Consider the following 144,179-nt stretch of genomic DNA (forward strand, 5'->3'; position numbering starts at 1 on the left):
GAAGATTATAGAGGGTATTCACATGTTTGGCCCAAGGGGAGGGAATCCGAGGAGTAGCCAAACCATTGGGAGAACCTGGAGTGGGGAGGGAAAAATCTGGGACAGGGACACTCAGGAGATGGGAATAGGAGTAAATGCAGATAATCTAACCTTTGTTGTTGGTCATGGTAAACAGGCGGCTGCAAAACGCAAGATGATGCGTTCAGGTCGAGGAAGGGGTCGAGGTGGAAGAGGCCGGCAAAGCCAGCCAGGACGTAATGACCCCACGACCTCTGCGCCTGCACTTCAGAGGTGTAGCCGGAAAACTATGAGGAAAACAATACAGGAAGCTGCAAGGGCATATCGAGAAGGAACTGATGCGGATATACGCAAGCTCATTCAAGAATTGGAGGAAAATGTCATGGAAGAAGATTTGGAGCCCGAAATGGAGGAATGGGGAGATCTCATTCCTGACCCGGGAAACACCAAGGGAAGAATGACTTTATACAAGCAAGCCTTGCACGTTTACTGGGTGCTGAAACATTTACTTGCAAAGGCGCTGGAACAAGTAGCAGGTGAAATGGCAGAGCTTGCCCAGGGCATGCCAAACATGAAGAAAGAAATGAAAAATCTACAGATCATAATGATAATGCAAGACAGTAAGCTGGAGGAGATCCAGCAACAGTTGAAAAAGTTAACTCCAGCAGCGAGGGACGTGGCAACAACACTTGAGAACGTGGAAGACAGAAAAGTTTAGCTCTTGTAGTTGTTTATTATGTTTGTTTCTGAGGATCAGTATTCTCTTTTCTTTTTACTGGTTTCATGACTGTCTGGAACATATTTAGCATTTGCTGGTGTGTGGTTTATATTGCATGGATTGGTAGACTTAGAAATTTTTGCTACTGGATGGCCTATAATAACTTGAGGTGGCCAACAGATCTGGTTTCCCATCTGGGCAGGTTGAGGCCACCAAATCGATGTATATGGTTTAACCTGTTTTGATATAAATAGAAAAAGAAAGGCACTACCACAGCTTACAAAAAAAAATGTGCTAGAATAAACTTTATTCTAATTAATTAAGACAATAAAATGAAACTAGATTAATTTAAATAAAACAATAATATTACCTCTATCATTTGTAGGCTCATCTGGTGTGAAGAGAATGTTGGGACATTATTGCCATTCCATCCCTACTTAAGGACACGACACTAAGACAAACATGTGGTCAACCTCACTGGCCAATAGCCCCAATGCCTCAGCAAAAATCCTAGTCGAATACTCCAGTTGGCCCTCTTGGGAATAATCTCGCCCCACATGTGTATCCACACCTCATTCATCGAGTTAGGAGGGTGATAGTCAAAATTAGGCTTCATCCTCAGAAACCTCTCAAAAAACAAACAAAAAATCTTTGAAGCAAAAGGGAATTTCGCCCTCCCATGTATCATAGCACGACATCTATCTAAAGCCATACAAAACTTCCACAAAAAAATGGCAGACCATCTGATACATCATGGCCTCTACACCAAAGAATCAACATAAAACAAAAGAGGGAAAATAATGTGTTTCCCACCACTAGTATAGTGTGTAATGGTACTCACGAATAGTAAGAGGCACCTAACCTCCTTTGCACCAAAATAAGTGATCCGTAGCTGTCCACCAAACACATAAAAAATTGTTGGATACACTACATGATCCCCAACATATCTCTGAGAGTAGGCAAGATGACCCTCTGCTGCAACACCATGTGGGACATCAGGGAACTGGGGAAAATCCTCCCTCTCTTGGATAGGTCGGTGATAAAATAAATGTCCTCCTCAGTGGGTTGATAGCATTTATCACGACTGACACAAAAACCTGTTGCTGGAAATCCCATCGATGGATCAGTTGTGCCAATAACCCAGGGTCCCCCTTTAGGGATGTAACCTCCACATAGTGCTTAAGGAGGCCTACATCCTCAAGAGGCCTTGGGTTACTGCAGTAATAGGGCGAGGGTATAAATATCTCTCCCTCTCTCGTGCCTCCCACGGTCGGACCATATTGTATTGGTCCACCCTTTTCTCCCACTGTTCTTGCTCCTCCCTCTATTGATGTCTCTACATCATTGACGTATAAAATACATCAGCCTCATACATAAAACATATTTTTTTATTAAATGAAAAATGTATTTATAAATTTGGACATATAAATTTCAATTAAAAAAAAATCATCCTCGATGCACCAAAAAAACAGGAATGCACCAAACACAGTGCGCCACAAAAATAAGAAAGCACTGCCCACGGTGCATACATGGACTTGATGCACCGGTTTTGGTACACATACATTCAAACACGTTAGTTAATTTTATTTTTCAACATGGAGCATTGACATGACATTTCACATCGATGTGTATCCATAACATTTTTTCACCGAAATGAAACATTCAGGTTAACGAACACACGGAGCTAAATTTTTTTAATATTTTTCAAGTGGTCCATTTGGTAAAAATAAATGCACAGGGAAGTAACTTTTACCAGACTCACCGCCGTAAAAATTGTAACTTTTCCTAGTGCATTTCAATCTACCAAACGCACTGAACAAAATTGTGATGTGTTAACCGAACACACTGATTTGTGGTTCACCCTGTAAATTTACAAGGTGCATCGTAACCAATGCAAGCCGAACTTGTCGAACGCACCGCGCAGGAAAACAAATTAAAAAAGAATGAATTTTTTAACCTAATTTTGAATTCTACTCCACTAAAAAATAAAATTAGATAGAAACATAAACATTACCTGTACATTTGCTCGTTAGAGAGGAATGGTTTCTATGTAAATGAAAAAAATGAATTTGACCACCATTTCAGAAAATTCGAAAGCCACGCAGTGAGCAATATACAAAAGGATGTCAAGCAAGGAAGCACTGATGACAGGGGCTTCATAGGGGCAAGAGTAGCACTAGTGCTTGAGAGCTCTAAAACACTACAAATGGTAAAAATGAATTTTACGATCGGTAGGTCTTTTTTTTATTTGATCATGTTCCGGTGCACTCGAGTAACCGCACTGATGCATACCATTTCCTAAGCGCACTGATATTTTTTAAATTAAGTGGTGCACCTTGTTCTTTACGCACCAGGGCTTTTCGATATAGGAATGGCACCAGTGCTTCATGGGAGTATAACACCAAAATGATGAAAATAAATTTTACGACGACATTTTTTAAATTTAACCTTTGTTCGGTGCTATTGAGTACTATACGCACTGGTGCTCTTGTTTCACCTAGCAAACTGCTATTTTTTAAATTTAAAACCCTATAGCGATGCACTTTGTTCTTTACGCACTAGAGTGTTTCAATACAGGAATAACATCAGTGCTTCATGGGAATATAGCACCAAAATGGTGAAAAAGAATTTTATGACCAACATTTTTTAAATTTAACCTTTGTCTGGTGCTATCGAATAGTATACGCACTCGTGCTCCAATTTAACCTAACGCACCGCTATTTTTTAAATTTAAAACCCTATAGTGGTGCACCTTGTTATTACACAATGAAGCGTTTCAATATAGGAACAACACCGGTGCTTCGTTGCTAGTGACATTTTTTTAATTTAACCTTTGTCTGGTGTTATTGAGTAATATATGCACTAGTGTGCTTGATATAGGTAGCGCACCGTTGTTTTATTTTTTTATAAAAAATTCCCTGCAATGGTGTGCTGCTTTCTATTAAGTATCAGGTCCTTCAGCTCAACGAATGACACTGGTACGTATAGTATTATAAGTGTACCTCTTTCTATTTTTAAGTTAAAAACCTCATAACGGCGTGTCATATTGTTTATGCACTAGGGTGTTTGTATACGGGTTTAGCACGGGACTTGGAAAAATGAATTTTACGACTGACACTTTTTAAAATTTAACCATTTTCTCATGTTATCGAGAAGTATATGCACCAATGCGCATTTTGTACATATCACACTGTTATGTTTTTATTTTTATAAAAAATTAACTCTGTCACGGTGCACCATATGCTATTAAGCATCGATGCGTATAATTGTATAACTTACCAGTGCATGAGTTATTATAGGTGTATCATTAAAAAAATCCGCTAAAATATCCACCCACCCAACATCACTAGTGACCTCTGTTACAAACGGATTTTTGGGCTATTTTTATAGGGGCTTCCGCAAAAACCTTCGCTAGAGGGTCTTTTCCTTGTACTACCATTACATAACAACTTTTCATACAACCCTTTGCCTAGCTTAACCGACAAATATTACTCCTATATCTACACACATATAGAGACAAACACATCAAATGGTAGAGCCCAATAACCATTAATATATAATAAAAATATATTTATAGAAATCATTAATATCACGACTGCATCTTAGTTCCACATATATTCCATATGTATCTATGTTTCTTCATGTGACACTTAACAAACCATCAATAGAATAACATAATACAATAAATTCCATCATGTAAACATACATTCATTTTCAATATCTCATGGCATCACTTATTATTAAAACTTCATATCACCTGTATGACTCTTACACACCCATACATCAATATCATGATACAAACCAATCCACTCATAGTCCACAATAAGTCATCACATAATATAGAAAAATCTAGTCATTTCATACCATCGCAAGGATATCAAAACATAAGCAATGATCAAACCAAATTAAATTAGAATTATAGATCACATCTTCCAAAAGAATATATATCAACCAATTAGATAATTCTTGTCACCATAATACTGCCAAATAATAATAATGCATTAGACAAACAAAGTCAATGCAAAATAGTGCACTACATCTAACAAGAGTGGAAGCATGCTTTCTTATGAATTACCAATGGCTTATTTCAGATGGAATAATTTTACTTGACTAACAACAATGAGACATCCAATATTCACTAATCGTAGACAATATTGATTATATTCACTATGATCACTAAACTATAATAAATTTTTGACACATTCAAAAGAGAAATTATTTAAAAAAAAACTCATACATACAGACATACATATTTGGTGTTTAATGAAAATTTTAGAAATATATTTATCATGAATTCTATTTATCATAAAAAGCATTTGAAAATCTAAAGGTAAATAAGGATTTAATTTAAGACTACAAATGAATGAATTTTTGGTCCATGCCCTTGCATGACTATCGCTCTAAAATGAGAATGATGCCTTGAAATCGACTAGCACGTAACATTTATTTGTAATTTATTAGTGCACACAAGAGGAGATGTAAAGGTTACTTATATTAAGGTGTTTTGAGGGAAATAATTTGGTACTCATTCAAAACCTCATACAAAATTAAACTCTTTTTTTTTTGTTAATTTGAAATTGTATTACTTCAAAATGACTTCATTCAAAACTAGATATTGTTATTTGGTCTAAGTCCAGTAACAGTTTGCCTTGAGGAAAACCAGTGTTGTTGACGGTGCACAATAGTCTAGGTTTATCAAAATGGCAACAACTATTGTTGCTAAGTTCATGACAACTGAAATAAACTAAACTACTAAAAGTAAAAGATATATTTCAAGTGGCTAAACATAACATCAATAATTAGATGAAGTGATTGGGGTCGGATCCTAAGCACATGTTCCTACTAGTGTTGGAGGTTTTAGGCCACATTGGAGATGGCCTTCTATGTGAGCAAGTTGAGTATCCAAACTAGCAAGACAAGAATGTTAATGGAATTGTACTTGTTGGATTTCATTTAGGAAGGATATAATGCCGTTGCAGTCTTCATGTTTTTCCTTCAGGACCTTACCAAGAGTGTCTTCATTTTCCAGTGGAGGGTAATGGAGTTCAAATATTGGCTTTGTCTTCCCCTGGTATGTCTAGGATTAGGAACCTAATTGGTTACTTCAACTTGAATTTCAAAGTCTGAGTAGGCTTCTCAATCATTAGTGGTCAAGGCTTCAAGTTGACGAATTTCATCTTAGCATTCTGGGGGAGTGGAAGAGTTAAAAGTGGCAATTACATTTTGAGATTAGGATTGGGCTCGTGGTTGACCTTGAGGATCTCTACCACCATACCCCTGGCGGCAGTGCATACTCTATTGGGGCATGCTATGTTGGGTTACCAAGAACCAAAATAAGGATATCAGCCAAAAATTCAAGAAGTCGGGGATACTATAAAATAGAGAACCGAGTAGAAATAAAGCCTAGGAAAACTTGAATTTCTGGGGAGTATGTAGCAGGTTCTTGTGATATGGAGCAATTGATGGGAAGAGTGTAAATGACTCTAGGTAGGGTCCAATAGCCACAATTGAATAGAGAGACAAAAACAATGCTCACCCCCACTATGCTTTAAATACTATATACCATCAACCACAAAACATAAGCTAAATAATTGAAAGAGTTTACAAAGTAGGAGTAATTGGACATAAGATTAATTACCCAATATTGGTCGACCCACTAGGATTGAACCTAAATCGTTGTCAAGAAGAATTGGTGCATGTCACCACCCTCCCCTTGGTTGGGTTGTCACTGTAATTACCACCGACATCCCAAAGGTCTCCTCCATTGTTGTCTTTGGCCTTCTCCCCTCACACCTGCTCAACATCCAATGCATTCATTGGAGTTTAACATCCTTGAAGATAGAACCTTCCATAATTACCATGCATACATATCCTTGGCCATGAAAATATGTGTTCTTTGCACCAGAGTAGAAACACACAACTTGTCGCAAAATACTGAGCCATGTTCACTGATTTTGAGCCACACACAACTTGTTCCATAAGGAAATTGTCCCACCTGTGGCGGGGGGATGTCGCAGGTGCAGCAATTCAATGTGGAAATAAGGTCACCCAACCAAGAGTAGTTAGATAGAGAGTAGTCTTACATATGATTTTGAAAGGAAGGAATACTTTTTTTCATATTGGAATGCATGGGGTTGGTTGGCCACACCACCCCCACTCTTAAATGCGATAGGAGGAGGCAGGGTGGAGAGCTCCCCCCCTCTCCCCCACCTCCTCCATTTTCTCAAATTCCAATACCCTAATTGTAGATAAACTTAATCGTTAAACTGTAACTTGGAGGTAATCCCACAACCTTTAGGGTACTAGGTTATGTGGAGCTGACCCACAAAATGTGGTTTTGTGGGAAATGTACCTAAGTGGTGGGATTTAGACACGAGATGGTAAGCTAAAGACCCAAAAGAAATGGTTGTTTATTCTAATTAATATAATAGGGCACCTTGAATGGAGTTGATGGATCCTATGTCAATCAATTAGAGAGTATAAAGATAAGAGACTATGAGAGGTCTTGTCACACAAGCATATCATTCATTCTTGTGATTACATCTTCCCTAGAAAGGAGACACTAAACTCATGAGTAGTCGTAACTTGGAAGAAGCAATATTATGGTATTTTTTGTCTTTGTGTGAAGGTCGAGTTTACCCAAGAAGGAGGATCCATCTCAGCGGTATTTTTGTACCTTAAGAGGGCTCTTTTTACACTAAGACAAGAAGAAGAAAAAGCACCGAAGAACTGAGTGTGTTATGCCCTAACAAAAGTCTATGAAAGCAAGAATAAGCCACTGACTTTCTCTGTGTAGGGTATGGTGTGTTCCATGGGTAAAGGAGGAGGGTCGAGCCCTAAAATATGCCTAACATGCCTCTTTTTTGCTGACTTTGGAGGACCACAAGTCTTCAAGAGTTGTTGTTGTTTCTTTAGGTTGGTTGAGATCTGAGGGAGACCAAAATTAGCCTAAGTTTTGGAACAATAACAACGAGTAACCTCAGGGAAAAAGACATGGCTAAGGGAAATATGTTGAAGAAGATTGATTGTTGAGTTGATGTATCTAAGTTTGTTCATTTATGGTGTGTTTGGACAACATGTTAAATTCCTAATGAATAGTGGGTTAGAAGGATGATTCACTGTGTAGCAATCCTTGTTTTGGAACCCAATTGTACAGTGATTTGGTGGGAAAATTCACTGTGATAAGGATATTTCTTCGAAGTTGATTGTGCAAGGTATTTGGACTAGCAAATACTTAGTGAGCAACTTGAGTGCAAAGGTATTTGGAGCAAAAATATTCTCTGAGAGATAAGAGGCAAAGGACCTACTAGGTACATAAAGGACAAGAGGACCAAAGGGGTTATAACTATAGGTCATCTACAACAAGTCATTGAATTTGTTGTTTTTTGTTGTTTGGGAAGATTGACAGTCAAACATTGTTGACTTTAAGCCCTAGTTTTCCTTGTAGCAGGGCTTTGTAAGGGCCATGATCCCTAGTATGAGAGCCCTATGATTTTTTTATTAACGTTGTAATAAAAATAAGTTTTGGGTCTACAAATCCTTGTGTACTTAATTGGTTCACTATTGTTATATTTCCATAGTGCAAAGTGCTTGAATTTGTAACTATTTCAATGTGTTTGTGATCGTGATTAGACATAGACCTGATTCTAAAGTACTAGGGAAAATCAACACTTAATTAATTTTAAATCTGTGAAATCTCAAATTTTAATTTTCAATGTTTAACTTAATTTAAATCTTAAATTTTATTTTTTAAATTGATTTTTCTCTAAACCATTAGAATACATTTCAAATTAACTTTAATGATAATATATAAACCCTCTTTCCTAATATATTATCATAATGATAAACCCAACTTACACCCAATTTTTTTGTAGCATCCTAAACCTCAATAAACATAGATCTTAATAAACATAAACTTTGAACTCTTAGTTGTTACTTTTAATCTTAAACCCTTTGAAACTCACCCAAATCATTTATTTTCAATGCCTAAAATCTAACCTATAATCGTGGTTAAAGCTAAATCCTTAACCATTATATCACCATTGTTGATTATGATCTTAAAGCCCTAAATTGTATCCATTATACTTCAAAAATATTATCTAAATTATGATAATTAAAAAAGAACTTAAGCACTACACTCTACACTTTTAATAATTATTAGTAAACTTAATTTAATAACATTTAAAATTAACCTCAAATTGACCTTAGTCAACCTTTTCCCTCAATGTATCCTAATTTCTTTATAAGTAGAATCTCATGGGCTTCCCTTTCTTTCTCAAATTCAGATGAAGGGTGATCAAATACTAACTAAAATAGTAGTTAGTACCTAGCAAGACTCGAACCTTAGCCAAACTAGAACTAGAGACCTCATGAAAATATCCAACTTGCAATAGTTCATTCGAACCCAATTGAGGTAACCCATTGGGAATAAAGTTCACTCAAAGAGCTTGTAACACCTAAACGTTAACTATAGTAAACCTTATTAGACAAAAGAGAGAATAAACCATAAAACTTTATAAATAACCCTTAAACACCAAAGATATCCAAATATTCACCATAAACAATGCAAGAATATAGAGAACGGAATGATCAAGGAAGGGTAACACCACCAAATATTCCTTAAGGAAGGAATCACTTCACAAACCATGCTTGATACAACACAATATAATCCAATACACCTCCAATACAGTGAGACTCATGTGTATTTATACTTTCTTGTGGGTATTTATACTTTCATTATCCCCTTTGGTACCTTCCTACATACCTTATGTTATCCTCCCTGAGTACATTACATTCCACCCCCCTTAGCATGTTTCATCCTTGATCCATGGGAAAAAATCCATCTAATATACCTAGTAAGAATTGTAGTCCACTAGTACCAACAATAATATCCATCCATTCTAGTGAAATGTGGAGGGGTCTAACTATGGCCTTTCCTCGATCTTGATTTTGGTTTCTCCTTGGGATCCAAGTTTTCATTGTGCTACTATGATATCTCCATGCATTTTTTTAGTCCTCAATGTGCCTCCATGTTGGTTGCCTTTTTGGTTTCATGTTGAGTCATAGTAAGTATTTTTGTCATTCATGTCTTTGCCTGGATGACTATTGTTTCTTTGACTAGTGGGACTGGTGATATATAACAACCTTATCTATCAATTCTTCTTTCTTCTACTCTGGAACATGTAGTTTCTTTGAGACATTTATCTCCTTAGTTTCTGCTTCCTATTTATTCCCTCCTTGTTTTTTTTTTTCAAGTGATTTTGTAGGCTTTTCTTCTTATTCAACTTTAAAATATTTATATGATGTGTCATGAGGTCCTACAATTTGTTTCCTTGCAAGGACCTCTTCATGTTGCCCCTTAAGTCCTTATTTCTTAGTTAAAGATATATTCTGCAAGTAATTTTCTTTTTCTTGTACCATAATTTCAAAAACATGTTTTGCATATCATTATTAATTGTGCCAACTAAATCCACCTGGGGATATCCCAAAACAATATCCACACCATCCACAACTGAAAAATGAAAATATCAATGCAACACATATTTAAAATTTGAGTATTTCACCCTCGATATGTGTTCATTGAGTATTCTTTGTTGGAACTTGAAATGTTAGTTAAATTAATGTTGATGAAGCTATGTTTGCAACCAAGGTTGATAAAAAAAATGACCTTTTGTTAAATACATCCATGAACATGTAATACAAATTTATCACATGAAAATAAATTATTAGTTCTCCTTTTATCCTTCTTCACAACATGATACTACTGTCTAAAATTATTTTTTCATATTCTTTATCAAAAGGTGCAATCTTCTTGTCATAGTTAAGTGAACTCCTCCAGGTTTTCACATCGCCTTTTAAAATAATACATGTCTACACTATGCATGTCTTTCTTTGTAATAATTTCATATATATATATATATATATATTTTTTTTTATGTATTCTTCAATACTAGGGCCATCATCTTTGCATTAAAATATATCTTGTCAAAAATAGAATTAGGTTTTCGAAGAGAATCACTTATTTTTCAATGAAGTTATTTTATGGAGTTAGGGTTTGAGGCCAAAAATGTAATATCATTACTTTACTTATACTTACTGGATTGGATATTGTGACCCCAGTTATGAAATTCCACGGATTATTTGGATTTAATTACATTGATTTGATTAAAATTTGTGTACTCTAGCAAAAGATATCTGTGAAGTTTGCAATCATCATTGGAAAAACCCTAATTTTTTTTAGATATGTGGTTGGATTCTTCAAATTATGCATATACATTTATAAATTGATCTAAATTCCACCATTCTCTTTTTTTGTTAAAAAATGCAAAAAGAGGAAATAATTCTCCCACTTTTTACCAATAAAGAGTTGTATTACAACTTGTAGTAAACCTTGATATTTAAAAGAAATTGTGAAACTTCATCAATGAACATTTAAACATCAAAGATATACAAACATTCACCAAGGACAACACAAAGTATAGAAATAAGAATGCTCAAAGTAGGCTAACATCATTAAATAGTCCTTATGGGTGGAATCACTTTACGAGCCATGCTTGTTATAACATTACACAATCCAACACACCTCCAACACAATGATACTCATGTGTATTTAGATTTTCTCATAAGTATACCTAGGGGCTTATGTAAATTGCCTCTTATTATTATATAATTTCCTTTTAATTATATAGTGAGCATGTTACATTATTATGGCAACATTACATTCATTATACCCTTTGGTACCCCATATTATCTTCCTTTAGATTATTTACATTAACCATCAACATCTCACCCTTAACCATAAACACTTGACTCTTAACGATCATTCATATTCCTTAATTCTCACACCATTAGCCCTAACAAAATGTTAGGTCCCTATACTACTAGTGTAACCCCTTATTGTTATTAGCGCAACCCCCTTATTATATTATTGTGCCCATATAGTCTCCATGTTGTTATTATTATGCCCCATAGAAGCCCACTATTGTTATTGTTGTGCCTCTACAATATTATTTTTATGTAGGCTCTGATTGTATTGGGACCCCTTAGGCTTCTATATATAGAAAGGGGGCCTTGTCATTTGTATCATCCAAGAATTGTTCATTTGTATAATGTAAAGGAGGTTGCCCCCTCGAAGATTCTATTTTCTAAGTCATTGATCTATCTTTTCTATCTTTTCGTGAGCTGGTTTCATAACATTTGGTATCAGAGCTTTGGATTCTAGGGTTTCACTGCTCCAAACAGGTCATCATGGAATTTTCACTATAAATTCTTCTCTACGAATTTTCAGAAGTTAAACTTCCCATTTTAGCTGAAATCTTTCTGAACCTGGGGTCCAAATTTCAGATCTTGTGTCGCTATATTTTTGGAGATACGGTCCAAGACATTTAGGGTTTCTGCAGGCTCCCGAATTACATCCCAAGCAGGCGATCTTGGGAAAATCGTCATAACCTTCTCTCTGAGCATCAGATTGAAATTTCGTAAGAATTTACAGAAAGAGGACGGATTGTACTTATCTATGTATTGTTTTTAGGTCTGAATGTCGAAACAGTGACATGTGGCACTTTGTAGAACTTCACTCTACTGAAAGTATATAATCAGGTCATCTTGGAAGATTGGGCATAACTCTTTCTTGGAGAATCCAATTTCGATCGGATTGGTGGAATTGGAAAGAGGACGCAGAGGGCTACTGAAAGTTGTAAGTTTAGACCTTGGAGATCCGAAATTTCAGAGATAAAACAGATTCAATATCGAGCTCCTAAAAGCAAGAAAAAGAATGACTCGAATCAAGAAAATAGAAACACCTAGTAAGAAAAAGTGGATGGATGATTTGAAGAATGCGATCGAAGCTAATATAAATAGTTTTATATGTGCCATGGAAGCTAATATCGATGGAAGGGAAGCATACTTGAAAAAAGGCATGGAAAACTTGAAGAAAGACATGGAAGGTTTGAAGGAAGGTGGGGCAAAGATGCTACAAGAAAGGCCTCCTAATGACGAAAAGGTAGTAAAGGAAACTCATGATAAGGAAAAAATAAATGTTAATCATGATTTCATAGAATCTAACATTGGATTAAAGACCCACGATATTCCAAAGATCAATATGAGGAAGTTTGATGGCAAGGATCCCATAAGATGGATACTACTGATGGAGAAATATTTTGATCTACATGATGTGCAACTGTTACAAAAGGTACGTATTGCATCTTTATATTTAGAACCGAATCAATTTTTATGGTATAAAGGGTTTTTTTCTCGTAAACCACTTGTCACCTAGTCAATTTTCACGGAGGAAATGATAACACATTATGAGGATACAAAGAGCAACACCTTCTTTAGCCAATTGATAAATCTCAAACAAAAGGGTTTAATGGTAGAGCACATTGAGGACTTCCAAAAATTGAATATAAGGGTAAATGATATTCCAGAGAAGCAGAGGATTGATGTCTTCATAGGTACTTTAAAGGATAACATTCAACATGAGGTTCACCTTTGGGAACCTGATTCATTGGAGAAGGCATTTAGGTTGGCAAGGGAAATGGAAAGCAAAATTATGGCAACAAGGAAGCCTACCACTCATAACTATAAAGATGGAAGTATTGTTTCTCCTAGCCTTTCACCACCTACAAGTTTGACACCACAACAATTGGAAGAAAAAGAGAAAAAGGGATTTGTTACAATTGTGACAGAAAATACACAATAGGTCATAAGTGTGCTGAGAAGAAATTAATTTACATAGATGGGGAAGAGGAGCAAGAAAGTGAACAAGACACGTCAAAAGAAGAGGATATACACCAGGAACCAATCCCAGAGAAAGAGAAAATGAATATGACCATATCTTGTAATGCATTGACAGGAATTACTAATCCTCAAACTCTCAAGATAGAAGGACACTTCAAGAAGAAAAAGGTAATAGTGTTGATTGATTCGGGTAGTACCCATAATTTTATTTATTGTATGATAGCCAAGGAATTGAATTGCTTCCTATATCCTGTTGGGTTGTGTTATATTCTTTCCACGACTAGCCCATGTAGTTAACCGAGGGCTTAGAGGGGGGGGGGGGGGGGGTCACAGGGGGTTTGAGGTGTACCCGTAACCCCACTTTATGGGGTCGGAAAATTTTGGTTTTGGACCCTATGTTAGGTTGGGCGGACCCACCTATGGTTTTGTGCATGATTTTCGCACATGTTTTTTGGACGCGATGGTTTTCGGTCCATGGTATTGGATGCTTCGGCATGTATAAATATGTATTGTAACATTGAAAGGAACATAATGAAAAATCAAGCTAGTAGTCCCGGTTTTGGGATCTAGGAGAAAATCTCTGTGTATATATGTTTTATGTGTTATGCTCTCGCATTGTTTATTTTCTATGTTTTAGAATTTGTATGCAGGTAATTTCTGTACGGGGTTAAAACCTACATATCCAGAACTTGAGTGTCAAGTAATGGTTGCAAATGTAGGAACCATAAATTGCTCTGGAAAGTTCCATAATATCAAGCTATCCATGGGATAATATGTCTTGAATAATCCAATGATTTCCATTCCAAATGTTGGTGCGGATGTATTACTAGGACTCCAATGGCTACAATATTTGGGTACGATAGCTTTTAATTTTCAAGAACTTTTCTTGAAATTTTTTTGGGAAGTAAAGGAAGATGAATTAAGGGGTATCGCAGGGAAATCGTGAAAGATAATCAGCTCTAACAGCATGAGAAAGCTTCTAAAGAAATAACAACGGGGCATAATTGCACAATTATGTTCACTAGAGGTTCCCACATCGAAATCATCTATTTCTCCAAATCTCCATAAAGTTTTGGACATTCATTCCAAGGTATTTGAGACTCCCAAAGGCCTCCCACCTATTCGTGATCATGATCATGCTATTCATTTGATTCCATGAAGTGTTCCCCCAAACGTCAAGCCTTACAGATATCCATATGCCCAAAAGAGTGAAATTAAACGTATGGTTGCAAAAATGCTAGAGGTTGGTATAATTCAACCTAGTCAAAGTTCTTTCTCTGCTCCAGTGGTATTGGTACACAAGAAGGATGGATCGTGGCGCATGTGTCTGGATTATAAGGAGCTCAACAAGCTTACTATTAAAGATAAATTTCCCATTCCTATCATTGATGAATTATTGGATGAATTACAGGGAGCAATTTACTTCACCAAGTTGGATCTTTGTTAAGGATATCATCAAATCAAAATGAAAATTGAAGACATTCCAAAAACAACATTTAGAACTCATGAGGGTCATTATGAATTTTTGTTCATGCTTTTTGGCCTTACCAATGCACCTTCTACATTTCAAGGTTTGATGAATTCCATTTTTAAACCCTTCCTTATACAATTTGTGTTAGTATTTTTTGATGATATACTAATCTATAGCAAGTCTTGGAAGGATCATGTTCAACATGCTGACAAGGTGCTCAAAATATTGGAGGAGAAATTGGAGGAGAAAAAATTATATGCAAAAAGCTCCAAATGTTTCTTTGGACTACAAGAGGTGGAATATTTGGGTACTCAGTTAGCTCATAGCTCATCTTATCATCCTCAATCTGATGGGAAAACTGAGATAGTGAATGAATGTTTGGAAGGATACCTTTGTTGCTTTGTATCTGATAAACAAACACAATGGGTCAAGTGGTTGCCTCTGGCTGAATGGTGGTATAACACTTCCTTCCATATTGTAGCAAAAATGAACACATTTATGGCACTTTATGGATATCATCCATCGTCCATGACATCATCTTTAAAATAAAATTCTAAGGTTCAAGCAATGGAAGATCACGTCGAGCATCAACAAGAAGTTCTCAAACTCTTAAAGGATAACCTCACTTTGGCACATAATCAAATGAAACAATAGACAGATCAACATTGTATGAAAGAAGTTTTGATGTAGGTGGATGGGTATTTCTACAACTACAAACATACAAACAAATGTCCCTCAAGCAAGCTAAGAAAGATAATAATTTATCACCAAAGTATTATGGTTCGTATAAGATGTTACAAAAGATTGGTACTATAGCATACAAATTGGAGCTTCCTGCATCTTCCCGAGTGCACCTAGTTTTCCATGTTTCATGCTTAAGAAGGTTATAGGTGAGAATATCCCAGCTCAAACAATACTTACAGAACTTGACGAGGAAGGAAAAATCATATTGGAACCTGAAGCATTCACAAAAACAAGAAATTGACAACTACGAAATCGATCAATTTCAGAGTATCTCATCAAGTGGAAGGACTTACCCACTAAAGATTCCACATGGGAGGATGAGAATTTTATACAGAAGCATCCAGAACTACGCAAGCGTTGAGGACAACACCTTTTTAAGGAGAGGGGCATGTTAGGTCCCTATACTACTAGTGTAACCCATTATTGTTATTAGTGCAACCCCCTTATTGTATTATTATACCCATATAGTCCTGATGTTGTTATTATTATGCCCCATAGAAGCCCACTATTTTTATTATTGTGCCCCTACAATATTATTGTTATGTAGGCTCTGATTGTATTGGGACCCCTTAGACTCCTATATATAGAAAGGAGGACTTGTCATTTGTATCATCCAAGAATTGTTCATTTGTGTAATGTAAAGGAGGTTTCCCCCTCTAAGAGGCTGATTACTAAGCCATTGATCTATATTTTCTATCTTTTTGTGAGCTAGTTTCATAACACAAAAAGACACTAAAATTTAACAACTAACCTTTATTAACTTTATTCATGTACTAGGTGGTCATTTGAGTCATCATAGAAGTGGACAACGATGATTTTTGGGTCCTAAATTTTGGCATAATTTTTGGAGCCTTCTGATTTGTTGTCTATGATTATAACAAATAATTAAGAGAATTGGGATTCAACTAAGGATTCTCTTTCCAAAAAGGCTAAAGAAGACAAAAAACAAAGCAATAAGAAAGGCTTCTCTTTCTACACTTCATCCAACTTAATATATGCACTTTTCACCAACCTCATGGTTGAGTTAACATTTTTTTATCTTAGATTTTTTCCCCTTATGGATTTAAAATTATTACAAAAATTATCTTTAACCTCTTGTTATTATTTTTTTGTGAATAAGCATAGTAGACACATATCTTCTAAAAGATACCTACCACCATTCTAGCCATAATGTTTATATAATGTTTTCCACCATACTTCAAGTAATTGAATTTGGTTTTCAGTATATCCCTATGTTTTCTTTTTGTGTGTTAATGTTACCTTTTATTTCAATATAATATGAGATTAAGGAAACATTAATCCATAGTCTCTAATACAATTTTGTAAGACACTACGCCCTAAACCCTCGAACACTAAATTTGTAAAAGGGTTAAAAATAAGCTTTGAACATGTAGTAGATTATATAATGTTGGAATCTACAATGGGAACTTAAATATGGAGAGCATGTTTCATTTAAAGTGAAGCCAAAGAAGAGTTCTTTTAGGTTGGGACGTTGCACCAAGCTAGTAGTGAGATTATGTGGTCCATTCGAGATATTGGATATAATATGACCAATTGTATACATGTTTGCTTCCATGAAAGTGCATGATGAATTTCATGTGTCATTGTTGAGAGAATATGAGTATGATCCTAACCATGTAATTGGATGGACTTTGATTTAGCTGGATCTCAAAGGAGATTTCTAGGTACAACTAGTGTGCATACTAGATACAAATGTCAGGGTACTCCAGAAGAGAGTCACAGGGCAAGTAAAGGTCAAGTGGATCTAGTATATCCCTAAATAACTGACATGGGAAATAGAGAATATAGTGTGGGGAGCATACCCACGTCTAATTTGGAATTTTGATTTAAATAATTTTTTATGTAAAAAATTATAAAAAAAATTATTGTTTAGAAAGGTGACATGTAAGGAGGATGGCCCAAAAAATAGGGGAAGGATATTGTACCACCCCAATTTTTATATTTGGATTAGTAATTTATAAATGTTTATATGATGAAAGGTTGAAGGCCAAACAATGATGTAAATATGTAAATTATACATTGATTAAGAAAAAGGTACATCAATAGTTGCAATTGACAAGAATGAAATGCATGAAGGACTATGATTCCATAAGAAAGGAATAAAATGGGGGTTGGGGGATCAAGGTGGGGTTAAAGTAAATAATAATATTTTATTATTTAGCCCAAATTCTTTATCTCATATTACCAAGTCCTTTAATGCATATATTATCCTTTATTACTTTGGAGTGAATTACCAAGTGAAGTATGCATGCTTCTTAGGAAGCCACATAGTTCATCTATATTGTGCAAATATAATCCCTGATTCTTGGTGGGTGTCCATCATTCTTATTGGGGAAATTGTTGGGAGAGCCTATGCTACCATGACTACAACATAATGTTGATTATGTCTATTATTAGTATTATGTTGGGATTTTTTACCATGTGCATGAGAAAAATATTGCCATTGAGAGAATTCCTTTGTATATGATAATTCTTAGAGTCCCCAATAGAGTGATTTCCTAGTCGACCTATGCTAGAGTTGTGGAGGGAGGTGGGATATCGCAAGGAACTACATGGCAAGTGCGAATATCCCATTTGTTAGGTTGTGCATATTAAGGGGAAAGTGAACTAGTGATTGGAATTATTGTAGAAGTTAACATACTATGATTTATTGGGAAGTCAAGTTGTGTGAAAGGAACACATGCAACAATAGGATACTTTGATCCTTGTGGACTCATGGCCTTAGTTTACAGGTGGCCTTGTTACAAAAAGAATAAAATGAAACATAGAGTTTATGGATGGGTGGAATGTCCTTTACCAATAGCCAACTGGTGTTTTGTTTCCATAAAGATAAGTGTTAATGCTTATTTGTCATTATGTTGATTTAATGCTGCTTATTTTATGAATTGTATGTTGTGTTAAATGCATGCATGAGTCTATATCTGTAATTATAATTGATTAATCATGTTTGCTCGAGCATGAATTGTCATATATGCTCGCATTAATTAGTTGGTAACAAGCAGATGAGGATAACAATATCAGGGAAAAGAAGATGGGTGCATTTGGTTTCAAGAAGAGAAATGAGAAAGTTGTGATTCTAAGAAGTACCTCATATCCTGAATTGCTATGGAGGGTACTGGGTACATTACAAAATATAACTAAATGTCATGATTTTTATGCTAATATGATGCATATATGATGCATGTATAATGCCCCATATGAAATATCAATGACCACTTCAATGTACCACGATGTTAATACTATGCAAGGTACATGCCTATGATGCAAACACAATGTAGGAAGGATTTTATAGTGTTTTTTTTCCAATAATATATGATGGAACACAATGCTAACATGACATATTAAAGATTTTTGTGTTGTATTTGTTGTTGCTAAGATGACACCTTATAGATTACATGTTGAAAATAACGACTCATAATAGACAAAAAAATGATGCAAATCATGATGTCCTCTTTAGAGTCATTGTGTCACTCAAACTTAAAATTCTCCAAAAGTATCAATATATGATGATGCTAATGTTGATACTATGACCTCATATAGCAGTATTGTTGACATTAAAAATAAACCCATGACACTTAACCTCGTAACCCTTAGCATGTACACATATAACCTTTGAACAATAAAAATAAAGAAATAACTTTTAACCTTAAACCATAACACAAAACGATAGGCACTAAACCATTAACTCATAACCATACACCAATAACTTTGATTCACTAACCTAGAATTGCTAAATTAAAATTCAATTTGAATGCTCACTTATTGCACTCTTTTGGCCTTAACGGGTAGAAAAACACCACTTTATGCCAACAAAAGTGAACAAAATAACCTTTGGTCTTTTAGAATGATAAAGAATAAACTTAACTACACTTTTTTAACCTGTTTATTATGCCCTATAAAACATTAAGGAAGTATTTAACATCGATATTATTCCTACATGAACATCAAAATCTAAACCTTCTTATTGAAAATAATTTTTCTTAAACAACATCTTATGAATGTCAAAAAACAACAGTAAGTTGCAGTAAAAATATTCAAGGTGTATTTAAGATGGAAATAAAATGGCAATTGACCTTGAAATTCCATAAGGATGTCATGATAAGGTGAAGAGGTTAAAATGTTTATTTTCAAATTTTGTTGGGGTTTTGCTTTCCCCTTTTTAACCATTCTCGTATGTCAAAAGAAGTATCATAGAAGTAATGAGAGTGTTATACTACTTCATGTGCATATCAGGCTCTCTTTTCCTCCAACAACTGCCACTAATTGCAATGAGTGAAAAAACACAATAACAAGGTTAGGTTGATAACCACTATTAGGGTATAAAATTGAAAAATCCATACATACACAATAGTTATAATGAATTTCAGATATGACATAATGGAAATGGAAATTGTAAATAAAAAAAGAAGATCAAACATATAACAAATTATGAAGACTATGCGTAAAAACCATTAAAACAAGCAATTGGTAAAGACATTGTAGAAGCATAAATGTTTGTAGATGCATGAAGAAAAAACATCCTAAGAGAAAAACACCCCATTAAGAGAGAGTCCAAGTTTTAAAAAACAATAATACTTGCATAAGTTAAAAGTCAATGAGATATTAACATATCATCAATACTTGCTTAAGTTCAAAGTCAATTAGATCTCATTGGGTAAATACATCTCATTACAAAGATATTTAATATAAATGTTAATTTTGGTCCAAATTATAAATGCTTCCGTTATAGGTTTGATAAAAGCAATATATTGTGCTAGTTAGGTAAAAATATATAAGTCATTTATGTTCCCTATCGAATAAGATTACTTTTATCATCTTTTATTTTGTAAACTGATTTGTATTTCCACACAATAATAGATTACATTATTCCATCTTTCATCAACCACCCAATACAAGACAATACATTTACTACAATCATGTTCTCAAAGCCCATGATTTATCATAAGTTTATCCTCTTTTCTTTTTCTCTTTTGGATATCAATCCATTCTGAGCAGTTACTGGGAACATATGTATGGGGGACAATGACTGCATTACATTGAGACAATTCCATGGTTGAGGGTTCTTTCAGACTTGTCATTTCCTTATTACTATTGGAGTGATTTGATTCGTGGGAATGTTTATGCCCACTCTTTGACGAAGCCAAGATTATTTCTGAGTCTATTTTTCTTTCAGTTGAGGGGTGGACCCCTTCAACTGAGAGATGGGATGGCTCTATATGTGGTAGAGTTGAGTCAATGGGAATTGAATTAGTGTTAGGAGTCTTCTGTCGTCGCATGTTGTCCTGCTTGTGAGATGAGGAGTTCTTGTATTCTTTTGTATCTTTTGGATCTTGTCAACCACGAACATTTTTCTGGGGTTAAGGAACTTAAGGAAAAGGGAAGTCATTTTGAAGATGATAGGGTTGTTGACATCCCTTGCATCAGAAGACAATGTTCTCATAGTCCACCAATTGCAAATAAACTTTGTCCTTCCACTTGAGCAGGATTTTATTGGGAAAACCCTTACTGAGATCTGGTTCCACACATATGCATGTGAATGTGACAATACCCTTCTCAAACCTTTCAGTGTCTGTCTTAATGAAGTGGCCCAATAAATTCTTGATATCAGCTAAGATGTTTGGTTGTATCAAATGAATGGGAAGGTTTGAAAGCCTTACCCAGGCTGAAGTGGGCAAAGTTTGCATAGAAAGAGGATTAAAATAAGGAAACCATGGTTGAAATGAAATCCCAACTTGACCCCAAAAACAAGGTCCTTGATCAAACACCTTCTAGCAGTCCTCATAATTTTTTCATAGTAATACAATAAATGATTTTAAATAGAAAACAACTTTGTGTTTAGGCACTAGTTCTTATGTACCCATTTGTGAAGTGCGGATGTCGAAGATCATCCATTAAATAGATAAATACTCGTCAACCGTGCATAATATACAAAAGCTAATTTGGGTGCAACATCATCCACTTCAAGAGTTGGAATGTTTTCAACCTAATCTACAACAAATGTTGGCCTTGAGAGATCTTTGGGATTCTAAGGTGAAATCCCTGGCTTTAGGGAATCCTTAAAGGATTTGGGCTAGGAAAAGGAGGACACACCCCAACCTTTGGCTCCCTCAAATAATCCAGAGACTAGAAAAAATTGAGGAATCCTTAGCAATGTCATACTTGTTGAGTGATTTCCAATCTTGAAGCTGCCTACCTCCATGCAGGAGTCGAGAACAATGAACTGGGATCCCTATATGATCCTAAGTTCTAACTACAAGTGAAGAAACATGATCTATGACTTTGACACGCAAATAGAAAGAACCTCCCGAGAATGGTCTCACAAAAACCATAAAATTCCCCATATCTGGGGTAATGACCTCATCTTGGAAGCAGGGAGAACCCTATAGCAACAAATATTTCCCTTGATTTTCCATATCAGAGTCTGAAACAAACACAATCTGAGACATGGATTTTAGATTGAATTTCCCCTCAATTCGGTCCTCCTGATCTGAGGGTTTGAGATATAAACCCTCCTCATCCTCTACCTCACATGAGAACCCCTCATTTGTGTAACTATCCAACTTAGCAAATTTGTCCAAAATCGCGAGATCAATATCCTATGCGAATGACAGGCATGGCCTCGCATTGGGTTTCTTGGTCCCTTGGATAAATATCATCCCCAAATCTGTAACCTCGATCACATCACTGGATTTGTCCCTCGCTCTCTTGTGAGGCATTTGGTTGCCGCTGCTTTATGAAACAACATCAGATGTGACCATGGTGAATGTGAGAAAACCATAGCATTAATTTTTAACTTTTATCATCTTAAATAATATGTTGATTTAATTTATTAAATTCTAAGATGTAATTATTCTTGTGTATCTAATTTGCATATCTAGTTTAGAAATAGGTATTTATATGTAGTTAAAAGTGAAAATCACATGTCTTTGAGATTAAGTAGTTGAGAAACTTACACACAAAGATGGATATAATCATAAACAACTTTAAACTAAAATATTTCAACAATTTAAATGTAACAGCCTTGGTGAAAATTCCATGTAATAAATGTTAAAAACAATAAACGCAGATGATTGGGACACTTATTCCAAGCTGAATGTTGGGCAAGACATCCTAGGGAGTGTTCATTTAGTTATTTATGGCTAAGGAAATTGACAAAGGTAATGGCTAATGCATTAAAAGGAATTTTGGTACATTGATTTATGAAAATAATGGAAATTAGGAGACAAGGAAGGTGAAAGGTCACAGGTTGCATATGAGGAGGAAAATGAAGGAAATTAATGGAAAATGAAGAAAATAGAGGCCTCATTAATAATAAGGCTTTTGAGGATCAGTGGGCAGGACTTGGTCAGTTCAGTGTGGGAGCTCTCTTTTATTCTCTCTATCTCATACTCTTGGATACTTAGAGTTTTCTTGGGGCACTCTTGGAGGAGGTGGCATACTTGGATTTTGGATCAAGAAGGAAAATGAAGAGCAAGAAAGTGCAAGAAGGCATCCAGATCACCAACTACATCAGATTTGCTTGCAAGTACCGATTTGCATGTATGTTTCCTTCACTATTTTTGGCATGCATGGCACATGCATGTGGTTTCTTGGTTGTGATTTGTCATTGGCATGGAGGATTTCTAGGATTAACAATGGATTGCCTAGCCTTGTCATTTCCTGTATAACCATGGTGATTGTGGGTTTATTTGCATTGCTTTGTTTTGGTTGGTTCTCATGTTTCCTTTAGCTTGGGTTGAGTTATTAGTTCCTAGAAGCCTTGGTTGGAAAAATAATCTAGAAGCCCTGGATGGCTTGGGTTGAGTTACTAGTCCTGGAAGCTCTGGTTGGTCAAATGCTTTGGAAGCCCTGTAACAGCTTGGGTGGAGTTACTAATCCTGGAAGCCTTGGTTGTACAAACACTTTGGAAGCCCTTAGTGGGTTGAGTTATTAGTCTTGGAAGCCCTAGTTGGAAAAATGCTCTGGAAGCCTTGAAAATGATGTGGGTTGAGTTACTAGTCCTAGAAGCTTTGGTTGGACAAACGCTCTGGAGCCCAACGATAGTCGTTGGTTGATTTAATAGTCCTAGGAGCTGGGTTGGAACAATCGCTCTTGAGCCCTTGAAGGCTAGGATAGAAACCAATCTGATGATGGTTTTGTGATGTCCGACCATGAGGTGGAATCATTGTTTGATGAGTTGAGGTGGATGGCCTCTGGAATCCCTGGATGAGTTTTGATTGATGTGTTCCTATTATGTTGGTTATATGTACATTTTGTGACAATAGCTATGTATGACTCTCAACATGTTTTTACTTGTACATGAATGGATAATGTGTCTATGTTGGGATGGGGTCCCTTGGGTCAGTCTTGGGGTTAAAAACCCATGTTTTGATGTAAATTTTGGTAAAAAGATGTAAAGTCTCCACAATTTATGGATGCGAAGCGCGTAGATAGTTGTAAGTCAAAAGGGGTTTTAGCCCCTTGTCTATGTAAATTTGAGTCGGTTTTGAGATTCACCCGTGATTCGCGGACAATGGGATTGTATGTAAGAAGCTATAAACAGGTGTGTCTTAGGGAGTCTAAGGAAGATAGAGAGAGATATAGAGATAGAGATGGATGCTTATGTCTATGTCTGAGAAAAAGGGTAAGTAAGAAGCGGGAAGATAGAAGGGAAAAGGCTCCACAGCTGAGTGCACGGAGGCCTAGAGTAGAGTCTACAACTAAGTGCGCGAACCCATGTAGCTGAGTGCGCAAGGCAATTTTGAGTCTGTAACATCATATTGAAGATTAATAAAGAAGATTGTTGAAGAAATTCATGTGTTTATCTATTTACTTCTATTATTTATGTTTGCGATATATGTTGTGATGGAATAATGTCTTTATAAAATAATGATGTATTGATGCGTGACTCTATTGGATAAGTCTTGCTAACTGTACGGAATGCATGTTAAGTATTTACGCAAAGATTATAATACATTATGTTAAGGGTTATTGAATACTTAAGTAGATATGTGTGAACTCAAATCTAGGGTTGCTTTATGGTGTGTGTAAGTGGATGATTCATCTGTTAAGGGTCCACAAAAACCTATCATAGACCTTCACGAAGGTCTAAAGGTCGTTTAAGGGAAGTTGCAGTACTGAGCCTTAGGGGCTTATAGATCTACCCAAAGGCATATCTAGGGCAATAAAAGACATCACATTGATCTCTGGATGCGGAAACTTGGTTTCAGCATCCCCCCATACTGCTTCGGGTGAGACTTCAGCCTGCGCTATGCAAGTTGATGCCGAAAGGGCCAGTAGTGTGGGTTTTGTTTGGCGCAATTAAATCTGAACCTGGGTCAGGACCCAATTAATTATTGGTATTTATGTTCCTATTATGCTGGTTATATGTACATTTTGTGACAACAACTATGTATGGCTCTCAGCATGTTTTTACTTGTACATGAATGGATAATGTATTTATGACCTAATAGATGATAATGCGGCAAATGGCATGAGGGAACAATTGTTCATAGCGATTCTCAGATAAGTGTGAGATCCCTACACTTAATTTTGTTGTTTACACCTGTAGGTTACATGTTCTCGATTTGTTTGACGAAATGCCTGTCATGGCTAGGAGGGGTTTGGATAAGGTATTGTTGGGCTTATTGCTTTTACTTCATTGTTTCCATGTACTTATCTTGATTTAAATCTATCACTCCATTTTGGGCAGTGGCCTGGGCTTTGGGCCTGAAAAAGTGGCTTAAATCTTGCGGTCGTAGGGGTAGAACTAGCAATTTTGGTCCACAGTTGTTGGCAGGCAGGCCTGTGAGAGTGACTTTAGGTTTTTGGTCGCTCCCTTTGCCCATATCATGAGAGAAACTATGGCCCAAGAGACCTAAAACAACAGTGGGACCCAAGGACAAGTTATCTGAGTGGGTGACTTGTCTTATGAGGGTTTTGTTGATGATGTTGAATGTCTGAATGGTGTGTTTCCATCGATTCCACTTCCTTAATGTGACTTAAGATATCGAATCATATCACAGTGGCCTCTCGTCGCATGTTCAGGCTGGCCGGTTGCTTGGGAAGATGTGGAAGGAGGTTGTTACATAATGGTATCAGAGCGAGGTTGCGCTCTCCTTGGGCTGTGTGTTGGTCATGCATTCATGTTGGTTGCATATGTATTCCTTATGCATGTAGTCCATATGCTTGTTGCATTTGCATGGTGTTGAGCATGGTTGTAGTGATGTCGCCATGTGAAGGTTGAAGGTGTTGTCGTGGAGTATGTCTTCATGTGTGTATGGATGACTTATGCATCGTTATGCATGTCAGTGTTCACATGTTATCAAATGCACATGAGGTGGTTGTTGTTGTCATGCATGAAACCATGGTTGTGTAGTTGATGTGGTCATGCATTGATGATTGGACTGGACTCTAGCAAGGATGATGGGTATATGGTTTTGTACTCATGTGTTATATGTCTATATGTAGTTGTTATGCAAGTATAGTCTTGGTTATAGTTATGCATGAATAGTAGGTCAAACATGCCTTTTGAAGTCATTGTATGCAAATTTAGGTCATCATGGTGCTATTGGTATGTTATGATGCAACATTGGACCTCGAGACGAGAGAATGTTGTCATACAGGTTTTTATGTTTGGCATGCAGGTACATAAGTTAAGGATTGTCATATGCTTTAGGTTTATGTAGATGTATTTTGATGTTATGATTACATTTATGATAGATGATAGTTGATTAGTATAGTAATATGCACATGTGTTGTATAGTCATGAATCATAGTAACCTGTAGTTGTATGCTTGCTACTGTTGTTTTATATTAGATAACCTGATGATTATGATATATGTTGTTGATGAGTATGTTATAGGTCAACTTGTTATTGTTATATGACAGTTAGCTTAACGATTAGGTTATATGTTGTCGATAAGCATGATATATAGCTTATTGTTGTTATATATCATTAACTTGATGTTTAGGGTTATTTCATTGAGATCTTGATGTTGTAATTTGGATTGGTCATATGCGTGGTGGTTATGTTCATTGCATTGAATATCTTGATGTCATATGTATTGTGTTAACCTGGTTTGACTTATGTAGATGGTTATGGTGGCGATATTTAAGTATGAGCTGACATATTTGTGATATGGTGTCGTACTAGTCTATACTGATCATACATATGTGATTGTTATGCATGAACGACAAATTCTTATGAGCTTATGATATGAACATGTTATTTAGTTAGTGTTATGGATATCATGATCTCATTTATGTTTGAGTTGACATGTTGTAAAGTTATATTTTGCTAACTAGATTGATTGTGTGGACAAGACAACCTCCCCTGATATACACTAAGGTATGAGTTTTCTTATGTCGTATATTTGGTGCTTGGTTGTTTGATTATGACATCTATTTGGTGTTTGAGTGTTTGGTGCCTAGTTGATTTATTTAACATGGTATGTTTGCAAGTTGGTTGAATGTTTGATGAATTTCATAATATGAGTATGTGTTCCAATGATCTTGCTTTAAGATGGTTTTACTAACACATATGTGTTGAGACAATTGATATGTACTTGAGTGTAGTAGGTGATAGTTGTAGAATTATGTCTAATGACTATGAGTTGACTATGGATTATGACATGATTGTTTGTAAAAGTTGATTTCAAATTGATAGATATGATTGTCTTGATATTTGGAACATGTGGTTGACATGTGTGAGCAGTTGCAAGAAACATGGTTGGTATTAGCGTGACGAGGTAATAATTGATGTGTTTATATAACTAACAGTTGGGTGACGTGACAATATATAGCAAGACTCAGTTGCAACAGGGTAAAGGTAAAAGAAAGGAATCGGGTAAGAATTCCTTTGGCTATGTTTGGAAACCCTAATTCCAAATGAACGAGTGCTTTGCATATAGGGAGTCTTCTTAACCTTGATTTTGTTTGACATTATGTGGATATGTGCTAGATTCATAAAAATGTACTTGACATGAATATTAGCCAGTCTCTAGTTGTAGGTGGATCTGTTGAGGGAATTGGAGTCCCTTGAGAGATGGCGTGGATGTGTTCAATTGCAAGAAACATGTTTGTCACAACAAGGTAAGGTAACTAGTATGCCATTATGTTTATTTATGCACTGATAGTTATGTGTAGATGGTAGTATGATGTAGGGGATTGGGTGGTGAAGATCTTGCCACGAAATCTTGAAGAAGGCTTGGGTTCAACTTTCCATGGGAACCATGGGGATTGATTCATGGTGTTTGTTGCTAGTCTTATGCTTTTTGTGTTTTGGTGCTTGTTGTTTTGTTTGTGCCTTGTGCATGGCCATGCCACTTGGGTTGTGGTGTCATTATTGGTTTCATGGTTTCCTTCTTGGTTGTTTCTTGTCTTTCCGGTTTATGTTTTGAGTCTGGGGAATTGGTTGGGAAAGAGGAAAAGTTGATGGAGCTCGAGGAGAGTTGTGTGGTACCCAGCATGTAATGTAAGACACGAATGAAGCTCGGTGTATGAGTAAGCGCAACAGAAGGTAAAGACTATGATAGTCGGTTGGATTGGTTGGATCCATTGTGGTAAATGGGCGATGACAGAACAGTCATGGGAAAGGTAATCAAGAAAAGGTAAATTAAATGGATTTGAGGTGTTAGATGCCTTTGCTATGTTGGGGTTGTTGTTCTCAATATTGCACACATGTTGCTTGAATAAAGGAAGTTCTCTTAATCTTGACCTTATAATATGTGGAAATTTTGTTGTGATCATAATTATGTTGATGTTTATATATGTATACATGTAGGCATGTATCTATGTCACTGTCTGACAGGGTCATTAGGAATCATTCTTGTGGAGGAATGATTACTTACGCAGGCAAATGACATGAAGAGGTTCCCGGTCTTACAAGGAATCAATTGGGAAGAGTAGTCATGAAAAATATATGAGGTCAGTATCATGTGGTTATGAGTTGATATTATGCGATTATATTATGTGTATGTTATGGACAGGTTATACCGAGGGATACATCAACAAGTGAAATAAGTGTGGTCTACGACATGCTGGGACAAGCATCGATAAGACCCTGGAAGTAAGGTTGCTTGGTAAAGAGTTACTGTGGTTTTGGATGTGTGGTACGACTATTGTGCTTATGTCATATATATTGTACTTTTTGCACCTGTGATATTGTGTGCATGTGGTGTGGTGTATATTTAGTGTGTGTACATGTTGATTATGTAATGTTATGTACAGGGTGTTAGTGCAAATAGTGTGGTATGAATGTTGTGTATTCAGTGCTGGGTATATATGGTGCTATGTACATGTTGGATATGCAGTATTGTGTACATATTGTACTGTGTGCATGATGGATATGCGATGTTGTGTGCATATGGTGTTGTGCACATGTTGGATATGCAGTACTATGTACAAATGATGCTATGTACATGTTGGAAATGCAGTGCTATGTACAAGTGGTGTTGCGTGCATGTTGTACATGTGGTGTTATGTACACATGGTGCAGTGTGCAGGATTGTATAAGTGGTACGGTGTGCATGCGGTGCTATGTACATGTTGTAAAAGTGGCGTTGTGTGCAGGGGTGTTGTGTACATGTCTTTCATGTGGCATTGTGTACATGTGGTGTCACGTACATGTCGTGTGTGTGGTATTGTGTACACATTGTACAATGGTGCAGTGTACATATGGCGTTGTGCAAGGAGTTCTTGGTACATGTAGTATTGGTGTACGTGTGGGATTGAGTGCATGTCATACATGCTATGTTGCGGGCATGTGGTACTATGCATGTGCATTGTGTAGTCATGGTATCGTGACATATGCATTCATTGCATTGCACTCTAGACACATATTTGTGTTATGTTATACATCGGGTGTAGGTGCATGTATTGTGTTGTACACCAGATGTAGGCGTATGTATTGTGTTGTGTTGTACACTGGGTATAGGTGTATGTGTTGTATGTCATGTATAGGTGCATGCATTGCATGGTGTTGTATGACATGTGTGGTTGTATGTGTGTGATGCACACTATGCGTTTGTGCACTTGGTGGAGGAGAAGGCACTGGGTGTTTGCTGGGTGGGGAAACCGATCTGGTGTGTGTACAAAAGAACAAGGTTATAAGTAAGGATTGATGAAGGATAAGTATTGGTATTTTATTTCAGATTTATTATACATGTGGTTTATGATTATTGTTTACGATGATTACATGTGAATCATGATTTTGGTTTATGATGGTTACATGTGCTTTATCATTTTGATGGTTATGTTTTGAGATAACATGATGTGATATGTTTATACATGTTGATTTGGTCAAATATGCTAGTTTGAATTGTTGTGATAGGAAGCGAACAATACCTTATTGACAAGCTACTAATGAGGTATGATGTGAATTTATTTCAATTTATTTTAAATCTAATGGAAGTTATGTGCTTGGTACACGAATGCATGAAATGCCCAGTTGGGTGATTGAAATCGACTACAAGAATTGGCAACAACAAAAGGAATTGGAACATGTAGCAGTATGTTGGTAGAAAACTTCAGGAGCAGGGCCATTGTGGGACACTAGTACCCAATAGCGTCCATTGATTGCCATGAGCATGCTATGATCGATATGATGGTTTTAAGGCAGGGATATGCCTTGGTTTTTGTATCTTCCGATGTGAGGAAGCCTTGCCAAGGGATGGATTGCCCAGAATAGGGGTGTCAACGAAACTTGGAAGGTGAGTGACTGCACGAAAGGGTTGACCGGATTTCCCGAGGGACTATGTAGGAGAGAAGGGAAGGTCGAGGATGAATTTCATTTGTCATTAGAATTTTTAGATGGAATCATATGCACATTGGGAGTGTGCCCTAGAACAATGAGCCAGTAACTGTTCACTGAGAGGACAAGTGTCGCAAGATTGTGGCGTTGGACATTGGATGCAGATTTGACTTTGCAGTGGATTTTGGACTTCCTCGGAAGGAGGTGAATCCCGGTATTACCTTGAGGGTGTAGGTGTGAGCCTTTGGATTCCCTTGTTGCGGATGTAGGCATCATATCCTTGTATTTGTTGGTTGAGCATATGCATATATATGTGTATGTGTATATGTGGTCATTGTAAATACCGTAATGAGTTGTGTTATAAAACTCCACTATGCGATATGTTGTCATGATGTTTTTCTCTTGAGCGGATATTTCATTGTAAATAATACATCGAGCAGTGTTATAAAGCTCCATAAGCAGTATGTCTTCTTTCAGCAGGTTGTTGAGGTATATGTGTGATTGAACACCGAGGACGATGTCCCCCAAGAGGGAGGGTTCTGTAACAATCCTGGTGAAAATTCCATGTAATAAATGTTAAAAAAAAATAAGCACGGATGATTGGGACACTTATTTTAAGTTGAATGTTGGGCAAGACATCCTAGGGGGTGTTCATTTGGTTGTTTATGGCTAAGGAATTTGGCAAATCCAATGGCTAAGGCATTTTGGCACATTTGTTTATGAAAATAATGGAAATTAGGAGAAAAGGAAGGTGAAAGGTCACAGGTTGCATGTGAGTAGGAAAATGAAGGAAAATGAAGAAAATAGAGGTCTCATTAATAAAAAGGCTTCTGAGGATCAGTGGGCAAAACGTGGTCAGTTTAGTGTTGAAGCTCTCTTTTATTCTCTCTCTCTCTCATACTCTTGGATACTTAGAGTTTTCTTGGGGAACTCTTGGAGGGGGTGGCATACTTTGATTTTGGAGCAAGAAGGCAAAGGAAGAGCAGGAAAGTGCAAGAAGGCATTGGGATCAACAACTACATCAGATTTGCTTGCATGTACCGAGTTGCATGTATGTTTCCTTCACTAGTTTTGGCATGCATGACACATGCATGTGGTTTCTTGGTTGTGATTTGTCATTGGCATGGAGGATTTCCTAGATTGATAGTGGATTTCCTAGCCTTGCCATTTCCTGGATAGCCATGGTGATTGTGGGTTTATTTTCATTGCTTTGTTTTGGTTGGTTCTCATGTTTCCTTTAGCTTGGGTTGAGTTATTAGTTCCTAGAATCCTTGGTGGACAAACACTCTGGAAGCCTTGTAACAACTTGGGTTGAGTTACTAATCCTGGAAGCCCTTGGTGGGTTGAGTTACTAGTCATGGAAGCCCTGGTTGGACAAACACTCTAAAAGCCTGGAAAATGTTGTGGGTTGAGTTACTAGTCTTGGGAGTCGGGTTGGAACAAACGCTCTGGAGCCCTGGAAGGCTGGGGTAGAGACCGATCTGATGATGGTTTTGTGATGTCCAACCGTGAGGTGGAATCATTGTTTGATGGGTTGAGGTGGATGGCCTCTGGAAGCCCTGGATGAGTTTTGATTGATGTGTTCTATGAGATCCCACATTCATGCTTGGAATATGGCACGAGGGTGAATGGTTGAAGAGAGATTTGGCTCAGCCATTCTACGGTCAGGTGGAACGTGGAAGTCCCATCCCAGGTTTGGATTTTGCATCATTAATGAAAGGTTATATCTCTTGGTATTTCTATGAGAATTATGATGGATTATATGTGGTGTATATGGCTATGATTTTATTGGTATTTTTGTTCCTATTATGTTGGTTATATGTACATTTTGTGACAACATCTATGTATGGATCTCAGCATGTTTTTACTTGTACATGAATGGATAATGTGTCTATGACCTAATAGATGATAATGTAGCAAATGGCATGAGGGAACAATGGTTCATAGCAATTCTCATATAAGTATGAGATCCCTACACTTAATTCTATTGTTTACACGTGTAGGTTACAAGTTCTTGATATGTTTGATGAAATGCCTGTCATGGCTAGGAGGGGTTTGGTTAATGTCTTGTTGGGCTTATTTATTTTACTTCATTGTTTCCTTGTACTTATCTTGATTTCAAGCTATCACTCCATTTTGGGCAGTGGTCTGGGCTCTGGGCCTAAAAAATGTGGCTTAAATCTCGGGATCGTTGGCACAAAACTAGCAATTTTGGTCCACAGTCACTAGCAAGCAGGCCTGTGAGTGATTTTAGGTTGCTAGTCACTCCCTTTCCCATAGCATGAAAGCGACTATGGCCCAAGAGACCTAAAACAACAATGGGACCCAGGGATAGGTTGTCTGAGTGGTTGACTTGTCTTCTGAGGGTTTTGTTGATGATGTTGAATGTCTGTATGGTGTGTTTTCATTGGTTCCACTTCCTTAATATGACTTAGGAGGTTGAATCATATCATAGTGGCCTCTCGTCGCATGTTTACCCCAGCTAACCAGTTGCTTGGGTAGATGTGGGAGGAGGGTGTTACCAAGAAACAACATCAGATGTGACCATGGAAAATGTGAGAAAACCATACCACTAATTTTTTAACTTTTATCATCTTAAAATAATTATGTTGATTTAATTTATTGAATTCTAAGATGTAATTATTCTTGTGTTTCTAATTTGCATATCTAGTTTAGAAATAGGTATTTATATATAGTTAAAAGTGAAAATCACATGTCTTTGAGATCAAGTAGTCCAGAAACCTACACACAAAGATGGATATAATCACAAATAATTGTAAACTAAAATATTTCAACAATATAAAATACTAATAATCAATAACAATTGTAGGTCTTCAATTCCATCATATAACTACAGGGTGAAATATATGGTAGGTATTCGAACTTGAAAATTATAAAATGAAAAGTGGTTGCTATAGCAAGGTGATGAATTGATATATATATATATATATATATATATATATATATATATATATATATATATATATACAGTAAAGAAAAAACATTAATATTCATAATACTATGAAAAATACCAGTACATACATCCCAATGTATCTATCATCAACCGCATAGGGAGTCTTAGGCAAAAACCTGCATCATTTAGAAATATCATATGAAATCTTATCCTAATGTGCATCATAACATATAATCTTGGATGTTTCTAAATAACACGAAAAGTGCTCATGTAGGAGTCCATGTAATATTGTACGACATATAAAGGCTGACAAAATTTAATAAAGGAAAGTGGATGTAGACCGTGAAATACTCCTAATCTAACAACAAAATATGGAAATCTGGAAAGCAGCTCAACCTATTGGGGATGATCCTTCATCCAGTCTATTGCCATGTTGGATAAAGTTGTAATGTACAATTCTTGGCTTCGCAACAAGTCCCCTTTTTGATAAAAAAAACTGCAACTTCATTAAACTCTCTGAATATATGTCTGAAAGATATGTTTATAAAAGAACTCCTCAATGATCAATGTGGTTGATCCAATTTTCCAAATAAACATGTACAAATTGATATATTATCATTGTCCCTAAAATATATGAAGCAAGTAATTAAAACCTAAAATTTTGAAAGAACAAGGAGTAAAATAATCTCATACTTGAGAATCCCACACTGCATAAAGGAGACATGACTGAAGCACACAAACTTGGAATGCTAATATAATCATCCCAAGATGCAAGTAGGCAGAATAACCATAATTACTATTGTATTTGCTACTAAATTGTCATCTATCGATAATGTTGTCTACTAGTATCAACAAATAAATAAACTATGAAGGAAAATATTAACCTAATAATCCAATCCAAGAAAAATGTGTTGTGGTGTATGCTTTTCTAGTAATTTAAAAATATATGTCCATGCTATAAATAGTCACTACAATTTGATGTCAAAAATATTGCATAATGAAAACCTTTTATGAGTATTTTAGATGTCCATGAGTTAAGTTTTAACTATGGGGTAAAGTTATAGTACATAACCAAGTTATATTTTTAGAATAAATGTAGTATAAAATTATAACTTGGAAAAGTAAAATGAAGTAAAAGTATATGGGCCTTGATAATCCCAAGTGATAAATTTGAGACCAATAATACATTACATGAGTTTTGAAATCTCATATGAACACAATGAAATTATAATTTAATATACCGTTTTGATAATTTCTTAATTTCCTTTAGAAAATCATGTCGTACATCATGAAAAATCATGCATTTTACACCACAAAAATTGCCAACAATTGACCTATAAACCCAGAAAATGCTACTATTCTGACAATTTCGTAGAGTATGATAACATGAGAAATATCGAGAAATATTGTAATAATAATATTAGCAATTGCACCGAGAGGTACAAAGGAACATTGAAAGCTCAAAAAGCCAAGCATTTTGTTTTCTACTATCCGTGTTTGTAGCTATCTTCCATTTCTTCTTAACAATGTTGTTTTTTTCTCTCCTCCCTTTATGGCTCTGGCTCATTTAGTCTCAACTTTGTTGTCTCTATATTTCTCTGCATGGAGGGTGAGGAACAAGTAAAGCGTAAACTCAAAGATATTATGCAGAAAACAAGGAGAGGTGTAAGGATAGATCCTTGATGTGCAAGTGCTAGATCATCTTAAGTTTGGCCCACTCGATTGTTGTTCTAGAGGATATTGCAGGGTTTTATCACTGGTGAAATTTCATTGGATTTTGGCTGTTTATTCACGGTATATCATTCAGTGCCCTAAAATTGGTTGAAACAATTCCAATTGGGAGGTTTTTTCCGATCGGGATCTGATCTATATACATCTAATTTGGCATGGGAAGGATATGAAGAGGGGTACAAATAGCGGCCATGGATAGGCTTGTCTCTTCATTTATTTTGACTTGGTTGTTTCCATTTAACTTGTATTCGCAAACATACACCAAAAAAATAAAAATAAAAAATTTGAAAGAGCAAGGGGACTGATTCAACCATTAATAAAAAGTCAAACATTTGACTTAAGAGATGCTATCGATTTTCTCAACGCAACTCCTGAAGCACATCCATTTCCGAGTAACTTGTCGTTTTAGCGTGCCTTGCGCGGGTGTATTTCATATAAAATAAACTTACACTTGGTGCAACGCCCATGGCTTATGCCATAAGATCTTTATTTTCTCCTAACAGACATAGAGCTACATTTTCCAAGTGCAATTTATCTATTTTCCAATGATGCAACACACTCGACTCAAGCCATAAAATCTTTATTTGTTCCCAAATAACATAGGGTACATTGTGCCACTATAATTGATCTATAATTTAGTGATGATTATAAAAAAAGCTTCTCATTGTAGTCATCAAAAGCGAAATTATCCTTTTCTGAAAAGGAAAAACACACCAAACTATTTCTTCTTTATCTACTCCTTGACCATGGTAAGCATTTCCATGTCATTTTGGTCATCACCTTTATCTCCCTCTATGCACTCTTCACAATATCCTACTCCTTCAGTAGCTTCATTTCCTTGGCTTTACTTACCAATGACTACATTATTTCTGGTTGATTCATCCCCGTGTCCATTATCCTTACCCTCATTGTCCTGTGCTTCATCCATTACAATATTGATTTCCTTTTTCTCCAAGTCTATTCCCTTTATGCCTTCCTCACTACCTTCTATAGAGGGATTATTATTATCCTTAGTGGATTTTGAAACCCCAAGACATGAATCACAATAAATATTGCTTCAAACAAACATAAACATCTACAACTCATTTTCATACACTGAGTCAGGATTTGTATCTAATTGGAACCACCTCACAGAACACATTATACCATAGAAAAAATCCAATAGTAAATAAAGAAACAAAGACTACAAGAAAATTGAACAAGATCAATGAGCTAAAAAGGCATTCACTAGAGTTTCATGCTCATGTGGTTTGCTCGACCCAAATGGTAAATTTCAAAGGGTATGGGGCAGTTTGCAACTGTGGAAGAATAGTGGTTTCCTTGATCCAAATGATGAATTACGAGATTGAGTAGGGTGCAATGGTGGCAGAAAAGTTAACCCTAAAAGAAGTCCATGTTATGCAGCATAGCCCCGAGCTCGCTATGTGGTTCCCAAGAAAACCTCATATTGAAATGTTACTAAAAAAACAACAAAATGATAATCCTACATTTCTCCTCCTCATTGGCATCTTCTATGGGAATTTCTTTCTCTGCTTTGACCTAGACACTTGGCTCGTTCAAATCTTGAAATGGCTCTACGACTTTCTCTTCGCCTTTCGAAGTTTCAATGATGGGCGATGGGTTTGACTCTTCTTTCTCCAACAGAATTGGCCCTGCTCATGGACTTGGCTAGGCTCTTAGGAGATTGTTGGGAGCCTCGGAGGAATTGTTGCAAGAAAATGATGCAGTGGAGATCGAAACCAGGACCTCCTGGAGCTTAAAAGAAAAAAATGAAAAAATCCAAGGTGAAGAAAGGAAGTGACATGCTTTTGTATATCAATAATGCTATAAAGGGAGAAGGCAATGAAATGAATCAACGTCGATGGAGCTTTCTAAGGGAGAAGTTGAGGTTGTGCAACATCGCTTGTTGCAGAAGTTTGTGGAGGTTAGCAGAGCCTTCGAACCTAAACTCGATGCAAGTTGTCTTTCCAATGAGAGAACAAGATGAACATGAATTGTCGCCCCAACCCAACCCCATAGAGGAATGACCATCAACGTAAAAATCAAGCAATGAGACAAACAAAAATAAGCCTCTGTGATTAGATTGATCTGCCCAACCCAACCTTGCAAAGGAACATTTATGGATGTAATCTATAAGAAAACATGTTTTTTAAATTATAAAAATCAAAATAACAATTCAAAATTTCCACACATTTTATAAAATCAAATATGGGATGGAAACTTAATTGTTATTTCAAGGCATATAAATCTTCTACATTTTGTTTTACAAGTGCAGTAGTCTTCATGTACCCATGGAACCTTCATGCAATTTGATTTTGTTGATTATAGGCAATTTAATAGATATGTGACATATTTTCCCCGAGGCAAAATGGTTTTTTGTTGGATTTTATTTTATTCTTTGTTTATTAATATTTAACCCTTTATCTTTATTTTTTAGTCTTTGCCAAGTTGGAAATATATTAATGACTTCATTACTAAACACAAAATATTAATTGGACCAATATTTTTTATAATCTCAATTATCTGTCAAAATCCTTGATCTATTATATTAATCACAGTGTGCATTCAATTTTTGAACGACGAATTGACTTAACTGTAGTCTCATGACTCAAACAGAATGCCCATTCATGTTTGCTGTGTAGTTGTTGTTCCTTTGGATATTGCATTTCGAAGGTATATTTGTAAATTAACTGTATGATACATGAATTAATGTATATTAAGGCCATTGAGCTTTAACTTAATTTTAAAATTTAATTGATAAGAGAGGAGTAAGGTTAAAAAATTGATTTCTACAGCCCGGTAGATGTCAAGTGTAAAATTTTATTGCTGCCAGAGGCATATAAACATCTTCCTCTATTACAATTATGTTATTAAAATCACCCATCTACTCAGCTTAATCCTTGCCTCAATGCACATAAACATCATTGTATGTTACTAATTACCTAAATGGCCGAAGCCATTATCACGTTGGATTCGAAATTAAGTTTGAAATAAGTATGACATTATTTTCAACGGCTTGATCTTGAACACTTTCCTTTTCGTTGATTAATTTTTTAACGTTCTGGTTTTTTTTCATGTTCATCGTAGCAGGGATTCGCCAGAATCCGACAAGAGAAAAAACAAATATAAAAATACTGAAATCAAAGCAGCGATTTTTTAATATGTGGAATTCAACACTTAAAAGAATCTATAAAATAAAACTCTAATGCCAAGAATACTTACCTCCAGCCATTGATGTTACTTTTGCTGCAAACCAAACTTACTGCGAAGTTTGAAACAGTCCCTTCCTCTTATGGATAACCAGTGCTCACAACAACGAATGCAGAAACACGTGATTTTGAGGCTGCACAATCTCAACACTATGCGTCATGGCTGTTGATGGATTCGCAACAACCCATCTCTACTTATTCCTCTGCTGCACTACTCTGATGTGTTGCAATGAGTAACAACCTTCAAGTCTAAATCAGACGCGTGAATGTATGGATGAATAGATGGATCATATATGTAAAACAAAATTTATATGAACAGCGTTGTCCACACGGATTTCCTTCTTGTGCAGATCTCCAAACAAGTTTCAATGCAAAGGTTGTATAACAGTAAATTGCAATAGCCACACACTAATCTAAAGACAGAGCTTTCAACGCAGAATTTGTAGAGCTTCCAACTATGGCAGCATACAACAGCTAAAAGCAACAGCGGTAAAAATAACGTAACACAATCTTCACGCAAGCAGAAAGAAAAGAATACAGAAAATCTGAAGGTACTTCCAAGCTCTGCTCTCTCAACTTGATGGTGTAAAACTGAAGGGGATTGAGATGCAAGCTTGGGGACCAAACAGATAAATATATAGCCAAGCTTCCATCAAGCTTCTGTTGGCTATGTGTCAGGTGTTCCACAGTTCAAGGTAGAGAACTCAAGATGGAGTAATGGACCACTTCAGAAGCTTCAACAAGAAATTAATTACTGCAATTGGTTTCCAGAAATTAAGGAATGACTGCAGTTTACTTCCATAATTGTAGGCAACAATTGGTCAAAATTTAATGGAGCTTAACATTCTCCCACTTGGTCCATACTTCCAAACTTAATGTCTCATCTTAAAACCCATTGATAATCTGTATTAAGTAATAGATACACGAATCATGGCGATAAGTCCTTTAATGACGAGTATTATCTTCCATGTATTACTATGTTCTTATTATAATTTATGTGGCAACAATTTCTTAATGAATAAACCTTATGTTTATTCTTGGTCCTACACAAATGAGTTTTCTCAAATCAACTTAAGGTGCACATAAATATGAGAAAAACATCACAATAATTAAGAATTTCATTAAAATAACATTGTCCATACAATGAGAAACTACATAATGGAACCAAGTCCCATATTCATTACATGATCCTTGAATTTAAACGGTGGCATGCCCTTAGTCAAAGGATCAGCAATCATCAACTCAGTGTTTATGTGCTCAATGACCACTTTCTTTTCTTTAACACGTTCCCTTATAGCTAAATACTTAATGTCGATGTGTTTATTTCGACTCCCACTTTTGTTGTTTTTAGCCATAAAAACAACAGCTGAATTATCACAATATATTCTCAATGGCTTAGAGATAGAATCCATAATTCTAAGCCCAGAAATGAAACTCTTAAGCCATACACCATGTAAAGTAGCCTCAAAATAGGAGACGAACTCGGCTTCCATAGTGGAAGTGGCAATCAAGGTCTGCTTGGCACTCCTCCATGATACAACTCCACCAGCCATCATAAAAATGTAACTTGATGTTGATTTGCGTGAATCAACACATCCAGCAAAGTCAAAATCTGAGTAGCCAATTACTTCCAAGTTGTCCGTCCGTCTATACATAAGCATGTAGTCTTTGGTTCCTTGAAGGTACCTCATTAATTTCTTTGCAGCTCTCCAGTGGTCTAAACCTGGATCACTCTGATATCGTCCCAACATTCCCACAACAAATGCAATGTCAGGTCTTGTGCAGACTTGAGCATACATTAGGCTTCCGACAGCAGAAGCATATGGAATGTTCTTCATTTGTTCCCTTTCAAAGTCGTTCTTCGGGCATTGGTTCAAATTGAACCTATCACCCTTCACAATGGGAGCTACACTTGGTGAACAATCCTTCATCCGAAATCTCTCTAAAATTTTATTAATATAGGTTTCCTGTGACAGACCCAAGATGCCTCGAAATCTGTCTCTATGGATCTTAATGCCAATGACATAATATGCCTCACCCATATCCTTCATATCAAATTTTTTAGAGAGGAATTGTTTCACCTCATGTAGCAAACCCTTATCATTGGTTGCTAGCAAAATGTCATCCACATATAAAACAAGAAAACAAATTTTACTCCCACTAACTTTCAGGTATATACATTGATCCATAATGTTTTCTACAAAACCGAAAGAAGAAATTACATTATGGAATTTCAAATACCATTGGCGGGATGCTTGTTTTAAACCATATAATGACTTCTTGAGCTTGCAAACCAATTGCTCACCATCACTAGAGGGGAATCCTTCAAGTTGTTTCATGTAAACCTCCTCCTCTAGATCTCCATTAAGAAAAGCCATTTTCACATCCATTTTTTGCAACTCCAAGTCAAAATGGGCTACTAATGCCATAATAATGTCCAAGGAATCTTTCTTAGATACAGGAGAAAATGTCTCCGTGTAGTCGATTCCTTTTTTCTGAGTGAATCCCTTAGCAACAAGTCTTGCCTTGTATCTCTCAATGTTGCCCAATGAGTCTTTCTTTGTCTTAAAGACCCATTTACATCCAATGGCTTTTGCACCATCAAGCAACTCAACAACATCCCAGACTTCGTTACTCTTTATGGAATTCATCTCTTCCTTCATGGCATTGTACCATAGTTCTAATTCTTTGCAACTCATGGCTTGTGAAAATGACTCGGGATCATTTTCGGCTCCAATGTTGTAGTTAGATTCTTGTAGATACACAACATAATCATTAGGAATTGCTGATCTCTTTGGTCTAGTAGATCTTCTTAATGTTGTACCATCATCTTCCTGAGAAGTATGTGGTTCAACTTGTTGTTCAAAAGTTCTTGGAAACTCTTGAACTCCTTGATCTACTGGAATATCGTCAGCAGCTTGTGGAACTTCAACAATTGGTTGTTCAACACCAGTTTGTACTTGAGGGGTGTTATGAACAATAACCAATCTATCACTTGAAGTGGAAGGTTGAGATTCTGAATGATCCTTCACAGAAACTATGTTTCTGGTTTGATCGCTCCCACTGATCAAGTCATTTTCAAGAAACTTTGCATTTCTTGATTCCACAATCCTAGTGCTGTGAGATGGACAATAAAATTTGTAACCTTTAGACCTTTTAGCATATCCAATGAAATACCCACTAATGGTCCTTGGGTCCAGCTTCTTCTCTTGTGGATTATAAATTCTCACTTCAGACGGGCATCCCCAAACGCGCATATGTCGCAAACTCGGTTTCCAACCTTTCCATAATTCAAATGGAGTTTTAGGAACCGCCTTGGTTGGAACTCGGTTTAATATATACACTGTCGTCTTAAGTGCTTCAGTCCAAAAGGATTTAGGACGATTGGAGCTGCTAAGCATACTCCGCACCATGTCCAGTAAAGTTCGGTTTCTTCTTTCTGCTACACCATTCTGGTCGGGTGAACCAGGCATGGTGTATTGGGCAACAATCCCATGCTCTTGAAGAAATTTAGCGAATGGCCCAGGTGCTTGTCCATCTTCTGTGTATCTACCATAATATTCTCCACCTCTATCTGATCTCACGATCTTAATTTGCTTGTCGCATTGTTTCTCTACTTCAACCTTAAAGATCTTAAAGGAATCTAATGCTTCGCTCTTTTAATGAAGCATGTAGAGATACATATATCGTGAGTAATTATCTATAAAGGAGATGAAGTATCTCTGACCATGTGAGTCCATGTCTGGACTACATATATCAGTATGTATGATCTCTAATATGTCCGAACTCCTATTGGCACCTTTCTTTGACTTGTTGGTCTGCTTTCCCTTTATGCAGTCCACACAAGTCTCAAAATCAGTAAAATCCAGAGTATTAAGTACCCCTTCATTTACCAATCTTTTAATTCTTTCTATGGAGATATGACCTAGTCTCCGGTGCCATAATTTAGAGGAATCTTCATTAATAACACATCTTTTAGTGCTAGTGTGAACATGCATTGAATCATAAGTGACATTGTTTTGTAAATTAATGCAGTAAAGACCATTAGACAAAATACCATTCCCAACATAATCAGATTTATAAAATAGACTGAAGGATTTTTCTGAAAAGTTAAAGGAATATCCAAAAGGTACAAGCCTTGAAACTAAAATCAAGTTTCTAGAAAAACTTGGAACATAAAAGGTCTTCTTTAATTCTAAAACAAAGCCACTACTTAAAGTTAAATAACATGTTCCTATAGCTTCCACATGCGAACCCATCTTGTTTCTTGATAAGATGCTTTGCTCACTTCCCACTGGCTTCCTTAGGTTTTGCAAACCCTGCAAGGAATTCGAAATGTGAATTGTTGATCCAGAATCAATCCACCATGTGTTAATATTAACATTAACCATATTAGATTCATAACAAACAAATGAGATTAAATTACCTTTGTCCGCAAGCCATTTATGAAATTTGGCGCATTCCTTCTTCATATGTCCCTTCTTTTTACAGAAGAAGCACTTGGAATCTTTCTTGATATTGGCTTGGGGAGGTACTTTAACTTTCCCTTTCTGATTGATTTGAGATTTGCCCTTTCCACGCGTTGCCAGCATTGCACTTTCTCCCAGTTCCATCACCAGTCTCTCTTCCTCTTGAACACACATGGTCATGAGTTCATTTATTGACCATTTATCCTTATGTGTGTTGTATGAGATTTTGAAAGGTCCGTATTGGTGTGGAAGGGTGTTTAGAATGTAGTGCACCAGGAAGGACTCCGATATTTCAACCTCAAGTTTCTTCAATTGAGCCACAGTGTCCCTCATCTGCATGATGTGCTCGCGCACACCTTTCACACTGGTGAGCCTTAGGGATGAGAACTTCATGATTAGGGTGCTTGCTAGTGCCTTGTCTGAAGTGACGAATTGATCATCAATGGCCTTTAGCAAGTCTCGAACCTTTTCATGCTGATCAACGGAACCACGAATACCAGCTGAAATTTTAGTCTTAATGAACATCATGCTTAGACGATTGGATCGCTCCCATCGTTCATAAAGCGTGATGTCCGCTGCAGTGCTGGTATTAGTGAGTGTCGGTGGTTCATCTTTCCTAATAGCATAGTCTATGTCCATCCACCCCAAATGAAGGAGAATCCTCTCCTTCCAAACCTTATAGTTATCTCCCTTAAGTTCAGGGATATCACAACGAATTTCAGAGAAATTTGCAGGTTGTACAACTGCATCAAAATTAAAAATCACATGCTTATGTTAAAATTGAGGCTTAATAAAATTTCATGTTTTACCAATGTAAATCATGCTCAAAATTGAATCTAATGACATAAAAATTGCCTGTGGGCTAAATTTTTAATTCAAGCAGATTCAATTATTCATAGTTTTGAACTTTATGATAAAACTATTAATTCATAATTCCTGTGGGTAAATTATGAAATTTTATCCTAATTAATTACATAAATATAATAAAAATTCCTGTGGGATAAAATTTATTATATTTAGTATAATTAATTACAATTTAATGTCTAAATAATCTTTATGTGATCCTAACCAAACATAATATATAATTTTATTTAATTAGAGATGCTGTGGCTATTCTCTAATTAATTAAAATTATATGGATCACTAGACATTATTTCTTATAAATTTCATAAACAAAAATATACACAATAATTCACATTTCATACTAAGTGAAATCGCATATACACATTTTAATATGAAGCAATTTAAAAAAAAAATGTGAAAAGCCAAAACAATTACCGCACTGACGAAACACTTAAAAAATTTACTTATAAAATTATAAACAAATCTTAACCAGAGTAAAAATAATGTTTCGTGAAAAGAATAAGTCAAAATGATATTTTACATAAAATCCATATTACTCCATACTAATATAACCAGAACTATAAGTGACATTCCTTTTTGTTAGCCTAATGTCTAGAAAGTTTTATGCATGAATGAATTTTTTTTTTTTGAAATATTATGGTCAGATGTTTAAACCGTCCATCCAATGGGGAGAAGAAAATCCCACGGTTTCCATCACATGTCGACTTGCGTTATATTGACCCAAACAAAATGAAGGTCGGGCTTAACGTAACCTCAGCTACTTTATTGAAATAATTGTAATCCAATTGAGCTTATAACCCAAATAGATGGTCCTCAAAATTTAATCTTGTAAGGGGATGTCAAAACTACCATCTTGTTTTGACAATAATCAATTTTTTTTTATCCACATATTGTAATATACTGAAAAGCTTAAAAAATTGTCGATTCCAATAAATATCAGTATTACTGTAAATTAAGGCAATAATTCCTCACAAGATTAAATTTGCACACATCAAGGCAGAGATAAATTAAGGCTCTGATACCAAATGAAATCAAAGCAGCGATTTTTTAATATGTGGAATTCAACACTTAAAAGAATCTATAAAATAAAACTCTAATGCCCAAGAATACTTACCTCCAGCCATTGATGTTACTTTTGCTGCAAACCAAACTTACTACGAAGTTTGAAACAGTCCCTTCCTCTTATGGATAACCAGTGCTCACAACAACGGATGCAGAAACACGTGATTTTTAGGCTGCACAATCTCAACACTACACGTCATGGCTATTGGTGGATTCGCAGCAACCCATCTCTACTTATTCCTCCGCTGCACTACTCTGATGTGTTGCAACGAGTAACAACCTTCAAGTCTAAATCAGACGCGTGAATGTATGGATGAATAGATGGATCATATATGTAAAACAAAATTTATATGAACAACGTTGTCCACACAGATTTCCTTCTTGTGCAGATCTCCAAACAAGTTTCAATGCAAAGGTTGTATAACAGTAAACTGCAATAGCCACACACTAATCTAAAGAGAGATTTCAATGCAGAATTTGTAGAGCTTCCAACTATGGCATCATACAACAGCTAAAAGCAACAGTAGTAAAAATAACATAACACAATCTTCACGCAAGCAGAAAGAAAAGAATACAGAAAATCTGAAGGTACTTCCAAGCTCTGCTCTCTCAACTTGATGGTGTAAAACTGAAGGGGATTGAGATACAAGCTTGGGGACCAAACAGATAAATATATAGCCAAGCTTCCATCAAGCTTCTGTTGGCTATGTGTCAGGTGTTCCACAGTTCAAGGTAGAGAACTCCAGATGGAGTAATGGACCACTTCAGAAGCTTCAACAAGAAATAAATTATTGCAATTGGTTTTCAGAAATTAAGGAATGACTGCAGTTTACTTCCATAATTGTAGGCAGCAGTTGGTAAAAATTTAATGGAGCTTAACAAATACTCCCCTCTACCTTGAAAATCCCACGGCACTGGTACTGCTATTGCTCGACATTCACAAACAAAGCTACGAACGTTGAGGTCTGAGTTTCGTATCTCGTCCCTTATCATGATTTCTATTATGGTTCTGCTCACGCTTTCTACTGCCATTAACGACTATGCTAAGATTTTTTTTACGTTCAAGTCTGCCATGTCAGACTCGAAGATGCCCTGGCCAAGTGGACTGAGTCTGACGCTGCCAATTTCTGCAGGTGGACCGGAGTCCTGTGCAACGAATTCAACAGAACGAGTTCTTTGGACTTGACCAATATGAATTTGTTGGGCATGATTCCTCCGTGGACATTGTCGAGCCTTGACAGTCTCATAAATCTCAGCTTGGCACTAAACAACTATGGGAACAGGACGTCCAGAAGCGGAGCGAGAGTCGGGTTGAGGAAGAAACCCACCACAAAGTACTGATTACTGTTCTTAATGCTTATGAGTGGGACGTTCTGTGTCCGTGAAACACCTGATGGGCAAACATTGAAATGGGTTTCGTTGATCGAGCTCGCATGGCTCATCTCTAGATGCAATGTTGTTGTATCGTAGTACTTGGGCTCTTCAACATATCTAACAACAACTTCAGCGGCAATATCCTGATGAACATTTCTAAATGGAAGAGCAACAACGGTGTGGTTGTGCTTTAGGGACAACCACGTGGTCAAATACCATTGGATTGAACAACGAAATTGAATCTCATTGATTGGCTGCAGCTAACAGTGTTTGGACATGAAAGTCCATAAAGAAAACGTCTTTGCCGTAAATAAACTCAAATTTATTATATTATAAGAGCTGTCAATAGTTGAGATGATGAATATCTAAGACTACCTCCAAATACTACTACAATGTTGATATTAGTCTCACAACCTGCGAACGACTAGAAATATAGCTCGAATCGAGAATCTAGATGATCCTGCTCCAATACACATATCTTCTCTAGATCTGTTCTCCACTGATGTCATTGAAGCTATGTGATATTTCTGGATAAAAACTCTTTAAAGGGGCATTGGGGTTTCGTCCAACACAAAATGGAAACCTAAGGGTTTTTGTCTCGGGGCTTGCTATAGCTAGGAACTTCGTTCTCCAAACCTCCCTGTAACAAATGAACAACCAAACCAAGATGTCCCAAATGATCTCCTCCTCCTCCTTTTAAAGACTCAATAGATAGATCTCCAATCTTCTAGAACTATTTTATTTTTATTATTTTAATATTATTCTAGAAGCTCCCCCTTGACTCTATCTATGTGACTTTTAATTTAATTTTATTTCACTTGAGTCACTTTTGGCCTTTTCCCTCTAATTAATCAGTTTTCCCTTCTTTTATTTAATTATGTGACTAATTAAAGTCACTTTGAATATGGGAAAATGGTAAATCACTCACCATACTTTCTTTGGCCACTAGAAGTCACTTCTCATCATCACATCCTGTAGATCTTCTTGTTTCAGTTCCAACAAGCTATTACACTAAGGTGTTCCATCAAATATTCCTCTCGGAAAGCCACCTTAAGCATAATTAATTAAGTCAGGCTCAATAATAACTCCAATTTACAGGAACTATTGGAATGCAATGAAACCAAAAGCAAGTTGTGTGGATGATAGAATACGCCAGACAAACGTCGTCGGATCCCATAAAATCTTTCAAAACCCCTCTGAGACCCCTGATGGTATAATCCTGCTCCTATGGTATGGCCATCACATACCGTGGAACTCCATCTTGGCTATACTATAGAGAAAACTGAAAATGAGGACATTGCATATAAGTAAGTTGAATTGCCACTATTGTTGTTGACAAAGCTAAAATATGAGGGAGAAAAAAACAAGTAGTGGAAAAACCTAAAGTCCATATGGGTGTTTAGGGATATAGGGACAATTAAACCTGAGGGCCAACATGTTTTTGATGCTTACTGAGTTCTATGATGGTATAAATTGGGGAGGAGGCACAAAAGGCACAATCAATATGGGAACAAACTTGTAGTTGATCATGTTTGTACTAGATAAATATTTTTGAGAACCATAGGAATGGGTGGCAATATGACTGTTTAGCTATGGAGAGGACAAAAAAATTACACGACTAAAATTGTAGTCACTGTTTCATGAAGGGTTGATGGGTAGTCCAAAGCTTTGTGTTGGTCATCTCATAGATTTGGATGACATTCAATAAAGAGGAGGGAAAAACCTTATAGCCAAAAAAATTAAATCACACCCATGAATGGGAAATTAAGCAACAATTATGATATAAAAGTCAAATGAATTTCATTTTATGCTCAAATGTAATAGAATTAAAATAAACGCTACTAACCTTACATCACTTAATCATCCATGACCTTATGTGTGTACCCATTAGAAATTAGAACCCATCCTCATGCTATTTGGAAGTAGGATGATGTGGCATGACTCTCTCTAGGTGTCAATTAACAATTAAATCTATCCTAACCCTAATTAGAATTGGAACTTTGTGACGTCCACCATAAACCAGATAAGTTTGATCTCATACATCTCCACATATAGAGATTAAGATTCACCCCATCTTATTATTTGCAATACTTTAATGAACTCATATTCACATATCAACTCACCCCTAAGTGGTTGCGGACACACATTTATCCCGTCTTATTTAATAGTGGAACCATATCAAATAGCATGTGATATATATTAATAAAATAAATAACCATTTAATAACCTCACTCACACATTTAATGCCATATCAAATAGCATGTGATATATATTAACAAAATAAATAACCATTTAATAACCTCACTCACACATTTAATTTATAAAAAGGACAACATCATGTAACATGGTTATTAAACTTATCAAACCACTCTCCCTTAAGTTGTGAACATCCTTGGTAAAGAAAATATATATAAACATTTAACTTATCTAATTAATCATACATATACATATTCTCTTACAAAATTTAAAATTAATACTCCATAAGATAAGTTCATATTTATTTATTTACTTTTACATGTTTTTGTTAATTACTAATACATTTATTTTGTTTAAAAAATTAACACATAACAACACACATTTTAACATAATCATTTGAATTTTGAATTTTCTATTTACATCATTAATATTAATATAAATTTACATAATATTTTAAAAAATAAAATATTATAATAATTAATATTAATCTTAAATTTATATAATATTTTTAAAAATTAAAATATTATTATTATCTATTTTACATTATTACATTAAAATTAAAATATTAATTTTATTCCTTTTGCGTAGTTATATAATTCATTAAATTTCATAAAATCATTTTAAATGCATATTTTACCTTCTTTATAGAACTTTCAAATTATTTTGTTTTAAAACCTCCCCTACCTTTTCCTCCAAGTGATTCCCCAAAACAACTCGTGTGTGTATTGTGATTTATGAATGGGCTTTCCTTAAACAATTCAACACATGGCACCTCCAAGAAAATCATGTGATTCAAGGATAAGATATGATTTTTGGCTTTTCTTGCGCAATTCCACACAAAACTTGCCATTTAGGGAATCTTCCATAAACTCATGCATGTGACTTCAGCCATGGTAAAAACACGTGTCTATTTTCGTATTGTAAGTTTGTGGGTGGTTTTTTTAATAGTTTAGTTAAAAGATGAATTTAATGATTTTTTTGGAAATTCGAAATATAGTTGTCATGTTTAAAGATTTTAGGTATTTTAAAGGTTTTTGATGGTGTTCAATTTATTTCCACTATTAAAAACAAGATTCAAGCACTCTAATTGGCAATTATTTAAAAAAAAAAGGCCAAATTCTAATGATTTTTGGCTAGGCAAAATTGACACCTCATATACACCACCGTTTTTAATTAAATATTTTGCATGATGAAAGATGCCATTATTGCTACAGGGATATGCTTACCCAATTTTCACCTTAATATTTATTTGAAGTTCAATAAAAGTGTATTATGAATAATAATTTTAAAAGATAAGTAATTTTTTATTATTATCAATTGTATATCGCTGAATAGTTTAATTGATTGAACTAAATTTTAAAATTGATAGTAATCAAAATATTTTGTGGACTTTTATGTTTTTTCTGTTTTGTTAACTAGTGGAATCAACAATTGGGGTGGTCTCATACCTGGGGTCATATTTTTGTGACTAGTTTAATTGATTGAACTAAATTTTAAAATTGATAGTAATCAAAATATTTTGTGGACTTTTATGTTTTTTTTGTTTTGTTAACTAGTGGAATCAACAATTGGGGTGGTCTCATATCTGGGGTCATATTTTTGTGACTAGTGGAATCTGTCATGTAGGGTGGGCTTGTACTTGTATGACATGGGGTTGATTGCTTTCACTACCATTAAAGCCACTAGATGTGCCACGCCTACCCCTAACATAAACATGAGTTAAGAACCAAAAACCTCATAATATTTTACATAATATCTTTACACATTTTGCCAACTAAATTATCTTCAAAATTTTTACAAATTCTTTGGTTAATAATAAAAAATCTAAACTTTTTTAAATTGGTTTTTAATAATAATATGTTTACATTTAATAAATGATTATTTTCCTTTTTATTATATGCTTAAGTTAATTTGCTAACTAAATCTTGTTCCCGCTCTCTTCTTCATCTTTTTTATTATCTCTCTTCTCTATCCTAGTGGAGTGGGAGAAGATAGATAAATTCTTGATATATATGGCTTACGAACTATTGGGTATACTCTTGATGTTGGAGTGGGGGAAGATAGATAAATTCTTGGTATATCTGGCTTATGGGTTGTTGGATATACTCTTGGTGTTATAACATTAACCACTGGATTCGATATTTAGCCTCACCAAAATTGCTCCAATAAATTATCGATTCACCATGATTTAAAAAAAATGCCATATAAAAATTAATATAAATAAACAATAAGACAATGTTGTATTATGAAGTTGTTTAGAATATGTGAATAAAAAGGTCTTTATTCTTAAGTGTTGCTTCACATCCAATATGTCTATATACATAAATTCTAGTGTCATTAGTATGCTCGACTTCCATACACCACTTTAATTTAGAGATGACTAAAAGAATAATCAAAGTATGAAACCTTAAGACTCTAATGTGATGATTAACTCTTACTTAACTCTTGATTCTTATAAATAATTCTTATCGAGATACATAAGTTCTAATTATACATAAATTTTAATATCATTAGTATACTCGAGTTCCACACACCACTTTAATTTAAAGACGATTTAAACAAAAATATTTTTTTATTATCAAATTATAGATTCTTAAAGTGATAACTAACTCTTACATAACTCTTGACTTTTATAAATAACTAACTCTTACATAACTTTTAATTTTTATAAATAACTCTTATCAAAATTCGTGAATTTATCAAACTATGAAATTTTAAAATGATGAATAACTCTTACATAATTCTTGATCTCTATAAATAATATCAAAATTTTGTTAAAAACTATAATTCTTATCAAAATTCTGTTCTTAAAAACTATAGTCCACAAACCACTAAAAAAAATAACCACACCTAATTAACAAATGCAATTAAGAAAGATTCTACCCATTATGCATGATGTGATGATCCAAAACCATAATTATAAATCCCCTACTTTATTATAAATCACTAAAATGGCTTCTCCCCCATCATAGGCCTCGTTTATTTAAATAATGCCTCATCTTATCCTTTATGATATGTTTACTTTATATGGCTAAGAAAAGATCATATTTTGAATGGTTCAAATTTATAAAAATATTTTAATAATTTATTTTTCATTAAGATTAAAAAGGTTGAAATAGTCCTTTATAAGTGAAGTGGTGTGGGAGGATAAAATAGTGAGACATTTATTTTGTGATTTGTTCTCACATAATTGAAGTGGTGTGGGAGAGGAAAAAAATAATAAAACTTTTATTTTGTGATATGTTATTACATTCTTCTCTTCCAAAATGATTACTTTTATTTAACATAAGAATGCGTTGAAGTGTTATGTGATATGTATCATCGAGTGTTTTATTGACAAACCAGAATAATAGGTTGAATCCAGGTTGGTATGATAAGATATATTTGATAGAGAAAGACAATAATAGTGTATACAATTTCAGTTTTTCTTTAGCCAAAGTCATTGCATCTATCACATTCAATGTGATAAAGATAAAGATCATTTTTAATTAGTCAAAGAAAATATTGTGTACACGAATCAATATGTTGATTTTGATGTTTAAATGAAAGACCTTCGTTTATTTTTAAGTAATTGCTTTTTATTAATATAATAGTTTGTCTATATATATATATGGGTTAGTGCATATCTCTGTAAGAAATAATGGGTAATAAATATGACAGTAAAAGAATAAGATGTATTGTTGGTGCATATGTGTGTAAGAAATAATGGGTAATAAATATAACAATAAAAGAATAAGATGTATTATTTTTATTTTTGTTGGAATAGTTTTACGATTTTAATATGTGAGTTAATTAATTGATAATATATATTTTTGTTTGTATTTTTTTTTTTTTGGAGTCGTCTAACGAGGCGGAGGAATTGTCTCGACGGCTAAAAGTGGCCGGAATCCGGGCAAAAAAATTTCAAAAAATCTTGTAGAGGTAGTGTTTGAATCGTGTTTTTGATGGTGGAAATGGATTCAACACCATCAAAAACGTCTAGGACACATAAAATTTTGAAGTTTAACAACTATAACCTGGAGATACAAAAATCCTTGCCGGATTTTCTCTAATTTTCCCTAAATATGACCGGAATTTGCATAACTTTCTAGGGAACTGTTCTGCCTCATTAGACTATGCGTTTTTTTTCTCGGTGTAATGTGTTATATGGGTGCAAGTGTATGGTATTAAATTATGAGTAATAAATATTACTATAAAATAATAAGATGTATTTTTTTTTTGGTGTTTTGGAATGTATTTTATGATTTTATTATTTTTTTTTTTCATTTTGGATGTAACAATTTCGTTTTTACCATTTTTTGTAAGTGTAATGCAAAAAGCCACAATGTTAATAAAAAACCAATTGATAGGTTTGGGTTGGAGTTTAGGGGAAGTGAGGAGTTTCTATAACCTTATAGGGACAAAATGTATACTTTTGCCTAGAGTCTAGGACTAACTTCTAATAATGTGGTTGAAGCATACACTTTGTTGCAAGGACTAAAACTTGCAAAAGACATCAAAGCTTCAAAGTTGGTGGTGATTAAAGATTCTATAATCATCATTAGATCTATGCTCCTCAATATTACATTACATGATCACCAGTCGCAATCTATCCTATAGCAAGTACATTAAGAAAAAGGCACTTTGGCCTCATTCTCACTATTAGGACCTAATGCATCAAAATTAGGAGGCATATTGGTTAGCGAACCTCTCAACAAAAAGGATAATGTGGGAAATCCTAATCAACTCCAAAGAGTATGTGCAACCCACACCATAAACCCCCTCAAATTTACCATATTACATCAACATGAGTCTCATCAAGGATCAACACACAAACATTTATCATGCCTCTAATGGGAGACAATTGATAAGACCTTCCATCACCCTCACATGACCTCCATAATTTCCACCCCAGTTTATGATAACAACAATACATATAGACTAGTTGAATTTGGGATCCATCCCCTGCCAAACAGATTTGGATGACATCAAGTCCATTCCCCTAGTTTAGTTGCTATCTCTTTTGGCTCTAGTTTCCTTTAGCTTGAAGTCACTCTGCTCAATATTTCTTCCTATAAGGGATTTGTATCATTTGCATTGTTAGGCTTGTGGCCTTTTTGTTATAATTGGGGCTTCCCTAGTCCTCTTGGATGACTCGTTCTCCTCTATTTGACTCCAATTTTGTTGTTTGTTGTGTATTGGAGGCCTTTTGGGATTCAATTTTTTGAATCATAAGGGCATGTAGGGTGAAGCAATTTTAAAAAGGGATCAAGGATCTAACAGGACCCACGACAATGCAATATCGAATTTCTTTATGCATTCCTATTTGTGGAAAAAACAATATTCTTGCCAGTTGGAAGTTATCTTCAACTACTATGTGACAAGGGGAACTACTCCACCATGCTTTTTATGGATTATACTGAGCTTTTTCAGACAAGAAATGCATTGAAAATCCATGAAGAATGGAGAAGAAGCCTAAAAGCTAGTTGCAGGATCTCTGTGCAAAATTGAGGAAAGAGAAAACCAATATCATGTTCAACAATAAGAAAACATAAAGGAAATTGTCATGAGTTCCCTAGTCCAGCAAAATTGTCGCATTTCAGTTATGGAAAAAAAAAATTGGGAAATCTAGCTTAAATCACATTTCAACTCGACCCTTAGTTTATCCTACACCAGGGACACATTCTCTCATCCTTAGCATTGCATATATAGAGAAATCCCTCAAGCAAGAAAGAGATAAACAATTGCAGAAACAAGCATTGTCACATCAACACCTCGTAAGTGACCTAACCACTAACTCAAAAAAGAATTAGGCCTCCGATGAGTGACCTTTTCCCCCTTTTTTAACATTTTGATGTACTGCAAAGTATGCCTTCTCCTAGGAATCTTTTGTATAATTTATGTTTCTAGACTTTTTTAAAATTTTGATGTATTAAAAACTTCTTATTCCAACTCTAGTAGGAAATTTCTATGTAATGGTCAATATGTTGGATTAACCACCACACCTATATGAATTGATTTCATGGACTAATCACCACCTTAGGAACATGGGAGTAACTACCCACTCAAGATAATGTTACTAATTCAGAATTTTACTAACGTCGGTGGGTTTTGGTATCATGGAAAACCTTTACATGGTATTGGAGCCTTGTCCCATATTTGGTTCCCTTAAGTTGCATCAAATGGAGGGTGTTAGACTAACTGCTACACCTCCAGGAATTGATCACATGGATTAAATTCGATAATGAGAACATGGGACTAACCACCCACTCAAGATGATGTTAATAGTTTGTAAGTTTACTAATACCTACAAATTTTGGTAATGAATATTGGGTATGTGTTATATTCTTTGCACGACTAGTTCTATGCATGATTTGCATGTGTCATGCACATTAGGGTGGTTTTTTGCATTCATTTTTAGGCACCTTTGGAGACACAATTTTCCTTTTTGGTGGTTTGTTGGTGAATGGTATTTCAACCCATGGTTTTCTAATTCCTATTAAGGAATTAAGATTGCAATATAATATAGTTTAATAGATTAGGGATTTGAGATGCCATGGGATCCTATATATTATATTGTGAATTGAATGAAGTTGTTTGATGATAAAAATTAGAGATTTGTCTCTAAATAATTTGATTGTTTTCTAGGTTTGGTTTTCCGAGGTAAATCTCTTTCTAATATGTGATTTCCATTGTTTTACTTTTTGGTTCGTTAAGAATCTTTGTATGCATTGCATTATTGTAAAATGTTTAAAACTTACAAGTTATGTTTCTTCTAGGTGGGAAGCCCTTTTGATATACTTTTGCATCAATCCCACCTTACTTCTTTTATATTAATATAATTTTCCCTTGTTTAAGTTTTAAAAATATATATATGAAGCCCAAATATAGAATTAGAGGGCGAGAAATATAGTGATTATTATTTTTTATTAGGTTTATTTATTTTTATTATATATTTTTGTCAAAATTCTTTCCCAAATTCGATATATATTATGTCAACAATTAAAATTCCACTTGATTAAAGGGAACTTTAACCATGGAACTTTGTTTTGAAAGGTTTTATCCTATTTGAGAAAAACCTAGATCTTTAAAAATTCAAAAAAATGAGTGAATAAGGATGGACCTTTGTCTCGCTAGAAAAAAAAATGGACTCAAGTTGAGTTTGTCTACTAAATAATTAATTATATTAATAATATGGTTGATAATAAGTCTTTTTTGGAAGATATCATCCTTTGTCTCGCTAGAAGAAAAATGGACTCACAAAAAAAATAAAAATTGTTTACTAAATAATTACTTATATTAATAATATGGTTGATAGTAAGTCTTTTTTGGAAAAAATATGTTATCATGACGCAATTTGCTTACATTTATTTAATATGGAAGAATATCATTACAAGTATTCGATTTGCAACATTAAAAAATACGAGTCCCTTTTTTTTGTAAGCTTGGAAGGACTACATCTTCATCATATCCACTATATCACCCCGATCGAGGTGGGGAATTGAACCGGTGACTTCACATCAAGGAGTGTATTAACAGAGCACCCCATCTCCGTCTATCTAAGACCCCATGGACAAAAAAATTATAAGAGTCCTTTGATTGAGGGATTATGAGGGGATTATTTATTCTATCTATTTCTCTCAATATTTGTACCTAAACTTTGTTTTTTTCACTAATACATTGATATAATAAGTATGAACACAATCATAAACATTGTTTGAGAGACTTGAACTAGAGATGCATTAAAAACACCCTATTTACACCAATTTGATAAATCACTATTTATATTAATATTTAGTTTAATCATAAATATATATTATAAAACACATTCATGATGATTAAAAGCATATATTCACATATTAAAACAATCAAATGAAAATATATTTGTTTTTGTTATGACTTTATATTATAAACATATATTTATTAGGGGTGGTAGGCAAGGGAGGGATTCTTCATAATTTTAGAGGAAACAAAGTAGCACATTATTCTTGGGACCTTCGCCAATCCTCAAACAATCAAACACAACATTTATCTCTTTGAAAATGTATATTTTTAGTCGTATAGAAAGGCATACAATCAATTATTAATTTTGAAGACTTTACAATGGTAATTTAAGCCTTGATTAAGTGGTTTTCTCTAGGAGGCTTCAAAATAAATTCCCTCTTAAACCAAAATAAATCTTTGCCCAAATAGATTCCATAGATTATATTTTTTCATATTAAATGGGAGCATAATGAAAAGGCAGATTATTGGGAAAAAGATGGCATAACACTTCAAGAAGGGGTCTTGCTTGTTAACAAAGAAGCTAGGGTATGCTGGAACCCATGAGAGAATTCCTCATTGTCATTGTTTAACAAACATGCATTGGTTTAAGGGGATAAATTCATGATGCCACCTAGAAAGAGGGGATTAAAGACCATTAGGAGTCTCATGGCCAATTGGATTCCACTTGGTTTGGTATCGTCGTCTTTGTATCCCCTCACACATGATAGTTAGATGGTATTTCAAATCATAGATGGGGTTTTCACGGGCTAGAGGATCAGATGCAATATGTCACTTGGCTCACTCATTCCATATGCACTGATGCATGAGTTTGATAGGCAAGGCATTGGACTGTCGTTGTGTAATATGGATGATAACAATTCATATCATGATATGCTTTGGTGCAATGTTAGGGTTTATTAGTAATGAGAAGAAAATTTTCCTACTTCAATTTGTGATTATAGATTTAGCAGGTAGGGAGGAAGCACCACCTAGCCTTGGTTTACAAGGAGGAGGGCCACTGAAAGAGTATGCTTTATATAAATCTAGCTCCTTTGTGCAAATCATTATGTTTCTCTATGTTACACATCCATTGAATTTTGGATTTTATTCATAGTCAAGGTGGATAATATTATGGTGCTTCTCTGTTGTTGCATTCCTCTTAGAGGAATATGGTTGTTAAGGGAGAAAAACTTTGATTAAAAACAATAGGTCAATCATTAAGTTTTTGTTTAAGCTTGTGAATTTTATGTTAGCTTTATGTGAAACGTATGCATTGCTACAAGCTTTAGTGCAATCATTTTGATTAAAACAATTTTGTTTTAGTAAAAAAACATAAACATATATTTCTCATTAATGCAATCATACACACCTTCAAAGCGAAAAAGTTTTATGAGCACACATATCTTATGTACAAAAATATTCTTCTTCTTTGTTAAAGAAATGCTAATATAGCATATATATACTCTTTGTTAACACTTAGTAGAACAAAGACTAATAAGATATACTAGAACAAGGAAGAATAATATATCTCATGTATTTTTTATATTCTAAGCATAAAGTATTAATCACGAATGAAAAAATAAAATGCTATACTGATAATGTGTGATTTATAGTTCGATGTAGTTATTATGATGGTTTTCATTTATAGTTTGATGTAGTTATTATGATGGTTTTCAGTAACTACAATATGCTTTACATAGTATTATTAAAGGAGATATCATGTTTTGCATAATATCTTGTCCATATCTTTTTTAAAAAAAGTGCATCAATTAGTTGAAAAACACATCATTTTAGACCTAAATTTAAACTCTAAGAAAAAACATATGAAAACTTTGACCAAATAAACCTTTCTTAATTTGATGTATTATCATAACAACTTTCACTAACTAAACACATCTCTTATAAAAATACACTAATCCATAATAAACAAACATCATGCTTTAAACCTAAATTCAAATTTGAAAAAAATAATAACAACTTAAATAAAAAACACTCTTATGATTTAATGCAATTATTATAATAATTTTTATTAATTAAATATTTCTTTTTATTTTATTTTTATAAAAATACATCCACCCACCCTGAATAAACAAATTACTTTAGATTCAAATTCAAATTCTATAAATAATAACACCATTTTGAAATTAAAAACTTTTTTCATTATCATAATGACTTTTCACTAATTAAACACCACATCTTTTTTAAAATACATCATTTCACTAAGCTAATTTCAAACTCCAAGAAGAAAAATATCTTACAATTTAATGTAATTATCAAAATCACTTTCACAACCTAATCACCTCTCTTATGAAAGTGCACCAAAGTGAACCAATTCACAAGCCTAGCAGTTTAAATCTAAATTCAATCATAATTAAAGAATAATACAACACCTTGGACTGAACAAACCTCTTTGACAAAAGATGGCAAAATTTTTAAATTAATAACCAACTTTAAAATTTCTATGTACTTGTTAAAAAATGTGCATTTGTTTTCAAAGAGAGAGTTTAATAATAAACGTATGTAATTGTGGGTGGTTGGAAGGTCTACCCTTACCCTTGCCATAAGCATGTGGTGGGTTCTGATTTTTATGTGGTGGGCTCTGATTTTTATTCGCTGACACCCACTCCAAAAGGAGTCTACAAGTTTTCCTACCTAATCAACGCCTCAAGCTTTATGTGGCCCGGTTTTTACCATGATAAGGTCGACCCACTTTATGTTCTAACTTTTCGTTTTTCCATATAAAGTTTAAAACCTCTCACATAAAACTTCATTGCAAATAAATAAATATTTAAAAAAAATTAAGTGCGTAAGAGATACATTTAAAGATATTAGTTGATTGAAAATACAATAAATATTTTTATAAAAAAATATCATTTAAAGATATTAAAAGTTGATTGGAAAATATGAATTATAATATTAGAGTTAAATAAGGTTGTTTTTTATTTCTAATATTTTGGGTAAATATATCAATTAGGTTAAAAGCTATTTGAAAAAATAGGCTAGGTAAATTGGCTTTAATTAAAATAATAATTAATATTATTTATTTATTTATATATTATATATATAAATAATAAATAAATTTATTTATTGTGAGGTGTTTTAATTTTAACAAAGAATTAAGAATTTTTAAAGATTTAGTACTTTATTATAGATATGATTATTAATACTAATTAAATTAAAGTTTTTATATTCAAATCTAGAAAGATTACTTATGACAATTTCATGTATCATAATGATAATTTGGAGCAAGTGATTTCATAAAAAATATTTTGAAGGTTTTTTTTAGGGGGCAGGGCGAGGCTAGTCTCCTGAAGAAGCTTTTATATTAGGCTCATTGTTCAATATTTACATATATACAAATGTTATCAGTCACATCAATCACATTACACTGTTATATAACTGCACGATGATAGCCGCGCAGCGCCACAATGAAGAGATTTGATCACGGGTGGGGTGCGAGAAAGCCAACAACCCCCACCGCGTGAACTGTGCACTCAGGTGCAAAAAAAATATTTTGAAGTTTACCTACATCACAAACTTAATTGGAAGTATAATATTGAGCAAAACATAAATGGAAGGTGGAAAACTTATTTTGGCTTTAAATTTTTTTGTAAATTAGTGGAATTTGGGCTACAAGATTTAAAAAAAAACATTGTAGTCTAATCTATTACACATTTTGGAATTTTTTTTTGACACATCTTCTGGTCTAATTTGTCTAGAATCTAATAGGGAATTTTTGGAAGCATAAGTTTGAGTTGTGAGCTATCCACAATCTGAGAGCCCCATAAATTTTTCAGGGTGTTAAATCCATATATGCAATCAAAAACTCATTTTAAATATCAAATATCAAGATTTGACTAAATTTTTTTGTCGGATTCCAAGCAAAATCTCCAAAACTTATAATAGTTAGACATTTCCAAAAGAAACTCCTCTTTGAGACTCTCATCTCTCTTGTTATATATATATGTTTGCGAAGTTTGGGGTTGCGACATCTCTAAAAAATCATGGAGAAAGATCAAGCAAATCCATGTGCTTTTTATGGCTCATAATATGAAAATTAAACATAATACACTCTATCATATCCTCCTTATAGAGACGAGTCTTTCCTCCATTGAGAGCATGACTATGACTAGGTACCTAATGTACAAGAACAAGATAGACAACATGGAATATAAGAGGCTTCCTAAGGTTTCCTCAAACTCCCATCAAAACCCTTTGTGATTCAAGAGGGGTTGACAAGTATTGGCTAGATAATTGAGGAACAGATCACTTCGCAAATTATTGATAATATTAAAAATATTATTAATTCTAAATTTAAGGAGAAATTGCTATAAGATAAATAATTAGGGGAGAGAAGAAAATTAAGATACCATATGGAGGTGATTAATCCTAATTTAGATGATCAAAAGTGTCACCATGTTTTAATTAGCAAAAAGAAGAAAGTCAATATTGCTAAACTAAGAATGAATTTTAAAGAGCTCCATAATGAAGCATGAAGTTCGACGATTCCTAAAAAGTTACAGGTCGAAAGAATCTATCATCTTTATAACGCTAAGAGAGTTTTTTTTTTTATGAAAATCATTTTAACTTAAAATATCATATGTACATTCATATTAGATTTTAATTTTAAAATATTTGTTATAAACTTACAATATCGACCTTCCTAACATTATAACTCATCAAAACTATGATACTTAATGCATCTCAAAGAATAAGCTCTAAATAGTTCCATGGTGAAACCTAATGTTTTGCAATTCCTAAAATGCTATGGGTCAAAATAATCTATCATATTTGTAACACTAAGAGGGCGGAAGATGAAAATCACTTTAATTTAAAATATCCTATGTACAACCACATTAGATCCATATTAGATCTCAAGTTCAAAATATTTGTTAGAAACTTACAATATCGACTTTCCTAACATTTTAACTCATCAAAACTATGTTACTTAATACTTCTCAAATTTTTGAACACATAAATAATTTTTTAAAGCAAATCAAGTTATTCATTACCCTTTTTTCTTAAATTCCAATAAATAAAAGTTGGTTTCAATAGAAGTTCATCACATAAATAATAAAATAAAATATTTGATATCTTTATTAAAATTGTTATTTTATTATTTTTAAAATTTTCTTTGAATACTTTATTTTTGCAAATGAATGATTTCATTTTATGAATTTATTTACAAAATTTTGTGCTCTTTATACACTTTTTTAAAATTTAACATTGGAATATCCTACTCACAAACAAAAAATTCTCATACACTAATTTAGTTTTTGAGTGGCATTAACCTTCAAATTAAAAAATCAAAAGAAAAATAAAAGAAAAAGACATTAACCTTAAAATTAAAGCCGTAGTCTAACAAGGCGGAGGAGTTGTCCGGAAAGTTATGGAAATTCCGGTTATATTTAGAGAAAATCCGGCAAGGATTTTTGTAAATCCAAGTTATAGTTATTAAACTTCAAAATTTTAGGTGTCCTAGACGTTTTTAATGGCGTTGAATCCATTTCCACCATAAAAAACACGATTCAAACACTGCCTCTACAAGATTTTTTGAATTTTTTTTGCCCGGATTCCGGCCACTTTTGCTTGTCCGGGCAATTCCTCTGTCTCGATAGATGGCTCTAAAATGAAATAATAATAATTTTCTTTTAAAAGATAAGTTTTTCAAGATGGAAATGATATTAATAATGAATTGTAATGACATTTAGTAATCTTATAAGACTTAAACTTGGTGGAAATAATTTCCCTAACTTTTTTAAACATTATGTTCTAATTTAGTGAAAATGATTTCCTTACTTTTTTTTAAACATCATGTTTTATTAAAAAAGGTTTAACCAACCAAATTAATCTTATGTTTTAGTTAATAATCTAATTACTAGTACCACCACACTAAAATATTAATGTGGTTATAAATATAACAAAAAAAACTATTGCAACACTAATGCTTTAGTGATGTAGACATTTCGGTGAGTAACCATGTATAAAAAGGTTATGGGTCAACTTTAACTTGAGAAAAAAAATATATACATATCTTATTGTAAAATGGATCATTTTGCTCAGTAAAATTTGTTTATATATTAATTTCCCGATCTAATTAGAATATGAACTTATTAGAATTGGAATAATCTCAAATCCCTACGAAATTGATGGGCAGGGAGCCATGTGGCATGAATATAATTTAGTTTGAGAAAAAAAGAATTATACATCTTATTGTAAAATGAACCATTTTGCTAAATAAATTTTGCTTATATATTAATTTCCCGATCTAATTAAAATATGAACTTATTAGAATTGGAATAATCTCAAATCCCTAAGAAATTGGTGGGCCCGGAGCACGAATCTAATTTAATTTGACGAAAAAAAGGAATTACACATCTTATTGTAAAATGAACCATTTTGCTAAATAAAATTTGCTTATATATTAATTTCCCCATCTAATTAGAATACGAACTTATTAGAATTGTAATAATCTCAAATCCCACGAGCCACGTCACACCAATCTAATTTTTTAAATTTATTAAAACTCAGTGCAACCTAACAAATTCTGTAGCACACTACAACCGTTGATAAGCATTAAGACTAAGCATATGCTAAGCATATTCCCTTGAGAATCAATCTAGGCCGTCAATTAAAAAAATAAAAAAAAGTCAACAAATCGAGCCACCTTAAATTGAAATAAATTTTTTTCCATAATAGATAAATAAATTAACAATTAATTCATAAAATATAAATATATTATAATCAATATTTTTGATAATAAATAACCTAATTAAAAATTAATTTATAAAAAACAAATATGTAATAAACCATATTTGAGTTAGGATTATAAAAAACAATTCCTTATCTCAATTCATATTCACCCTAAATTTAATAACGAAAATAAAAATTAATTATTCTTTCACTTACATTAATTTTATAACATAAAATATATTTATTTATTTATTTATATAAAAAACGTGTAGTCTAATTTATTTAATTTTAATCAAACTCTAACAATTTTTTTTAAAAACTTGAATTTAAATTGTTTTAAAAAAATGTTTAAATTGTATTGCTAATTTTTAGCGAATTCCGATAAAAAAACTATTTAATCTATAAATTAGACTAGGCCTATAAAAAAATTATTTTATTCAACTTAATAAATTACTAATATATACATATTATATTCAATTTATAAATTTATTAATATATAAAATTCATAATCATTTTAATTTTTGATTTATTAAAAAGATGCAGACTTTTATTAAACTTGTGAACCTTCAAACGAACTAGAACAGTTGCATGGCATGCTCTCACTTTTTAATAAATCTAATATTAAAATAAATATAAATAAAATTTACACCATTTAATAAAAAAATTAGAGCCATTTAATAAAAAAGCAACAATCAGTACATTAAGTCCAAGTAATTTAAAACTTCTCTCTATTTTTTAATAATTAATTAAGACATTAAATCCAAGTAATTTAAAACTTCTCTCTATTTTTTAATAATTAATTAAGTTAATATTTTGCTATCAATAACACTATTCAATTTCATCATTAAATTAACGTCTAACCAATAACACTATTCAATTTCATTATTAAATTAACGTCTAACCAATTTAAAACGTATTTTTATTTTTTATATTTAATCAAGCTGATACTTCTACTTTAGGGGTTGTGAACTATTTGATCAACCTGGTAGCATGTAGCATGTTGGTATATATACACAAATAATCGTTATATGTTGGTATATACGCACAAATATACTGTCAGTGACGGGACTGTATTTGCGATGATACAACCTTTAGAGAAACAGAGTCGAGACATGTGATGCATTATCTAAATCTTCGCCAAAGAGTTAGGTGGCTGACATAGTGTTTAATATTCTGAATGGTCTACGTTTAGCGAATACTATAACATATCTAGGTATCTAGACGAATCAGCGGCCAGCTTCTTACACATGTAGCTGCAAAAGTCTCAACTAAGACATTTCGCTTTCATCTACCTCTGCATAGGATTCGAAATTAATTTTTTAAGGTCTCTCACCTGAGTGGCCATTATAGGGAACAATTGTCATATACGAACAGACAAGGTTCCATGAATCATTCATGCGGTAGAATGAGCCTGTGAATTACTCTGTTCGGACAAACTCACTCTTGGTTTACAGTGGAGCAGAAATGGCAGCTCTGAGGAAAATCCTGGTAAGTTATGCCTATGTTTGCTTGTGGATATTCCTAAGTTCCATGGTCATACTCTTCAACAAATACATTCTGGACAAGAAGATGTACAACTGGCCCTTCCCATTAAGCCTCACCATGATTCACATGGCCTTTTGCTCTGTCTTGGCATTTGCGTTGGTACGTCTGTGCAGATTTGTGGAGGAGCCTGTGGGCATGACCAAGAAAGTTTATGTTTCTTCAGTGATACCCATCAGCGCACTCTACTGTTTGAGCCTGTGGCTGTCGAATTCAGCCTATGTGTATTTATCTGTTTCTTTTATACAGATGCTTAAGGCCCTCATGCCTGTTGCAGTGTATTCCATTGGAGTTTTGTTGGGAAGGGAGTGTTTCAGTTCAAAGACTATGGGCAACATGGTTGGAATCTCTTTAGGGGTTGCCATTGCTGCATATGGGGAAGCCCAGTTCAATTCCAGGGGTGTCATGTTGCAATTGGGTGCTGTGGTTTTTGAGGCAACACGGTTAGTCTTGATTCAAATACTTCTGACCGCTAAGGGGATTAGTCTGAATCCAATAACATCACTGTACTATGTTGCCCCTTGCTGTTTTGTATTCCTGTCAATCCCTTGGGCAATAATTGAGTTCCCGGTTCTAGCAGCCTCTTCTTCATTTTATCTGGATGTGAGGCTTTTTAGTGCCAACTGTGCATGTGCATTTCTGCTGAACTTGGCAGTTTTTCTTTTGGTTGGTAAGACATCGGCCCTTACAATGAACGTTGCAGGTGTTGTCAAGGACTGGCTCCTGATTGCCTTATCATGGTCTGTTATAAAGGACAGAGTGACTGGTATTAATCTGTTAGGGTATGGCTTGGCTTTCTTGGGGGTTTGCTTCTACAATCATTTGAAATTGCAGTCACTTAAGGTAAAGGAGGCTCGGAAGAAGGTCTTAGATGGAGATGAAGATCCGAGTAGGTTACTTGGACAAAACCCAGATACCGAAGGCAAGAACAAGAATGATGCCAATGTCTAGATTACGCAGGAAGGGCTGTTGATCTTGTTCTCACAGGTATCATGTCATGTACCAATGTGATATAGTTTGATTTGCCTTTTATCTTATGAAAGTGGTTCAGGGCTGCACCACAAAGAGTGAACTTCCTTTAGCTTAGGTGTATCTATTCCACCAAACTTGCCTGAGATTCCACCCACCCTCATCCCTTTGAAATTCATGCAGCACATGTAGTGCAGACCATAACAAAAATGAAACCCTGGTGGATAACAACTTCGGCAGTGGATCAATGTTCTGTTGACTGTCGAGTTTATTCTTTGTGGCAACCGGACCCTTTATCACAGGATGAATAAAGAAAAAGCTTCATTGTTTGTTGATCATTCTATCCATTGTTTCCTAATCCTATTTTAATTATCTTATTAGTCAAAAGGTAGAGATTTTAAACTTTGTAGCACGGCAATTGCAATCACATTCTTTTGGATTGATGATTTTAGATGCGGGAGCCTCTTAATCTTGTGGAGCATTGTATTCTTTGGATGAAGGTCAGTCAGGAGCTTTGTGTCTAGTTTTAGATATTCTGATAAATGTCTTTGGTTCTCATAAAAAAAATTAAAATAATGGCCTCATAAATTCCTTCAAATTGAACAGTTCAAAAGAATTGTGCAGGCGCATGTTGCTTTGGTATGCTGAAAGTTTGGATCTGAAGGTATCATTTGGTTTTTCATTTCATTTCAAAAACTAAGCATTTATGATATAGAAGGTAAACACAGTTATAGTAAAAACTTCCGAACTACACCAATTGGACTGTAACTTCGATAGCCTTATTTGCACCCAATCCAGAATTAACTACTCACAGGACCTGAATGTGCACTGTTGTTTAAAACTTTTCCAGAGCTCATTCTGGAATTCATCGATAACTTCACTTCAGTGAGTTAGCAAAAGGTGTAGCCTCTGAAGCATTTTTTAATCACTGTCTGCCAGGTTAATGATATTACTTATAATGCCATGAGCTGTCATTTGCAGCATTAACCATTGTTATCATTCTAGACCAAAAGACTGAAATTCATGCTGGTAGTTGGCACTAGTTTGATGTCATTCAATATGTTCTTGTTGGTGTTTGCTTGAGAATGACTCCATCATCATGCAGCGTGCTTGAGCTTCTAGTTTTTAATGACTTGCTTGAGTTAATTTGTTCCTAGCCTATTTTCAGGATCTGTAAGTGTCCTCTATCTATTCTGATTAGCTTGACTAAGCAGTGACAATGGCAAACTAAAGCTATATTTTATAACCTCCCTACAGTGAGTTAGCAAAAGCCGTAGCTTCTGAAGCATTCCTTAATTACTGTCTACCAGATAGATGATGTTACTTTTGATGCCATCAACTGTCATTTGTAACAGTAACCATTGTTATCATTTTAGGCTAAAAGACTGAAAATTTATGCTGGTAGTTGGGAGTAGTTTGATTCCATTCAATATTTCCCTGTTGGTGTTTCATGCTGGTAGTTGGGAGTAGTTTGATTTCATTCAATATTTTCCTGTTGGTGTTTGCATCAGAATGACTCCACCGTCATGCAGCATGCTTGATCTTCTTTTAGTTTTTAATGAATTCCTTGAGTTAATTTGTTTTCAACCTATTTTCAGGGCCCAGAAGTGTACTCTAGAGTCTATCTATTCTGAGTAGCTTGACTAAGCAGTGAAAAGAGAACAAAAACTGTGTCAATTTTAGGTCAATGGGAGACACTTGAAAGTCTGTTCAATGAAGCACTGGCAATAAAAAAAGGTGTAATTGCTATTATTCTGTCACTTTCCAGTCCTTTGTATCAATGGGCTTGAAATTGACAGTTCTATTCTTAACAATTATGAACTGTGCAAAATTGCAAATGGATAACAGTATTCCTGAATCCAACGTGGAGTGCCTCATTTTGAGAATTTGCTGCTTGATATTGCTCAAATCTATATGCAGTATTCAGAGCAGATTTAATCACGCTCCAGTCTTAATGGCAGAAAGCCCTCTGCAAGCCAAGAAATAAAAATAATTAATGTCTGTTCTAACTTCTAAGCCTTAAGTTATTTTCATTAGGAACAAGAAATCTCACTGGAAGATGAATTTGAGAGAACCGACAGATATCTGCAGCAACTTCATATTTGTAGTACTCAATTTTAGTAAGGAATTTATCTTGTAGACTTATTTCAACTTATCTATTCATTTACAGTCTTACTGTATTCAGCTGCAATATTGGATTCATTGCAGTAAGAAATTCCTAAGGGCTAATATTCAGTTATCTCTCTCTATGCGATCAGTTCTTGCCCCATAGGCTACAGACACGGGACATTTAGCTACTTCAAAGATAATCTGCTTGCATTTTAAGATCCCTTTCAATCATCATTTTGTAAGAAATATGATGTTCTATTTAATATTGAGCAATCAGTTATATTGAATTTCCTATTTTAATCTACTTCTTGTAATTTGAGATCCATTTAGATTGTAATATGATCATCCTACATTGTTTTTCAAAGTTGAATGGTTTTTACCTATTGTTCTTTTTGCAGTTTACCTTATATTCATTTGCAAATCGCTCTCTATTTCTGATTTTGCTCACAGCTGCTGCATCATGGCTCAATAAGTCACATGTTCTGGTCTACTTGTCTAATCTTAAACATGTGAAATGTTGATCCCAAGCATATCTGATCCTTTACAAATATTATTATAATTGAGGCCCGAGGGTACTCTGGATGAGTTTCCTATCAGTCACTCCTCACTACTATGACACAACTTGTAAAGAATATCATCTTCCAAAGCTCTCATTCACCATCAATATTCGATATCCTTGCATTTCATTTATCAGAAACTGAATTCCAGGGAAGTTGTTAGATTTTCTCATTTTTATGCTTCTTCCAGTGGAGCAATCAGCACATATTTGGCATGTAACCTCTACTAGACACGACCTGTAAACCTTGCAACATAGAGATTTAATTTATATACCATACAGCTTTGAAAGGTTTCATCTGCAATTGGTTAATTTTCCTTGTAAGAGGTTAAAGGTTCAAATCCAGAGGAGGTTAGAGTATGTACACCTCCATGGACTTTAACAGTCAAATCACTGCGTGGAGGTGGGTCCCTTGTCCCACAAACAATGGGGTCTCATACACCAATTTGGTGTCTGGCTTGGGTGTGACCTTAAAAATAGATTATTATTATTATTGAGAAACATGGCTATCTGCTTCTCATTAATCACCATATAAAGTTTTGTCCACGTAATTGGCTGGAAAATAAAATTTATTACTAAATTTAAGGAGAATGTTTGCTATAACACCTACTTCTTCCTAACCTGGACCCGTTGAATATAGCCCATTGATTCTTGATTTTCTGAGTGTACATACGAACAAGTTTACCATGGAAAACTTGTAGTACCCTCGGTTTCGATTATGGATTACATTGTAGTGGTTTCGGTTTTTAGAGATGTCTAGTCAATTCTCATGGGATACAGTCTCCAAATTAAGATTCAATTCATTAACTTTTTGCACTGTCATCTTTCTGTATGTGTTCTATGCCAATTAGATAACGTCATAGAGTAGAACAGGTTTCTGAATGTTAGGATTGACACCAGAACATTTTCAAAAGAAGATGTTGCATTTGAAGTTCCTTGTGACTTTGGCAATGTAGGGACCTTTCCAGAAATCTTGAATTCAATTTGAAGTAAGAGCATGTCTCAATAATACGGATCAGCAAAAGTTTCCAACATCTGACTGATGCTTTGCATCAAATTAGTCTAACATTGGGGCAGTGCCAAGACATAAATGGATCATTGTAATTGCGGTGACAACCAATTAAACATCACTTTATTAATTTTGCCTTTTGTTAAAAACTGATGTCGATGGACTTGACAAAGCAAATCTGCACTCTAATTTGAAGTGTCTGGCTAATAGATTTCCAGTGAGATAAATTTAGAGATGCCTGAGAAGATTCTTTTCCATGTTGTTCAGAATATTTATATAGATGATTGCAATACTTTTAAATACTGGAATTTCCTCTAGCAAAGGCAATCATTTACCAGTTCATTGAATCAGAATAGCACAATAATTGTCAAGTTCGTTCACTAAGAAGGCAATCTGTCCAGCAGTCACCCGGTTAGTCTTCTGGCCCAAAGCACTTTATCATTCTTCCACCCAATTTTCTCATGAGAACTATCTCCAACTGAAACAATGAGTATTTGCACTAAAACTTGCATATGAAGCCTTCACAGGTTAATGAAATTTCATCTGATACTGTGTGCATGTTGTCCTTCTATGATAGAATAGCTTCCACCAGTATAAGTTTTGGCTCTTGTTATGCCATCTATCCATCCAACATATATAGTTACCAAACTGTGTTGCTGCATTCCGTCATTGAGATTGATCACAGTAGTTGAGGCATCGTTGTCTGAGTTGGCCTCAGACACTTAGCTAAAATTAAGCAGTACTGTAATGTTCTTTTCTATGCCATAATATTCCTCCACATCATCTCGTATTATGATTGGTTGAAGGAGATATTCCTACAGATTGGAGTACAGTACTAGCCCTATGCATCATCTTGTGTTATGATTTGTTGAAGGAGATATTCCAACTTTACAGACTGGCTAGGCTATATTATTATGCCCTTGCAGAGTGTATATGGAAAACGTTTTTGAATCAGAAGTGAATTAATATGTAAGTTTTTGGCACATGTTTTTACTGTGAATCTGTGTCTCCTTTTGGGATCATTACTGTGATCATTTCTCACAAACCTTTGATTCACAGAGGATATTTAATGTGTGATAATATGAGCACATTAGTTTACTTCGATTTTCATTCTACTGTAAAGTTTGGCCTTAAACCTCAGATAGAGAATTCAGAAGCATACAGGAAGGTTGCCATATGTAAAGTGTTGCATGATCAAGTTCTGCAAACTCTATAACATGCTGCAGAACTAGATTGGTACCATCAGAGTGCAGCAACTATAGAGGTGCTTATTTAAGCAATCACTATGCATTGATGCAATGATAGAACTATGTATGACAGATTCTTATTTTTTTTCAAACAATAACCAAGTAAATCATATTAGCATATTCTGTGCAACTGCACAGCAAAATCACAGGTATTTCTTGAGTAGCAGATTGAGTCTACATTTTCTACAGCATAGCTAAGAGTTACTGATCTCCTTTGGTCTAGATCAGTTTTGTAGATCCATAAAAAATGAAAAACATAGTCTATAAAAGATGCCTAGGGCCAGATAACTTCTGGCTGGCATTAACAAAATTTTGAAAGCAAACAATGGAACTAATCATCTAAATTTATGATATTTGCCATAGAAATTACCCGGTTTAGATCTGGAAGTCCTGCTGGTGCTACATAACATAAACTTCAGAAGATGCCACTGCATTTTTCAGCTCCTTCCTATTGCTTTCTGTGCTTTTTTTCCAGTTGGCTTTAGTCCTATTTCCAATTCCAATTGATGGATTTTGTTCCTCTGGGTCGTAAGAGTGCCCAACAGAGAGTCCAATTGGCTTGAGAGGCTTTCCACCCACATGCGCAGGATAACAATTTCCACCTGATTTGATGCTTCTAACCTGTCCAAATCTACCCCTGGATTCTGACTGCTGTTATGTCTATCTGCCATTGCTTCTGAAGGAGAAAGGTCAGCATCTATTGTCAAATTTCCCCGGGAGTAGACACAGATGGATTTGCTATTGTTCTTAAGCTCAGCAATTCTCAAGAGCTAGAGCAATACCCCTTGCAGTGTTCTAGGTCAATTTTTTTCACTAGGGTTTCCACAGAATATCTTTTTCCAAACAACAGTTAATTTAATACAGGTAATGTATTCTTCAATGCACAGTACCATTTTCTCAAAATGACAGTAAACTAAACAGAGAAATGTATGAATTCAAAACTCAACTCAACTAATACAACAAACCCAACACTATAGTGAATCAAATCCATACAACAATATGGCACAATGTTATTGATATACACACACAATATGGTCCACGTTTGATGGAGACAGATAGAACCAAATTAGCAATGAAGCGATACCCTAACTAGAGATCCCAAGTGCTAATACCATACAGAAATCTTGTCTGCTCAAAGATTCAGGAATATCCTCGCATCCCATAAATCTTGGACCACAGAGAGATTCGGTAGTCTTCCTCAGAGCTTGCACTTCTTGATACAGGACTCACACTTCTTGTTACAACACTCACGCTTAGTTACCAGACTTTGGATCACAGGACTAGCGGGTAATTGTATGCTTCTGTATGCTCGGTTAGCTATCAACACCAAGAGTCTTGCTCTGTTTCAGAATGAATATGGATCACAGCCTTAATGATTTGGACCTTGCCACAAAGATAAACTTTAGATTCCCAGTGTGCTCGGCTCCTGCAGGAGGGTTTTGGCTTTATGAGAGAGGTCTGGTCTTGCACAAATTCGACCTTAAGAAATGTAACCTCCCAGCAATAGGGTTGATCCACAGGAAATCTGTTTTGCTCAGGGTTCATGCTCTTCTCAAACTCAGAAAGTTTGGCCAGTTTCAGCGAGTTTTCACAGAGATTAGGCCACCAGTGATCTGTCCAGACTCCAGAGATTATCTGTTGAGGAATTCGTTCAACCTTCAGCTTCCCTTGTGATACCTTGCCGTACTTGGTTAATAAATTTTTCCTGTGCTAGAACAAGTAGAAAAATAGGAAAATAAAAGAGTAAATAGGTTTATCAACTAGGGTGGAATCGTTCACCACCAAAATTGATAGGAGGAAAGGGGTCTTAAAACCCTCAGAGCCTCAGGTTCAAAGAAAACAGAGATAATTGATCCAATCCAATGATAATCCAAATTCAACCCTCTTGTATTTATAGATTTCTTTGAGGAATTTTTCTCCTTGATTGATTGAGTGAGGTTCACTAAAAAACCCAATTTTGGGTTTCTTTGTCCAGCTGCCCCAAAACATGCCCAGACATTGGGTATTTTGGGGTTTTCCCCTTTATCTAGGACTATAGCCTATGGGGATCGATAGGCTACTTCGTCTCTTGAACAATTAATTTCTTGGGAACGTTACATCCCTTTATTTTGCCATGATCTCCTTTTGATTTCCCAAAGGTTGAGGACAAATTCTTCCTTGCTTCATCGCCTTTGAAACCTAGATTGATTGAGAAGCATATTGGCTTGATCATTGTCTCTTTATTGCTCCTCTATTTCCACTCGAGCCTCCTCTGCTCCCTTGCCTTACGCAACCTCTGATTGATGATGAATCACATGAGGGAGCAATGACCTACCACTACTATGATTGAGGCCCTTTGTCTTTGCACGGGTTTCTTTGTTTCGGGCTATAGGATCAGTCTTGTCATTCCGTTTAGTCGTACTTCCACCTGGCTGAAGGATGATCACTTCAGTCTATTGTAATATTAAAACTTTGATCGTCCTCCCATGAATTATCTCTGTTGCATTCGGTATGAGACATATGCTTACCGCCTTTTACGTTTGACATTATTATGATAGGCAAAGAATCGAGGCCCTCCCTCAAGGTTCCATTCACTCTCATTGTTCCAAGGGATAGGTTGATTGCTAAATTTGCCAGGGAGTCAACTAAGGTGTCGAGTTTTCATAGCGCATGCTTGGCATGGAAGCTGGAAAAAGAAGAAAGATTATTCATAATTCGCTTGTACAAAGAGTTTAGTCTAAAGTTTGTTGGAGAGGTGCCGAGGTTTAAGTGCCTGATTATGTTGTTAGAATCACCCACCATTTTAAGGGAATGAATGGATAGTTGTTTTGCCAGGTTGATTCCTTGGAGTAGGGCATACATTTATGCTTGATTGTTTTTGTCCTCGAGGCCATAGAATACCCCCCTCTCCCCACCTTGGCACCTACCATACCTTAAACATGACAAATTTAACACTGTAAATAACAAGAAAATAGAAGGAAATGGACTGAATCTAGAACTCTTTATTGAATAACACCTCAATTCGGACTGTAGGTCTTATTTCTCCACAATTCCCAATATTTAGAGTAATAAGATCAAAATGGCAGACAATCTCAAGCTTCCCTCAGCACAAGCTGAGATTTGTTATTCTCTTCTTTGTTGTGGATATGTAGTTGCACCTCCTCTTACCCAGGGCAAACTATTGGAACTGCTTGGACTGATCTCCTTGGATAATTCAACGGTTTTATATTTTTCTCATAGATTCTTCGGTTCATATGGTAACTATTGAGTCTTGACCTCCTTCGTATTTGTCTTTATGAATACCTAAAGTAGCTTATGCACTTGTTGACTTTTATAATTTTGATTTTAGGTATATTTTCTTGTAACATTTTTTTGTAGCATACATATTGTAGTAATAGTGGCCTCTTTATTACTTTCACTAATTTAAGCAATTCAAGCAAATATGTAATGCAAACTAAAATCAAAATCTTGATGCTGATTGCTTGAGCCCAAGGATGCTCCTACATTAAACACTCTTGGTATGATAAACATGAGCATTTAGCTCATGTGGATGGAGCCATGTACACTTCGAGTGATGTAGGCCACTAAAAGCAACCCAATTCCTCCACAATCCATGAGCATCCTCTAAATATTTTTTCCTATTTGATTCAATATTCAAATTTGTCTCAACCTTGATTCTTTTGCCTAACTCTTTTTGCTAATATTTCTTCAATTTCTTTGGTAGGCTTGACTGGCAATTGTCCTTCCCATTCTTGCATGGTGCTCGTTTCATCGTTGTCTTCTTTGTCATGAAATTCCTATAAGTTAGAAACATTAAATATTGGAGAAATGTCAAAGGCCTTTGACAAATCCATCTTATAGGCCTTATCAGATTTTTCTCAATCTCTTACACGGACTGATTTTCTTGTAGTTGAGCTTGTTGTACATTCTTCTAGGAATTCTATCCTTTGTTAGAATTTTGATCCGGAAGATAATCCATAGTTTCCATCATTTTAGTGATTGATGTTTCGAATATAAATCAAGATTAGTTGTGGAGTGAAGAGCTGCAAAGATGGGCCTATATAGAGGAGCGCAACCTGAAAATATGCGGATGAGAAAACCCTAAGGGAGAACCCTAGAGAATTAAGGAAATGATAATAAAGATATGATACTAAAGTTGATAAGAAAGAAATCCCTCCTCAAATGTATCACCTCTTTGAACACCTTTAACTTTCTATGCAAATCTACCTTTTGCTTATAACTAGCATTACTTTGTTGTAATTTCTTCCTGAACTATTCATGAATTTCATGCATGCTTTCTACAAAATTACCTGCATACACACTCCTCCTTTCCTCAACCTCTGGCAACTTACTAGGCCCACAACACCCTTTGGAGACCTTCCATACACAACTTGAATTGGCCTTTTACCAGTGGATCTATTTACTGAATTTTTGTAACCAAATTCAGCTTGAGCTATAACCAAACCCGATTGGCTTGCTTTGTCTCCAATCGGACTTCTCAACAAGTTTCCTAGAGTTTGGTTAACCACCTCTGTCTGATCATCTATTTGTGGATGATATGTTGAATTATATTGCATCTTGGAACCCATCTTCTTCCAAAGAGTCCTCCAAAAATGTCCTAGGAATTGAGTATCTCTGTTTGAAGTGATACTCTTAGGTAGCCCATGCAACCTTACAATTTCATGGAAAAATAACATAACCACACGTGTAGCATCACTAGTCTTCTTACACAGTATGAAATATGCCATCTTAGAAAATCCATCCACCACCACTAGAACTGAATCATGACCTCTCTTTGGCTTAGGCAGTCCCAAAATAAAATCCATGCTTATGTTTTCCCATGGATTCTCAGGTACAGTTAAAGGAGTATATAACCCATTGCTTTGGCTACTCCCCTTATCCAATTGACAAATTCTACAACACTCAACAAATTTCTTGACATCTTTATGACATTGGTCCAAAAATACTTTTCATCCACCAATGCCTTGGTCTTATCTACTCAAGACCACTTAAACCTCTGCCATGCAACTATTTAATGAGGTTTAGTCTCAAAGAACCTCGTGGAATGAACAATTTCTGATACTCGAATAAAAATCCCTATTGGATGTGGAAATCCAAACATGGTTCCCTGTTCATACTCCATGGTTTTTTGCATGCTTTCCATGTCTTTGCAAAATTTATATCTTTTACATACAACTCTTTCATGTTGTTTGTTACCACTTGATTTAGCAGTGTTGGCAAGGCTCAACCTATATTGCTACATGGTAAGCACTATTAGGAATACACACACTATCACCCCAACATATTCCTCTTTCTTTAGGCCAACACCCACTAAATGCCACAGGCAATATCCTTACACATAACAGCTCAACCAAAGAATAATCAAACTAGTGCCTATATGGAGTATATTGAAGAGGTAGGAGTTAAGAGAAATTTTCTTTCGGTAAATTTACAGTTATAATCTCTGGTTGACGCATTTTGAACCATACAATTGATGGTTTGAAACACATCCACCAAAAATTATAAATGTGATTTTACCGGAAGAAATTTATCGTAACAATATGAATCACAAAAGCTTGAATTCAGAGGTTGGAGTTAGTTAAACGACCAAATTCTGATTTGATTTTTGATATACAACATATTAATATTGCAGACCATTGGTGAGAATTTGATCAAAATGCTAAGAAAAGGAGCTTGAAACACCACAAATTGAGTATGAAAGCTTCTTACTGTTAGAAAATCAGAAAGGCAGAAATATTTTCTCTTGTTGATAATTACTTGTGATTATTATTATAATCTTTCTTATGTTCTTCTTTTATCTTAGTTCATCAAGCAAATACCAAAACCAAAACATGAAGATTAAGGACACCAGATGTAGGCGCACAGGCAGGGAAAAACCCTATATAGGGGAAAACCCAGTCAATAACTCTTCCTTCAGTAATTCAAAATGAGATAGACCAAGACCCTAGACCAAAATACCTTCCTCCTCCACCAAATCAGCTCTTCCTTCTGATAGATGTTCTCTTCCAAAGTTACCAAGTGCTAGCTTCTCAAATGCAATTTCAACCCAAAATTTCAACCCCTAGCTTCAGAACTTTGACCCAGCTTTAGGACTACAGTTTCGATCTGTCAACTTCAGTAGCTCCAACCTAGCAACTTCACACTTCGACCTTGATGCAGCTTCACAACTTCGATGCGTTTTCACAGCTTCGACCTTGATGCAACTTCGATGTAGCTTCACAACTTTGTTCCAGCTTCACAACTTCGATGCAGTTTCCCAACTTCGATGTAGTTTTAGAATTTCGTTGCACATGAGAGAGAGAGAGAGACCCAAAAACTTCGATTCCAGCGTCCTTGAATTTCACACTTTTTCTTCTTCCAGCTATTGCATTTCGAACTTGTGTGAGATGAGTGACAAATGAGGTTGAGTTGCTCCAATATATAGGCTTCTTGTGAGGTTGAATTCCCCTGTTGAGGTCGACTTGGTGGAGGGGGCCTAGAAGACCTAAAATACAATAAAATAAATTTCTTCTTTGACAAATAAATCCCAAGAAGGGTTCTTTACAATATGACATGGACAAGGACACTTGATATAAACCCGAAAAGCTGCAATGGTGGATATGACCTAAAAACAATTGACCCAACCATGAAACCCATGCTTTAATAAGTCAATTTATTTAGTAATAAAATTTCTTTTTCTTTCTTTTGATAAATATAATACATCATGACTCAAATACAATTATGAAGACTGACATTAGTTACATTTTTCAACACTCCCTTTTAACTAGGGAGGTATTCATAGTTACCTATATCTATAGAGGTACATGGAAGATCTCCAAAATGAACTTCAAAGAGTTCTAGCACACTCAGTGCTACAGACTAGATTCTTGACCAGGATAATCTATCTGGGTGGGACCAAGATGGACTAAAGTTTTCAGCTAGTTTAGGTACCATCAGGCTTACTAACTAACCATCAACTCAGGGATCTAGGTGCGTATCCAAGGTTAGAGCTCCAAGACCAACACCAACCTTGTTCATTTTATGTATGTTCTATGCTAGAGCAATTTATTTCAGTTTTCTCAGTTAGCTCAATATCTTAGCAATCACATCAGCATTAAAGTAAACTGCAGATAGAACATAAACATAAATCACAGAAGACAAGTCAAGACAAGAGGACACAAGATGTGGCGCTAGCCAAGGACAAACCCCAATATGGGGAAACCCTTGATCAATTTTTCTTATATGTTCTTCAATAGTTCAATAGAGAGAGAGACATAGTACATTTACAACATAAGTCAACATTTTGACTTATCTAGATAAGAGCATAGATCATCTCTAAGAAGATGATACGTGAGATCAATTGAAGACATGCTGCTTCAATTGATTCTCCAAGGTGGCTCCTTCACCTATCATTGTGCTGCATCTCGTCATCATGCTGCACCCATCATCACAATGCTGGACCTTATGACCACGCTGTCATATCGCTGCACCTTATGCTGCATTGCTGTCTTAGTGTTTGGCATTGTTGTACTTTGTGCCACTGCTGCACCATGTTGTCACTGCTGTCCTAGTGTTTAGCACAGTTGTACATTGTGCCACTGCTGCACCATGCTGTCACTGCTGTCCCAGTGTTTAACACAGTTGTACCTTGTGCCATTGCTGCACCACGCTGTCACCCATGTGCTTGCTGCACCATAGCTGCTTTGTGTACTGGTTGCACCAAGTACCATACTGTTGTCCCAATGTGCTATACTATTGCAGCACTATGAACTTGTGGTTGCATACATCATGCTGTTGCAACATATCATACTGTTGCACCTCACCATTGTGTTGTGATACACTTCATCACTATACCCATCATCATGCTACAACATTCACCACAATGCTGTCACATCATATCATATCATGTTGCTGTTTGCTGCATTGCTGGACAACAATTCAGACAACCTTCACAATGTGGTCATGGACTGGTTAGGGCATCAATGACAGTCCTACCAGCCTTCACGCATCAGCTGCAACATCCCTACCAAGGCTACGGTCACCCTTCTTCAGCACTCCTACATCCCACGTTGGCTTGTCATACCCCAGCAGGCCTTACGCCCTCCTAACATAGACCTATAGGTGTGATAGGGACTGCGGCTTGCTACAACAAGCCTATCCCTTGCTGCGGTAGCCCTTTCCAAGGGTTATAGCCCCATAAAACTATGCCTTCGGCCCTCAAGATAGCTTGCGACATCCATGACAGTCTCTCGGCCTCCACCAAAGTGTCACTACAACTCCAGCAGTTAACTCGGCCTCCATTGATGAACTCAGCCTCCATTGATGAATTCAACCTCCTTCACGTTGTCTTAGAATCTACCCTTCTTGTTGCGGCTAGGGATTAGGGCTGCTGTAGGTGGACTCTTTCTCCTCCATGTAGGGTACTTAGGCTTCTACCATGGCTGCGTTAGAGGGCTTATGTTGTTTCCCTTCTTAATTGCGTACTTCTCCATAGGGCAGCGTTAGGGCTTCCTTGTGGCTGAGATAAGGGCTGTCCTCCATGATAGCGTAGAGCCTTCTAGGGCATCTCCTATGATAGCGTAAAACCTTTCTCCATTAGGGCAGCGTTGTCCTTTAGGATCTCTCCTCCCACCAAAACCCAAAGACAAGTAGAGAAGAAGAGATCCCAAGTGAGTGTGTCCAAATGAATTTCAAGGCACCTGTATTTATACTAAAACGTTGAGCACATGTGGGGTTTATTTGGTCGCTGGCCGACCTTGATGAATTGTCCCATAACACAAATAAATTAATATCTCCATGAATACTTATCGGAATTGGATGATCTTTAGATCAATCCTACACCTCTCGATGAGAGAGGGATCCAAGAAAAATATCAACTACCATTAATAAGATGCCCCACATGGAGTTTGGCCCTAGTTGCCAATTTTAACAAACCTCCCTCTTCGGGATCTAGACATCAAACACACATAGGCCTGCCAGATGTGCTCCCAAGCATTCGCCTTTAGATGCTGCATCTCTCCCTAATAAACTAGATATATCCATTTGTCCAAGCATGCTTCCCAAGTGTTCATCCTTCTTCATGGAGAGATTTACCAGTACAAACACAAACCCCAATCAACAATAAACTTTCAAATATACAAACAAGTAAACAAAAACCTTCGGGGTCCTCATTCATTCAAATGTTGCTTATATTATCATCAAGTTAACCATATGCAAATTGTCAGAAGCTTTCTTCTACTTTCAATTATATTGCAAATCTATTCATTCTCTGATTCCTTTTACAAGGTATCCATCATAATATGCCCTCCCTCTCAATTGGGGAGATGTACTCTTTTCTTCGAACCATGCTCCCTCTTAACTTAGGGAGATTAACTACTTTCTTCTTCTATAACATCAGAGAACCTTCTATGGCTTTCATTCTTTCTTACGGTATCAAGGTCATCTTCCTTCATCATGCTTATATGAACATCTTTATCATCTTGAATATTGTGTACCTGCAAATCCTTCAATAGCAAGTACAACCAAATACAAATATACAAAAGTATGAAGTTAACTAAAAATCAAGTCATTATAATGGAAGCATTAAAACATTCAAACTTTAGACATCTAATACCTAAACCTAGTTAGGTTCATAATTAACAAGAGAAACATACTTCAACCTTCTACTAGGATTATTGTCATAAACCCTAGATCATATTATTAAGACTTAAAGCAACTTAATCAAGATAACATAACTTTACTCTTGCAAACCCTAGATTCCACCTTTGTGACACAAAGCCTTTAGATATTAGCAATTAATAACAATCCTATCATGCATCTAAGCCTTAAGGTTTCAACAATGTTAGACACTACTAAATCATGAAAACTAAATCATATCGGAAAACAATATTATCATATCCTAGAATATCAATTACTAGGGCTTTGTTACAAACCCTAGAATTCACAATCTATGAGCATCAATAATTAGGTCAGCATACTTGCAAATACATATCTAGGATTTCATGCACTAGCAATACACACCAATATCAATACATTAGAGTTAGACATATAACAATTTTGATCAGGCTAGGGTTTCGATCAGACAGACGAACAAATACCTAGGGATTCATTCATAGGACCTTGCTATAGATATTATACATGTTTAGTTCATAAACCCTAAATTACCAAACCCTAAAGATCTAGAGTTTCAATACATGACTTAGATATTAACAACAAACCCTAAAGGACTAGGGTTTCTATAACAGTTCCAAAACATCAAAAGAATAAGAATTCTAGATTTCATCAACAACCCTAAGTAGGGTTTCAATATTAGCATCGACATACCCTTAGGTTAGGGTTTTACAGTGAACCTTTTTAGGGTTCCACAAGAATGATAATATAATGAGGGTAGATTCAATCTAATGATTAATCACCCTAACAAGAATCTTTGTGATTCAAAACCCTAGACATAACGATGTTAGTAATGTAAAGAAAATTTAAAATAGAATGAACGTACCTTTTATGAAGAGAACTTTATAACAAAGTTTATAGTCTAAGGCATACCTTTGAGTTGTTCCTTAACAAACCTTGTAGAACATCAAATCTTGACGGGCTTCAATAGAACTTCTTTCATGCTTCAAGTCTATCCTTTGAAGTCTCCTCCATAACCCTTGAGCAATCAACAAGCTTTCCTATCCAAGGAAAATATAAAGAGAAAGGTTATTAGTATACAATACAAACAAATCTTGATGTAAGGAGGAAACCAAACATGAAAAGATGAAACCAAGAATAGAATACTTATCTTTTGGTAAAATGGTGGAGGCTCCCTCTTAACCCAATCCTTTTGAGGGATACCTACAACCTTATAAAAATGAAAAATGTTCTAACAAGACATGTTAGACCCATAAACTCTAGAAATCAAAACATAAAGGAAAACAATTCAAAACAAAAATAAAATACTGAGAGGGCTATGTGAGAGAGAGAGGACTTAGTAGTATAAGTCCTTGACTCTTGATTCTTCGATCTTGTTCTTCTTAGGTGGATCTTCATCAACAACATTTGCATGTTCCCCCTTTCTCTTCTTATTTCTTGGATTCTTTGGATAATGGCTTTTGTAATGACCTATTTTGTGACAGTTGGAACATTCAATCTTGGATAGGTCCACTTTCTTCTTTGGTCCTTTGAACTTCTTGAAGGTTCCCTTCTTGTGATGAGCAGAATAGGCATTCGAGGTGTTTTCTTCTTCCTCCTTCTTGTTGTTTACTAACGATATTTTGACTTCTTCTTGGCTACATGCATTCCACATTTGTTCAAATGTTGGAGTATCCTTCCAACTGTTAAGTCCTGATGCAAAGTCACTCCAAAGTTTTGGTAGTCCTAGAAGGGCAGTGATTACGAGCTTCTTTTATGGGATAAGTTCGTTTATTGCTTGGAGTTCATCTCTGATTTTGGATATCCTTATAAAATATGATGAAATGGTGTCATCATTTGTCATCTTAACAATTCTTAGTTCATTCTTGAGGCTTGTTATTTGACCAATGTTCTTGATTGTGAATAACTTGGAGAGAGCCTCATACATTTCTTGAGCGGAATTTATGTTGGATATGTATGGAATTAGGTTATCCTTAACTCCATCCACTATTAGGTTCATAGCCACGATTTCAATTTCTCTAAACTTTGCTTTCTCTGCATCACTTGATTCATCAGTAGGTTTCTTGACTTTTCCTTTAACGAGATCCAAAACTTTGTTCTTTTCAAGAATGAGGTCTATCCTCTTTTTCCAAGCCCTATAGTTGGAGGCTCCTTCTAGTTTGTTTTCTCCCTTCATTGAGTTTGTCATGGTTCCTATAGATAGTAGGCTTGTCTCTTTATATGATCCTTTTCCTTAATGACCTTTCTTTGATTTCCTTTTCCTTAATAGATCTTCAACTTGCCTTTTACCTGCTTTTCACCTTAGCTCTAATAACATGTTAGAAAATAAACAAGGCATATAGATTTTATCTTGTTGATAATTACTTGTGCTTATTATTATAATCTTTCTTATGTTATTTTATTTTAGTTCGTCAAGCAATTACCAAAACAAAACATGAAGATCAAGGACACCATATGTAGGCGCATAGCCGGGCAAAACCCCTTTATAGGGGAAAACCTAGTCCAGAACTCTTCCTTCAGTAATTCAAAATGAGATAGACCAAGACCCTAGAGCAAAAGACCTTCCTCCTCCACCAAGTCAACTTTTCCTTCTGATAGATGATCTCTTCCAAAGTTACCAAGTGCCAACTTCTCAAATGCAACCTCAACACAAAATTTCGACCCCTAACTTTAGAACTTTGACCTAGCTTTAGGATTGCAGTTTCGATTTAGCAACTTCGGTGGCTCTAGCCTAGCATCTTCACATCTTCGTCGTTGATGCAACTTCACAACTTCGATGCAACTTCACAGCTTCGACTTTGATGCAACTTCACAACTTTGACCTTGATGCAACTTCACAGCTTCGATGCAGCTTCACAACTTCAATGCAGTTTCCCAACTTCGATGCAGCGTCCAAATTTCGTTGCACATGAGAGAGAGAGAGAGATCCAAAAACTTCAATTCCAACTTCCTTCTTGAACTTCGCACTTTTTCTTCTCCCAACTATTGCAATTCGAACTTGTGTGAGATGAGTGGCAAATGAGGTCGAGTTGCTCTAATATATAGGCTTTTTGTGAGGTCAAATTCCCTTGCTAAGGCCGACTTGTCCTTCCTTGAGGTCGATTTGGTGGAGGAGGCCTAGAAGACCTAAAATACAATAAAATAAATTTCTTCTTTGACAAATAAATCCCAAGAAGGGTTCTTTACAATATGACATGGACAAGGACACTTGACATAAACCCTAAAAGCTTGCAATGGAAGCTATGACCTAAAAACAATTGACTCAGGTATGAAACCCATGCTTTAATAAGTCAATTATTTAATAATAGAATTTTTTTTTTTTTATTTTGATAAATATAATACATCATGACTCAAATACAATTATGAAGACCGACACTAGTTACATTCTTCAACACTTACCACAATAGAAGGACAAATGGAGTTGTTATACTTGTTCTATATGACTGTAAAAAAATAATATACTTGCTATTCAAACATGTAACTTCAATATTTCTGGAGACTACAACAGGACAGCAAGTATAGGGCCACTTCAGGTGCCTGAAATAAACCTTTAGTGAACCTGAAACTCAAGGTACTTCATTGGAAATGTTAGTCTTATCAAAGAGATTTCCAATGAGCACAATATCAGTGATTTTGGGTAAGTAGTTTGAATGGTATTAAATCTGCAATGCAACTACCCAGAAATGAGCCCACAACCATGAGGGCCAAAAATTGACTTCGCTAAAAATTATGATCAGACCTACAAATCCTTTTGGACAGTCAATATATGATCTAAGAAATAATGGTTATTCAATTGAAAACCTATTTAGATCAATTTCAATGGGTCAATGGGTACAAAAGATTTAATATTGGTTTTCGCGTATCCTAAATTAAGGGTTTGCCTTCAATCGCTTCCAATTGCTATATATTATTTCCTGGACCTGTAATTAGCTTCAAAACTCTTGGAAATATGATTAGAAAAACAATATAAAGCGAATTAAAGGGGGGGCGTATAGCCTTAGGGTTTAGGGCTTCCTAAAATTGAAAGTTTTGTTTTGATTTTACCAATGAATAAATCAATAAATGCAATGTAACCACAATTGAGTATAGACATTCACTATTGAAATATTTTTTGGGTTTTTTATAAGAAATGATTTGATTTTTTGAAATATATAATTTTTAAGGGTTTTTTTAATATTCAATATGAATTACAAATTTACAAAAACAAGGAATTTTGAGATAGAATTTTTGTAAATAAAATGATTGCAAATTGTTGGAATAAGGATATGATCCTTCTTCCACAAGAGTCAAGGATAGGGAATTATGTCCACTCTTGATTTGGTATCTCAATGTTTGAGGTTTGGGAACACCAAGGATACAACACTAGCCTCCAAAACAAGATAAGTAATAGAACGAAAATTCCACTAGGAGGGCCTTCCAAGAAGAAAATCCTCCAACAAAGCAATCATCAATTATTGAAGATAAGGTTATTTATCTTTAGAGGGGAGAGTGAACCATGTCCCAAAAGAGAACAACAATACCTTGAATGGATCAAGAGAAGATGTGAGATGAACACTAAACCTCCTCTTCCAAGACTTCTTGGATCAATTAGCTTAGCATTGTAGTAACTTTGTGTTGCTCCAAAATTTGTCTTTGAAAAATATGTAATCAACCAAACAAAAGAAGAAAATTCACATGTACACTCTTTGTCTCATGAAAAAATTCACATTTTGATTGATCTCAACAAGTTTACAACGATTTGCTAAGGAGAGGGTCTATATTTATAGATGAGGCTCTTCAAAATTTATTCCCTAGTCTCCCACAAAATAAGTAACTTGCCATCCACAAAATGCTTGGAGGCTAAGTTAAAAAATTTAAATTTTCAAATTTACAATGAGTAAACCCCAAAAGGAGGCAAAATGCTACATGGATGAGGGCAAAAAGGGGCCATTTTGACTCTAAATGACCAAACTTTCCACTTGTAATTGCATGGCTGAATTTCTTGTAAAATTAGCTTTTCATTGGTGGTCCAACAACTTGATTTGACCCTCCAATGGCTAGGAAAAAGGTGGACGGCTCATAAAAAAATAGCTCCAATAAAGGCTCAAATAATGCTTATTATTCTTCAAAATATGCCTTGAATGAAGGCCCATGCCTATACTATAAGTCAAAGCACTTCCATGAGGCATGGGAGTAACCTATTCAGGGATGGGGACGGGTACGTCATTTTTTGAAACAGGGTGCGTGGGTTCTTCAGGGCTATATTTTAATTTAGATATATAATATATAAATATAATATTTTATAAATTAAAATATATATGAATTTGTATTTTTTTTCAACTTTAAACAAGAAAACTAAAATATTCATGATTTAAACATGCACATCATTGACATTCAACATTCACATTGAAATTTCAAATCTTCTAGTTTGATATCAAGTGCAAATTGGAGCTTACATATTAATAAGAATCATGATATATGTCCATTGTCATATTGCATCATCTGTGTATTGGTCCCATCTCTTGAAAAGACCCTCCTTGTACCCATGGTTTTTTCGAGATATGAGACGAAGTGTGCTATGAATGTACACTAAGTTCTTTGCCTTTTTTGAGCTTAACATATTTCTCTTTACTGAATGGATAAAGGCATAAGTACTCCTATTCCTCTTGTGAGATGAAGAACTAGCTATCTGGAATATTAGGGAAGCCCATTAAATAAATTAAAAGTTTAAAATTAAAAACTAAAATGAACCCCAAAGAACCCGATTTTGGGGTTCCAGGTACCCATCATCGGGGTTTCTTGTACCCGTCACGACAAAAGAATCCAAATTTTTTAATGGAGAACTCGATTCTTCATAGAAGAACTCGGTTCTTATGGGTTCTTCTCAGAAGCACCCGTACTTGAATCCGGTACTTGGGGACGAGAACCTGGGACGGTTCGAGAACCCCACCCCTTGGTTTGCGAACCGGTGCAACATAGGGAATAAATTTTCACGCTAAAAAATTGGTCACAAACCCCTCAATAAATAAAACGATGTCAAACATAGAAGAAATAAATTTTCCTTGAGGATGGAACATTCCCTTGGATTCTCTCTTGATCTGGCTTAAAATAATTTTAGGAATGCTTGAAATCTTGAAGAACCTTCTTGACCTTGCTTAACTTGCGTGATTCACTCCATAGGAGGGCTTGACCTCCTCCTTTGGTCCAATAATTGCCACTGGTACCTTTTCTTGAAAGAAAATACTTCAATTTCACATTTGATTTGACTTTGCTTTGCTTGATTTAACCCTTGGGGGCTTGCTTCTTTATTTCTTCCTTTAACATCTTGCTTGGAGATGCTTATTTTTCTTGCTCGGAGGACTTGACCTCCCCTTTTTCTCTTGGAATGCTAATGGCTAGGCTAGTTTGGAGCAATTTGGCCTTTTCTTTGAGGAATTTTGAGTTGACACTTACATAATTAGTCCTTGGGGGCTTCAATTAGCACAATAAGACTTCAACATTCCAACATTTTCCTTTGTCATTGCCTTTTACTCCATCCAACAACCTAAAAGAGTATGATGTCATGCCCCACGCGCAGTACAAATGCTTTATTTGATGTCACTTTGCGGTACAAATGCTTGATTTGTCTTGAGGATGATACTTGCTTGACCTTTGCTCTTTGTCCAACTCATCATTAGTCTCCAAACATGGTCGCTTGCAGTGCCACATGGAAAACCCTCTTGCTCCAAAAGTGGGTTAATTGTTGTAACCTATGTTGCTAGAAATGCCGATCCCTGTTTCAGATACGGAAACCTGTACACTTCGGCATGGAAACGGTACATATCCGTATCCGGGTCGTTTCATTTTTTTGGAAACACATTTTTTTTTGTGGAAATGGATCCTTGGCGTTTTTGAGTTTTTAAAACGTTTTTTGAAAATACGGATCCGTATCACGATTTTCCGGAAACGAATCGTCTTTTAAAAAGTAACAAGCCGGGAACTTTAAGTAAGTTGGCACCGGGAACGGTAGAAAAAGCGTTTAGTAATCTAACCCGCAAATCATCGTGGAGTAACCTATCTTAACGTTGAAACTTGAAAACTAACCCGCCGCGTAACATTTTCATTTGCCATTGTGAATCTGTGATTGGAGCTGCCGCTTAACATTTTCATTTTCCATTGGACTCTTGGAGCCTTCGCGTAAAACGTTGGAGCCCGCTACTTGCTGGACTGGAGTCTGGAAGTTGGAACCTGCTACCCGCTGGACATTGGGACGGTCGAGCGAAGTTGGATTGGAAGTTGTAACATGTGTGTTTTTGTTGTTGATAGTTCTACTTATTTATTGACTACCGCTGCTAGGGATGAGAGCTAACTGAGTCTGCAACATTGCTTTGAAGTTTGAACAAAATTATATGTGTTCACAATGACAATAAATAACTGAGTATATGTTTCGACTTTCCAGTTTAATTTGTTTGTGTTGAGCATGAAAAGCCATGAGAATTCCAGTTTTGAAGTTTGTTTGTTTTATTGACAATCATCGTTCTTGCAACATTGGAACTTTTAATTTTATGGACATATATTCTAATTTTGAACATTTGAAGCATCTTGAGTCTTGACATTATAGCAAGATTTCATGGATACAGGGATACTACCTTAGTCATTGCATTTGAATTTTTTTCTTCAAAAGATACACTTTGGTCCTATCTTAACTTACTGACAGCTAGCCTGGATATGGACTACTGCAAGACTGAGTATATTGGACCTTGAGAGATGCATGTGATAATTTGAACCACTTTGCCATTATACTACGTCCTTATTTTAACAGATTCTGCATTTCGAGAATGTCCTTATTTCAACTGTTCAACAGATTCTGCTTTTTAATCGAGAAACAAGTCTTACTCCGGTTTAAGGACTTAATAAACTATCATGTTAAAGCCTTGTAGAATGGTCTTTGTGATCTTAATTCAAAATTGTGACAAATGACTACCTTGACCTTGTATAATAGAATTAAATAAAATGTTGATAAAGATTTTGCGTCTATAAGATATGTCATTGATTACTTATCTGGAATTCATGAAAGAAAGTCACTATCTATTTTATCCCTTGGAAATTGAACCTATTTCTATCATCTTAAGCCATGGATTTTCCCATTAGCTTTATCTACATTGTGCATATCCTTATCTTGATGTGCATAATTTGAGATTGGAATCATTTTAATTTGAAGCAGCAAGTGATGAAATAAATTTAAATGTTTTCCAACGATCATATTGTTTTTCCATCCTGCTTGCCTTTCCATGTTTCTTTACCCCTTGAGAGCATCTCTTACAATTTTAAGGAATAAAACCTGTCTAGATTGCATTGTGACCCATCAATTTTATTTTGCAGTTTCATTTACATCATCATCATGGCAACTTCAAGTTCAGCCATTCGTGAGGCAAAGGAAGTGGAACATGAAATTGAATCTGCCTCTAAAGTTGATCCAAAGTCACCACTTTGGAAATATGTAACTATTGTTGGGAAGATCCAAGGAGGGGGATCATTGGCATGGGTTTGCAGTGAGTGTAAAAAGGAGTATAAGGGATCATACACCCGAGTTAAAGCACATTTACTTGGGTTAAAAGGAAATGGGATTCAAATATGCAGTGGCCCACCTAAAGAGAATGGGACAGATGGAAATGGTTTAAGCAAGGAAAAACTTGCAAAATATCATAAAGAACAAGACGAGGCAGATGCTAAAGCAAATGAGACAAATCCTGCTTCTCAATTCAAACAACCAAGGTTGGGAGCATCTTCATCAAAGCCTCCACTTCCCTCTCATGGAATTATCGATTCAAAGCGGTCTAATTTGGGACCGTTTGAAAGGAGTTTTAATAATGATGCTCGAGAGATGGCAGATGTAGCTATAGGTCAATGCATTTATGCAAATGGCCTTCCCTTTAACTTTGTGCGATCTGCTTGCTGGGAAAATATGATAAAAGCAGTGAATGAAGCCCCAAAAGGGTACAAGAGCCCTGGATATGAGAAGGTCCGCACTACAATGTTGAGTGCTGAGAAGTTAGATTTGGAGGCTAAATTAAGCCCCATTCGTAATTCATGGCGCATTTCAGGAGTGTCCATCATTTCTGATGGATGGAAAGATCAAAGGAATAGGCCTTTGATCAATGTGATTGCTCAGAGCCCAAAGGGGGCAATGTTTTTGAAGGCAGTGGATTGTGAGGGGCAGATGAAAGATTTTCAATTCATTTCTTACATCTTGATTGAAGCAATGGAATTGGTGGGGCCAGAAAATGTTGTCCAGGTAATACCTAACAATGCAACGGTGTGTAGAGCAATAGGCCTAATTATTGAAGGAAAATATCAACACATCTTTTGGACCCCTTGTGTTGTACATTCATTGAACCTCATGTTGAACAAGATGGGGAAGCAAATTGAGTGGATTCGAGTTATTTTTGAAGAGGCAAAAGAAATTCAAGCCTTCATAACAAACCACCACATGACTCAAGGCATCTATAGGGAATTTGCGAACTTGGAGCTCCTTAAGTTACCCAAAATTTAAAGTTTATTTCATAAATTCTATTTTCTGTGTCTAAATTCAAATATGTAAATTGGATTATCAAATGTCATGATTCGTGAATCATAAAAATTATTCAATCAAATTATGATTTTTAATTTATTGAAACATTGGCAATTTGGCACTTGCAGGTTGCCGAGATTCGTTTTTTTTCTCACATCATAGTCTTAACAAGGCTTATGCATGTGAAAGGAGCATTACAATCAATGGTATGCAGTTCTCTTTGAAATCAATGGAGGCAATCCCAATCTGATAGAGCACAAGCAATGAAAAGGTTGGAGTACCTCTTGGCATTTACTAAGCCAATTGTGGATTTGCTTTGTATGTTTGACACAAATATGCCTAATTTGGGAGAGGTGTATGAAGGCATTGATCCATGATAGAGGAGATAAAGGTGGTTATACATGGCAATGAGAATGACCTAGATGAATTCTTTTACAGAGAAGTAAAATATATATTGACCAAATAGTGGAACAAGATGACCACCACATTACACCTTCTGGCCTATGCAGTGAATCCAAAATATTATGCTGCAGAGTTGCTAAGTGATCCAAAAAGAACCACACCAAGCAAAGACCCAAAAGTCTCACAAGGATTTAAGAAGGCTTTTAAAAAGCTTTTTGTAGATTTTGAAATTGGGATTCAGTTTTGTGCAAAGTTTGCTCATTTTGTGGGATCAGAGGGTTGGGGTTCTGATATTGATTGTATGCGGGACAAGAGGGCAATGAGTCCAATTGATTGGTGGAACTACTATGGCGGGGAACTTCCACATATCCAAAAATTGCCCATCAGGATCTTATCACAGGTTGCTAGTTCCTCTTCAGCTGAAATGAACTGGAGTACATATGGCTTCATCCATTCAGTGAAGCAAAACAGATTGGGCTCTAAGAAGGCCGAGGAACTAGTGTATGTTCATTCAAACCTTCGCCTTTTGTCACACAAGAGAGACAAATACAAATTTGGGGCCGCCAAATTATGGGATGTGGAACCAGAGTTGCCTGACTTGGATATGACATTGAATGCCAGGTTTCGTATGACTTTGTTTGATGCGAGTCACCAATAGGTGGATCTTCAAGTGGACATGGCAACAATGCTCCCTGTCCCACTTCTGGAGAGGATGTGGTTCTTAGTGACAGTAATTCGAATGAAAACATATTTGATGATATGTAAATGTAATTTATGATGGTGTTTTAACTTTTAAACTTTTGAACAATGAATATTGAATACCATAATATGCCATATGAATTATGAATAATGATAGTAGACTGTCAGTCATAGTTCATTTTGTACTTTGTACTATGTAGTGTGCATTATTAATTTTGGTGATGATGTTGTACTTGTAACTTGTCATGTTGATGATTGAAATTTGAAACAAAAACTTGATGATATGTTGAATCATGAATGTTATAATAATCATTAATGATGATGACAATGTTTACGCTGAATTGATGATGATGATAGATGATAATTAATTATGTATTTTTAGATATAGAATCTAAATTCTAAAAGATGAATGGTAATATGAAATTCTTATTTTGTTATATATATGTGTGTGTGTGTATGTGTCATTTCCTTGCCGTATCGTATCCATATTTTTTGAAAATTTTCCATATCCGTTTCAAACCCCATATCCGTATCCATTTCAGTGCAACTTAGGTTGTAGCTAGAGATCTGTGAGGACGTCTTTACTGCTTCGAAAGACAAGTGGTTCATCTTGAGATAGAGAATCAAATGGATGCCTTCTTTGCCTCAAAACATTTAACATGATGCCTTGGGAGACGCAAATGCATTGGGAACTATGAGACTATCAAGATGTAAGGCCAAGGCCAAAGGGGAGTGCAAAATACATAAGACACATGGCACATGTGGGGTAAGGGAGTGCATTAGAAGGGATAGTCTCAGGGAAAAGTACATATGGTAATCACCCTTACAAGGCTTTATAGTCACTAACCCATGAGGTGTAGACCATTTGGTTTGTGTGGGGTTTAGTCTCCACCAGGTCACTAGTTCAAATCTCATGGGGAGGGGTTAAGGATGGGAGGCACCTTTAGGGGAGTTCAACTATCCCAAGGGGTGTCCAAGCTTGACTGAGTTTCGCACAATCTTGGTGATAACATCCCAATGGTGGGTAGATCGTTCTATTATCCAACATTGGGGCTGGCCCCGACCTAGGCTCAACCTAGTTTGAAAAAGAAAGACTTTATTGACACAAGTGCTCCTTTAAACCATCATTCCTAGCAATGCCTATTCCATGATACCCACACACCATCCCATAATGTAAGAATATCCATGAAGGCAAGAAGTTACCATCCACCAGGGGGAAAGTTAGCAATGCCATAGATAGCCATTGCCGTCCACACAAACGGGGATCTAAGAGTTACTTTCACTAACAACACACACCCACATGGCTTTATAGGGCTATAAGGCACATTCTTTGGGCTTATATGGTATGGCCAAAGGGTTTTGGAGTACCCCTATTGAAAGATGAGTAACACCGTCCAACTTATTAACTTCAACATTCATGGTATTTAACAATATCACCTTTCGGCTTAATGCATCAACAACCTTATTAGATTTTTTGGACCTATGTTTAGAAACAAATAAGTAATTCCATAAAAACTCCACCCATTTGAAATGCTTCTCATTCAACTTACATTGAATTTTTATCTATTGCAATGCCTTATGATCAATGAGTAACAAAAATTCCTTTGGTAGCAAATCGTGTCCCCATTTCTTCAATGCTTGAACAGTGGTATAGTTCCTTATCATAAACATAGTACTTTTTCTTAGCATCATTCAACTTCTCACTAAAGAATGATACTAGCTTACCATTTTGACTCAAGACTTCCCTAATCGCCAGACCACTTGCATCACACTCTACTTGAAATAGCTTGCTGAAAGCTAGAAGTGCTAAGACTCGCTGTATGGAAAACTCCTTTTTTCATACACTTAGTGAGTGGTGCACAAGTCCCACTTAAGTTTCTGATAAACTTTTGTTAAAAAATCACCAAACCATGGAAACTCCTTAAATCAAATGTACACCTAGGAATAGGCCAATCCTCAATGGCTTTTTCCTTTTCAGGATCCATCTTCTAACCTTCCTTGGAAATTACAAAGCCTAAGTAAAACCCCTATTCTTGCAAAAAAATACACTTCAAGTTAATTTGTAGTTTCTTTGCTTTTAAGCTTTCCAACACTTGCTTCGCATGCCCAAGTGCTCTTCCTTGGATCTGTTAAAAATCATAATGTCATCAAGATACATGATGACAAACTTTCCCATAAATAGTTTCAAGACCTTGTTCATCAATCTTATAAAAGTGGTAGGTGCATTGGTAGTCCAAATGGCATAACAAACCATTCAAATAGTCCATCCTTTGTCTTGAATGCTATCTTCCATTCATTACCTTCCTTTATCCAATTCTAATGATAACCACTCTTCAAATCTACCTTTGAAAAGTACTTTGCCCCACTCAAGCAATCCATGAGGTCTTCCATTCTTGGTAAGGGGAACTGATACTTGATAGTAGTCTGGTTTATAGCTCTTGAATCAATGCACATTCTCCATTCACCATTCTTCTTTGGTGTCAAAATTGTAGGGATAGCACAGGGCCGTAAACTTTCTTGGATCAACCCCCTGTTAAGTGATTCTTGCACCTACATATTTACTTCTTTGCTTTCTACAGGAGTCACTAGGTAAAGAGCATTGGTAGGTAAACTTGATCCTGTAATCTAATCAGTCTGATGTGAAATACTTCTCATGGCAGCCATTCCTTTTGGCATATCATTGGCAACAATCTCTGCAAACTCATCCAACAATTGTTGAATCTCCATTGGCATCTGTCTCTTTTCCTCACCTACTCGTACCTTCTTTGGGATTATGGCCAAACATAATCTTTCTTGCCTTTGTTCCTTTAGGAATTCTTTGGTTGAGTAGAACATTACATGACCACTTTTACTAATACTAGACCCAACGTCACTACTGTCCATTGTCATTGTTTTCTCTTTTTCCATTGGTTCTAGCCTATGACATTGACCATATTTATTGAGTTCATATGCATTTTGCATATCCTCATGGAGCACCTTTCTGTCAAAAAACCATGGCTTGCTTAGCAATACATGACATGCATCCATCTCCACCTCAACACACAATACTTGGTCATTGAAATTGCTAATTTGGAAGCTGGGTAAGCATTGTTATGTCACAGTGACTTGTTGACCATTCTGTAACCATAAAATCCAATATGGATTGGGGAGAGGGATGCATTTTAATTTTAGTTTATTGATTACCTCCATGGACATCAAGTTTTTTGTATTCCCACCATCTATGATTAAGTCGCGACATTTACCTTGAACCTTGCATCTAGTTTTAAAAAATCTCTTCCTCTGTTCAAGTTCTTTTGTAGCCTTCTTTTCACATTTGAGTAACACCCTTCTGAACATAATTTCACCCTCTTCATGTTGAAGTATTACAACATTGTCTCCCATCGTTGATGCCTCACCTGCTTGTGTGACATGAGTCCTGGCCACATTACTTTTTCTTAGATTGGGCTTCTTTGGGCATTCAGATGCTTTTTGCCTTTCTAGTCCACATTTGTAGCAAGTAATAACATACTTACCCTTGACTCTTCCAAACCCTTTGTCTCTACCAGCATTGGAAATTTGACTAAGAGATGCTTCAACTTCTCTCCTTTCACTTGAATGTGCTCTTGTAGCCTTTGCACTTCCTCTACTTCTCAGACATTTTTCCTTGCAACTTTGTTGCCACTTCCTATTCAACTTTTCCTCTATTTTTAAAGCAATTTGATATGCTCCATCCATAGTTTGGAAATAATGGGTACTCACCTCATCTTGAATCTAGAACTTCATTCCATTCACATACCTTGCTACCCTTTGATACTTTGGCTCTTTAAGTCTTGCTCTGCATGATGGGTTGAAGAATTATTCTGTATGCTCCCGAATAGATGTGTCCTTTTGTTTCAATTTTTGAGCATGTTTGCACAAACTTTGCTGGTAATCAATCCGCAAGAACTTCTCCTTGATCTTCCTCTTATCTTTTCCTTATGCTTGACCACTCTTTTCTGCACAACATCCCACCAAAGTGCAACATGCCCTTTCAACTTTCTTATTGCAAAATGGACTTTATTGGGTTCTTGGACATTCTCACATCCAAAGTATTTCTCAAGCTCACCTATCCAATCTATGAGAATCTCCTCTTTCAAACTGCCATTTTAACAAGAAACCAATGTTATCGGAACTGAACCGTTTCCGGCAAAACTGGTCCGAACCATCCCTCCAAACCGGAAATGACCGGTTCGGTATCGAAGCAGCCTATTTCACTAAACCGGTCAGTTCAGGACCGGTTACCGAACCGGCCTATTTCACTGAACCGGTCGGTTCAGGACCAGTTCTGTGCAAAAAAATTGCCCTTTTTTTTTAGTTTTTAGTTAGTTGGCACACTTCTTACTCTTCCCTAGGCTAGTCTAATATTCAAGCCTATGGCCCTCAGCCTAATAATCAAGTCTATGGCCCTAGTATGGCTATGCAATTCATGGTAATGTTAAATTCTTAAAGTAAAAGTGACATTTTTCTTAAATCCTTGAGTAAAAGGATGAAAATGGAAAATGAAAAATTTAAGAAAAATGTCACTTTTACTTAAATTTTTAACATTATCATGAAATGACTCAAGATGTTTGAGAGTGGTTCCAACCTCATTGGATTTCATATGGAGAAAGTAGAATTTTAGATTTCACTCAAAATCCAGCAGACTTAACAGTTTTTCAGGATTGGGGGGATTGCAACGTTTCCATTGGATTTTGTCATGTACGAGCGTATGGAGCTAGTATTTAATAAAGAGCACCAAGCCCTCTATGTACTTTGATGATAGTGGCATTGGTTGTCGAACTCCTCTACCATGACTCTACTAAAAATGTACTCATCACTCAAACAAATTCTTGACATGACATGCCATGTTTTTTCTTATCTTATTTTAATGCCTAAATGGTTATATTGATGGCGAAGACCCCAATATAGGGAATGATTTTGATGATATGTAGGCATTTGTTGTAGCACAATTTTTTTTGGATGCTAGAGGCCATCTAGAGCCTATTTGTTGATGTGTTTTCGGTTCAAAGATGGATTACACTCGATGTTGTTTTCTTTATGTGCACCCTTACATGCTATGTATATGGAAACTTTTGCATATTTGTATATAAATGGTTTGGATTCATATGGATGCACATGAATATATATGTTTTTCTTTAAAATATGAATATTTTATGTGTTTTTGGTAAACCGTTTTGTTTGTTTACCTGGTTTTTTGCCGGTTCCGACCAGTTCTGCGTCCACAAGGTTTTTCAGTTCGATCACTGGTTCGGTTCTGATAACATTGCAAGAAACTTCCACCTTTGGACTACCTCTATCCTTCAAAAATGAGATCGAATGCTCAGTTGGGTCTCTTCCATCAACACTTAGTTCTTCCTCCATCTCAATACTAATTCTGAGTCTGCTATAGCTCAACATCTCCAATTTGTTTGTTCTCTAATTCTTCAATTCACCTTCTCAATTTCTCAAGTCTTGGTTCCTCACACCTCCTCGACGTGCTCCTCTTCGTGACAGCATCCTTAGGAGTTTTCTCTTGGTCTTCAACCTGACTACCTTTCACAAACTTTTCTTTCAGCACTGCCTCCCATCACTTGTCTCTCAATAGACACAAGTTGAGATGACCCTCTTTCACGTCTCGTTTGTTCCACAATTGCACAGGAACTGATCTCATGGAACCAAACTCTCAAAAGGAAATTAGTTCTGATACCTCTGCAAATTCTCAACCAGAGCTAAACCTTGCTCCGATACCACTTGATGCACAACCAGGTTCTGCAAGCTCTCTAACATGCTACAAAATTAGATTGGTACCATTAGAGTACAACCATGGGGGTACCTGACTTGAGCAATCACAATATGCAATGATACGGAAGTTGGAACTAAATATGACAGAATTAACACTGTGAATAACAAGAAAATAAAAGGAAATGGATTGAATATAGAACTCCATTGAATAGCACCTCAATTTGCACTATGTATTACAACATGGAGGTCTTATCTCTCTGCAATTTACAATATTTAGAGTAATAAGATTAAAATACCAGACAATCTTAATCTTCCTTGAGCACAAGCTGAGATTTATTCTTCTCTTCTCTCTTGTGGCTCTTCAGCTACACCTCTTCCATGTGGCAAACTGCTGGGACTGTTCTCCTTTAATAATTCAGTGGTTTTATAATTCTCTCTTAGACTCTTTGGCTTATATGATAGTGCAACAGTCTATAATTCTTCACCTCCTCCATAATGTCTCTACAAATGCCTAAACTAGCTTGTGCACCTATTGACTGTTCCAATTCTGAGTTTAGGTATTTTGTCTTTTAGCATTCTTTTTTGGTAGTTTACATACTTTTGTAATAGTGGCCTCTTTATTTCTTTCACTAATCTAAGCAATTTCAGCAATATGAAACGTAGACTAAAAGTAAAATCTTGATGCCAATTTCTTTAGCCAAGGTGCTCCTGCTTTATGAAGCTATATTGATCAAAGAAATCAATAAATGCATATTTCCAAACGTTGTTGCAACAGCCCACAAAACCTGAAAGGCTTTTGAAAAGTTTGATTTAAACACTGTTTTCATGCAAGTATTGAAATCCATTTTGATCAGTTTGACACATGTTTGCTTGATAAACCCACTTCAAATTTAGCTGAGTCTAAGCAGCAATGTAGGGTTTGTTAGCTTCTTGTAAACATACGATGCTCAATTTCATCCCTTGTTATTGTCATTATTCATATTGATGGAATTTCTACTTTGATTTTGAGTTGGTGGGAGGATTGAAATGCATACCCTGTACTTGTTAGTGCCTGCATTCGGGCATGGCTTGGGGGATACACAGTGAACATCAAGGCTCTAAATGTGAGAACTAGAGACCTTGTAGGTCCTGGTCATGATATGGGAAATCCTCATGTGCCTACTCTACTCATGGCAGTGATTGGAAGAATGCATCTCTCTTAGCTAGCTAGCCAAAATCTTTCATGCTGTCAGAAGGCAGGTCCTACCAGTATTGGCATTGATTTAATGATGATACACACACATATCAATCGATTCCTCCCCTGAAAAGCATTTACTGAGCCTTAAATAGCTGTTAAAACTTTTCATTCTTTTCTGGCAAGTTTCTGTTTAGAGCCTTCATCTATGATAGGATTTGCATCTCCTTGAACATTGTTCTTGGTAGATCTGGCTCCATTATTCAAGCTGAAAGTGCCATTTTGGTTAAACATTTTATCATGGTACTGCTTTTTTTTCCCAATCTTTGTTTGACAATGCAGAGAAATCTGTAGTCTATGGACCAGACACTCTCGAGCAACTGAACAGCTTACATAATTGAAAAACAATTCCCAAGAGAAATCTAAAATCCCCCTTCCATGGAACTCCTGAATAGCATAAGTGGCAAACTTAATCCAGCTTCCACAGTTTGCTAACTTTCTAGCTACTCATCTTCTAGAAAAGAAAACATCTGCTATGACCTGATCCAAGAAGAAATAGCAAATCAATTAGATGTATGTCAAATCCATCAAGCATGCTGCATGCAGGAACACCCTGCAATCCCCATGTTATAGGAACAACATATGCTGCAGCACTGTATTGACAGCATTCCCTAAAACTTTGGGTCATAGAATCAACAAACCTCGCACCCTAAGTTGTGGGACCAAAAATCTGGACAATCCCAGGTTGTAGGATCGAGATTCGACGGATCCCACGGACCTAGGTTGAGGGAATGACATGCCTTGGTAAGATCAACAAGCCCTTTCAGAGTGAGGGAATAGGTTTGCAATGAGTATTTGTGATCTTTGATCCCTTCCACATTTATGCTAGTAACCATAAACATAGCGAGATTAGCTCTCATGGGTGCAACTTGGTGCTTTGATAAGGATACTGCTACTTTTATCTTAGTCTAGAGTTTAAAAGCTGAAAGATTACACTAATTCAAAATGCTCTGATTGAAATAAAACTGGAGCAACGAAATGCAATCGAAAGCAAAACCCTCAAATAATGTCCTATTTTAAATGAGGCAGAGAAATTCAATGTAAATAAGTCCACTATAAATCAATGGAAAGAGAAGTGAGGACGCAATATCATGGAATGAAAGAACTTTGAATACAGAAACATGGATATATTTAAATGTAAAATGAAGGGCATTGAAGCCCTGCATCAAAAAAGCAATCTGCTGTGAGAGTTGATCTGTAGCTGGCGAAGTTAAGACTCCTGTCATATACCGAAAATGTTAATGGAAAAAAGGTACAAAGCAAGCTACATGGCATATAATAGAGATGTGGTTGAATCTGATAACACCCAAGGCATTAAACAATTGATGGGCTTCACATGTCACATGATATGGAATGCTTGATGATTATGCTTAGGTGAAAATCTTTTCAAACAATCCTTCAAAAGGGAAGACTTTTTATGACGTCTTTTTGCTACGCAACTATATTTCATTGCTATTAACCCATGAAGTTGTGGGTTTGTATGGGGTTTAGTCCCCATTAGGTCACTAGTTCAAATCTCATGTGGAGGAGTTGAGGGTTGGAGCTACTTGTGAGGCTTAAAACTGTCCCATGGGGTGTCTAGGCTTGATTAAACCTCACACAATCTTAGTGACAACATCCCGCAAGTGGGAGGATCATTTTTCCATTCAGTGTTGGGGTTGGCTCTAGTTGGGGAAAATAAATTCCTTGCCATTATTACTTATGTTTAATAGAATTTTCAGGTATTTTATTTATAGATATATTTGGAATGTGCATGAGCATATGAGATGAGCATAAATGTAAGGAACATTAGGAAATGTTGAAAAAAATGACTTTGGGGTGTGGTTCGTTTTCGTGGAAACACGATATAGTGGCACTATTTTGTGATCTCAAGAGCAAAACCATTCAATTTAATTGCTTGGGCAATCAAATTCCAGTCTTGGAAGATTTCAGTTAGCTGTAAGTGGTTTGGGATCCCTAAATGAGGAAAGACTATATTTGAACATGGTTTAGTCTACATGATAGACTTTCATAATGTCCTCATGCTATGCAACTATATTTCCTTGCCATTCTTTTTTGTATTTAGTATAGTTTTCAGATATTTTATTTATAGGTATCTTTGGAATGTGCATGAGTATATACATAATATTGGAATAATACATTAAATAGGATCATCACATTTTTGGATCTTTTGTAAGTTGTTAGTGGATAGTTTAAAGTCAATTGAGAGGTGGCTTGGGCAATTGGACTAGCTAGTTGGGTCAAACATGTTAATTAATTGGTGTGTATGTCAAGGTAGAATTCAAGGAGTTTGTTATATATCCTAACTAATCAAAGTTGCCTACATATTCTTCAATTCAAGGAAGTTAGTTACACTTTAGTGTTATATGTAGACGGTCTTATGGATCAATATATATCATGATTTTTTTTTTTGTTCCTCGCTATTCCTATTGTGTGTTGAGCAAGACCCATTTATGCTCAAGTGTTGTAACAATGCCTTTAGACATCACATCTTCTTGGAGTATATAGCTCCTTGATTTACTAATTTCCTAGTTCTCCAACATGGTATTAGAGTTATTGGCTCAAGACCTAGCTTGTTGTTAACAAGTCCTTTTGAGGTTGTTGCTTGCGTGTGCACTTGTTGAGTCAGATCACTTTGGTAGATTGACTCCAATTTACAACTTGAACATTGAATTAGGATTGCTATCATGAGTTCCAAGCAAGAACTTGTGGATTTGAATGGCCATAATTATGGAATGTGGGCACACAAAATATGGAAACATTATTGAAGAGTAAAGTGCATAGGAAATTAACAAAGAGTGTGGTTTCTGATTTGGTGGATGATCAACAAAAAATTGTCATTGATGGGAAGAAGGATGGCATTGCAAGAGTTATAATGATCTACATTTTCATGGAGGTACACTTTCATACACACTGAGTTGACTATCTGAATGAAGACTTGAATAAATTGAAGACTCTTTTTGATAAAGGTCAACAAAGTCATGTAGATTGAGAAAGAGTCAATCTCTCTAGATCGTCTTTTCTTTGAAATAATTGAAGATTATTTGGCTCTTGTGAGGAGCTTCAGTTGAAATTGTTTGAATGGGGAACATATTTTTCTAAGAAAGATGGTTAGCTCATAAAACTGATCTTGACAAATCATGAAGACATGCTATGATGTATTATGTTTAGCATTATGTGTTAGTTGGGCTTTAGAAAAAAGCATGGTAAGGATCATTCCTTCGATTCCTTTGGTGGTTTGCTAACGAGGGCAAAAGAGAAATCACTTGATAAAGGGAAACTTAAAGTTAAGTAATTGGTCCATTTGCTCAAGGGAAAAGGTTGACATAACTATTGAGAAAGAGTTTAAGTAGGCAATTTGCAGAAAGAATGGGATTGCAGTGACCACACTATAAAGAAGCATGATTTTCAAGGATTGATTAGGAAAGCTAGGAAGAAGAAGATATGCAATTATTGCAGGAAATTAAGACATATGGGGAATGTTTGTTAACATAAAACTAAATACCTTGAAGATAAAATCAAGAAGCTTGGAGTGTTGAAAATGTAGCAAGCAAGGTCTTTTGGCTTGTGCCTTAGCCAGTGAAGACCTTGAATTGTCCTCATGAGTTAGATTTCAGTTACGATGAGTTATTTCCAGTTTACTGGAATAATCATCAAGTTAGCATGTGTAGAGTTGGAGCTTCAGTGAAGTGGAGTCTTCATAGTTTGACTATAGAATGAGGTGGCAGTTAGAAGTTTAGTTATAATGAGTTAGTCTCCAATGTTGATTGGAAAGAGAACGAGTAACAACTTCAGTGATGATCAGAGGGAGAGTGATTAACACTCAGTTAACTCGGAATCTGAACTCGAGTTCTAAATTTGGAACTGGTCCTCCTTGCATGTTTGAATTGGGCCTATAAAGGAAGGACAAAGGAACAAGGAATAATCATTGTCTTATGCACAAGGTTGTGAGATAAAGCAACTCACAACTTTGTGAGAAGAGTCTTGATTGTGGAGAGTGCAGAGAATTTGTTTCCTAAGAAATAGGAGGAACAAGTGCGCAAGTATTTAGGAGCTGATTGAGAGAAGGAAAGAGGAGTTGGGGTCCTAGAAAATAGGGCTTGAAGTGCACTAGGAAATAGGAGATCAACGCAAGGAACAAGGTTGCCAAGTGCGCAAGGAAGGAGGAGTAGAATTGAAGTAAGATAACATGGTTTGCAGAGCAAGTCAAGGAGGCAACAGAGGATTGGTTGTGAGCTAGAGGGCCGAGATCAAGCGATGATCTAGGCCAGACGAGATTAACCATATCAGCTGAGATTCAAGAGAGAAGTAAAAAACTTTGTCAAGAGAGACAAATTGCTTTGTAATAGATTCAATTGCTCCAAGACGATCAATAAAATACTACATCAAGCAAGCATGTTTTCCCTGTTTGGATTCTTGAGAATACAAGTGTGTTAATATTTGTGTGATGTGTTTTTATCTATGTTTTTATTTTGCTTCTTATAAGTTGTTAAGAGGCTCTGTATCTTGGTGAAAGTTAACTAAGTTTCAATTTTTAGTTATCATCCAAGTAGTTGCAGAGTTTCATGGAAATTTAACATGGAAACATGTTGATTGGATAATGCACTGACTTGCAACAATGAGTTTCAAAAGGTAATGAAGATAGCTATACATTATTTGTTAGTGTTTCTTAGTTATTGCATGCTCACACTTCTCAAAGTGAGTGGTTGGTAAAATCTTGTTGTAACCATCACATGGCTAAAGATGCTTTTATCTCTTCCTCATTAAGTTAGGCTACCAAAAAAAAAAATTCTTTCTCGCTGATTATGCTCTTGCTATTAATGTTTGTGGCAAACTTGAATCTTAGAATCGTGTGATCATTGATGTGTATCATATACCAAGCTTGAGTGCTAACTTGTTATCTGTACCCCAATTGCATAGAGTAGCAAGAAAGTTGAATTTTAGATAGAATCTCAATTTGTTGTGAAATATATGCACAATAACTTCATTGTTATTGTGAAGGGTATTCTTGATCTTAAGGACAAAATTTACAAGTTTTGTAATTTTCTCTTAAAATATCTAGGACATAGTGCACTCATAACAAGCACTGATGATCAAAGCATAATTTGGCATGAATGACTAGGACAACTAAATTTTAAAATTATGAAGTTGATGATGAAGCATGACATGGTTATGGGACTACCTAAGGTCAATACCCCAGATGGTATATGTGAAGGGTGTGCGCTTGGGAAGCATCACTAGGCTGCATTTGAATTAGGGGAGGCTTGGAGAGTAAAGACTTAGTTGGAACTTGTTCATAGTGACCTATGTTCTGTGAACAAGCCATTACTAACAAGTGTAGGGTATGTTTTGACTTCCATTATTGACTTTTCTAGGTATACTACATAAATAATAAGGATCACCACTTTAAAAACTTCAGGAATTGGGGCATTGGTTAAAAAGCAATGTAGTTGTCTAGTAAAATATTCAAGTTTAGACAATGGCAGAGTATATTTGGGTAAGGCCTTTGACAAATACTTGCCACATAATGTTGGCATAGATAGCACTATGTGCACCTCAGTATAGTGGTGTCACTAAAAGGAAGAATTGAACCTTGGTTGAAATAGCAATAACATTGAAAATTGGTTAATTAAAATAATATAGACTATACTAATTCTAAACTACTATCGATTTACAATAATAATTCTAATTTATAATTAGTAAAAATAATTCTAAGTTATAGATTACAAAGAAATTTTATAATTAAGCAATACAAATTATCTTTATATTAGGCATATGGGTTATATGGGTGAGGGGTTATAACGGGGGATTATGGTATTAGGATTGAGGCTTGGGGTTAGGGGTTATAGGTGTTACTTTGGGGATTAGCGGTTATAGATGTTAATGGTTATAGCGATAAATGGTGTTAAAGGTTGGATGCCTTGGGTGATTGTCATCATGGTTATATGGATTAGTTCATAGGGTTCAGGTTTTGCGTCTAAAGAGGTTATGGATGATTGGAGTTGGGGTTATAAGGTTTAGTGCTAATCAAAATACATGAATTGATTTCTTTTAGGTGCTAGGCATTAGAGCTTATATAAGTTAGAGGGGAGAATATAGGGATTACTTTGGTGTTGGATGACATGAATTGTAGAGTTTATATTAATTGGTATTATGGGTTAGGGTTAGGCATTATAGGGGTTAATGGGGTTTGACTATACCAACATAGCTCCATTTTAAGTACGAATCTAACATGACACGAGAGGAATCAAATAAATGTTTTAACTATAAAACCTATTTTTTCATGATAAATACATAACAAAATTTTAAATGATATATAATATATACGTGGTTGACATTAAAATAGTTTACATAACATGAACGTCTCAGGTCAAATTAAAATGGTCTTTTTTATTATTAATATATTTTTAGCTGTATGTCAATATTAATTCATATTAAAATATTTTATTGATAACCCACATTGAATATTTTATTAGATACAACACTAAAATATTTTATTTAAACATATTTTTTTTCCATGGATAGATATTAATATGAAGTTGACATACATAAATTAGTAGACATAGATCTTCAAATAGTTTATTTAAATCTCTTGTAAAAATATCTTGGAAAAGTTTAAGGTTTAAACATCTTAATCGCATTTTTTTACTTCTAATTACTTTACAACATATTCATTTTTATTATTATAGCTAACATTATTTTTCTATTTAGAGCATACTTTATTTTTATTTTAAAGGGGCGCATGTCAACTTCACGGATTGACAGACAAACTTACACATCCCCCTCATACTGGGTTGTAGAATGAGCCTCTCGACTCAATAAGGGAATTGTGGGTTAGGGGCTATAGGTGTTAGGGTGTTGTGAACTAATATATATGTATCAAATATAATAATGTCTTCAATTAAATATAGGTGGTAACAATGTTAGTGCACAAGTGGTGAACAATGTGGGTTTTAAGTATGTTTTTAGTAACGAAAAAATTTGGTTTTGAGGAGAAGTTTCTTGATGGAAGGAAAAATGAAAAACACACTCCTAAGCCATGTAAGAACATATAAGAAATCACCTAGAGATAAAGATTCTTTTGAATGCATTAAATGATGATGAAGTATATTACACCAACCAAAGAAAGTGTTGGTATGAATGAGCAATTATAGTAATTTGTGCCCAATGTGATGAAATCCAAGGGGTTTCTCACTATTTGTCTTAGGTGCCCTTGTACAATTGGTGATAAACTTATCACTGATCACTAGGACCTCTCTTTGAAGTCATTGACAAGGAGTAATCAACCTCCTAGGTTAGATAACACACATATTTTAACGAGTTGGGAGGCTTATGCAAATTTTCAAGTCCAACCTAACCATTAACACTAAAAATATGGCACAACCCTTTATTGGTAAACACACTTGTTAGAGGGGACTTTCAAGCTCCATGGGATCACAACTTATATGTTTCAATGTGAAAGGACTATGGTGTCTTATGTGAATGCTCAACTCCAAGGTCCTATTCAACACTATAATTTGTTTTAATTTCTCAATGAAAATTTTGTAGATTAACATGAACCAAGCACGTTGTTCTTTTAAGGAGTGTGGGAAGATGTAGGACATGAAGGTAATAATAATTGTGTTCAATAATAATAATAATAAAATATGCACATTGGTTTATAATATAAAATTTAATCTAGGTTTTGGATGGGAAGGATGAAATGGAGCTCTACGAACAAGTTTCTTCAGAAGTTTTTGATGTCGTTGACACAAACCCAGAATGCGCTTTGTTCGCATGCACTGGTGGAGGTGAGAAAGAAGATTGATGCGGTTTTTTTCTTAGTGTGAAACCCAACAACAATCTCTAGTTTCCACTGGGGAATGAAGCAAAGGCAAGAGAATGCGAAGGTATAAGGGTTCAGATAGACGCAGAGAAAACAAATGGGGTCCAAGGATTTTTACTCCAGTGCATTTTGTCAGCCCATGAAGCAGAACAAGGCTTTTTGGTTATTCCTTTAACGCCATCCTATTCGTGCACGTATTCTCCTGAAGATGCTTTGGATTTCTTGCTCTATACTATCATCTATGGCGGTTTCTGTTTTAATGAAACAATACTATGCCCAGATCCACGCAAATTCCTCACAGATCCTGTTAGGTCCCTATAATACTAGTGTATCCCCCTTATTGTTATTGTTGTGCCCATGTAGCCCCCATATTTTTATTGTTGCCCCATAGAAGCCCACTATTGTTATGTTGTACTCTTACATTATTATTGTTATGTAGGCTCTGATTATACTGTAACCCTTTAGACTCTTATATATACACGGGAGGTCTTATCATTTGTATCATCCAAGAATTTTTCATTTATGTAATGTAAAGGAGGTTTCCCTCTTGAAGAGGATAATTTTGAAGTCGTTGATCTATCTTTTCTGTGAGTTGGTTGCATAACATTTAGTGTCATCATAGTGGTAGTTGATATACATACCAAGTATGCACGCTTTTGTGCATTATCTCATCTTTTTAAAGCCAGTACAGTTGCTATTGCATTTGTGGAAACAATTCGAAAGCTTCATGGAAATCCAAAGATTATAGTAAGTGATAGAGATCCCATTTTCACTGAAATTTTTTTGGACGAAATTATGTACTTGTCTTGGTACTCAATTAGCTCATAGCTCTTCTTATCAACCTCAATTTGATGGGTAAATTGAGATAGTGAACAAATGTTTGGAAGGATATATTCGTTGCTTTGTATCTCATAAACAAACACAATGGGTCAAGTGGTTACCTCTAGCTGAATGGCGGCATAATATTTCCTTTCATACTGCAGCAAAAATGGCCCTATTTATGACACTTTATGGATATCATCCACCATCCATCTGTTAGGAAAAAAACTAGGGGGGGGGGGGGGTGAATCAATAATTTAACAATACTTGATTTAATTTTCTTATTCTGTTTTTTGTACGTAACTATTCTGAAGTAAACCTGTGTATGTACGCGACTTTAATGCAGACAACTAGCGTATATCCAATCAACTTAGTTTTTCAGTCAATTTTATCTTGAACCAATATGTTAGTACTTGATCAACATTAGATATACAGTAACAATATGCAGTGCGAACAAAATAAAGCATCACACATAAGCAACACATGAACACCATGATTTTTAGGTGGAAACCCAACATGGGAAAAAACCACTGTTGTTGTCATCTGTCTTCCTTTTATTATGATGAACTAATTTTTACAGTCTTGCACTGGCGCAAGCTTATACTAGCATGCATGCATCCACATGTAGAAGGCTACAACATTTTCTCGTTTTCCAGTACCCACTGGAAGGGAGCTCCAAACCCCTACACTACCATGGATCGCGTATCATAAATTTTCACAATGGATCCACCTGAAACAAAGCATCAAATCTGTAGACCACGTTTCATCAAATTTTCAGACTAGATCCACTACCATCAGATAATAAAACTGAAACCAATCATCATATCAAATCACTTAATCACCGTACCAACTGAGACCCAAATCAATCTCAAACAACCAAACAGTTAGATCATTGTAAACCCATTCACCAGAATACCAATCCACATATTGTTCATCACAAAAACCAGATTCTGTCATTGCAAACCTTGATCTATAGAATATCAGAATATATACGCTACTTTGCTTCAGCATATTCGTGTAGATACGCGCTTTCCATGAGGCATACCTATGTACAAATCCCAAAACACTAAACCTTGAAACTGAATCTCTGTTATTCTGAAATACACACAGGGTTAAAACCTGAAACATTGAATCATTTCGAAATTATCACAAAACCATCACAAGTCTTCAATCACATATAGCTAGCAGCATCATCACTTCTTCAATCAATCAATTCAACTTCAAACATCACTGTTAAACTCAAATTATCAAGGAAGACTTCATTGACATACAACATAAACAACAAGACTGATTAGACTGATCAAACATCATTTTCAGCAAAACCCTAGCTTATATACGCACTTTCCACAAAGCATTTCTGAGTGTATACGTGCTTTTCAGGAATGAAATCCGTGTGCAGATCTGAATAGATACACAACTTACTAGTGTTAAACCCGCATGTGTACGCGCTTTTTAGGTTATCCAACTTGTGTACAGATTTCCAATTATTGACACAAACCTTCGCTCCACAACAAAACTTCAGACATACCCAGATCTCGGCATACACAAAATAATCACACATCAAGACATTATCATCATAGATCAAATCAACCCATAAGCAAATTATTCAATACATAGTCATTTCAAATCTATTGGATCTTATCCTTCATAATATTTCAGGTGCATACGTAGTTTCACTAATAGCCCATTACATGCACTCTCTTAGTTTCATTAATAGCCCGTTACATGCACTTTTGCTTTAGATCTAACTATTCATAAAATTTTCATCACTTGCACACCAAACACTTTGATCTTCACCTCCTTATATAGCTCAATCCTCAGACAATATGACAAGTCAAAACCATACTACTGCTAATGGTATTCTTGGACGGGATCAAATATCTGTTGCTGGGCTCAATACCATGGGTTAATACTATGGTAAAGACCCTTGGTATTTAGAATACCATGGTGCGAACACTGTATGTGCATTTCCTTCTTCATACCCGTGTGTGTACGCGACTTTTCTCCACAGAACCCACGTATACTTCTTGAAACTTCCTCTGTCTCTAAATTGCTATGCCTTTGACCAAACTCCTTGTCACATGTAGACACATCCTGTTGACATCTTCATAAAATAGATTGCCAACAAAAGACAACACATTAAGTAGGTTGCCATCAAGGATAACACATTAGTCACATCATCTTTAAGAGAAAATTCTACGGTTCAAGCAGTGGAAGATTGCATCAAGCATCAACAACAAGTTCTCCAACTCTTAAAGGATAACCTCACTGTGGCGCAAAATCGAATGAAACAACACACAAATCAATATCACGGTGAAATAAGTTTTGATGTGGGTGACTAGGTATTCTTACGGCTACAACCATACAAACAAATGTCTCTCAAGAAAGCTAAGAAAGACAATAAATTATCACCCAAGTACTACAGTCCTTACAAGGTGTTGCAAAAGATTGGTACTATGGCATACAAATTGGAGCTGCCAGAACTTGACGAAGAAGGAAAAATCATATTTGAGCCTGAAACAGTCACGGAAACAAGAACCTGACAACTACGAAATCGATCAATTTCAGAGTATCTCATTAAGTGGAAGGACTTACTCGTTGAAGATTCCACATGGGAGGATGAGAATTTTATACAGAAGCATCCAAAACCATTCAAGCGTTGAGGACAACACTTTTTTGAACGAGAGGGGCATGTTAGGTTCCTATAACACTAGTGTATCCTCCTTTTTGTTATTGTTGTGCCCATGTAGCCCCCATATTGTTATTGTTGTGCCCTTACATTATTATTGTTCTGTAGGCTCTGATTATATTGTAACCCCTTAGACTCCTATATATACAAGGGAGGTCTTATCATTTGTATCATCCAAGAATTGTTCATTTACGTAATGCAAATGATGTTTCCCCCTCGAAGAGGATAATTTTAAGTCATTGATCTATCTTTTCTGTGAGCTTGTTGCATAACAGATTTGACAAATACCCCCCTTGGAAGAACGAATCTGGTCACTCTTTTAATGCTTCATTACATACGACAAGATGATAACTAGTGGCGTGAGGCGAAGCTGCGATCTATGGATCAAGATCTCTCTTTTCTCGGAGTCAGAGTTAGGCCAAATTCCCTGATGTGGTCTCTACAGAAGTAGTTCAAGCAACGTCCAAAAGCGGATCAGTGAGAGATCTACCATCTAGATCTTGGGGAAAATCATGTGGAGAAGGACGTGATTTTCCTAGATTTGGACTTACCCACTTTAGATCTGATCAATAATACATTAGATCAAGTAGATCCTTTAAAGACACAACAAAGGAAAAATGATTTTCAAATTTTTATTAAGAGCCCAATTGGGAAATCTTATATTTTTTGCATCCAGGAAAGGGATCTCATGGAAAATTTGAAGTACTCCATCTAGATCCAGATGGGTATCCCAAAAAATTTGTAGATTCTTGAATATGAAGGAAAGGTGCTTCAAAACCAGTGCAAATAATTTAGGAGATTATGGAGTAGGAAAATACTCCACAATAATTTTGGGTATGAGAGTCAGGGGTGGATTGGCCAATCAAAACACAAAAAAACCCAATGGATCAACATCTTTCAAAGTTGCTTTTAAGGGGAAGTCATAGGCCTGAGCCAAAGCTGATAAGATCCTTAATGTTCCAAGCCCTATATTGTGGAACCACTGAATGAAACAACGACAATGAAAGTAGATTTAACATAGGTAAATGCTCTGCTTACAATCTTTCAATCTCAAGCTATCATCTACAGATTCAACAGATTCTCGCCAAAACCAATGGACCCTTTTCAGTGGATCTTTCATACATGGACACTCAATTATGAGATTCATTTATGTTCTAGGGGCTTTTTAATTATTAAAATTTGAATCATTGAAGGACAAAGAATTTTCTTTACGAGAGGGTCCATGGTTATGGGGCAATGCGAGTCTTATCACCCCATGGTTCTTGGAATTCGATGCCAACTCAATGGTGGTTTCCAAAATGCTCTAGTCTAGGTGAGATCGCATAATCTTCCCCCTCATTTCTAGCATCAAAAAGCACTAGAAGGAGTTGGAAATACGCTGGAGAGATTCATCAAGATGGATACACAAAGAACTGAAGAAGCAATCTACACTTTTGCCAAAATTTGTGTGGAAGTAGACCTCATCAAAGGACTACCCAACCATATTCTTTGGATGCATAACAATTGGTGTTGGACCCAGTTTTTAGATTTTGAAAAGAAGACTTTTCAATGCTGCCTTTGTCTTCACGCTGGACATTTACAAATCTCATGTCTTACAACTAAGAAAGATCCAATGAAAAAAAAGAAATCAGCTAAAAAGCCTAGGGGATGGCAATTTCTAGAGCAACAACTTGACGAAGAAGAGGATGAGGAGCATGAGGAGGATGAGGAGGAAATGGGCAATCCCATAAATGAGGAAAACCATAACCCACAAGAAACTTTTGCAAATGGAGGAGTAAATGAAGAAGGAATCATGGTATCAAGTTTGCAGAATCTAAATGCAGCGGGAACTCTAGTCCAAGCAACATAGAAGGAGAAGGAGACAGGAGGATTGAAATGTCCGTATTCGTTTGAAAGCTTGGACTCAGACAAGGAAAATCAGAGGATGGTATCAAAAAATCAACTAGTCATTGTAACTACCACTCTTGATCAAGGAGGACGGCGAAAAGTGGAAAAGAAAAAAGGTAGAAAAGAGAATCCAAGTATTTTCACTTAGACCTAAGTTTTTTTATTTGGGTTTTTGTCTTTTGTTTCTTTTGAGACCTAGTTTTTACTGGTATTGCCAAAGGCTCGAGGAGCTTCTACAACATGTAATTTTATTTTCTTCAATAAAATTATGATTTTTCCTTGGGGAAATAATAATAATAACAACAATGATTTAAAAATAAATAAGAATTATAATTAATTAGAGATAATAGATAATTTTAATTCATTAATACTAACACTGAATATGTGCGTTTCCAGGCATGTTCATATGTTAAATAAATTTGCCTGACTTTAAATATCCCTTTGTTAAGTAGGTGATTTAAATTAGAGGTTGCTTAACAATTAATTAATTAAACTTAGCACAAATTTAAATAAGAGTTATTTTTACATGTATTATTACATATCGAGAATTCATTACTAATAATTATGATGATGATGATGATGGTTAATGTCCACTGAGACCAAACTTTGGTCTATCAGACCTAAAGAAACTTTGGTATATAACATTAATAATTGATGTTAAAAATTTAATAATTAAACTAATTGATTAATAATATCAATAATTATAATTACTAACTGACCATGGTTATGGTTATAGTCACTATGTTTGTAATGAACTACTAACTATATTTTATAATTATTAATCACCAACTTAATACATGTTTAACATGTTGCAAATTGCAACATAGCAATGCACATAAAATACAAGTATACAAAGGAATGATGCACAAATGACACAAGTGCCCTCTCTTTTGAAAAAATAGACCACATAAATGAATTTTATGATGCATTATCTTTGTATTTCCAAAATACAATGAAAATCAATTCTCATTTCATTTCACTTTCTCTCATTTAGTGAGGTAGAGCTTGTTGGAGACATGAGAGGTACGTGGGGCAATGAATAGGAGAATTTGAGGGAGATTTAAGGGTCTACCAAATTTATTGGATTTGCTCCACACAAAAGGTAATATTGTTTTTCATATTTTACCACTCACACGAACCCCCACCTCTCGGCTTGCTCGCCCCCTCTACCCTAGCTCCCATTCCTTTTTAATTTGCGTATTTTCTTTTGATTTGGGAGTTGATGTTATGAGTGGATGGGATTTGGGATTGATGTCAGGGTTTATGGCATTAATGATATTGAGGGAGATTTTATCAAAGGGTTTATGAATGACATCCCAAACTACAAAAGAAAATAAAACAACAATTTATGATTTACATTCCTCATTCTTTTTTTTCCTCTCTCTCTGCCCCCTTCTACTAGTCCTCTATCTTCCTCTTTTTATTCTTCCTTATCTTGTTCTTCTTCCTCTTCTCTTTCCATCTCTTCCTATTTTTCTCATTATTTGTGGTCTCTCTCTCTTACATATTTAGGACTATGTTTTTTCTCAACAACTAAACCATAATGCTTCAACAAACCATAAATTTCATGTGTAAAACAAGTTCTTAAATTTAGATCAAAACCCAACGAGCAAAAAAATAATTAAATAACACATGTTCCTTCACATTCATGGAAACCAAGCCAATCGATGATTCACCATTGTTTCTTGGGTAATTAAAGTGGACTAGTAACAAACCAACACTCCAATGCTCAATTGAGAATTGAGTTTTCCCCTTTGTTGGGTTCTTAGCTCAAATCACAACCTGACTTGTGACAATCACTTGAGCTAAAAAAACATGGGGAACATACACACACTTCATCCAAGACATATCAAGTCTTGCAAATAAGATTTGAGTTTCATGGATCCATTGGGATTTTGAACACTCCTCCCACAAAATATGAATGCACAATATTAAACTACCCATCAAAAAATGATAATCTACAGTCCAAAAGAAAAATAGCATCATATATTGACCACCATGGCTGAATGCCAATGCTCATCCTATGTCTCTTATTTAGAAACTTAAAGATAAGCTTAATGCCTTAATTTCAGAGATATCAATCATCGTCATAGTGGGAACAAATCTTGTAGATATTTAGTGAGTGTATTTTAAATTCCATTCAACATATCACAATTGCTACGATACTATGGAAATCAATAATTTATTCCAATATGGGAGTGGGGGGTGGTAGGGGGATAGATTCATTAGCACACATATCTTAACAGAAGATGTATATTTTTTGCTGGGTGGTTTCTAAAATTTATATAAACTCCCTAAGGAATTTCTAATACCTCATAATATATAGCATCAAATAATTTTAAAGTGCGGATGTATAATTGTATTCACCTTAAAGATACATCCATTAAAATTGTTTTGTTTGGTCAACCTCCAAAATGTATATAAAAATATCCAGAGAATTTAGAATTTCTTCTAACACAAAACACTTTAGGTCTATTGTCTCTTTAGCCCTTCAACTAACCTCCATTCACTTCCAAAGGGTTGTTTTGGAGTTGAGAAACATCAAACAAACATAATGTTGTCCATGAATTCTATATCTTTCCAAATTTGTTCATAAAAACGTTCAATCTCATTTTTTTCTACTTTCAATAAACATACATTTGTTACTTTAATATTTTTAGGGTTTTTTACTGGTTTTCAGCCCCAACTAAAGAGCTTATCTTTTAGCATGGAACAATGGACTTGTATGTAATTCAAGAGAACCCCCCTTCTCCACTTTTAAATTGGATGCCATGGGAACCCATAAAGAGTTCACTAAATTAACCTATGTCTTAAAATGTTTGTTTTTCAAATATAAAAGAAATACCCCTAATTTCACTAGATACTAATTTGAAAATGCATCTCAAAATCCTTTCATCCAACACCCTCCCAACCACCAATATATCTTTCTAGTTAAAAATTTGGTATTTTTCATTAGATAACACAAATATGCGTGGGCACAAGTTAAAGGTCGCATCTTTTGACACATTAGATGTAAAGAAATATTAAAAACATATATCCATTACCTACATAGATATTTTGAAACACTTGCACAAGGAATATATTTTGGTAAGAAGATGAAATGTATAAAATTAAGTAACTTTTCTAGACATGTAATTTTTATTTATTGCAATTATTTATAGCTATATTAATTTTGGTTTTATTTGATACTGACGTTTTTTCATGAAAGTATAAGATAAATATATGTGTTGCTACACCTTTTGACTTCTTAAATGATGGAATTAATATTTATAATTAGGTATACATTTAGAAGATCAAGATTAATGGTGCATCAATATTTTTCCATAAAAATTAAAAAAGATAATTGTTTTATGTTTTCTATAAATTAATAAATTCAATGAACTCCAAGTGTTTGTGTAGAATTTGAAGTTTTTAACAACATAATGAAAGTGGATTTGTTTTAGCATGTAGAGGTCAATTTCTAGCACTACGACATTTCCATTGAAAAGATTGAGGAACATAAATTTTATAGAAGAAACATTAACAATCTAGTTTTTGTGTTGGTGAGGCATGCCACAGAAAAATGGAAAAGAATTGCATTTCTTAAAAAAATATTTATTTGTAATATCTGGAAACAGTTCTTTGTACGTTTGCAATTTCATGATTATGAGTATGTACATGATGTTTCAATAGTTCATCAAACAAAGACATTTAGAAAAGAGAAAACATTATAAGGAAAACACCTTGTAGTGGAGGTTTTTGCGGAGGATTTTACTATTACATGATTGGATTTTTTTTCCAAAAAGCCTCTGCTACAACCTCCACCATTCATTGTGGAAGATTTTGTAGCAGTGTAAATAGATGTTCTCTATAACTAATTTTTTTTGGGCGAGTGGAGGTTTTTCTCAATGCTTGTTGTATAGATAAACACACTAGTGTGTAATATATTTAAAAGCACCAAGGCATACACAAATTTCCCAAGCACTAGTGCTACTACACATGCTATGCATTGATGTGTACCTTATTGAAAAGCATTGGGTTGTACAAAAAATTAAATACAACAGTTCTTATACACACATTAAACGTCAGTCTTTGCCTTTTTATATGGTGCAACAACCTACGTCTTTTTATATGACAAACATGTCCCTTTTTCATAGGATGCACTAGTGCAGTTACGGATATTACGCCCTGAGTCATTTTGTATGACATCTCAGTGCCTATATTACTATATGCACCAAAGGTACATGAAATTTTGAATATTTGAGGTGAGATACCGGTGTTATTCTTTGTCAGTAAGCATCAACGTGTATGTATATTTGATACATATTATAATTATGCGCACCGTAACATTTTAAATTGACAAATATAATCATGCATATGTCCTTTAAAATAATAACACTTTCACATTTTTAATCATTCATGTAGAATTCTAACTACTAAGCACTAGGGAAAGCTACTCATTAAAACACACACACGTCTATTTTATGGGAAATCAATGTTGAGTGAATTCAAAAGAATACAAAGCACTAATATGTAATATGATACATTTTTATTAATTATATTATTTTATGCAAATTTTCGATTAATGATATCAAAACCAAATTATATATATATATATATATATATATAATGATAATTGCATTCAAGCATTATTCAATGGATTACAACTCGTTATTTGTAAAAATGTAAATTATTTATACATTAGTTAGTCAACAACACCATTTTTTTCTAAACTTTTTTGACCTCTATTTTTTAGAGTATAAGGTACATATATGTGTTATACAATTCTTGAGTACTTAAATGATGGAATTAATATCTATAAATAGATATATATATATGTAGAAGACTAGGACTATGAGTGCAGGTCTATTTTTCCAAAATAATAAAAAATCGGATTGTTTATTTCTTTTATATACTAATAAATCCAATGAACTCTAAAGTTAATATGTCAAGTGCTTTTGTAGCATTTGAATATCTTTTTTTTTTTTTTTTTTTTTTTTACAGAAACGGGTAGTGAATATATTAGATACTTGGCCTTAATGCCAAAAAGCGGATTACGAAAGGAGAGCCTAATGCCACGAGTACCGCACAACCTTGCAAGGCCATGTTATTTATGCTTAGTTCATATCTCTTTTTAGTTGCTACTGTGTGGTCAATTTCAGAGATTTTCCCAAGTTTGTGGATACATACATACTGATTTAACAATAGGCAGTAAAACATAACAACTCTCTAAATTAGGGAATTGGTTCCCATGTTTGCTGTCCGCCTCTGAGAAAAGCTACAACTGTAAGAAGGGCTGCTTTGTTGGCTTCAATGTCCGCCTCCTTGTTATTAGCTCTCAACACGTGGTAGAACTTCAATTTCTAAAATGAGTCTCCGAGATTTGTTATTCTGAAAATTGGCTTGCAAGCCTTAGGTCCGTTGGCTTAGCATGTGTCACCATAGTGTTAATGATAACCTGAGAATCCCCAATTACATTAGCCTCCTTGATGTTCAACACTTTCAAAAGCTTGAGCCCTTGGAAAAGAGCCAAAGCCTCAGCTTGAATGCTAGAAGCGATGCCCAGACCCCAGGCGAAACTGTGGATCCTTATGCCATCTGGATTCAATATTACACCTCTAGCGCCAGCTCTTCCAGGATTGCCCTTTGCAGCCCCATCAAAAAATAGAGAGTGTCTCGGCTGATTTGTAATCCATCGCTAAAACTCTTTTGCTGTAACTCTTATTTGCCAATCTTTGGGGAGGGAGATACTATTTGCAATTTTTTGGAACTGAAGATCAAGAGAAGAGCCCCAATTTATATCTTGCTGGCTTAGGCTTAAATCGTCTTTATACTCTCTTAGGCACTCTTTTAACTGACATTTAATCTTAACTACCGCTAGCTTGGCATCCTATTCGTGGTTTCTGAAGATCCTTTTATTTCTCTCAAGCCAAACCTACCAACATATAATTTTAGGGAGAATAGACCAAGCAACTCTGATAGTTTTATTTTTTGGAGGGGGACCGGGATACCTTTGCAGCCATTTAGCAAAAAGATCAGGAATGGAGGAAGGCAAAGCGAAGCTGGAACTCAAAGATCCCAGCAGCTCGGTCCAAATATGCATTGTGAAAGTGCATTCAAGCATCAGGTGAGTTACGCTTTCCTGGTTTTCCTTGCAAAGGCAACACCTTGAAGGGCCATGGAATCCTCGCTTCTGAAGATTATCATCAGTCAAAATTTTGGAGTGGCATAGTAGCTAGTTGAAGAAGTGAATTTTTGGCAAGGAGGGATTATGCCATATCCCTTTCCACGGTTTTGGGTTCGTGGCCATATGAGGGCGCTCACACAACTTGGTGTAACGATGAGATACTGTGTATCCACTAGCCTGCGCACCCCATCCTCTTGAGTCACGATTTCGTGCCAGCGTTGGAGCCAATCCATGGAGCTTGGATAACAGGATCTCGTGCTCCATAAACAATTTTGGGGGCGTTTGAAGATTCTAGCCAGCCCAGCGTGAATCTTGCCAGACGGAAATGTCCCACAGGGAACGCATTCTTGTCTCATTCATCCATCTGCGCAGCGCTTGGAGTGAGCTACAGTCTCCCAGCGGCTCATTGTTCATTATCCTGTTTGTCCAGAGGTTGATCCTTTTTCCATTACCGGGAATCCAACAAGCATGAGCATTGATGAGAGGGTAGGTTTTGAAATAGAGCTTCAGAAAGGGCGTATTTGGATGCGTATGAGGGTGGTCTAGGTAGCGGGAGCACTGGCCTTTGAAATATTTTTCCCAAAGAGATAATTGCACCTAGCCAGGGTTAGGAGCAATAATTCTCCAGATTAATTTAGCTCCCATTGCAATATTATGGATGCCAAGATTTTTGAAGTTCAAGCCTCCTTCCAATAGAGGTTTGGAGATGGATTTCCAGTTGACTAGCGAAATCTTTTTCTCATTCTTCTTACCCCCCTTCCAATTTTTTTTTCGAATGATCTTCTCCATTTTTCTGAGAATACCAGTGGGAGCAAGAAGGACAGAAAACTGAAATAAGGGAAGGTTGTTAAGAACGAACAGACTTACCAGCAATGTTTAGCCAGGAAAAGCCCCAGACAAGCAATTTAATCTTGAAATTTTCTAATTGGGGGAGCCAATCTCTGCTGTAGGCTCTTTTGAGAAAAACAGGGAGGCCCAAGTACTTGAAGGAAGTCCAATTTGAGGAAGTTGCGAAGCCAAAGGTTCTGGAAATGGAGTTGAGAAAGCTGGGAGTGGTGTTCCAGCAATAGGTATGACATTTACCATAGTTTACATTGCTTCCCGAGACCATACAAAACTCATCCAGAACTCCTTTAAATCTGGAGGCCATGAGCACAGAAGCAGATCTCAATAACAAGGTGTCATTTTCAAAGAGGGCATGATTTATGTTTTTAACGCCTCTTGCCATGCAGAGCCCAACGATTTATTGATCCATCATTTTTTTGTCTAAATAAAAACTGAGGACCGAGGCTTGAAGAACAAATAGAAGAGGTGAGAGGGGGCACCCCTGCCTGAGCCCTCTCGTGGCTTTGAAAAAATCAGCAGCTCTGCCATTTACTAACGGGGCAATCCAAGGCTCCAAAATGCAAGCCCGAATCCAGTTTATAAATTTCTCACCAAATCCAAGCTTATGTAAGACTTTCAACAGAAAACTATGCCTAACTCGATCAAATGCATTTGCTAAATCAAGTTTGACAACCATACCTTTTTCATTGCGGCTCAGACTTGAGTGGATTGCCTCTTGGACCAGAATGAAATTGTCCACAATCTGTCTACCTTGAATGAAGCCTCCTTGGATTTTCGGAATGATTTTGGGGAGGATGAGATTCAATCTAATAGCAATAACTTTGGTAATCAATTTATAACCAATATTACAAAGCGAGATTGAGCGAAACCTGCTGAAGGAATTGGCTCCTTTCTCTTTGGGGATGAGAGAAAGAAAAGTAGAGTTCATGCTGCCTCCGATTTTCTGGAAAACTTGGTACTTTAGAACCATTTTGTAAAGATCTTTTTTGGAGGAATTTGGCTGAGAATCCATCCGGCCCAAGGGCTTTGTCTGGATCCATGGAAAAGAGGGCATCCTTGACTTCATTCTTGGTGACTTTAGCTTCGAGGAGATGGTTCATTTCAGCAGTAATCAAGGAGGGGACCACATCCATCATATCAGAGTTTTGGTCCAGATTTATTTCTTCATATACAAACTTTTAAAATGAAAGGAGGCTGCTTTTTTGATGTTTGTATTATCCTTGTGGATGGTAGTGCCATCTTTGATTTCAGAGATGGAGTTGGTACATTTCCTTGCCTGAGCTTGTTTGTGAAAAAAGGAAGAGTTCTTGTCCCCTGCTTTAAGCCAGAGGCTACGTGACTTAAGCCTCTAGTATTCTTCTTCAGCTAGACAAGCCTTGTGATATTTTTGCTGGAATTGGGCTTCTTTATCTAGAATCTCTTTCGTTATATCAACTTTTTCAGCTTGGAGATGGTGAATTTCCAATGTGCGTTGAATTTTTTTTCTTTTGTTGGCTGGATTGGGCAGAGATTTGGCACAGCGTTTCAAAGACCTTTTCACTCTTCTGAGCTTCTCCTCCTAGACGAAAAAGGGGGAGCCTTTGACCTGTTATAACCAGATGTCCTTAACTAATTGCATGAAGTGAGATTCCTTAGCCCAGAGAAAGCTAAATCTGAAGGGAATAGGACCGAGATCAAGCTGAGACACGAGTTCCAGCTTGATGGGTTTATGATCAGAAGTGCTGCATGGGAGAATGTGGACTCTAGCCTCTAATCCAAGTAGAAGAAAAGAGCTTTGAAGAAAGAATTTGTCCAACCTGGCAGCGATGTGACTGGGTCCAATTCTTTTATTAGTCCAAGTGTACTTGCCAGAAATTGGCTTAATGTCCAGCAGATCCCAGTCCTGCATAAGGTCCTCTGCCCATTCCCTTGCTGGGTTGCGAACAATGCTGCCTCCTCTCTTGTCAGTTGACAGGAGAGTGAGATTAAGATCTCCGGCAATGATGGTGTTCTCAAGATTAACGAGGTCTGCTTGGTTTCTTATGGATTCCCAGCAGGCCTTTTTTTCCCCAGCGTTCATAGGGACATACACATTGAAGAGACTAAAAATCTCTTTTGAGTCTAAGTGCTGCAATTTTAAGAACAGCCAGTGAGTATTGAGGGTCTCAGAAATGATTGAGAATTTACTTGCATTCCAGAGGGTGCCCAACCCACCAGAAGCCCCTCGGGCTGAGATTGCTTTCACCTCACATTTATTCCAGAGTTTCTTACTTACCTAAAGGAAGACAGAGTCCTCCAGTTTGGTCTCCTGGATGAGGAGTATGTCAGGAGCTTCTGTCCTTATTAAACTTTTGATGGCTTCTTCTTTGATTTTTCTCCCCATACCTCTACAGTTCCAGGAGACAATCTTCATCATTTGTATTTCTGGTTGGCTCCCTTGGAGCCTTGGGGCTGGTTTCTCACCATCTTTGGTTTTGACGCTAATAGATTTTCGAGAGTTGGTTGGCTGCCTTGGAGCTTATCTTTGAAAGTTTCTTGCTCTCTTTTTTCCCAATTTGTTTTGCGGCCCCTTGTGGATCTCCTTACCGAAGCTTGGGATTCTCCTATTTCGCCTTCTTCCTCTGAGCCTTCAGATTCTTGCTTAGCTTCCTTGACTTCTACAATGTTTCCTTTGGAGCTCTCGGCAAGGCTTGTCCCCTTGGGAGAAGAGGGGGTACCTTTTGCGGGGGGGGATGATTTTTGGGTATCTGCTTCCTGTGTTTCCTCTATTTGTAAGCTTAGAGGGGCGAATTTATTTTCTTGCTCCATTCTGGAAGGGGGTTGCTGAGGAGGGGCCTGCTGGGGGCCTCTTCCGTTTGGACTAACATTCTTTTGGGTTTTCTTGGCTCGCTTGACCTAGTTCCAACCTTCTTCTTTACCCTTATCTGATTCAGCATTGGATGGGCATCCTTTGGCGAAGTGTCCATAGACATGGCATTTTCGACATTTGAAGGGCAACTGCTCATAATCTAGCTTCTGCAAGTGGGTCCAGCTTCCTACTTTGATTTTGATGGCTTCCGGAAGTCCCACCTCTAGATCTACTTCTACGCAGATTCGGGCACAGTCATATTGATCTTTGTTATTTGCCCTATCTATGAATTTCCCGAGGGCGTTGCCGATGTGTTTCAGCGAGTCCCAGTTCCAGCAATGCACTGGAAGGTTTGGAAGCCTGACCCACACTGGGACAGCCATGGGAACATCGACTGCAGGGTCGAAATTCGGCGTCCATTTGTTGAGATAGAGACCCTGGGGGCCCATGAAATAGGGGCCATTCTGGAAGATCAGATCCTTGTCGTCCTTAGAGGTGAATTCGAAGAGGAAAAACCCTCGTCCTAAGAAATAAGAAGTGACGCTATTCTTGATCAAAGGTGCCCAGTTCTTATTGACCCAGATCTCAGTGGACTTAGGAGAAGGCCATAGACCGGTGAACTGGCCAACGAGGGCTCACTCAGCCAAGGACAGGGCGACTTGGATCGGGGTTTCTGGCGGCAGGGAAATTTCAGGAATATCCTCGAGCCTCTTGACAAACTTGGCTGCTTCATTCTTTTTCTTCAGCGGCAAACCGGCCAAGAGCCGAGAGAAGGCTTCGGTAGATGGAGGCAGTGAGGGGGGGAGGTGGCCTGCCTGGGGCGAGCCCGGGGCCTCCATGGGGGCGAACCCTAGCTTACAAGCCCCTCTCAGCAGCAAACGAGCCTAACAGGAGCGCAGGCTCTCAACCTCAGGGACAGTCGCAGCAAGGCAGAGGGCCCAGGGCCGCGGGGCCGCAGGGCAGGAGGACCTAGGGCGCAGAAGAGGCGCCGAAGCGCAGGCAGAAGACTAGGTCTTCATGGGCTGCACCATCGCTCCAGGTCACGAAAAAACCGTAGCATTTGAATATCTTAACAATATAAAGAAAATGGATTTCATTTAGCACGTAGAGGTTTATTTCTAGTAGTGCAACATTTTTCTTTTTAGAAATCATTTACGAATGAGAAGAAATTATAGATTATATACAAACAATCTAGGTTTTGCATTAAAAAATTACATCTTTGTAATATGCAGAAACATTTCTTTACATGTCTATAATTTCATATGAATACGTGTATAATATTGTAATATTTCATCAAATAAAAATATTGAAAAAGGAGAAAAACATTACAAAAACAATACCTTATCATATGGTTTTTGTAGAGGATTTTAGTGAACTACAAAATTGGCTAAAAAAAAAAGGCCTTGCTGCAACATTTTCCATTCGTAGCTAAGGATTTTGAGGTGGTTTAAAGAGATGTTGGCTATAATTAAAAATTGAGGTTTTTTCTGCTGCTTGTAGTATTTATCTATTTATTTTTCGAACTAGGTTGAGCCTAGGGTAGGTTCAACCTCAATGTTGGATGGAAGAATGATCTACCCCCGAGTGGGATTCTACTACCGAGATTGTATGAAGCTTGGTCAAGCTTGGACTACCATTGAGATAGTTTAATTACCCCAAAGGTGGCTCCCATTTTCAACCCCTCCCATGATATTTTAACCAATGATTCAGTAGGGATCAAACCCCACACAAACCATTTGATCTACACCTCATAGATTTGTTAGTTATAGTATAGATAAACACATCGACGAATAATATATTTACAAGTACTAAAATTTACACAAATGTTCCTCGCATTAATGTTATTAAATATATTACACATCAATGCGTACCTTATAAAAAAAATCAAGCTAGACACAAAATTATATGCACCAATTCTTATACACTTTGTGCACATCGACTACATCTTTTTATATGATGCACTAGTTCCCCTTATATAAGACACACTATTGTGCTTATAAAATGCCCCAAGTCATTTTGTATTGCACATATGTTCCTATATGCATTAGAGGGACGTGAAATTTTGAATATTTGAAATGGGAGGTTGGGACTTTTCTTTGTTACTCTATATATATATATAACAATGCATATGTATATTTATCACACCAGAGCTTATCATAATTATGCATGTTGCATCATTTAAAATACATAAATATAATCATGTGTATGTCATTTAAAGTAATATTATATTTTTAATCATGGGTACAATATTTTAACTGCTGGGCAATAGGGTGTATTCTTCAAAATGCAATAATGTTTATGGCAGAGATGCTAAGTGAGTTTGAAAAAATACAATGCATCAATATGTAATATATATATATTTTTATTAATTTCTTTTTCACATATTTTTAATTAATGATCTTAAAATCAAATATATATATATATATATATATTTTTTTTTATAATAATATTGTTTTTTATATTTTTGTTTTCTAAAAGTAAAAGACAATGATTCTATAGTCTATTATAGGGGATGTGTAGGTATTAGATGTAATTTTTTTTGTTTGTAATGTTGTTTTTATTAATAAAATTATGAACAAATATTTAGAAAAAAGAGAATCACTATATATATATATATATATTTTATTTATTTTTTACCATATAAATTAAAATAATGACTGTGTAACCATATTTAAATTTAATTATAAGCACATAAAATTTTAATACTTACAATAAATTTACAATATAACAAAATTCTCAATTATGAATATTCACCTCTACTTTACCATGTATTTTATTATTATTAACTTCTAAATAGGTTTTGTTACAATACCATGGGCCAATACCATGACTTATCAATACCACATGCCCAAAAACCATAACTCATTTCAAAATCAAAATATTTTATAAATATTTTATTTTATAATATTTTTAAAATTAAAACTAAAAGCAAAAATGTATAGAGAGATGTTGTAGTAGTATAAATGTTTGTAAATATTTACATGTGAGTTCAACTAAAAAATAATAAAAGAGAAAGCAATATGCAAATTGAGGTGATGTTGTAATGTTAATGAGTGTAAACATTTAAATGTTGGCTTAATTAATAATAAAAAGTTGAAAGTAATAAAAATAATAAAATTCAATTTTTTATATTGTAATTTTCTTTTTATTAATGAAATTACAAACAATTTTTTAGATAAAAGAAAATGACTATATATATATATATCACATTAAAATATATAACATATAAATAGTAGTTATAAATGAAGATCAATTTTACCATGTAAATTAAAATAATGATTCGGTGTCTCAGGGGGCAGCCTAATTGGTGATCAAAGCAATGTGAATCCTAAGAAAATTGAGAGATCCAAGGTTCAAACCCCCTCAGTGACCTGGTTTCTCAAGAGGAGGACAAGTCGTAGATCCCCAAAGGTTTACTAGTAACTATGTGTCATGCGGGCTACCAGTTCCTTTGGGATACAAAAGAAAAATAATGATTTGGTAACCATATTGAAATTTAATAAAGCTTAATAGTTACAATATAACAAGTTCCTCTAGGATACAAAAGAAAAATAATGATTTGGTAACCATATTAAAATTTAATAAAGCTTAATAGTTACAATATAGCAAGGTTTTTTTTTTTAAAGAAACATGTAAAGATTTGTATTAAAGATTAATCTAGTTACAAGGCTAGAACCTTTACATATTCCAAGTTCCTATGGAATACAAAAAAAATAATGATTGGTAACGATATTAAAATTTAATTAATAAGCACATAAAAGCTTAATACTTACAATATAACAAGATTCTTTTTTTTTTTAAGAAACATGTAAAGATTTGTATTAACGATTAATTTGGTTACAAGGCTACAACCTTTACATATTCCAATCTTCCTTACAAGTTTGAGATTGAGCATGGAGGTTCAATCCAAACCCTCAAGCAAGTACCCCATGATACAAAAATTTCAGTCCCTTTCCAGCTAATTTTTTTCCAAAAAATCCCCAATATCCAAACACATTTATATTCCATTTTTCACTACTTTTGATTTGATTTAGTCTAACTTCTTGTTTTCCTTAGAAAAATACTTTTTCCTTTCTTCCCAACTTGAATCCAACCTGTATTTTCTGCTAATTACGGTGGATCATTCTTCGACAAGTGAGCATTTCTATTTTTGAATTCTTCCTCATCTTCTTGATCAACCCAAAAAGTTGCCTTTCCAGCTTTATTCCTGGTGGATTCAGGAGGGGATCTGTTTTCCACGAGGGTTTGTTACTTTTTCAGTTTCACCGAGGCCAGAGGATCCTCACTGGCATGTGTTTTTTCCTAACTAATTTTTGTTTCCTTTGATGCATTTTCTTTGAAATTATCTGTTGGTTCTTTCTTACCCTAAGAATTCCTCTTTGTATATCGTCTAGTTATCTCCTTGGGCTCCTTCCCACAATTTTGAATTTTTTTTTTTTTTAGCTTTTGATTACATGGCTTGCTTCATAACATACTCTACACATGAATGAAACATTTTCATAATTGAGCTTTTGAACCTAGAAATAGTTTGGAGCCGTCGCATTAATCTCAATGATAAAAACCTTATTGGATTCCATCTCCACACATATTCAACCATAAGTACTCTTCATCTTCTGGGTTGTGGTAATAGAACTTTCCTATTGCATTCCAAATAGAGGATAATGATTGGAGATTCCAAAAATGTAGGAGAAGGTTCAAAAACCTTACCCAAACTGGAGCTTTGGAGATTGATGCTGTAACTCGATCAAAGGTAGGAGACCAGGGATGCATTAAGAGACCAATACTACCATAGAACCACAATTTGGATTCACAAACACCCTTCTTGTCCACAATTTTGTCAAAAACAACAACAAGAAAACCTTGAGCCACAGAATGAATATTTAGATAATCTATTAAGAGAGCTTTCCATGTCTCAAAGATCCATTTGTGAAAATCAGTTAGCCAAAACCAAAACCCATAAACTAGTAGACAAAACCTTGTTATGAAAAATAATTTCACAACTATAAGGCTTCGCCCTCTAGAGGAATATCGAGGGAAGAAACTTCTTGAACTACTGAAAGAATAGATCTGAATTTCAGCATGGCACTATACGAAACAAAAGAAGAGATTGTGAGATCACTAAGATTCACACTGCAGAATATATTGTCTTCTTCATCAGATCACTAAGATTCACACTGTTTGCTCTGCAGTAGAGATCTACAAAAAATCCACACGATCTAAGCATAAATCAACCAGCTAGGGAAAAACCATAACTATCACAAGGGTTTTCAGAGCTTTGTCCATCTTTCAAAAAACAAAATACAACAAGGTTCTTAACCATGGATATCCACCTCCATTTTACCATGGATATTATTAACTTGTAAATAGGCTTTGCTAAAATACCATGGGTCAATACCATGGCTTGTCAATACCACATGCTCAAAAATCATAACTCATTTTAAAATATTTGATAAATATTTTATTTTATAACATTTTAAAAATTAAATCTAAAAGCAAAAAGGTATGGGGGAGATGTTGTATGCAAATGTTTGTAAACATTTACATGTGGCCTCAATTAAAAAATAATAAAAGGTTAAAAGTGATCGCATGGAGAGGCGCACTCCAACTCTGTAATAGATATCTTCACAATCCAAATAAGTGTAATAGATATCTTGTAATGTCTTGTAAATATTTTGAATCAATAAAAAAAAAGAGTAAAGCAAAACAAAATAATCAATAATTATAAGTATCACTAAAACATTTTGACCTAGTCAAATTACATAAAACTTAAACTAAAAATAAAAATAAAATAAACATAAAATATAAAATTAATAATTATAATTAATTATAACTAATAATAAAACCAACCTAGATCCATCTTAAATTTGGATCTACCAAGCATTGGGAGGGATCAAATCTCTTGAGATGCAAACCTCTTTAAAACTGAAAAGAGATTTTATCCCTTTCGATGCTTGGTAGATCCATCTTTAAGATGGATCTGGGTTGGTTTTATTCAAAATTTGAAAGAGGAACAAAATTACATTTTGAATATTCTATCCACATTTAGTAAGAGCAACCTCTTTGCTTATGAACATAAGAAAAAACTAAAATATAAAAGGAAAAAACAAGAGGTTTAAGTCTTATAGTAATCACTTCTCTTTCTTTCCTTTCTTTCTCTAGACCTTTTGCCATCCCCTTGGGTGGGGGTCAACTGGAATCTTTACCAAATTGATCACGATTATCTATGGCGAGTGTTCTTTGTCTGAATTAGAACTCTTTGAAACATGAACTCTCTTTGTGTCCACTGTCTCGTCCTTTTTATGTGCCACATTTTTCTATTGTTATGGTTCTTGGATCAGTTCTGATTCTCTACCATTCTATTTCTGGGTTGCATTCCCAAGAATATTGTTTTGTATATGTTAGCTATTTCATTTTGATATAGTGATTGCGTTCATGCATTATCCAATAGATTAAAATTATATTATTTATAATAATGTAAATAGTCCATATATTAATTAGCCAACAACCCAACATTTTAAAACATAATGCAATAATCTAAGAATTCATTTTAATATATACAAATAAGAGCCCCAACATCATACAAAATAGCACAATGTAAAGGTCCAAATTAATAAAAAAGCATTGAATATGTAATTGTTACACTTATTGGTAACCTATTCACATCCAATTCGAACGACATGTCCAATACATTAAATGAACTGTCAACGTGTAACTGTTACAGTTATTGGTGACATTGTTGAGAAATCTAGGGCATCAATATTAATGATTTCTCTTCTTTAGATAACTTCTTGTGAATGCATTTTACTTCTTAGACTAATATCTTCTCTTACTTAAGTTAATATAGCGTTATTCTTCATCAAACAACTACCAATGCATAAACCATAAAGAGACAAGAGACACAGAATATAGTTTATCAGCCAGGGCCAAAACCTCTCCCACGTGAGAGGAAAACCCAAACGAATTCTTCTTCTTATAGAGACTTCAATTGACGAATACCAAGACCCAAACCCTTGGCCAAGAGCCTTCCAAGACCAAGACACAAAGCTTCATTGATGAGATCCTTCTTGCTTGAGTCAATAATAGTCAAACCTCTGCTTTCTTCCTTCTTCTTGGTTACCCTTTAGAATTCAACTTCCTTTTCTTAGCTTGAGACCTGCAATTTTTTCGGACTCCTTGGAAAACCTAGTTGCAATAGATATGAGAGATATATGGTGATTTAACCCCTCAATCTTCTTCGCTTGGACTGAATCGCATTTTCCCTCTAAATTGGCTTGATCGACTGACTTATATACTTCTTGATTCAACTTCTATCACAACAAGACAAACTTCATCCTCTTCTACAACAATAACAATCCTCTCCTTCGCATGTGTGAGAAGAGATAAACCCTAAAAAATTCCCAAATACTCCTAAAGACTTCACTCTTCTTCCTTTTCTCTTCGCTGATGATAAGGCTCCTTCCGAAGTGATCTTCACACTTCTTGATTTCAGTCTGAATTGCTCCATTAAAAATCTGCCTTTTGAAATGAGGCTGAGCTGCCTATTTATAGTTGTTTCCCAGTTAGTTAGGCCGACTTGAGTGAGGGTGAGTTAACATGTCTTTTGGAGGAGATAATTTATTCTACCTTGTATTCGACTTGTAGGAGATGACTTTGCTTGGCCTTGGAGGGCCTTCTTATACATTTAATGAATCATACAAAAATGTAACATGGCCAAGAAGGGTCCTTTATACATGACATTGACTCAAATTGACTTTTATGAATAGATGACAAAACCTAAAGGTTCACAATGGGAACCTTAACTAAATTAAAATTCCTTGATCATGAAACCCATGATTCAAGTACTACAAAAATAATTGTATTTTCTTCTTTTCATCAATTACATAAAATTATAATTTATACATGTCATTATGAAGATCGAACCTAGTTACACTTTTCAATGCTCCCTCTTAACTAGGGAGGTATTCATAATGGTACTTGGTCATTCTCAATATGAAGAATTCTAATAAGAAGAGTCAGATTGGTAGCCCATCTGTTTAAGATCATATCAACCAACATTGTAACATAGCAAGGCCTTGGCTAATATATCTATCTCTCCACGAGATCTGAGCTCAATGCTGGCGAGACCAATGATGTATAGACACCCTCATCATTGTATCTCTTGGAACATACCCCACTTGGGTTCTTAGGGTGTGTTCCACTAGGTCTATTCTTAACTTTGATTCCTAGTCCTCAAAGAATATCGGTCCTCTACTACTACTCTTATCTTGGATTCCCTAAATCATCCTCAAAGAGTATCAGATGCCAGATGTTTAGCAATCCTCCATTCCGTCTTCCCAAGTGAAGACAATAATGATGTGTCTATCTCTCCCTCTTAATTATGGAGGACATATCTATTCCAATAAAGGAATGTACTCATTCCTATGGAAGGAATGTAGCTAAGCTCCCTCTTGGCTTAGGAATTTTGCTTCCAAGTTTCTACCAAGTAATAAACTTATTTCTAGGCTCCCTCTTGATTAGGGACCTACAACAACTCTTCAGGTGGAGATTATGATGGCACAACCAACTGCTTGAAGAAATTCTCCTCACGATGTCATGAACTTCTTTTTGTTATTCAGGAGTCTTCATGTTTGAGACTTCTTCATAGGGCACATACCATCCGTCACTTTCATCCATGAGTTAGTCATGTCATCAATGGGAAGTGATCCATCAGTCCATATTGGCCTTCCTTCATGCCATGTTTTATTAAGGATCTTTCATCCTACTACATGGACATCGATGGTGGAAGATATCCATAGATCTTCCCTTGGCAACCATGCATATGCCCATCCAGTTATTTGTTCAAAAATAAAGAAATGAACATTAAATCAAAATTACCTTTCTGATGGTATTTCATCATGACATCTTCCAGTTTTCATCAACATCCTACATACATGTCAACACATCTCCCAAAGATATATACTGTCAAGGGTCTCTTTATTTTTTAGACTTCATCAAAGTCTACATATCTTTCTTGGAGATATTCTAGTTAGATTCTTGGTCTTTGGATGTTGATTGCCTTTTCCATGGTTGCATAGCCCACGATCTCTTACTTCCTTTCTTTTACACATTTCATCCAAGGAACTTCCAATCAGAGTTCCTCCAATTGATGTCAACCACCTCATTTTTTTTTAACCAAAAAGAGTAGTATATTTATATATAAATTGCGCCCATTCACGTCCAAAATAAAGATTTTACATTTTAATTTTGATCCTGTTAAGAGCTTCTAAAATTTCATTTGTTCCCCATCTCTTCCCAGATATTTTTCCCCAAAAAGCCAAAAAAATTACCCATCACTAATAGTTTGTGGCTATACATTCTACAATATTGCCGTAATAAATATTTACAAGTGAAGTTTGCCATTAAAGAGCATATTTAACCTAAGAGAGAAAGAAAATTACTCCTCCATCGACGTTGGATTGTTAAGATCGAGTTCAGTATATTCTTCATTCGCCCTTAGGCTGTTCTATGCCATTTCGAGCTTCAATTGCTCAATTTGCTGTCTCAGTGCATCAACATCATCCTCCAGTTGTTGGATTCACTCCTTCTTCTCGATCTGCTACTCATGTATTTATATCACCTCCTTCTTTTGCTAATGGTTGCACCTCTGCATAATTTCCAGACCCTCCCCGAATTCCATATTCTCTTGCATACATCCATTACAAATATGCTTGTTTCTGCCACTTTCTCGAGCCTTGCCCTCCCTCGACCCCCCCCCCGTCCGAGGCCGACAATGGCCCCAAGAACCAGATAATGAGCCCTCCTCAAATGAGTTTCTCTACACACTCATTTTCACCATTGGGGAGCTACCAGAGTGACCAATCTCCACGGTGCCACGAACCCCCCACTAAATATTATTCCATGCAATCAACCCAATGCCAGCGTCTTGCTGCACAACGAAAGTTTTGCCCTTACCATCACTCAACTTCCTCCCATGACTGTACACACCACCGATTACCACCCTTGTGGTCAGCACCTTGACCATCACTCAAATTCCTCCCATGACTGTACACACCACCGATTACCACCCTTGTGGCCAATACCCTGACCACAAATCTACAAAAATTGATCAGTGACCTCAACCCCGGTTGCTAGGCCTTTGCAGAGACTACCCGAGTAGATACTGACCAAAAAAATGACAGAAGATCAAACCATTACCCAATTTATAGAAGATTCAGGTCCGAACTCTGATGCAGGACTGAAAATTGGTACTCATGATGCTAAGATCCCAATGATTCACCATTATTTCCCATCTTCTCACTTCATCCTTCATCCTGATCCATGCCTTCTTCCCATGCGCGATCTGAGCAATTCATATTAGAGGGATTAAATCCTTCTCACCCTCTCCCATTTTATTACTTGCTCCTATACTGGAACGTCGACCATTGCAACTGTTTCTATGCTGTGAGGACAGGGCTCTCACGCTATGAGACCTCCCGATACCAAGTGTAGGATATACGTGATGGGAGCAACCATGCTATAATAGCAAGTCGAGTCAACCTATGCCACGAGGCATGAGGAAAAGCCAGGATGAGTTAAGGCCGATGAGATAGGGACCGAGGAGCAGTGGATGGTTCAGTTCAAAAGGAGGCATCCCAGATTGAAATGAAGAAGGGTGATGAGGGTTAGGGAGGAGAAATGACATGGAAGAAGAGGGGAGGGGAAGGAAGGGGCCGGGGGGGGAATGAAGAGGATGAAGGGATAAAGGGGGGAGCAAGGGGTATATGGGTGCTAACCCCAAATTAACATTATTTCTTTTATTTCCTAACCTCTCAATGTAGCCAAGAGTGCCTTCCCTAGTTTAATGTTTGAAAACCATTACCATGTTTAGGGAATGTATAATGTTTCCTCTATTTCATTCACTATACTTCTTTTTGCATTCAACCAATAGGCCAAATTTTCCTGCTTATCTGATTCTTGGTTATTCCCTCTTAGGATGTGAAAGAATGGCACCAGACCAAAGAGAGGAATCATACCTTGGGATCTCTTAATGATTTGGTTTAGATTCATGTTGTTTTCTGATGAATTGTATTTCATATGTTTTATTACCAACATTGAGTCTTCGAAGACTTGGATATTCCTGATGCCCTTTTTTTGAGCCAGAGAAAGTTCGAGGAATAAACCATAAGCCTTAACTTGATTTTTTGTCTTCCTTCCCAAGCCCCTAACATATATGTCTTCGATATTTCCTTCGGGATTAATGAGAATCCCTGCCCCTCCTGCCACCCTAGTCAACCACCTCATAATACGTATAAGGACATATTATGTTGATTTCATCTAGTGAATGTGTGACCCATGCATTCCTGCATCCCTTCGAAGGAGGAGATCCTTCCTTTTGATCATGCTCTCAAGATAGAGCATTGATCCATGTTACCTGCAACCATATGACATGACTTTGCAATATCAAATACAAGCACACATACCTCACTTTTCTTTGTGTCATCCAAACTTCCTTCAATGACTTCCTTGATTGAAGAGCGATTCAATCCCTTGATCTGCTTCACCTCTTATGTCATCATACCATCATCCCATGAATTCCACAAGTTTGGAATTCTGGATGAAACACTTTATTCCCCTCTTGATCGATGAACCTTTCGATGAAGATTCCATAAAAGAATGTCGAGGATATAGAGTATCCCCATCCAACATATGTTTCCTTTTGATTGATGTATGATGATATTTGTCCTGAACGAATTTTTCCTTTCCATAAGTGCCACTTATGTTTCCAATGAGGTTCCCAAGGGCTATATCCTTCATAGTTGACTACCATAGATTTCAATTTCAACCATATTTCATGCTTCTCTATGATGATGTCCCAAGATCTTGCTTTCAATGCTTCTATGATGCTATGATGCATCCCATATTTTTTTCTTAGTGAATCATGATAGCCATATCTTACAACTGAAGACTTAGGAACTTGAAAAGAACTTAGGTGAGGAAGACTATCTCAGTGATAGTAGAGATCTCTTACTTCCTCTTTCTTGGATTTATTCTTTTCAACTTCCTCCACTTCTTCGGTAATATGGACTTCTTCTCTTCCTATTTTGTTATTGTCATTCTTGATCTTAGAACAATCTCTTTTGTAGTGCCCATATTCTTGACACCGATAACGTTGAATCTTAGCCACATCCCTTTTCTTTTTCTGAGAACTAGACTTTCCAAATTTTCCCTTTCTTCTTGTCATTGTAGAATAAGCTTGATGTTGCTCACCTGCTCCCACATCAGATTTGGCCTTTAGTCTAGATTCTTCAATCTTGCACAATGACTATAGATCCTGGAATGGAGTAGCTTCTTTCTTCCCATAAATACTTGAAGTAAAATTACACCACTCCTCTAGTAGTGCATTTAGTACAAATGTAGTCATTTCTTTATCATATATGACTTATCCCAGATCTTGAAGTTGATCCCTGATTTCAGATATCCTCATAAAGTATGAGGCTATTCCATCTTCCCTTGACATATTCAACTTTAATATTTCTTTCCTTAATGAGATGACTTCTCCAAGGGTTCTTATAGAACATAAATCTACTAGTTTGTCAGAGATTTATTTTGAATTTTCGAGTTTAGATACATATGGGATGAGGGGATCCTTGATGGATTCTATGAGAATCCTTTGAGCCCTAACTTACCCCTTCATATAATTTACAAGAGCTTAAGAATATTACTTTTCTGGTTTAGTGATAGATCCTTTGACATGTTCCATAACCTCATTTTCACTGAGATTTAGATCTGTCCTTTTCTTCCATGAAAGATAGTTTGAAGCCCCAACCAATTTGTTGCTTTCCTTGCAAAAATACATTTTGACAGATTCAAATGTGGACATAAATATACTTACTCGATAGGATGCTCCTCCTTCTTTCTTCTTCCTTGATGTTAATGATGATATAGAAAACAGAAAACTTCTCCTTGATGAGGATAGTTTTCTTAAATAACGATCCTTGATCCCACAGAGAGGGAGATCTCTTTGGATCCTTTGACGGTGGAGTCTTTGTTGATTAAGATCAATGATGAATTATTGATGATGTCTTCAATGGTAAGGATATTGCTTCAATGAGAGAGAGATCGCCTTGATGACAACTTTCTTGGTATTGCTTGATGCATAAGTCCTTTAACTTGATTAAGATCTTTGAGGTCTCTTGAGATGGCTTGAGGGTTCCAAAACTTCTTTGGAGACTTCTTATTTGATCTAAGTTTATGATGCTTTCTTTGTATATCTTACTTCAAGATGATCTTCACTTTTATGCCTTCCTCGAGATTTGGTCCTTGAGTGTCCCTTTGATAAGATGCCCTTCCTTGACTTAGTCACCTTAGCTATGATACCATGTTGAGAAATATAGGGCATTAATATTAAGTGATTTCTCTTCTTTAGATAACTGTTTGTGAATGCTTTTTACTTCTTAGATTAATATATTATCTTACTTAAGTTAGTATAGTGTTATTCTTCATCAAACAAATACCAATGCATAAACCATAAAGAGACAAGAGACACAGAATATAGGATATCAACCAGGGCCAAAATCTCTCCCACTTGAGAGTAAAACCCAAACAAATTCTTCTTCTTAAAGAGGCTTCAATTGACAAATACCAAGATCTATACCCTTGACCAAGAGCCTTCTAAGACCAAGACTCAAAGCTTCCTTGATGAGAATCTTCTTTCTTGAGTTAATAATAGTCAAACCTCTACTTTCTTCCTTCTTCTCGGCTACCTTTCAAAATTCAGCTTCATTTTCTCTGCCTCAAACCTGCAACTTTTTTGGCCTCCTTAGAAACCCTAGTTGCAATAGATATGATAGATATATGGTGATTTAACTCCTCAATCTTCTTCGCTTGGAATGAATGACCTTCTCCTCCAAATCAGCTTAATGAACTGACTTATATACTTCTTGATTCGGCTTCTATCACACAAGATAGACTTCGGCCTCTTCTGTAGCAATAACAATCTTCTCCTTTGCACATGTGAGAGGAGATCAACCCTAAAACAATCCCGAACACTCATAAAGTCTCCACTCTTCTTCCTTCTCTCTTCACCGATAATAAGGCCCTTTCCTAAGTGATCTTCCCACTTCTTGATTTTAGACCGAATTGCTCTATTGAAAATCTTCCTTCTGAAATGAGGCCGAGATGCCTATTTATAGTTGTTTCCTAGTCAATTAGGCCGACTTGAGTGATGGTGAACTGACATGTCTTTTGGAGGAGACAATTTATTCTACCTTGTATCCAACTTGTAGGAGATGTCTTTACTTGGTCTTGGAGGGCCTTCTTATACGTTTAATGACTCATACAAAAATGTAACATGGCCAAGAAGGGTCCTTTATACTTGACATTAACTCAAATTGGCTTTTATGACTATATGAAAAAACCTAAAGGTTCACAATGGGAACCTTAACTAAAATAAAATTTCCTTGATCATGAAACCCATGATTCAGGTATTGCAAAAATAATTATATTTTCTTCTTTTCATGAATTACATAAAATCATAATTTACACGTCATTATGAAGACCGAACCTAGTTACACTTTTCAACATACATGTCCTCATGTAATTTGGACAATATGTCATGATTATATTAAACAAAATCCATGTTTTTCACATAGAAATATTCCAAAAAATTCAACTTGCAGTGACATTCAATTATAATGATTATCAATCACCACTTGAACTGTGTTCATCTCCTGAGTTATGTGCATGCCTCATTTCTTGATCACTTTCACACGATATTGTACTCAGGCTATTTAACCTAAAGTTTTATCAAGCAACTTGGATGTTCCATCTCTTCATGTTCCATTTACAAATATAGAACAAAGTGTAATAAGTATATCTACATTTATATAGAGCAATATAGATTTATGTAAATCAAAAGCATACCATAGATGCAAACAATTCATAGAAAATGCAAATTATTTCAAAAACATGATGCATGTTGTCTCTTAAAATATATTTTATTTGATCCACTTCATACTTTGTTTTTTGCATGTTTAATTATACACAATGACAATGCATAGACATAGTAAAAGACAAGTATAGAAGAAGAACTACAAGGGATGATGTAGGACAAGCACATGTTTGAATAGATTGGAATTGAATCTCAAATATTATCAAGATTCCATTTAATATAAAGTAATTCAAAGTGAGCCCACGGGGCGTAGAATAGACAATGACAGGGTGTTATGTTAAGGCACTCTATGGTCAAAAGGTCATTAGTTCAAAATCTTGCAGGAAAAAATCTAGCCAGGTTAAGGGTTGGTGTAGCTAAGGTTGGGTGCGATCCCCGGGTGATTTTGACAGCTTAAATTCCCTAGGTGATTTTGACGGCTTAGATTCCCCGAGTCACGACTACCCAAGTTACATGTTAGACATGCTAGTCATTTCGGGACTCACATTACCAAACAAAATAAAAAAGTAATTCAAAGTGAAATTCATCAAATTTATAAATGGAAATTTCTTAAAACTTTCTTTTACCAAATCAAAATTATGTGATACATCCTCATATGAAAATGTTGCTAAATTAAACATCAAAAAAATCATCAATAATCGAACATGTAATGAAGAAAAATATTTTACTTACAATATTAGAGAATCCACCCAAATTATGGAAACTTGATGGTTCTTTGAAAAGAAGTTTTATGAGACAAAACAATTAATATTTAGCCTTCAATAATTGAAAACGATTTTCAAATCATAAATGAAAAATTAAATAGGTTTTCAAAATTTGAATATAAAATATTCATAATATTGGAAATAGAGAAATAGTTGGTTTTTCTAATTTGAAAATATAAGAATCAATAAGAAAATTAAAAAAATGAAATGACCAATTTCTCTTCGTAAACAAATATATCAAAACATATAATCATTACTTAAAAAAATTCAAAACCACATATTCATCTATCAATTTATAAATATAATAATCAATAATAATAATCTAAATTGTAACATATATGCTAAACCATCACATATAAATATTAAATAGAAGAGGAACTACAAATAGGACAAGCAAGAATTTGAATGCATTGGCACTAATTCTCAAATGTTTCTTAAATTTCATCTAATGGAAATTATATGGCACATCCTTACGTGAAAATGTTGATAAAGTAAACATTAAAGGGATCATCAATGACCAAATATGTCATCGAGAGAGATAATTTTCTTACAATACTATAGAATCCACCAAATTTTCTGGATATTTTAAAATCAAAAATGAAAAATTGATGATGAGAATTTGTCATATTCAAATTGATGTTCAATTCACCCGAAAAATTGATGATGAGAATTTGTCATATTCAAATTGATGTTCAATTCACCCTCTCATAAAGCTTTAGCTTTTCAACTAGTGAGGTTTTTTTTGTTGTTGTTTGTTTGTTTGTTTTTTTTTATTATTTGAATATAAAATATTTTTAAAATGGAAATAGAGAAACAAATGGTTTTACAAATTTGGATACAAGAGCTGCCGAGGGTAGTTTATAAAAAAAAGAAATCTCCATACACAAGATCAATTTCTCTTCCACTGAAGCAATGTTTTAATTGACTTGAACCAATGCATTAGAACACAGTCATTAGTTAAATTGATCTAAAACCTCATCTCGGTTTATCAATCTATGAATATAATAATCTAATTTGACTCAATAACTTAAAATAAATCAATTTTTATTTATTTATCTGTTGGTTAAATTTTATTTATCTGCTAGTTTTATAGATGAATTAGTACAATTTTCGTAAATACATAAGTTGGCAAACATACGTGCTGGCATCTTCATTTCTTCTCCCTCATCTTGGTTTTATTTCAACTCATGCAACTTTTGCGTGGTAGGGAAGGCAGGATGAATCTAAGCGTATCATTCTTCCCATTGCTTTATGGAGTATTTGGCACTGGAGGAATCAGAAAATTTTTGATGACTCGTTTCTTCCTTTCGAGTCTGTTGTGATGAACATCTATGCTCTTTATGAGTCGTTCCCAAGGGGGATGCAGTGTTCTTGAGTTCATGCAGGTTCCGGTCTCATCCATGCAGTTTTGGTTCTTTGCCTTCTTTGTTGTCTGGATATCAGCCTTCTTATTTGCATGGATCTGTGTATTTCATTATGTGTAATGTGTCAATTTGGTTGTCTATATGGTATTGTGGTGTAGGCTCATTTTTTGGCCTTCTTCAGTCTGGTTTCCTATTCTCGGAACCAAATTACTATTGTACCTCATCTGAGTTTTTGCTTATATTGCCTCAATATAAATATCATACTTTTTCTTCTGAAAAAAAAGTATCATATTTGTCTACATATTAGATTTTCATCATTTACTAGTACCAAATGTATCGCAAAAGTGCTGCAATATGACGAGTATCTACAGTGGCAATATATAGTAACAAAAACATACCAAGGTGTATCATCAATATTATTAGTGAAACATAGAAAACAAAATGTTTTAAAACATATAAAACAACAAAAAATTAAAGTCCCCTTTCATGTTAACCACAGATGATTACACTGCATGATAGTAATACCCCATTTTATCGCCATGGGACAAGAATGTTCGTCTCTTCCACAAGCTCGTCCCCATCAAACCTGTATATGATCAAGATATCTACCATCTATCTGTATATGATCAATATATTTGCCATCGCCTGGAATCCCTTTTTTGACATAAAATCAACAACTGTATTTTGTTCTCTGAGAATGTAGAAAAAAGTGATATGTTAAAAAGAATCTTTGAGAAGCCACAAATGTTCGCACCAACCCACAAGGTGTGGTAAAAGTGTGATGAAGATATGGAATTGTTGCCATTCATATACTCAATCAATACTTTTAAGTTTCTCATAATCAAAAGATTTTGAATATTCAATTGTTTTGCATACCATATAGTCCCCACATTGCGGGAGCAAATACCTTTTTTAAATACAAAGGTAGGTGAGTAAACTAGTTTGCAAAAAATGAAATCTCCATCCACACGACTAGTTTCTCTTCGAATTAAGCCTATGCACTGGAACATAGAGTCATTTGTAACATATGTTGTTATCATCATCTTGGCTAATCAATCTATGAATATAATAATCAATAATAATCCTCATTTGAAGCAAAAGTTAAAAGAAATCCAATATTTTTTTGAATTTGCAAATTTAGACTCCCAAAGTAAAAATCTTCTCAATTGTTAATCATTATTTAAGATGGGCTCATTATAATTAGTTGAAAAAGTTCACATAAATTGTGGTTTTGTTGGGAAAATGGTAAACAACATAGCTACTTAGAAATTGTTTAAATTAACTTGGATATATTAACATGTGCTCAGAACTTTTATTTAACCCAAGGTTGATCAAATTTTCTATTGTTTTTTTCTTTTTCTTTTTCCTTTGGGGTGTTGTATGTTATTAATGTACGATTGTAGATTAATTGTGTAAATATATAAAAATTTAAAAAAAATATAAAATTTGAAGTCAAATCAAGAAGTAAGTATTCACAAATTTTATCGTTAACCATTTTCTTCATTGCTTTATTGTTTTATGTGTGTGTATTTTTTGTTGTTGTAAATAAGATGTGTTATATTACTCTATAGTAGAGGTATTTACAAAAGTTGTTTTGTGCGAGACTATCTCTCCAACACAAGAGCCAACGACCCTGGCCATTATGGCAACTAAATTGACATAATTACATTGAATCTTAACAAAAAGAAGCTCCGTTTACTATGAGAATTACAATGATCGGAACCAAGTAAACAAACAGAGACCAAAATATTATTGATGTTGGCTCCAAAAATAGACCAGAAATCTAAGACAAACCGAAACTATCTGTTCCCAGGGAATTTATTTTCTGCTCCAAAATTGCTGCCACGCTCTCTGTCGCGACCTTGAATCTAAAAGGGAGAAGAAACAAAAAGGATCTTGTTGCGCACATTAGGGGTTGGCAGCAAAAACCAGGTCGTCATCCAGGTTGATTGGCTGCTCCCTTCCTGCAGCGCCTTGGAAGATGGTCAACTGGAGGAGGCTCCCACCACTTTTTTCTTCACATTGGGGGAGCAGTATGTAGGTGAATGCATCTTGGAAGTAGCCATTTTCTTTAAGATTGTGTAGTGAGGAGAGTCTCTTGTAACAAAATGATAGTGATGGACAGACTCCACGTAAACTATGAATTTGTCCATGAGGTTTTCAATCTTGTTTTCCACCACCTTAGAGAGATCTGCCTGCTCTTGCATAGCCAGACCAAGGATGGTCTTCATTTGCCACCAAATATTGATGGAGCGCGTATAGATATTTTCCCTTGCTTTGGAGAGAGAAGGGTTTGGGATCCAGGGGAAGTCAACAACAACTTCATTTGAGGAAACTCCTCTTCTTAGAGCTATGACTTGAGCCTCTAAGTTTGCAATTCTTTCTTGGGTTTCAGGGTTCACAGCTACAGAGTAATTGAGAGTTGCGCACCTGGTCAAGGACTTTGCACGAGTGGTGGGAGGAGAGCCTAAGGAGTTCTTGCGTGAGGACTCTTGACCTCGGTCGCGCCCCCGACTGGGAGCTAGACTAGAACTTCGCTTGGGAGCCATGGGAGGGGAAGGGGCAGACGATAGACTGATCGTAGGGGGGAGACAGTAAAACCAAGGGACCAGAGCGGACAAGATGACGGGGAGGAGAGGGTGAGGGGGGTTATTCATAGGGGTGGGAGAGCCTCGAGGGAGGGGAGATGAGGGAAGGGGAATGAAGTTGGAGCGTGGGAGGTACCAGAGTTAGGTGGTGGAGAGGGTACCTTACAAGACTGATTGGATAGAAGGACAACATCCCCGCGAGAGAATAGAGCCGTGGGAGGTTTATAAGGCACAACTGTCATTAGGAGGCCAACCCAAGGCAGATATTCGTCAGAGCCGCAGTCCTCCAAAATTCTTAATCCATCATTGATGTGACTTGGGATCTTCGAACGGTTGATGTTCGTTTTTTCGGTTGTCCTTGGCATTTATGAATTCGCAATGCTGACGAAGATCACCGTATTCTAGGTCATTCCATGACCTTGATCGCAACCGGAGGTTACCTGCTGTGCCTTCGTTAGCCAACCTATCCGCCAACTTGTTCCCTTCTCTTCTGATTGCCTGGAAGTGAAGCCCTTCCATGCTTTCTATATTTTTTTTGATTCTCTGTAAGATTTTGTTTAAACACCAATTTTCAGACACCTTGGCAGCGTCCATTCCCTGCTGACTTGCGTCACCAAAGTCGAATCACCTTCGATGATTAGAGGGCTAAAATTGTAGCATTTTGCAATGGTAATCCCGTGTTCCAGAGTGTGAATTTTGGCAACATTATTGGTAGAGGTGCCAATGTTACCCTCATAAATCCACAAGATTCCCCCCCTGAGCATTCCTGAAGACCCACCCAAAGCTTGCTGAGCCCGGGTTGCCTTTCACCACACCGTCGTAGTTGAGTTTAAGGGTCCCTGGCTCCGGGGCCAACCACATGAAAGCAGGTCCCTTATTTCTAGAAATAGAGGAGGCAATAGGTGTGGGAGCGAGATGGAGATCCAACAAGGAAAGAATGCTCATATCTGAGCTACTAGGAGGGTTGATGGGACCCTGAAGAAAAGAGGAAGCCACAGATTCTCGAATAGTTTTCTTGACAATAGAGAGGGTGATTTCCTCCTGAAGTGAGGTTCCCCAGAATATTTTGGCGTTTCTTTCCTTCCAAAGCGCCCAACATATGATACCTGGGACAAGATTCCATGCCTTATTAACAAGAGGATTGGGGGAAAAAGAGGATCACCAATTTTCGATGGTGTTAAGAATTGAGGAGGGATCCCGATCTGTTGCTCTGAAGACCAAATACACCCAATTCCAAAGCTTGTTCGCGTAGGGGCATTCATTCAACAAATGATTTGTAGTTTCTTCTTTTTGCTGACATAGGTTGCATCTGGAGGGTCCAATGAATCCCTTTTTCTGAGATTATCCCAAGTAAGAATTTTCCTGTGCATTATAAGCCATAGGAAGATAGAGATTTTTGGCCAGTGTTTCCTTTCCCACAACGATTTCCATTTAAGCTCTGGTTGAAGTTGGTCATGGAGAGCAATGTATATATAAGCTTCCTTTATGTTGAAGTGCCCAACTGGGTTTTTCCCCCATTTGATCTTGTCCTCTGAGGTGTCGTAGAGAATTTTTCTTTTTTGGAGTTCACTCAAAAGCTCCTACCACACCTGAGGGTTGATTGGGGGATCCCACTCTTTCTCATCTATCCATTCTCTCCACCGTTCACTTCTAGTGTTGGGTTTCCAATAATGGAAAACCATGCTTTTTCCGCTCTTTTGCATTCCGTTCTTGATCTGTCTGAATTGATCCCTATCAAGGTTTGTCCTTTGTTGCTAGGCATCTTCCCAAAAAAGGGCCTTGTCCCCATTTTCCACAACCCAGAAACTGTGTTTATGGATAATTGCCTGGTTTTCCCATGCCTGATTCCATATGACCGAACCCTTTATGCTCCCATTGAGCCTTATAATTTGTTCCTACGAGTGGGTGGGAGCATATTTTGCCTTCCAAAGGGTTCCCCAGGGGGAGTTGGGGTTTACTATCCATCGCCACAGAGTTTTAGCTCCCAAGGCTTTTCCTAGGATCTTAGGGTCCCTGAGTCCAAGGCCACCATATTTTTTGGGCTTACACATTTTTTCCCAGGCAACTAATGCCCACTTCATTTTTCTGAACCTATCCATAGGAAGTTCCTTTATAGATAGCTGATTCGGTTGGAGATGTCTTTAGGGGCAACCAAAGCCGAATATAAATAATGAGGAATAGCCTGTAAAACATATTTCACTAGAACGAGGCAACCTGCCAGATTTAGTGATATGAAGGTCCAATTGGCTAGCCTCTTTTCTAACTTGATTATCAGAGCTTCCTAAGTAGAATGAGTCATTGGCTTGCCAGTGAGGGGAACACTGAGGTATCTGGAGGGGAGGTTGCTTATTTGAAATTGAAGGATTCTAGCAATGTTTCCTTGAATAGTCGTAGGGGTATTGGAGAAGAACAATTTGGATTTTTCTTAATTGATGGAGGTGCTAGAGGCAACAGAAAAATCAGAGAGAATGGCCTTGAAGGTTGAGGCTTCTTTTGCCGTGGGGAGACCCACGAGCATGGTATCATCCAAAAATTGTTAATGCATGGAAGGATGAGTGAAGGTGTAGATTTTGAGGCCAGAAAGGGTATTAGAAGACAAGGTAGCAGTGATGAAGTGGCTGAGCTCTTCTGCCATTATGACAAAAAGAAAGGGTGAAATCGGATCCCCCTGCTGGATGCCTCTAGAGGGGTTGAAGGGCAGAGAGGGGGAGCCATTTAGGAGGATTGAGAAAAAAGCTCCTAAAACCATCACCATTATCCATTTTATGCAATCTTTGTGAAACCCAAAAGCTTCCTGTACTTCTCTCATGTAAGCCCAACTGATTTTGTCGAAATCCTTTGACATGTTCAATTGTATCATCATACCAGGTTTCCTTTGGATTTTGAGGGAGTGGATTAATTCATGGGAGAGGATGATACTATCCATAATTTTCCTACCTTCCACATAGCCGGTTTGGTGTTGGGAGATCAAGAGAGGCAAGATGATTTTTAGTTTGTTAGCTAAAACTTTGGAGATGATCTTGTATATAACATTGTAGAGGGCTATGGGACAAAATTTGTCCGGGGAGTCTGCACTGTCACCTTTAGGAATTAGAGTGAGAAAGGTGGCATTGAGAGCTTTTAAGACAGATTTTTGGATTCTAGATTCCTCCACTAGGGCATGGACCTCATTTTTTAAGATAGGCCAGTAAGCTTTGTAGAAGTCAATGGTGAACCCATCCGGGCCAGGTGCTTTCCCGTTGGGCATACTCATGACTACTTCCTTCACCTCTTGCAGTGAAACCTTTCTCAGAAGCATTTTGTTATGTTCCTCAGTGAGGATCTCAGGAATGTGGTTGGTAATTTTTTGTATGTCCTCTGCCTGATCATTCCCTGGCTCCGTAAGGAGAGTGCTGAAGTACTGATTTAGATCCTCTTCCATTTCCTCATGAGAATGAATGAGGTTTCCCTCTCTGTTATTTAGAGCCAGTATTCTGTTATTCCTTTTGTGCTGGATCATTGATCAATGGAAAAAAGCAGAGTTCCTCTCCCCACATTTTAGCGGGTTTATTCTGGATTTTTGATGCCAAAGTTTCTCTTCTTGTAGAGCCCTTTCCTCCCAACTTTGTTGTAGCTTAATCTCTTCTTATTTTCTTTGATCTGTGATGTCATCATTGATGATTTGTTGCTGGAGGAGTTCCATTTTATGCTCCAAGTTCCTTTTGTCGGTGATTATATTGCCAAAAGTTTCCCTGTTCCATTTTTTGATTTCCTCTTTGATGGATTTTAATTTCTGCTGAAATGTGTACATCTTATTTCTAGTTCTTGTCTTCAAGTTTCCCCACCATTACCTCATCTTTCCCAAGAAATCCGGGTGGTCCAACCAAAAGGATTCAAATCTGAAAGGCCTGTTTTTTGGGCCAGGAGAGATGTGAAGCTTCAGGGAAATCAACCAATGATCAGAGCCATCTTGAGGGAGAATTATTGCCTCCGTTTCCCAGGAGGTGAGGTAGAATTCTTCTGAGAGGAGGAAACGATCTAGCCTGGAAGCTATTTTTCTTTCTCCCCCTCTTCTATTATTCCAAGTGAATGTTCCATTACTTGTAGGGATATCTATGAGACCGAGGCTTTCTATGGTGGATAGAAAGGCTTCTGAATCCTTGTCAAGTTTTCTTATTCCTCCCTTCTTTTCCCTGAGATTCGTTATCATGTTGAA

General features: G+C 35.7%; 1 pseudogene across 1 annotated transcript; it reads left to right on the top strand.

Moving 5' to 3' along the window:
* The first annotated feature begins 63,920 nt into the window (after positions 1-63,920).
* Positions 63,921-66,206, top strand: LOC149190675 (putative sugar phosphate/phosphate translocator At5g25400 pseudogene; annotated as a pseudogene). Its single transcript, XR_016256011.1, has 2 exons — positions 63,921-65,225; positions 65,660-66,206. The product of XR_016256011.1 is annotated as a putative sugar phosphate/phosphate translocator At5g25400 pseudogene (transcript).
* Positions 66,207-144,179: the final 77,973 nt, after the last annotated feature.

This window comes from Pinus tabuliformis, chromosome 3_1, assembly GCF_031772625.1.
Source record: "Pinus tabuliformis cultivar Carrire ecotype Pingquan chromosome 3_1, CPIR1, whole genome shotgun sequence".
Lineage (NCBI taxonomy): Eukaryota > Viridiplantae > Streptophyta > Pinopsida > Pinales > Pinaceae > Pinus > Pinus tabuliformis.